Genomic DNA, 129,866 nt, shown 5'->3' on the forward strand with positions numbered 1-129,866 from the left:
TTTCCTGTTCTCTTCCAGCTATAGTGATGGAACTGTTAGAAAATTTCTTCTACTTACCTTCATTTGGTAAATTCCCCAAACAACGCTTTACTTTCTTCCCTAGAAACTGTTTCAATTTTTATACAGACTGTGATTCCTACCCTAGGTTAGAAAACATCCATGCTATCTGAACTTAGGTAATAACTATGGTGATAGAGAGCACACATGTTCACACTGATCTTCTCATTACTCATTGCAACAGGCTACCAGAAAAAAGTAAATACCAAATTGTGCATAAGATTTCATTCAGATTCCTCTCTGTACAGTCAACCATTGCTTACAGCTACCAAAAAATAAAAATAAAAATAAATGTGAATATTTCTACATCAATAGCACATAACAGCAGTGCTCATAGATCAAAAATAGGGAAGCAGAAAAAAAAAAAAAAAGGGTATGTATATATATATATGCTATGTGACAATACAACTGTCATGAAGTCAACAAAGAATTGACTGTAATGGAAACACGGCTGAGCTCGGTTTCACCAAGTATTAAGGAAGCCCAAATAATTAAAGAGACATGTTCATCTTCCCTAAGTTTGTAAACTGGAAACAGAAGAAATTCTCTTTCTAAACTCAGTTTCATGGTAAATACCAGTAAAACATCAACAGTGATCTGGGCTCTGTTTTATTCCCTACCTGCTGACAGAATAGATATGAAATGGAATAATTCATTCAGTGAAATCAACCTAATCAGTGACTGAAATGTTAAAATTACTGCTATATAACCTATATAGAAAACATTATTTGGCAAAATAGGTTTTAGGTTTAGGTTTTCACCTAAAATAGGCTTAAAGATTTAAGGATCTCTGCCTTAGAAGGTAGAGGACAAGCTGGACTATTACTCTATTACTTGTGTTTTGAAAATTTCCAACTTATTCTATAAATCAGAGTGAGTTCTGTAAACATCTGCTTAATGAATAAGGAAAATTAATTCATTATATGAGGAAATCAACATGTAAAAATGTGATCTGACAGTACTTAACCATCCTTGGAATTTCAGAATATGTTACACAACAGTTCTCTCATTCAGTGACTATATTCTCAACAAGGTGAAATCTCATTTTGAGAGATAAAGAGGAATTGATTATATAAATAAAAATTAATGGTAGTATAAGTACAAAAAATAAGTTTGATTACCCTTGCTACATTAAGCACAATAAGATCTGAGGAGGCAATATAGGTAATTAGTGACTTGAAAGGAAACATTTCCCAAAGCTGAAAAGGATTATGAGCTGGTAGAAGGAATTAGAAATTTTAGCAGGCAAATCATATGATAATTGGGAATAAATTATGAACATTTTGCTCTATGCCTGGAAAATCATAATCCTAAAAGCAATAGGACAATAAGAAATAAAGGACAATAAGAAAAAATATATAGTATATAGAAATTAAAACTGTAACATTATTCTGTAGAAATGATACATCCTTAAAATCATACAGAAAAGGTAAAAAGATATGGTCAGTATTATTTGAATTTGGAAGGAAGCACAGTAATGCCTCAGAATGGACAGGCATAATGTCATCAGAATGATAGTTCTAAAAGCATTGTCCCATTCTTTGTCTCAGAATTTTAAAAACAAATGAGATCAATCAGCATCTATTTTTCCAGTGATTTATCTAGAAAATATATATATATATTAAGTTCAATTTTCATATTTCAATTTTCATATTTCCCCTCACCCATCACCTTCTCCATCCAGTTGTGCCATTTTTCTCCTATGAATACTTGAATACTTTAATTTTGTATACAGCTCATCTTTGCTATCTGTGTCTCAGGTGTCATCCTCAGTGTCTAAAGCAAAAGGATTTTGGCTGCATCTGCAATAACAAATAAAGCAGTGACAGGGAACATTCTTGGGGACTAGAAGTTGAATGTCTTGAATTCTGAGAAGAAAAAAAAATAAAAAAATCCCTGTCACCATTTCTCCCTAGGCCAACAATTGCTCTACCTGCTAACTTTGAGGCATGGACTGAGAGTGTAGGACAGGGACTGGTCTCAAGGGATGGTCACCCAAAGAGGTTTGGTGACTAAGATGAAAATGATTCTTTCCCATGCCACTTGGCCCTAGTGCTGAAGGATAGTCCCAGGCACACAGCTTCTTAATAAATGCATAGCCTTTTGTGTCAGGTCAAATAAAGACAAATTCAGAATTAATTCCTCAGATCCAGAGCCAATGTCCTATCATATTTTTAACCATGACTTTTAACTGTTCCCAGGCCAAAGTAATTTTATTTGACTATTTTCAGGCTATACTTTGGATTTAATTATCCAAATCCTGATACTCTGCTACTATAAGACCCAGTTTTCTGTCCACCCTTCCATATCAGGATCCTTAATATGTTTCCACACTTGAGTATGTCCACACTTCTTTTAGTCTTAGCATTTCCCTTTCCTTAGTTCAAACTGGCTTAGGTCAGAGAGGGCCCTGAATATTTTTCAGTCATTTTATTTTATTTTTTTTCCTGCATGACTTTTTTTGTTCATTTATTTAGCACTGCAAAAAAAAATCTAACAGCTTCCTAATGGAGAATATGGAAAAACCTTGAAATGTGTATGTTTCATATTGTCTTTCAAGCTCAGAATGGTGTAGATTGACGTTTTCCTAATGATGGTTCCCATTTAATGACAGTTGTGTGGGTATGGAATGAACATTTCATGAATGATGGCACAGCCTACCTGAATACCTTCAAATAAAATATTTGTGATCCTGAAGTCTGCCTGTCTAAAATCAGTGTGTAAGTTCCTTACTTTGACCGTGAGACCTCCCTACACCAGTAAAGGAGAACCTTTCTGCCCAGCAAAAGCACCTTCTGCAGCTCCAGTGACATACCCAAAGCCCACCTGTAAACTAAGACTGAGTAACTGAGAAGTCTGTCTGCCTTTAAAAGTACACAGAGCAAGGATGAATCTGATCCTTGGCTTTCTCTTGATAAGGCCATGCAACTGCATTCAGTGTACACTCTTATCTTTGCCCTAACAGATTAAAATGACTAGAGCACTCAAGCGCTGAAGAAGAAATCTAAATTCTTGGGTCCATTTTGTTCAAAAGAGAAACCTTTAAACAAACATGGAATAGCTGGGTGGAAGCTCCTTGCCTACCATTCTCTTTTGAAGGCAAAATGCTGAGCACTGAAGTATGTTAGAGCTGGTGCTGGAGCTTGTGCCAGAGCTAAGATGGCACCACTTTCCTATGCTGTTTCTCAAGTAGGCAGGTGAGACAAAGCAGAGACAGAGATCTGGTGCCTGCTGCAAGTTTTATTTATTAATCATCTAAAATAAAACATGTACACCTTCCAGGAAACATATCTTGAAAACCTAAATCATCCCAGCACTGGCCTCTCAGCAGCATTGAGCTGCCTGTGCCCTACTGGTTTTCACACAAAGCAGCTTGTATACTGAAGTGTGCAGTGGATTTTATGTGAAATGAAGAATGTTTTCCTCCACGTTCATGGCTTACGAATTAAGGAAACGTCCAATGAGGGGCGTTCAATATCTTTGCATTGAAACCTGTGCATCCCACTTTAAGAATTAGTGCTTTAACCACAAGGGTATCATACAATTAAAAAGTGCTTTTGATATCTGTTGAAACAGACAAAATCAATCCTCTGCCCAGAACAGCCCCTCTGCACATGAATGTAAAATGTCTGAGTAGTGTCATGTGAGATTCCAAGCTAAATTAAGATGTGACAAATTAATATTGATGTCCAAAATCTTAGGACATCTTGAAGTTAAAATTGAAAGTTTCCTTTCTGAAACTTAGATTTTGGATTTCAAATTCTAAGTTAGAAAGGGAGACCTTAGGAGTATATCTGTACTACTGAGATAAAAATATTCAGGAGCTGCATTTGGCACTGAGGCAACCTGGCATGAAACAGCCCATGTCATTAATAATAAATGGTCTTACCACTCCAAAGCAGGGTAGCTTCATCCAAACTGCCTTTCTGGAATGATTCTAGTACTGTTTAATTTACTGCTATAGATGTTTTAGGTGGAATGGATCTCATCCAAAATTATCACAGTTCCATATCTGAAACAATCTTCAACAATGTACTGTATTTTACCAGCTGTTTCTCTTCTCTGTTTTCGTCCAGAAAAGCATACACTACTGATACATTTGATTCGTGGAGCCCATGCTTCTTAACTGGTTCTAGGATTATATTTGTTCAAATGGGAAAGATTTATATTACTCACTACACGTTTTTTCCAATATTTCTTGTACAGAAAGAGTCATCTTAAAACACATACAATCTTCTCTTACCCTGGATCTTCATTTGCAGCTGTTATTGCTGCAAGTGGGAGTTGGATATGAGAATTAAAAACAAGCTATTTCCTTTGGGGACTGATGCTAATACTTCTGTTTAACAACACTGAGTCATCACATTTACTCTGATACTGTTCACTTACTGTGTGCTGAACACAGAAACCCAGATCTTCCCTTCTTTCTAGCCCACAATTTTAGCAGAACGTCTCTCTGCTTTTTATTTTGTTTCCAGGGCATTAATTCTATCAACTTGAATTTACTCTGTTTTGTGAAATATTCCCATATGTTTTACGGGCTGTGAAGAGCAAATAAATTTTGACAGGATTCAGACATGACATTACTAAAGCCAAATCACTTAGCTGTGTGACAAAAGTATTGTACCTGTGTATGAATAATGAAATTGTCCAGAGGATAGAAAACATTCGGAGAAGTTTTCTTTGATATATAAGTCAGCATCTAACTGCTGAAGGAGAAGGAACTTCCCCACAGGCAATATGTGCCTCTTACTCCGAGTTGAAACATTTGCTTCCAGACATATTGGCCTGAAAGACACACATACCTATATGAAAATAATTTACATATTTTTGTTCTTTCACCGTTATTAACACAATGTCTTCACAAACATTTAAATTATTCAGAGTTTTAACATAGTAAATTTGCCCATGTCATACCCACTGCTTACTACTGCCTTTCTTCATAAATGTTTGCACAAATGAATACATATGAAAAAAAAAAAAAAAAAGCATAAAACTAGTGGGTGTACACATTCAAGTCAGGAAGTCAATTATAAGAAATGAATTTAGCCAACAGGGGGGAAAATAAATAAATAAATCGAGTCATGCAAACTTTGCAAGTCAAGCAACAGTGGCTGACTTTAGGTTTCCCTGGTTTACTGCCAAATGAAAAAGAGTCAAATAGTAAAATATCCAGTCCTGTCCCTGAGTTACACAACTAATTTTTAATGACATTTTTACTACTTTCCTCAGAACTCAGTATTTCCTCAGTTCTGTAAATATTTTTTTAAGTATTTTTTTTTTTTCTATTGAATAGACTGTGCTTATTCATAGTATCTCTGAGGGCGTTTTCTCCCCTTATAGCACTATCCAATACAAAGTCTTTGATTCAAAAGTCAATATGCATAAAAAAAAAAAAGTTTTTGAAGTTAGAGAAAATTCAGCCTTTTACTTGAATGAGAAATAGAAAAAATAATGGAAATTTTAACTTTAGATCTATACAAATATGAAGGGAAGTTACAAATCCACTTGGTGTATGGAATTAATTGTGAGTGATCATTCAAAATGTATGGAGAACCCATTGAAGCTCAAATACTAAAAATTTCCAGGAAAACTGGAATCCCACTCTATGTTTTCTCAGAGAGGTCTTACAGCCAAGCAGATTGGATGCATGCACATGATTAATGACAATGACCTGCCAAGAGAATCCACACCACCATGATCCAAAAATGCAAGCAAAAAAGATAGCAAAGCTACAAAACAGCCTGTGAAAAAAAGTCTGAAGAAAGACAGAAGTGAACAGGGAGCTAGCAAATTAGCTGTCAGGCTGTAGAAAACAAGACAGGAAAAGGAGACAGAACAGGAGACAGAACGTTCAAGGGCTCAAGCTGTCATAATAGAACAGCTGGAACAGAAGAACCTTTTCCTATGGTGGCTATTTCTTCACATTTCTATTTTATGCTGGGATCTTGGGAGAAAAAACAGACTCCATTTGTGCATTCCCTTTTCTTTGTCCATAAATTCATTGGAATATGGGAACTCAAATGGTGTGAATGACATTTAAGACAAAAAAAATAGGAAAAGTTACTTCAGAGGAGAGCTTTCTAACATGATCTAGCAAGCTAACCATGTCTTGTCTGACTGTGAACATGTGAACATGCACTGTTTTCACCTAGTTTTGAATATCTATTGTAACTGACAGCAGTTAGAACAAGAGCTCTCCTGACAGGAAACAGAAAGATGTCCAAAGCTTTGAACACTGCTCTGGGAGGAACATATTTTGTTCCCAATTCTGCATGTGAACTGCTGCTCTTTCTCTATTTCTGTCAAGTTTCTCAATTCATGTCTGACAATAATAGTGTCATATAAGAAATAAATACCCCATAAACGTTATTAGCAGCCTTGATTTTAAAAGTATATATATATTCATTTTAATTAAGGGTGAATTAAGTGAATTTCAGTTGTTGCCATGGACATTTTTTTTTCTCAGTTAAAAAAACCAAACATTCAGTTACTGGTGCCTCCTACCCTTCTCTTATTTTCTTCTGTCCATCTATACCCTAATTAAAATGATGTGAAAATGAAAGCAATATTAAATGAAAAACCAATATTGCTTCGGTTTGAGGACATGCATATTGTTTAGAATCTAATAATTTTGGTTGGTAGGTAATCCTGGAAGCCATCTAGTCCATCCACTTCCAGGTTGCTTAGGGCCTGAGTTTAGACAGCTTCGAGGATGAAGATGCCCATAGCCTTTCTGGACAATTCCTCCAGTGCTTTGCCACTGTCACAATTAAAATTTTATATTCATATACAGCTGAAATTTACCTTACTCCAACTTGTAGCTCTTGCTTCCTTTCATTGACTGTATCTAAAAATAATTTAAAACTCTTTTTCCCCTTCAGGTGGTTGAGAATCACAATTAGATAGTTACCCTTTTCCTTTTCTTCACTGGGATGGTCAAGCCCTACTCTCTTAGCCTCTTACACTTTATGTGATCTGGACCACTTTATACCTTGGTGAATGTCTGCTGGATTTGCTCCATTTTGTTAATATTTCTTGACTTGCTAATATCAAACAAAACAGAATTTACTGCAGCAAAGAGAAGTAATTTTTGTGCCAGATGAGCCTCAGCAATTTTTTTGCAGCACCCTGGATCCAGGCCTCTGACAAGCAGTGAAGCTCCCAAGAGAGCTACCAGGCCTGGTCAGCAGATGGGTGCTGCCATTCCCTCAGAACGCAGCCTCTGACCACCGACACCCATTGCTTCCCTTTTGCAACACAAGTTGTACCCTCAAACCAGGCATGGCCAGCCTCCCCCAGATAGCGTGGAGCATTTTTTTATGGCAGAAGGGTTCTTACTGGCATGTAATAAAGTGTTGTTTCTATGAGCTCCATGCTTTCCCTTGGGAAAAAATAAAAAAAAAAAAAATAATTAAAAAAATCCTTCAGTTTTAAGGGATGTGACAAAAAGGTTTGAAAACAGGTGAAGATAATTTATTTTCGAGCAGAGTGATACATATGAAACTACAGTGATCAGCTAAGCTTTAAGTTAATCTCTTTATATGACCCTTGCACATGCCAGACACTTAGGTACTACTGTCCAGACTGGGGATGTTCTGAAACTAGTGATCAGGAGTAAAATATTTCCATAATGAAATGCACTGGATTTATGTAGCTAGGGCTTGGTAGCAGGGGTGGTGCAGGGATAGCCTCTGTGAGGAGAGCCCACCAGCTGCCCCATGTCAGATCAGAGCCAGCTCCAGCCAGCTCCAAAAAGGGACCTGCTGCTGGCCAGAGCCGAGGCAGGGAGAGGTGTTGTTTGTGCCTCTGGGAGGGCAGATTGAAGAAAGGGGGAAAAAACCACTGCTGTGCAACAGCAACTGGGAGAGAGAAGTGAGAAAGTGTGAGAGAACCAGCCCTGCAGACCCCAGGGTCAGTGCAGCAGGAGGGCAGGAGGTGCTCCAGGCACACAGCAGCAGTTCCCCTGCGGCCTGTGCAGGGAGAGGCCCCTGGTGGAGCAGGCTGTCCCCCTGCAGCCCATGGATCCCACATGGAGCAGATCTCCACGCTGCAGCCCGTGGAAGAGCCCCCGGTGGAGCAGGTGGATGTGGCCTGGAGGAGGCTGCGGCCCACGGAGAGCCCCCGCAGGAGCAAGCCCCGGGCCGGAGCTGCAGCCCGTGGAGAGGAGCCCACGCAGGAGCAGGGGGCCTGGGGAGAGCTGCCGCCCGTGGGGGACCCGTGCTGGAGCAGTTTGCTCCTGGGGGATGGACCCTGTGGTACGGAGCCGTGTGGGAGCAGTTCTTGAAGAGCTGTTGCCTGTGGGCAGCCCCCACAGGCTCAGTTTGGGAAGGATAGCAGCCCGTGGGAGGGACCCCACGTGGAGCAGGGGCAGAGAGTGACCATGAAGGAGCAGCAGAGACAAAGCAGTAGGGACTGACCACAGCCCCCATTCCCTATTCTCCTGTGCTGTTCTGGAGGAAGAGGTAGAAAAGAGTGGATGAGGCTGAAGGTGGTTTTGGTTTGCTATTAGTTTCTCACTGTGCTAGTCTGCTAGTAATGGACAATAAATTTTATTAGTCTTTCTACGCCGAGTCTGTTTTGCCCATCACAATAGCTGGTGGGTGATCCCCCTGTCCTTTTCTCATCCCTTAAGCCCTTTCCATCATGTTTTCTCTCCCTTTCCTTTGAGGAGGGGGTATGAGAGAGCAGTTGTAGTAGAGTTCATCTGTGTAGCAGGGTAAAACAACCACCACAGTGAACAAGTAATTATATGAAAGAGACATCCTGAAAGTACACCTTGGATGTACTATAGGCTCCTCAGGAGGGGAGTCGAGGGGCATGTGCTGACCTCTGCTCTCTGGTGACAGCAACAGAACCTGAGGGAATGGCAGGGAGCTGTGATAGAAGTGGTTCAGGCTAGATATCAGGAAAAGGTTCTTTACCCACCAAGAGGGTGGTTGGGCATTGGAACAGGCTCCCCAGCAAGTTGGTCACAGCAGAGAGCCTGCTGGAGTTCACAAAGCCTTTGGACATCACTGTCAGACATATGGTTTAATTTTTAGGTAATCCTGTGTGGAGCCCTGAGTTGTATTCAATGATCTTTCTCAGTCCATTCCAACTTGGGATATTCTATTATTCTATTATTGTAATAAGTAGAATAGTATGGGGTTTAGAGCCATAGCCCTGAAACTGAAATACTGTAAGGTTTTTGTTTGCTTGTTTGTTTGTTTTGAGATAATAATGATCCAGAAATTGATTCCAAATATTTTTCTCATCAAGAATGAGAAATAACCTCAAGGACTAAAATCTGTAAGTACAACAGTACTACTCCTGTGTGATGAAAGGAAATCTATTTTTGCAACATTTCTCTGAAAAAGAAAAAAAAAACACAAAACAAACCAAACCAAAAAAAAAAAAAAAGCTACAAAAGAGATCCTGAAAAAAAAATCAAAACATTCAATTCAGAACTTTGTGAAACATTTGATGTTAGCATTCCTGGAGTTTTCTAGCAACTGAAGACCTCATTAATCACATTATGAAAGATCATTGCACTTGAAGGAAAATTCCCAGTCCATTGTTTAGACTTTAACAAGTAACTAACTCAGCTAAACTGAGATTGTGTATCCTTCACCAAATATGTGCAATCATCTTGAACCTTTAAATGCTGCTCACAAGGAAATTCAATTTAACATTCATTTTATTTTTTCTCCATAACATGGAGAAAATCTATCACCTAAAACATAATATCCTGGGATTTTGGTGAAATCCCTACATTTTCCTTCCTAATCCCAGTGTCCCATTTTCTCTTTTCAAAGAAGGGATGAATGGTGAGGAAATCCTTTACATTGCACTTATGTGAAGATTTGAAATATATATATATTTTCCTCTAAACAATTGATTTCTTACTCCTGTGAGGATATATTAAGGACTTAAATTTGTAATTAGGACACCTAAGCATCTATCAGCATGACAAGCTAAGTTCCACTTACACTGTACGCTGCAGTCAGTGGAGCCTGGAGAATACTTCTGTTCCCCCCTCCATTAAATGTACACGGTTTGATTCAGTTTACAGGAAGAATCTGGTGCCATTTGAAAGGTCCTGTGATCTCCTCTTTGACATCCTGCTGCCATCCAGAAAGGCACAGACTTCATGGAGGTTCCACATCCCCTCTGTGATTTTGCTGTGCATGTCTGGGTCAGTCTAGGACATTTTGAGTAGCCTTCAAGAGCCACTGTGCCAACGGGGTGGTTAAGCAAATAATCCTCAAACATTCAGAAATCACATGAAACCAAAGTTTAATCTCTTGCAGTATAAGTTTAGACATTCAACATGCATGTAGATATCTGGCCCCGAGTATCTAAATGGAGGTGTCTTTAGTGCCGTCAGTGTCCAGGCTACCCTCATGCAGAGTGACAGAAGTGACACTGCAAACATTACCTATGATAATGAGGCATCAGTGACAGTGGCTTTAGCCACTTTCTGCTAAGAGTTGTTCTAAAAATAGGCTTACAGTCACTGACAATCACTGAGCAATTTTAGAGAAATTGTCTGGGGAAGAATACGATGCAATTCAGCAAGAATGAATGTCAAGTTCTGCACATAAGTAAGAGCAATCAGCTGTGTAATGACAGGATGAATAATTATGATCTCTGGTGCTACAGAAAAGGGTTTCTGAGTGAGTCACAAGTTGAAAATTTTTCAATGCTAGGCTGCTACAGAAAGAGAAAGAAGAAAAAAAAGAACATACCATACTGGGATAGATAAACAATAGTTTTGTCTGCAAAACACATGAAGTAACTCCTTCATTTTACTTGTCAGTGGTATGACTTCAGCTGGAGTTGTGTCCATTTTTGGGCACTGCAGATCAAGAAGAATGTGAGTCAGTCCCGAAAAGCAACCAGAATGACTGAAGGTCTTAAAAATTTGGCCCATAAAGAAAGGTTGAATGAATTAGGATTGGGTAATCTAGATAGAGCTGAGAAGGGAAAACAAATTGCAACCATATATGTGAAATTTATCCACAGAAAGGAAGAAAATAAAGTCTTCCATATGCCCCATGATTCATTGAGCAGTACTGGAACTGATACCTGGATAATGATGAATCTAATCTTAGCCATTGATTTAGATTAGCAACAGGTTAGTACAAGCAGGGATCAATCTGACAACCTTCTGTGGTGGTTTTATGGTGCTAGGCAGCTGAACACCACAACCGCTCTCTCACTCCCCCTCCTCAGATGAGGAGGGGAAGAAGTAAAGGAAAGAACAACTCACGGGTTGAGATAAGGATAATTTAATTAAAGAAAAAATATTACTAAGGAAATATTATTATTAATTAAACAATTCAACTAAAGGGAAAAGAGGGAAAGGGAAAGAGGGAGGGGGAAAGGGAATAACTAAACAAAACAAGTAAAGGCTATGTGGAAGTGCAGAGGAAAGTAATGACTCTTTACTTCCCACAAATGAGCGATGCTTGGCCACGTCCTTGAAGCAGGGCCTCAACGCACGTAGCCAGTGTTCAGGAGGAGGACAGACGTTTTCGCAACGAGAGCCCACCCCTCCCCTCTTCTTCCTTTTTCCACCTTTTATTGCTGAGTGTGACATCATATGGTATGGAATATCCCTTTGTTTGGTTTAGGTCAACTGCCCTGGTGATGTTTCTTTCTCACTTTTTGCCCACCCCCTAGGAGGGTCAGAGAGAGTCCTGATGCTGTGCCAGCACTTCTCAGCAGCAGACACAACACCGGTGTGATATCACTGCTGTTCTAGCTACAAGTGCAGAGCGCAGCACTGTATGGGTGCTGCAGGGAAAGTTAACATCCCAGCCAGACCCAGTACACATTCTGATTCTCTCCTAGACCTATCTCCTATGATTTAACTATTTTTTTTTCGTACAATTCTAGATTGCATGTAGGATTGTATAGACAAAGACAATATTGATGCATATTTGCCAAAGGAGAAATCGAGAGGATGGTGAGTGTGTGCATAAATGAATTCCCCAATGTGTATTTAACAGCACTATTATGGAGTATGAGGAGACTGTTATAATTTTGTCTATCTCTAACTTTTAATTCTGTGACAGTTCAGATACTTGCTCACACATGATTTGGCTTAAAATAAAGGAGAACACAGCTCATTCTCAAGAAGCACCTGTGTAATAATTTTTCCTATTTCCTTTAGGTTCTTCAAAGATGGAAAGAAAACACCTGACTTAGGTCTTGAGCTTGGTATAGTCAAGTAATAGATTGCAGGAGACAGAGGAGAGCACCTCTAGCTTGGCTGTCATTGAGATATATGGAGCATTGTAGAGAAAGTTTCACAAGGTGCATATTTAGGTGGATTTCTGCAGTGTTACAGAACAAGGACTGTATGGCATGTCATTTGGGCATATGTCTTTCCTCCAAGCAAAGATAACACTGACTTTCTATGGGAGAGAAACATTTTGTATTGTAAAGATTATTATTTTTTTTTTTTCCAGAAGTTCTCTGAAATGTAAGAGTATGTGTGTGTTCTGGCCTACAAATTAAATTTTGGCTCAGAATTGGCATATTCTCATACACATCAACAGATAAAAATTCACATTAATTTTCTAAGATGTATTAACAGTATAAGTAGTTTATACCATTAGTAGCACAGAGTGTTTGAGAGTAGGCGGATAATGCAGCAGTTTAATTGGTCACTCATAAACACTGAGTAGGACCTAATAATATTTGGCATGAGTTCACTTTTTCTGCCTCTAAGAGTAACAATGAAGAGAAAAAGGAGCAAGGGCATTTCTGGTACTGATTCCTAGTAAAGACTTGGCCTATATAATTTATCCTCCCCTCTGTGTGCATCACAATTGGGTTCCATGCAAACAGTCCATCACAATTACTTAGCTCACCCTCAAGAGCAAGACTTTTGGCAGGAGAAGGCTCTCTCTGAAAATGTGGAGCTACTGCCAAATACTGAGGATTGTCCAAATCTAGTAATGTCTTTTTACCCTATACTGGGTATCAACCTTCATTTGTATGAAGACTGTTTACACCACATAAAAGAGCTGATTGAGTTAGAAACAGAGGCAAGCTACAAAAATCATTTAATGAAGAAGCTTGAACATCTCTCTGTTTCTTTAAAGGCAGAGCCAGCTGAAGTTTCAACAGTGCTGTAGAGTTGTACACAAAATGTGCTTCTTTTTAAAAATAAATATATAAGACCACTGATAAAAACCTGCTGTCAGGGAGCAGCAAGGGCCATGCAAGTTGAAGGTGACCCAGCTGAAGCCATGCCCTCACCAACGGGGTACAGTACCACATGAGCTGAGCAACAAGGCTGATCTGTGGGCTGGTTGCAAGGTCCATCAACGGCCCCAGATGTAGGTCCAAGGTCCATCCAGACTATCCCATCAAGAAGGAAAGGGGGATGGGGCCAGAAAAATGGCTGCAAACAGGCACAGCTGCAAAATTATTCAGGCTGGGATTGAAGGTCCCAGGCTGAGCTAAAATCAGGATCCAGGGCCCATGGGCAGGGATGGGGAGAAGCACATGGGGAGGCTGGGCAGGACCAGTAAGGCCCACTGGTGCTTTTATGTCCCTGACACATGGAAAATTTCAAAGGAACAAAAACATTGTGTACTCTTGATTTAACACACACCTGGCTGATTTTAAGGACATTTGTATTTAAAATTCATTAACTCCACATAGCACTTGTAAGTCCTAAAGATAAAATATAAAATTAAAAAAATGCAATGATTTATTCACTAGTATTGAATTCAAATATAGTCAATCCCAACAGGAGTAAAATATCAGATATGTTTGCTAGTAAAGATGGGCTGAAGGGCAATGTTTTGGTCTTGGCTGAAGCTTGAAGGTTTAAATTTACCAGAATTATAGTTTGGGTTGGTGGCAAACAACCATTGGCAGTCACGCCAACATATTTTTTTAACAGTTATGTGAGTTTTGGCAGAAAGCTCATGAAAACTCCTGAGAATTGTTGGGTTTTGAGAATATGGCTGTATCTTAAATGGGAAACAGGCTCTTCCAGTTTTGGGACCTTACTGGAAGCCATAAGTGTAAGACTGATGCTGAAGCTGGGAATTCAAATGTTTCCCCTCCCTTCTTGGCCATGGATAAGATGAGTTGGATGTGTCATCCTTGTTTCAACCCATCTGTTCTTTCAGGCACTATCAGATGCGTAGCTCATTTAGCTGACAGCAGATTCTCAGAATAATTAGTATTACTTGTGTTCTGTGATATCCTCAGTGATCTCTTCTCCTTCCTCACTTCACCCACAGATACAGACGTAGCTATTCATCATGTGTTCCTCACCTCACTGTACTATGAGACAGCTGTGCTCTCATGGACTGCTTTACACCATTTGGCTGCAAAAAGCTGGCTGGCAATCCTGTACAGCTGTAACCTTGGCCTGCTAACTTTCTAATGAAAGCCATGCCACCGTGGGTACCAAAGGGAAAACAAATACCCTTTTGTCCATGGAAAGTCTGGCAGGGAAGCAGATTCACTTTGGTTTCAATAGCAATTTTTCTTTGACTACAGCCCTCCCTCAGTCATGCCTTTGATTTTTTTTCACAGTTAGTCACGTTGACTGAATTGCTGAGGGTAGGAGAAGATCTACAGTACTTCAGGCTACAGCTGCTGGTTATTTGAAACAAAGAAGCTATGAACAATTAGCAAAGAAACTCTGCTAAAAGAATTCTTAGAGTACTGCCTTACTGGGAGGTGGCTTCATTCCTCGAACGGGTTTCTTTTCTGTATGCACACACATTCAACAGCAAAGCCTTGAGTGGTGAGGAATGTCTGGCATTTCTCTGTCAGTGTGCATGTACATTGGAGTGCGATATTTTTAGAAGCCCATCACATCCAACTATGCATGAATTCTCACGTAACCTCATAGTGCGAACAGCTCACAGAGTCAGGGCTGTGAGGGCTTATCAGATTAAGCACATGACTTGGTTCCTGCTGAATGTCCAGCAAATAGTGAAGATGTGAAGATCTCCACAAAAATGCATGCCACACATTACAGTCCAGCAAAATATATTATAAGAAGCAAATGGAGAAGACAAGCAGAAAAGGCTATCGGTATGGCATAGCTCTGCAGCACAGAACAAAAATTCATTAGACTGCATGCAGATGCCTGTATATTAATACTCAGTAGACAGCCACATGCCTTTTGTGTTATTAATAAGGTTATTAAAAAGGCAATTTTTCAGTAAATAGGAGATTTCTGCTGGGCCTACTGTAGTGTCCTGACTCATGGCCAGTAATTAAGCCTTATTTCACTCCTGGCCTGACCATCTGGCAAACAGAACTGAAGCAACTTCACACAAGAAAATAACACAGGGTCAGCTTTATGAAGAATGCCCAGGGAAGGTCAGCTTCAGAAAATGTCTAGTTTGAGACTGAGCTATTCATTTTTTTCATTAAAGTGCTTAATCAGACTTTAAGTACCTAATTTAATCACCAAAGTTTGGGCCTGAAGCCATTTGCTGAGTGAAATCCAAGTTTGGAACATAAATACAACATTCCTGCATAAAGTAGCTTTGATCTAACGACTAATAACAAGGAAAGATTATTGTTCTGTTACTCCCAGAACACAAATGAAATGGCCTTTGTGTTAACTTTCTGTAATCTTGACTATATCTGTATGTCTTTTAGGTCTAAAAGGGCAAGACAAAAGTAACTACAAATCTGTTAGCTTAAGGTTAATCTGTTTTTTGATCCAGAGATTTTTAGGTCTAAAGTCACTTTAAAAAATAATAATAATAACAATAATAATAATATATTTTTTTAATGGTTTATTTGAAAAGACAGAACAAATAAATTAAAAAGAAATGAGCTAATGAGATGGCCAGTGCTACTTGTTGCTTCCTGTGAACTTGTTCAGAATTTGGAATAAGTTTTTCCTTAAGAGAGGAGATAAAGTCTTACACAAATAAAGATAACATGGTGTCACGCTACTGTATTGTTCAGGCTCATAGAGCAGCCTGCGAAAACACTGTGGAAGAATATACTGAAAGTCTTCTGGTCCCTATGGTAACCACTGGAGTAATAAGTTTTTCTCAGGACAAGTGGAAAATAATGTTATGAGAAAAACAGACCCTTCCTGACTACAGCAAGGAAAAGGCATGATCTCTGCAGCCTCCTAGCAATAACGCACACTGTGATTATAGCTTTAAGTATGCAAACAGAGATCCAAGTGTCACAAAGGGGATGAAAAATAAAGAGCTGGCCCAATGCTCTGTGGTTTTATGATGGAGCTTACAGTACAGAGCTAATTTTCAGCCTGTAATTAATATTTCCATGCCTCTGCCAAGGTTTCCCCAGACTAATCTCTCCTCTTTCAGGATTCCTAATTGGATATCCTCAGAACAAAGTCCCATGGCTCTAAGTAACGCAATGATCACAATAAAATTACCACGTAGTAGCAGTTCTCCAAATACTTCCTAAGCACTGTAGGTGGCTCTGCTGCTGTTCGTTCTTTTCCTGAATTCTCACTTTCTCCCTTGACCGTCTCTTCGTTTTGCTCAGCAATCAACATCAATCATCTTCAGTGGGGCATCCAAGCCACTACCAGGCATGAGTGGGATTTCCTTACTCCAGGGCAGCAATACGTATTACCATCAGTGTAATGTAACTGCAGCACTCACTCCTGACAGAGCTCACTAAGTTGGATTTCTTGTCACGGCAATATCTTAAGTGAATTTTCACAAGTGAAAAATGTGAATTGCTCATAAATGAATGTATAAAAGATCAGCTTGATATGCTGAAGCAAGGTAATCATGTTGTTTCTGACGTAGAGAACACAGAGAACAGGAAGGAAATGTTACCGAGCTACACAGGGGAAAGGAAGATGATCTGGTGCATGAATTTTCAGCAGAGAATTGGAGGAACTAGCTGGGGAAGGTGAACACCTGGCACAGTAATTCAAGTTCATAACATGATTTTGCACGTGAACACTATATCTGTACCAAGCACTTAAAACTACGTATATTGAATGCAGTTTCTAAAAACATACAGCTATACTCTGAAACATAAAAATATCATGCAGCAATATATTAATAACTGCAATAATGAATAGCTTTGCAAGAAACTATAACACAGGAATCAGTGTGGACACAGGACATATTCATCAGGGATAAGTCAGATGGTAAAGCAACTAGTAGGGCAAAGCGTTATTAGGGAATATTCCTGCAGTTCATACTCAGGTAAGTATTTTTATATTTTAATTATTTTAATTATTGTCCAAATAACTAATTGAGCATTCCCATGATGCTCAAATTAACAAAATATTATTTTCTACCAAATAGATGTTTGCTTAAAAATATTTTCTTGTATCTTACTCCAACAGTTAGAGCATCTTACTTTAAAAGTCAGAGCTCTCCTGAAGCTTGACAGACTATCACTGAATGATGCTTTTTATGGTAAATCTAAGAAAAGTCCTGCTTGACTAACCTGATCTCCTTCTATGACAAAGCGATGCCAGGTGGACAAGGGAAAGGCTGTGGATGTGGTCTACCTTGACTTCAGTAAGGCTTTTGACACCGTTTCCCACAGCATTTTCCTCAATAAACTGGTTGCTCTTGGCTTAGACTGGCATACGCTTCATTGGGTTAGAAACTGGCTGGGTAGCTGGGCCCAAAGAGTCGTGGTGAATGGAGTCAAATCCAGTTGGAGGCCGGTCACTAGTGGAGTCCCCCAGGGCTCAGTACTGGGGCCAGTTTTCTTTAATATCATTATTGATGATCTGGATGAGGGGATCGAGTGCACCCTCAGTAAATTTGCAGATGACACCAAGTTAGGTGCGTGTGTCAATCTGCTTGAGGGTAGGAAGGCTCTGCAGAAGGATCTGGATAGGCTGGACTGATGGGCTGAGGCCAACGGTATGAAGTTCAACAAGGCCAAGTGCCGGGTCCTGCACCTGGGGCACAACAACCCCAAACAGAGCTACAGGCTGGGAGATGTGTGGTTAGAAAGCTGCCTGGCAGGGAAGGACCTGGGAGTATTGCTTGATAGTTGGCTGAATATGAACCAGCAGTGTGCTCAGGCGGCCAAGAAGGCCAACAGCATCCTGGCTTGCATAAGAAGCAGTGTGGCCAGCAGGGCTATGGAAGTGATTGTCCCCCTGTACTCGGCTCTGGTGAGGCCGCACCTCGAGTACTGTGTTCAGTTTTGGGCCTCTTGCTACAAGACGGGCATCGAGGTGCTCGAGTGAGTCCAGAGAAGGGCAACAAGGCTGGTGAGGGGTCTGGAACACAAGTCTTACGAGGAGTGGCTGAGGGAGCTGGGACTGTTCAGCCTGGAGAAAAGGAGGCTCAGGGGTGATGTTATCGCACTCTACAGGTACCATAAAGGAGGCTGTAGCGAGGTGGCGGTTGGTCTGTTCTCCCATGTGCCTGGTGACAGGATGGGGGGAATGGGCTAAAGTTGCACCAGGGGAGGTTTAGGTTGGATATTAGGAAGAACTTCTTTACTGAAAGGGTTGTTAGTCACTGGAATAGGCTGCCCAGGGAAGTGGTTGAGTCACCATCCCTGGAGGTCTTTAAAAGACATTTTGATGTAGAGCTTAGGGATATGCTTTAGTGGAGGACTTGTTAGTGTTATGTCAGAGGTTGGACTCGGTGATCTTGGAGGTCTCTTCCAACCTAGATGATTCTGTGATTCTGTGATATGTACACATGCTCTACAGCACAAATAGATTGAGCTGGACACAGATCTGGGACACAAGGAACCCACTACATAAGTGATGCACAGACTGGCCTCTCTAAGCAGAAGCATATATTTGCAGTTTATAGCCCATCCAAAACATGGATTATCAATGAACCGTATGCACAATATAGTTAATAGCGCAGTTCCAATGCACATAATGCACTACTAGCCTGCATTGTAGTGGCTAAAGTTAGTGGCTAACATAGGACAAATCTTCCTCACAAATTCTGTTCAGATAAAATTTTCAGGTGAAAAAGGGGACATACCCATCCATGTCCTACCAGTTAAGAACTCTGCTTCTAGGGAATGTGAACATTGAGTATGAATTTGCTTTTGAAATCCAGGATTTATTTTTTCATCTCTTAGGAATACAAAACTCCCCATCCTACATATCACAAAGCAGAAAAGTTTAGTCATTTTTGTTATTGTCATTCTTATCTTGGTGCAGGGAACCCAAATCTCACCTAGAATCACAGAACGGTTAAGGAAGTCATCTGGTCCAACTCCCTTGCTCAAGCAGGGACACCTAGGGCAGGTTGCCCAGGACCACATCCAGGTGGCTTGTGAAGATTTCCAAGGAGGAGACTCCACAACATCTCTGGGCACTGCCACAGTAAAGAAGTTTTTCCTGATATTCAGACAGAACTTCTGTTCTAGTTCATCACCATTGCCTCTTGTCCTGTCACTGATCACCACTGAAACAAGCCTGGCTCTGCCTGCATTGTACCCTCCATTTAGATATTTATAGATATTGATACACCTCCTCTTCTCCAGTCTGAACAGTCCCAGCTCTTTCAGTCTGTCCCCAGGAGATGTGCTCCAGTCCCTTGATCATCTTCATGGCCCTCCATTGGATTTTTTCCAGTTCCTTTAAGTCTCTTGTACTGGGGGCCCAGAACTGGTCACAGTACTCCAGTCTGTTTCTGCAAAACTGCTTTCCAGCGGGGTGGCCCCCAGCATATCCTGGTGCCTGGGGTTATTTGTCCCTAGTTGCAGGACTTGCACTCCTCCTTGCTGAACTTTATGAGATTTTTTTCAGTTCATCTCTTAATTCTTGTCTGCATGCTGTGCTTAATTTTGCAATATTATGTACTTGTCAACACCCCTTCTCTCTCAGAAAGGAGGATACAAGTCTCAGAAAGGTCATGGCCATGAAAGAACACTGCTAGCAGCTTCAGGAAGAAGGTGAATAGAAGATCCACTTTTTGACAAATCTTCAAAGCAAGGATGTATGCACTTTTTTTCACCTCTTCTTCTCCTTTTCCCTTTATCAAAACCCTCCTCTTGCTACTCTTGGTGGGTTGCTCCAGGGCATCCCAAATGGCATGAGGTTTGTCAGTGTACCTTATAAAATTAGTACAAGTCCTTGGATTTGCAGGGTCCTAAGGGAATGAATAGTGCCACTACACTCAAATGAACACATAATTAATTAGACAGTAAAATAGTCCTGGGCTCACAAAATCGTATTCTTTCTCCAGTCAGTTCCAATAATTGGGAGAGTATAACAAAAGAAGAGAAAGAGTAAGATCTCTGGAATAAACAAACTCACTATTAAATTATATGAGGGCTGCAAACATAGATAACATCTTGTACCATGCACCCAATTTAGTTATGTAAGGGAAAGGCTGTTTTTCACTCCTTCGTGTGCTGAGGGAGAGCCTTAAGAAAATCGTCCAAAGGTAGGCTGAAGATCATTGCTTTCCCCTGCCACACACTTCCTGGCCAAAAAAAGGAGGGCAACTAATGAAGAATATAAATAAAGGAAAAGAAATACAGAAAGACTGAAAAGAGGTTACAATAAAAAAGAAATTGGAAACAGACATAAGTTAAAAACTAGAAACAGTCTAAATAGAGACAGTCTGGCATCAGTTCAAGCTATGGGACCTAAAATAATTTAGACAGTCACCTTTAAAACAAAGTCATAAAAATGCCTTGGCTGTATCAACAGCTAAAGCCCTACTATTCAGTAAAACTTCTATTTTCTTTATTTCTTTTCCCTGTTTTCTCATGCATCTTGTCATTTCTCTCAGGTCCTATCCCTTGTAGATAATTTTCCTCACATTCAGAAAGGTATTATACAGATTTCTTAACCACCCCTCTCCCCCCCCCCCCCCCCCCTTTTTTTTTTTTAATACACTATAATCAACAAATCAACAGTACTGTTCTGGTGTCTTGGTATGTGGAGGAGAGACTTTAAATACTAAATGAATACAACCTAATTATTTGATACAATTATTTTACAGTATTATGGCTCAAATAAAGGGCAAATAAAAGCATAGACACTTCAGAAGAGAAAAATGTCTGAATGTTGCCATTTTAAAGGTAAACTAATAAAAAAGTAACATAAAACAATGATACTATCATAATACAACAGCTTAGTATGTCTAAGGGGAATATTTTGTTGTTGTTGTTGCTTAAATTGGGATAAAATGTTATTATAAAAAAATGTAACTTTTATAATTTTCCCTGTCAAAGAAAACATGAGTGATGTTGGCTATGTCCCAAGCAGAAAACAGCTAAAATACCCACCATGATATCACAACGATTTCCCAGGACCTCCTTGAAAGCATGAAGTGTGTCACAAGGGGGATTTTCCTGATGAAATAATGTATAAATAGCTTCAATAAAGTAAGCAAGGGAGTTAATTCTGGCAGAAGGGATCTGCTTTGAGTTAAGAACTTACTCTCTCCTCATGTATCTTTTGCTGACAAGTTTAATCAATGGGTACTACAACTCAAACCACCAGAGAAGAGTAAAGGCTGGGACTGGTAAGTCATTACCTCATTCGCAATCTTAGATCTGTGGCTGCCAGAAACCACCTCTGTCCCTTCTTGGCTCAGGACAGGACGTTGTTCAACCTATCTGTCTGCCCTGTTGCCTTCCTACCTCTTTACACACATACACACACAGAGGAAAATGTAGCTACAGCTAGCTAGTTTAGAAAAGATAATTTGTTCCAAGCTGTTATGTTTCTCAAGTGAATATCAGGTGAATTCATAATTGTGGGAACTCTTGAAACATTTCCAGCTTTATACAATGTGTTTGTTTTAGGGCTCCAGTGACGTCTGTAATGTGTAGGTCTGCTGAGATTTGGAACAGATGCATTATTTTCCTCAGCCACCTGGAAGAAAGTAAAATATCGAGAAAAGCTGTTTTTTAAAGACTCCCTGGTGTCCACAAACCGGTCTGGTTAATAGGAAAGAAAATATTTCTGATTTTTTTCAATTGCAAAACAAATGGCTAAACATATAATTGCTGGTTTCTCTCAAGGAAATCAAAATGTCAAGAGACTAGCAAGGCTTAAAATTAACACACAGTAGCTTGCCTGGTGTCCTGTTTTGGGGGGACATTAAGGATTTCTGAATGCATTTTTCAGTCTTATGCTGCAATAGAGAAACTGAAGAGAGCAAAACCTCAAACTTGTATGCAATTCAGTGTGAACTAGACAGCTTTAGCAGGAGTTAGAGGAAATTCAGGAGGCTGTTTTAAGTTCTTAAATTCTTTTACTGGGGAAAAGATACACTTGAAGTATGCACTTGAGGTTGAGAGCAAAAGATCTCTGTAAAAACTGGCCAAGTCCAAATGGCAGCCCTGAGAATGGGATTTGATTCAGTCAGCGGGATGTTTGGCTTGTTGCAGATCTTGAAATTAACAGGCAAACTGCTTCCCTTACACAAACAGAACCAGCCATATAATTTGCTGAAGTCCCCCTTGGCTTCCCCTCAGTACAACTAAATGTGGCCAAATAGTTTGTGTTCCCCATTCCCTCATTTGAAAGACAGGCATCTGACTCCTTTAGGCTGAAAAATGAAGTCCATCACCCTTGAGCCTGTGAGAAGACTGAGTGAACTTCACCTACTGATGGCAAGGTTGTAGTTGGAGCAGAGCTTCAGACAGGGAGCACTCGAACTGCAGATGATTCACAGCTTGATTTGCTGCTCTGCTTAGATGGAATCACATGGCCTCAAAGGGTCAATGGTGGCTTCCAAAAGAAGAAATACCAAAGTTGGCTCAAGATGGAGATTCTCAGCTGTAGCTGTTATTTCACAGTAACTGTGCACTGAGCCTTCCTATGTGCAGAGGCCATGAGTTGTTACAGGCTGAGCTACAGAAAGTGGATATTTAGTCCAAGCCTTTAAAGAACCCTTTTGGTGCCCCTCCGTTCTGCTCCTGCTTTAGCGCATATCAAATACATGCCTCATTTCTTTGTCTCTTTCCTCTTATTCCTCAGTCTTTGAGTACATCATGATTAAAGAAAAGGACTTTCATTCACAAAACATCCCATGGACACTAAGCTAGAGCCCTGAGGCTGGACTTGCACAGCTATTATGTTTTTATTATTCAGGCAAACTATCCTAATCTATGGAATAGGAATATTTAGGAACTGTTTTATTTCTCCTTGCCTTCTCTTCTGTTGCTGAAAATTACAAACACAAATACTTTCATCTAGCTAACTTCAGGATTTCTCATGTGGTCAAGCAGAATTTTTTTTTTTTTTTTTTTTTTTTTTTTTCAAGCACTTTCACAGGCTGACCAGACCTTTGCCACATTAAGATATAAATATATTGCCTGAATTTATTTTACAAGCTGACCTGAAATGTCATCACTGTTAGGTAAATGAGGTAAGGTGTTTCTTAACTACTGCTGGGAATAGGGAGGAGTAGCATGTACAGAAAAAAAGACTGGTCAAAGACAAGAGTTTTTGTCCAAGATACACACATTTCATCAGTAAATGTAAAAAACAGTTGTCTCATCGAACATCCTAAACTCCTGGCCTAAAATTGATATATTTGGGTAGATAGTATTCCAAAACAGACACATTTCTGACCAGATGTGCTTGCAGGCTTTATAGTCTGAATCACACCACTCCTTCACATGCTACAGCTCAGCTCCACGACAATATACACAGGGCTTTCCAAAGAACAATGTTTTAGTCCTATATCCTGCACTGAAATTTCAAAGGAAATAATCGAAAGCTATTGTCAAGAAAATACAAAGTTTAACTGGTTTTCTTTTGTATCTCCATATTAGAAACCAAAAGGCAATGATTAAAATGCTATTTTGTAACAAATTTTTATGCATCACTAATAAAATTTGTGTAAGACCAACTCTTCACCACAGTCAGTTCATCTCATCTTTGAAATATTGATTCATTTATGTGACAAGTGTCATGTAAAGGATTCAGTGTAAGAAAAGTAGCTGCTACTTCTTAAAAAAATAAAACTGAATAAAAGGCTTTGCTTTCAAGACTACCCTCTCCAAAATCAGATAAAAAGACATTTAGTTATAAGAAAGAAAATAAAATATGGAATACATTCCCTTCCCCCCACCCACCCTCAAAATCTAAATCTTCATTATCTAGCAGTGTAAAATTAGCAACATCTGCAAAACTGCATTGCTGCATTTGAAAATCCCCAAAGTCCTAGTGCAATTTCTAACAGATGTATTGCTGCTCTTACACAAAGAGGAGTAATGGTTCGATCAGCTCTTCAGCCGACTAACCACAAGAAATACATCAAGTTATATATCCAACATCTGGTGATGATATCATGTCCCTGTTTGTTTTTCAGCATCTTACATGAACCAAGAACTAGGTCTGGCTGTGAAGCTCAGCAGAGAATTGCACTACAGTTCACTTCTTATTGCCTTTTCAGAAATGCTATGAAACATTTCATTGAAATGATAATGTATTTATGAAGACTATTATTTAGTGAGCCATTTGTCATCCTTGTAACATGGAAATAATCCAGGTATCAGGTTTACAGGAAATGTCTGCTTATGTTAGACTCATAATTGCTCTGCTGGGGCTTGTTGACATGCTTGATTCTTCCAGCTAAACCCTATTTGGAGCCAAAGTGGGAGTGATGTGAGCAGACTTGGATAAAAAGTTAATGGCAGTAGAATGATTAAGATGAGAGGTTAAGGATGCAAGGAGGGGGAAAAAAAAAAGAAAAAAAAAAAAGAAAGAAAATTAAAAAAAAAAAAAAACAGAAAAAAAAAGAAAAAGGCAACAAAGGTGGCTATGCACTAGGAAAGGCATCAGAGAAGCGTCAGCAGAGCACAGGAACCTGCAGAATTTGCAGCTGTTAGATAAAAATTGCCTTGAATTTTGACAGTCCATATCTAAAGCATCTGTCAAGCAATTAATAGACAGTTCTGGAGAAAATGGACTAACATGGTAGGAGCTAGGTTATCTGAGAACATTTATTATACTTTAAAACTATGTATTCACTGGAATATGTTGAATTTTATTTTTATATTTTTCTTGAACAGAGTGATATGAATAGGTCCCCCCTCCATTTTATGGACTACATACAAATAGGGATAGTTAGCCAAAGTAGAAATTACATAGAACTGTAGTGTTCAAGCAGCTCAGGTAATTGCCAGTTTTCCCAGGGATCGCCTAGTCCACTGGTTCCTCAAAGTCTGTAGATGTCTAAAAACTGCTACCCTTTAAAACTGATCGGCTTGATTGTGGTAACTTTTTGGAAAGTGATAGTTGGCATGAGCTGAAAGTGTGCGGGATCTTTCTAAGAAAGCACTAAAGTTTGAAGGCATGGAGACAGACATTGTTTTATTTACTGTCACACAGAGCTTCATTATCCCAGTCCCTTGGAGTCAGCTGCATGGTAACACGACTGCCCTGGCTTATGATCAGCTGCTAGAACAGTCGAGCCTTGGTATAAAGTTATCTAAAGACATTACAGGATTTTGCTGTGAATTTTCTCTGTGTTCATTCCATGAGCATTTAACATTAGACAACACCTAGTTCTCAGCCTCTCAAGTACTCCTCTGTCACTTTACAAGTCATCAAATTGCTGTAAAAACACTAAAAAAATAAGGTCTCAGCAGAGTTTTAAATCAAGTGTTAATATGTAACTGAAAATTAACAGTAGCATGTCTTTTCTCAGTTATGTATGAAGGAAAATGTGAATTCACAGAAGCGATTGTTTTAAAGACTGGCTAAAATATATGTCTACTGCTGGCCCTTGGAACAAGGAATGGTCCTTTGGACTCTATTGTAAATTGAATATAAAGTCCAGACAGGGGTGATCTTTAATAAACAACCTTATCTTCAGGGTGTCCCTTTAGGTTAGCATTGGGTGCTAACTGTTCAGCATATTTTTTTTTTCCATACATTCCATTTTCAGTTTCTTAATTCTCATAACACGTTATATTAAACTTAATATCCAACACTTACCTTTCATTTTTTTTGGGGGGGGCAAAAACTTTGTACTTAAAAGATAAATATCTTTTTAAGGGAGTTACTCCATTTTAAGAGTCTTATTTTTGAATATTTTCAAATAATTGACCAGCTGGTGTGCTGACTTCTGTAGATTCCCAGAATCTTCACAATTGCAGTTTGGACCACTTATATACCACAGCCAAGAAATCACAGTGCACTGTAACTAATCAAATTGGGCATAAATGCTGGACCATATGTGAATCCTGTTTAACATCACGATGTGGATGATGGGGCAGAGTGCACCCTCAGCGAGCTTGCAAATGACAGAAAACTGGCAGGAATGGCTGACATGTCAGAGGGCTGTGCTGCCATCCAGAGGGACCCTAACGGACTGGAGAAATGGAGAAATGATTTGACAGGAACCTCATGAATTTCAAGAAGAAGAAATGCAAAGTCCTGAACCTTAGGAGGAACAACTCCAGGCACCAGAACATGCTGGGGGCCACCCAGATGGAAAACAGATTTCCAGAAAAGGCCCTTAGGGTCCTAGTGGACACCAAGTTGAGCATGAGTAAGCAGTGTGCCCTTGCAGTTATGAAGGCTAACAGTATTTGTGGCTGCATTAGGCAAAGTACTCTGATAAGATTGACGGAGGTGATCCTTCCACTCTACTTAGCATTGGTGAGGCTACACTGGGGTGTTGTGTCCAGTTCTGGACTACCCAGCAAAAGATAGACACGGACCTAGTGGAGAGAGTCCAACAGAGGTCTACAATGATGATTGCAACAATAAAGTGCAGCATCAGCTGCACTTATCAAGACCAATGGGGACTACTCCACAGCTAATGCAAATTTGGACACAAAAATACTGATTTTTATTTAAGAATGACTTATAAAAAGCTATTCTTTAACACAGAAAATATGAATGGCGGAAATGCAATTACTTGATATGTGTTTCAGCCATTAGGAAAAGTACATCAGCACAGTAATAATTCAAAAATATTTAAAAGTTGGACTATTTGTACTTCATACATGCCTTTATAATAATAGCATGCTTAGTTCACCACAGTGCACTTAAATTTAAAATGTCCACCGAGCAAGACTATAGTGTCACTCCAAAACTTTTGTATACTATTAGTTATGTGCTTTGGAACACATTTAACCTAAAGAAAAACAAAATAAAACAAAACCATCTTAACCTGGTCTCCTGCAATGTAGTCTTGTTCCTTGGACTACGAGCGTAGAGTCCTGTTAAAGACTATCTGTGGTGTTAATAGAAAGAGAGTAATTTCTGGGATGGGGCTACCAGAATCGTGATATTTGCAATCAAAATCTAATTCTGAAATGAATTCTAAAAGAACAAGAAGGCAATGCTTTATCCCTAGCTAGCAATAAATTTGTGAGATGCCCAAAATGATGTCATTGTAAAATTTCTGTGTGTTAATTTTCATGTCACAGTGAAAACAATGTTAATGTTTATAGGCTCTCTGACAGGAATGAGATATGCATAATTATGTATGCCCTCACTGTTACTTATTCTCCACATACCTAATTCTGTGTACTTGAAAGGAATGAAGAAAGGACAGAGAATGTCACTTGTAACCCTTAATGTTCCCAGCAGAGCAGCTGATGGGAATGTGCAGGCACTGCCATGGCATTATCAGCCACTATCAGACCTGGAAAACTTCCAGCAGGCTATCTAAGACTCATCTTCCCCTTCTGGTTTCAGGTTCATGGAAGTGTTGTCTTCACTTGGTCAACAAAATTCCTATTCAAAACAAAGGCAGTGACAGTAAAAATGAAAAAGAAGGAATGAGAAGAAGGAATGAGAAGAAGGAATAACAGTAGGCTTTCTCTGAGACAATAAAAAAAAAAGACAGTAGGCTTTCTCTGGTCAAAAAAGACCAGCTTCAGTAGATTTAAAAGACTTCAGGCCTGCATTATTATGCCTTTTTTTTTCACAGAAGACTTAAATATTGAGAGATCAAATTATTTCCCCAAGCCTGTCAAAAGCTAATCCAAGAATAAAACCATCCTGTTTCTTATCTTCAAGGCCACCCCTCTTTCAATTAACTGTTCAAGATTTTGCCAGACAATAGTTAAGAGATGTTTTCCCCTCCTTGTGGCTTGCTCCAGAATACTTTTTAGGATCAAGATGACACAAAGGGTCAACGTAGAATCCAGCATTGTTGGAGACAGGAGGGACAGCAGCTCTGTTAGCTGTACATCCTCCCTAACCATTCATCAGTCCAGATGGTTTCTTTAGAGTACTTCAGATAAACAATCTTTACAAGCATATTGCAGCCAAATCCTTTTAACTTCTCCATTGAAGATACAATCAATTTTGATGTGTTTAACTGCAAAAACTGCTCCTCTAAATTCCATTTAACTTCTTGAGCTAACTCACATTTTCACTGGAAGAGCTGAAGACCAATTTCTCTCTTTCTTATTCTAGTTTGGGCAATTAATTCTACCTCTGACATTTACTTTCAAAGTAAATGTATTCCTAGTTACATCATTTACATAAACAAATAAAGTAGAGGATATTCTATACAGACTGTAGAGTACTCCAAAATAGCTTATTTGCACCACTCAGTACACAGGTCTGTGCCTCCTTCAGGTCAGGGGAAAAGAACTTTAATAGAGGAGAGAAAATCCAATTACTAAGTAGGCAACTAAAGTCTGGATCAATATGCAAAGTACTAAATATCAGATACTGAGAACTAGACTCCTAATTAGGATAATGATATCATACTAACATTGTTAGCAAAGGAGTATACAATTTAGTAACACAGTGACTGAAAAAAATAAAATACTGTAGATACTTTTTACACCATGGTATCCCTTTCATATAGAGTGGAACTTTCTAGACATTGCTGAAATCAGCATAAAAATAAAAAGTAGATATTGTTTAGATATGCTAAAATTCTTGATAACAAAGATTTTGTTATGCAATTTACTATTTTTGTGCTTAATATTTTGTGAAAATTTTATCAAGAACTAAACAGATGAAACTTGAGCTTATTTCAATGGTTATTCCAGCTGAGGAATTTTAGAGAATTGCCCAATGTTGAGTAACATTTTTTCTTCAAAACTGCATTCTTTTAAAGTTATCTTAAACAATCCTTTCCTTCCATGTGCTTTTTCTAAATATTTCTTTCAAAATAATTGTGAATTTTTTGGTCACTTCATGATGGTCATTTGACAAAAGCTCATTTAACCTTCCCCATGAAATCAGTCCCTATGGTACCAGAAATGTTTCTTTCACAGATCCAGTCCCTTTACAGAATACTTCAGACTAGGTCATTGTTTAGGTACAGGGTCACTAGTGTCATATAAGAGAGAAGCATGTGGACTACAGGTGTCATTGGACGGGCCTAAGAAATAACACATGCATCTGTGCAGTACGAACACGGCTTCTTATATGTAACCACTACAGTCACAAAAAATTATCTCAAATATAATAATATAAAATGTTTCATAAATAAAATGAAAATATATATAATAAAGGAGTACTATATTCAGTGGAAGTTGCCTTCCTGCTTACAGCTGGAAATTCATCTATTCCGTAGAGATATTTTAACTAATTGGCTCTCAAGTTTACAAGACAAAAGGGAAGTACGGTTTTTCTGCCTGATTGCCAGAATTTTTGTTCAGGGCCTGAGAGAAAAATGTATTAATGTAAGTAATGATCCTACGCATGCTTCCTTGGTGTGCATTGCCAAGACTGATGTAACATCTTTGGGAATCTTCACTGAAGACTGAAATGTGCTGAGATCTGAGATAGCAGCCATCATCTTGACCGTTTGGCAAGATGCCTGGGATAATTTAGTATCTGTACTGGGAGGATTATGGGTAATCTCTAAAGAGCAAACTATTTCCTGAAATCTGGCCCCAATCCTGTAAATTAATATGGATTTCAATTTTACTTTTATGTAGGTACCTACAGGGATGGTCCCTGTGTAACACAGATGACCTAGGAAAAATGTAAAAATATTTTATCGGATAATGTTGAGATTTTTATTTTAAAATGAGAAACCTGACGGTCTTCAATAGAAGGCATACCTTTAGTGGAATCCTGCCCTTAAACTGTAGTCACATGCTATCATTATGGTATATATATGGTATATACTAATGTAATTAGGAAAGATTTGTAAGGAAATTAGATATAAATCTCACTTGGGCTACTTCTGTTTTCAGGAACTGCAATTGTTAACATTTCTGTGTGTTCAATGCTGTTGTGCATACATTAGCAGGTAAGAGTCAGGATGCAGGTCTGGGATGTTACAAATAGGATTTTTTTAGGAATACAATTTTAATGTTCAACATTGTCACACTGACTTCTAGTAGACTGGCATTATTGAAACTGATCTCTTGTATCCTAGACACCAAACTCCTAATCCCTCGTAAAACACAAAATCCAGAACCACAGGAATATTATTAGAATATCTGGGGTGAAATCCTGGCCCAACCACGGTCCATCCCAGCCACATAGTGTGGGAAGGACCACATTTGCTTATTAGAGACAAGACTCCAGCCCTGTATTTTATCTCCTGTTAACAAATTGTCATGGGTTTACAGAAGGACAAGAAGTCAACTGACTAGATGAAGACAGGAAGGCGAACTTGAAAAGTAATGGTCCATTTAAGGAAGTAATTTCTATAGCACTTCCATAAGGTCATACTTTATTAAAATCTTAGTATTTTTTTCTGTAATTTCATAGGAAAATTAAAGTATATTATTTTAATACAGCTGAAATGAGCTGGCCTAGTTATTGCCATCAGATTTTGTCAAACCAGGCTTAGTATTACTATCTTGTTTGCTTTGTAAGTATCAGAGAATGTAGAACTATATTATTTTCTATAAAGTCTGGGATTAACATGTTAGTTTGTAATTCAGTAATTAGCAGTCTACACTTCAATATTTGTTTTATAAACTAAGTGCGATTGTTGTGTCTACACTTCAATATTTGTTTTATAAACTAAGTGCGATTGTTGTGCTATTTGCATCTTCTTTTTCTATTCTAAAACAACCTTGGCCATTCAAAGCAGTAATTAAAAAAAAAAATACTGTACAAGCAACTTTTCTGTGAAGGTTGTACTGGGTCTGTCTGGGATGTTAACTTTCCCTGCAGCAGCCCATACAGTGCTGCGCTCTGCACTTGTAGCTAGAACAGCAGTGGTATCACACTGGTGTTGTGTCTGCTGCTGAGAAGTGCTGGCACAGCATCAGGACTCTCTCTGACCCTCCTAGGGGGTGAGCAAAAAGTGAGAAAGAAACATCACCAGGGCAGCTGACCTAAACCAACCAAAGGGATATTCCATACCACATGATGTCACACTCAGCAATAAAAGGTGGAAAAAAGAAGAAGAGGGGAGGGGTGGGCTCTCATTGTGAAGACGTCTGTCCTCCTCCCGAACACTGGCTACGTGTGTTGAGGCCCTGCTTCAAGGACGTGGTCAAGCATCGCTCATTTGTGGGAAGTAGAGAGTAATTTCTTTTCCTCTGCACTTCCACATAGCCTTTACTTGTTTTGTTTAGTTATTCCCTTTCCCCCTCCCTCTTCCCCTTTCCCTTTTTTCCCTTTAGTTGAATTGTTTAATTAATAATAATATTCCTTAATAATATATATATTGTTAATATAATATAATAAAAATAAATAAAATAAATGAATAAATAAAAAATAATATTATTAATATATATTATTAATATTATATATATATATATATTTCTCTTTAATTAAATCATCCTTATCTCAACCCGTGAGTTGTTCTTTCCTTTACTTCTTCCCCTCCTCATCTGAGGACGGGGAGTGAGAGAGCAGTTGTGGTGTTCAACTGCCTAGCACGGTAAAACCACCACAAGATATACTCTAATATCCCATATAATACTTATTTGGGGTTTTAAGGTGGCCAGAGTCATCATTTACTGACGGCTCCTGTTAGTGCTTCTAGAATATGGATAAGGCAGCATACAGTACTCTAATGTAGAATCATAGAATGTCTCGAGTTGGAAGGGACCCATAAGAATCATCAGGTCCAACTCCTGGCACCGCACAGGTCTACCCAAATGTTTAGACCATGTGACTAAGTGCACAGTCCAATCGCTTCTTAAATTCAGACAGGCTTGGTGAAGTGACCACTTCACTGGGGAGCCTGTTCCAGTGCGCAACCACCCTCTCAGTGAAGAACCTCTTCCTGATGTCCAGCCTAAACTTCCCCTGCCTCAGTTTAACACTGTTCCCACGGGTCCTATCACTGGTGTTTATGGAGAATAGGTCACCTGCCTCTTCACTCTGGCTCGCGAGGAAGTTGTAGACCGTGATGAGGTCCCCCCTCAGTCTCCTCCAGGCTCAACAGGGCCAGTGACCTCAGCCGCTCCTTATATGTCTTCCTCTCTAGGCCCTTGACCATCTTCGTCGCCCTCCTCTGGACACTCTCCAACAGTTCAATGTCCTTTTTGTACTGTGGTGCCCAGAACTGCACACAGTACTCAAAAAGTACTAGAAGCAAAAACATTATCAATAATTCTGCACAGAACAGAGTTACTCCTTTCTACTCCCTTGCAAACAAGTAATTGTCACAAAGTCCTGCAGGTACTTACCACTGCAAGTACTTACCTGCAGTGCTAGTCTCAGTGGAGAAACCAAGACCAAGGCCTGAATGAACTCAGGTCTTCTTCTGTGTCTGAAATTTCCAAAGCTGTGGTGAAGCTCACTAGCACTGGGAAGCTCTCACATCTGCGAACCATGGCTGTTCAGTAGGCCAACAAGGCATTTTATTTTCCAGTGGTGCAAATCCAACACTAAAATATGCAAAATCCCTGACCACAGCTATAGCTTAATGTAGCCCAAACTCTTTAAACTTGTAATATAAATATTTTACCCAACCATATTTTTCAGCTCTTTCATAAGGACTATTCTTGCTTAAATTTAATTTAAATTAAAGACAGAACCATAGGCAGTAATACAGACAAGCTTGTGGCCTGAAAGGGAAAGGAGAGACAAGAGTATCACTAGGAACATACAAACTCCACAGTATGTTACTGCAGCTTGAATCCTGACATTTTTATCAAAGCCTTTCTCTCTAAGCTATCATACTTTTCAGTAATGTATTACAAATGCAGTAAACAGCAGCAGATGGGGAAAAACAAGAGTGGCTGTCATCAGCATGTATTCCTTAGAGAACTATTTCTCACTATAGAAAGGAAGCAGGATCTCTCTTTATTTTTCCTTTACTTTCTCGGTCTCTTAAGTGTGATCAGTCACTGTTGGCTGATTTTGGTGCACAGAATGTAAGAGAGGGATAAACCTGTAGCAGCATCAGAATTACTTTAGATTTATTAGATTTATTACTTTTAGATTACTTTTATTTAGATTTATTACTTCTAGATTTTATTAAACCATCTTAAACCATAAGTAAACAACTTTAATGAAAATTAAAGTAATTATAGACAGATCCAGATTGTTTTCTAGACTGAACTCATCTAATCAGTATAACACAGTTAAATGCAAAATCATGCATGGGGGAATAAAGAATTTGATTTCTACTTTCAAAACTGGGGGCTATAAAAGAGCTAAAAGCAGTTTTATAATCTGTCTGAATATGAATTCTTGGTATGATTTAGTGAGTCAGATTCATCTTAAACTACAAGTGTGCATGCATAAAACCTTGTAATGGAAAAAAAATAGGAGGAGGAGCAGCATGTTCTATTTTGCATATAAAAGTGAAACAAAGGTGTCAGGATGAGCAGTTCAGCAGCCAAATACCCACAAGAGACATTCTTAAATGCTCTTTTTGAGAGTAAGTAACCCGCTATTAAAATGTATATTATGATGATGCAGAAGTAACATTTTAAAATTTTCAATCAAACTGCATGTCTTTTTAAGATTCTGTTGAAACACAGGATATTGTCTTAATGTGAGATACACTGCATGAATTCAGTTTAATGTGCTATGCAGATGCTAGACAAGACTAGACTGACTTCCCCTGGTTTTAAGAGTCTACTAATCTAAAGCAATAGAGGAGTTGTTCCCCTTTTTATCATTCTCAACACGCAAAGTCCTTGATCTTAAACAAGTCAGGCAACATGTTTTCTGAGTACATCTAAAGTTCAAATGGAAAATATTGCTGTTTGAGAGGTAAGATTTGTGGTAACAATAGCATTCCACCATAGAAAAAAGAAAGGAACATAAGACAACAGTTTTAAAATCCACATCAGCATTTGCCTATTTGCTATTTTTTGTTGTTGCTTGAATTGATTGCTGATATAAAAGAAAATCCAAATAATCCCATGGCAATCTTTAAATACCCTCACTAGAAGAGAATAGAATAGCCTGGCAAAAAATAAGGCTATATGCAACCATGTCGAGACAGGTCAGCTGCAAGAAAATATTTTTACCCATTCCTACAATGTCTCCAATCTGTTTCACTGCATACAAGAAGGCCCTTCCTACAAAGCATAATGAAAATAAAATATAAAATAAAATAAAATAAAAACTACAACTAAAAAAAAAAAAAAATGTATCATTTTCTGTTAACAGCATTTGAGGCTTTAGATAAAAGCATAATTTCCAAAATAACTGAATTTCATCCAGAGGGTGTGAAAACCCTTGATTAAAATAGCTGGAGTATTCCTTCAGTAACTGGAAAGTAACTGGAATTGTTCTCCATATTATGAAAGCTGTCACTTTTGCTTCCCATTTGTAGCAAGATGAGTGCTTTCTGCAGTAAACGTGATTTAGGAAAGAGCAAGTGCTGTGCTCAGTATCTTTTCTCAAGAGTTCCTGGGAACTTTGAAATCCAAATCATGGAAATTCATAATCAACTATGCTGAATCTAGTGCCCAAGTACAAGGACAGGAACCCCAATATAGCCCTTTGTCTAATGTTTCTGACTGGTTGGCTCTGAATCCTTCTCCAGAGCAATCCTTTCAGGCCTGTAACCAAGTTCACCAGCTAAGTTCATTCACCAACTAAGACCTGCTATTCTGAGGGGCTGGTGATTTGCCAGAATAAACTTTTTGGCCTTGCTGTCTTGCGAACTTCTTTAAGTCCCTTAGTTGTAAAAGTATGGGGTAGAAAAAAAAATGGTGATCTTCAATGAAAGAGAGGCAATGCTTTGTGGTGGGGGACTGAAAGGCATCCCTATTACCACTCTGATATTTGGTCAAATAAGTAGCTGAATCAATTCCCATTGTTTGGGGACTCTATTGCAATCTAGCATAAATGCTACTTTGATATATTCAATATGTTCAATATTCTTAATGAACTGTCAGATTCTGCCTGAAAAAATTAAGAGTACTAGCTGATTTATTTTATTTTATTTTTCTCCCCACCAGAACAGTTACCTCAGGGTAACTTTTTCATGTTAATCTCTATGAAAAGAAACAAGAAGTGCTTACTGGGCTTAGCCTAGGAATGGCTGTGAGCCAGGTTAACAGCAGACACCGTCTCATAAAGATATTAGTAGGTAATGCAATTTATTTTGGCAACACAGCAACATTTTTAAAGTATGTGACTTGTGGGATTGTAAAGTTGTATTATTGAGGGAGGCATCAAATAGATACAAACACATTTACTGAACACAAAAATTAGGTTTATTCCGTTATAGCAGGAGTTTCTGTTCTGTTCCACCTCTGAGTGTAAACAGTTCATAATTTTTCTGCTAAACACAGCTGTTGAGATTCTCTTGTAACTTATATCTGATCTGTACTTAGCTCTGTCTGTTACGGGGCTGGAATGCTAAAGCAGAGTGAAAGGACCATTCATAACACTGAGGGTGGATAGCAAATATGTTGGGCAGAAAACAGAAGCAAAAACGTGTTGGAGGTGGAGAGGTTTCCTTGCTATGTCACAGCAGGCAAAGAGTGAAAAAAGGAAAGAAGAGCAACCATAACATGAAAGTAGGCAGCCAGGATAATTGTAAAATAAAAGCTTAATATTGCTAGGTTGTCTGCTTTAAAATATGGTGTTAGCAGACAACAATGCTGCCTTTTCATGACTCAGTACAATCTCCTGTTTAGGTACATCATAATGCAAACCTGATTATAACAATATTGGTATCTAGTAATCTAAAATCTAGTAACATGCTTATTAATTTATTGTTTCTCATTGGCTTTATTATGTATAACATTGTTGCTTTCCACTGGGAGCCAAACACAAACTCACAACCTTTCAGTGTTAGAGATATGTGTATATGGTCATATTGCTATTTGATGTTCATGTATTCCATCTAACAAGCTTTTTGTCACATACCAGGTTTCATTTTTCTTGTACATAATAAAAATCACTGTAGTGAATTCAGAAATATACTAAGCTGAACCCCACATTGTAGATGAGAGAGACCATGAGAAAGCAGTAGTCTTTCTTCCTGATGGTAATTTTATAATGGTACTGTGCTGTATATGCACAATGCTTAATCTATTTCCTGAAAAATACAATACCTTAATGTGTAAGTTTTGATCTACTCAAATATACCAGCTTTTGATACCTCATTTTAATTTCCAACACAAAGACAGAACACAAAGGAACAGCCCCAGAATGTCTAAAACTCTCACTGTGAAGATTACTGATTTGGGAAATGCTACAGGGGGATCAAAAAGAAAACACAAAGAAAAAGATTTTAGATCATATAACAACTTGCATTATGGCAGCAGAATATTATTTTACAAAACAAAGTTACTGAGTATGGGATATCATTCCCTGTGATGAAAACTTTAATCATACTGCAACCAAATGATTCTTAGGTGAATTCAACCAAAAGGCATAAAGTGAATTTACTCAGAGTATTTCAAGTCTCTGAATCTTTCTCCAAAGTTTTATTGTAATGACTAAAAAGTATAATCTCTTGTACAGGAGACTAATTTTAGAGGTGCACCAAGCACACGTGTTTTATGACTACCTTTACCCTCTCAGCATCCTAATCTTGCTCTGTCATTGCTTTCCTTGGATTACCACCAGGAAGGTGACTGTCCTATTTGCTTTGTTTCAGAGCAAAAACATAAAAAGGCACAGAATGGAGCAGATACAAAGTGGGATTTTTTCATACATTGTCTACAGTCTCAGAAGTCCAGAAGTAGTCAACTACAGACAAGGGATTCCATGAACGTGGATTCCTGAACTTGTGGAATGATGTCAATAAAGAACAAATGTGGAATCAAATGCATGGCAAGGCAATTCAGGACTGGATCTATTTGAAGAGCCGAGGGAAGTAAGGAAACTGTGTAAAATCAGTCTGTATGTAAGTATTATGTCAGTAGTGAAGAGATACTTCACTTCTCGGCCAAATTTTTTGGGAAAAATGTCCAACACTAAGAACACTTTCAAATAAACTTATACTAAGAAATAAGAGTACATTTGAATATTCCTTGGTGACCCTACATGTATTTTTTCCCATCACCTAGAAAAGAACAGTGAATAGATACTTTATATGACATAATGTTAAAGAATCTATCTACATAATTCATTAGCTCATTCTTTAGTTCTGAGAAATGGAGTCATGACTACCTTGCATAAGAGAAGTGGTATAGTTCTTTGTATAAAATCTTCATACTGGAATCAGTATGAATCTTCAATCTTCAATCTTCAGCAATTAATCTAAACAATATATCTATCAATAAGAAATCGTGTTTACTTGGAAATGTGGCCCATTTTATTTTAACTGAAAAGCATTCATTATACAGTGCAAACAGTTCTTTGGTAAATTTACTGATTAAAATAAAAACAACAAAGACTTTGCTTTAGGTAACATTAAAAAAAGAAAATAAATATGTAAAATTTGCAACATATTACAGCAATATTCTCACAGTGGATACTGAGGAAATGGTCATCTAGCCATTGGCCACTGTTTCAGAAATGTTAAAATTAATGCTGATTCTTCAGACATGACAATAAAACAAGTACAATCCATGACTGATTACATTTTAAACTGTGCATAAAGACTTGTTTTTCCTGAATGGTTTATAATCGGATGGACAGCGGAAAATAACTAAAAATTACACTTATTTAAGCATACCCAGACTCCTAAGCCCATTTTATATACCATATGAGTAAACAGTGAACATTGAAGAAAACCTCCCTCTTTATTCTGGAGGCTGAAGAAAATGAACAATTGGATATATGTTACTATTTTATAATGTTTAAATGGAAACTCTTTTCTCCAATAAGTGGAATTTTTGAGAAAGTTTATTTAATATTAAATTGGAATAAAAGAATGTAAGTAGTAACCAGCTGGATGTATTACTGATTTATATATCTGTTTAGACAGTTAAATTATATTTGGTTCAGCTCCGCAATTCTTCCTCTTTGAGGGATTCCTGCTATAGGTCAATGGGAAGGAATTCCATCTGAGTTGGACTTATAGGACGAGACATGTGGTTTGGACTCTCAGCAAAAGTCAAAAAAAGACCAGAGTATCAAAGGGATACAGGAATGACAGCCTCTAGAAACCATATGATACTCAGACATGCTCGCCACACACAATTTCTGAAAGTATTAAAATAGAAAATAACATAAGTCAAAATACGGTATATAAAATCAATTAAAATATTCTAAAAAATATAAATTGCATTTCCATGTGTACCTTCTACCACACATCTTTAACACACCACTCACATGTACATATTGCTCTTACTATATATAGTATGAAATTATTTTCTGTAGCAAGCTTTAAAGATACACCAAAGTTTGAATGTGTGTCGTGGTATCTGATTATCAAACTTGAAATTATTAATGTTAGTAATCAGAGAAATTATGTGCCAAAATATAATAGTGGAACTTATTTTGTTGTGCTAGGTTAGTTATTAGACAGGTATTTGATTTACCATGCAATAATTAAGTATCCAGTTTGTTTGCATAATCTGAAATGTTTAAGATGAGAATGTTAAATTTTGTGCAGAGTTCTTTGATTCCAGATCTCTGCTCCCTCATTTTGAACAAAAAATTCAGAAGTCAGTGAAAAACTAAAGAAGAGCTTGGTTCTTGTTAGTCCTAACTTGGGAATTAAGGACAGAGCCTTAAATTCTAAAATATTAAGTAATTAGGGAGAGAATCAGTTCTGAACAAACAAACAAACAAACAAAAAAAAACAAAAAAACCTGTAAAATGAGGTATGATAGTTGTCCTTCACTGAATATAATATATAATTCCTGGTCAAAAATATGCAGTTTGTATTCTAAAAAGTATACAACTTCGAAATGCTAGTGTAGACATATACTCTATTATGTTAAACAATTATTAAATGGGAACTAAAGTCCATTGGCAGACCATTTTTAACATGAATGATAAAAATATGAGGTAAAAATATATATGCATTAGATGAAATTGAACAACAACAAAAAATCAAATACCTTGTCAGAAAAAGTAGTCAATCCACAATTAATCATGATGCTTGATTTAGACTCTTTTTTTTTTTTTTTTTTTTTTTTTCAACAAACAGTGCCACAATATAACCAGGAACATATGTCTATTGACAATATGCACAGTAAGTCAGTAGGTATCTTTGTATATAAAATGGCATGTGACATGGTTTCACATTCTCAAAACAGGGCCATACATATATGTGAGCTGATCTGAGATTAAGAGAAGCATGCTTAAAAACTGGACTGGATGGTCATGTTACAATGATTTAAAATAGATGAAACAAAAATAAGTTGCCAAGCAATTACATATTTTTTGACAAAAGAGATTATGTTCATGCTAAGATCAAATGCTACTCTGCCATGTGTGTTTTCCTAAAATGAGGAACACTGTCAATTACACCTGTAATATACATTCAATTGCTTTTTCAAATGCTTCCAATTACATTTACTCATGTTTCCCTAGTAATTCCAGCCTTTCTAGTTTGAAAATATTGAATCATTTTGCTTAGTGAATTAACAAGAGGATGTTGAAAGGTGCACTCTGATTTTCTTTACTTTCTTGGTGGTCCATTTGTAGAAGAGATAGTGTGATTGAACAGCATTTCCATGCATATGTGGTTTGTAGAAACTGGTCCTGTATCGCATTGGTTTGGGCACAGTGAGTGACCTTTTGTTTTCCCATTATATACTAATGAATAAAAAAGAGCTAAATTTCAAGTCAGACTGGAACTGAAAATGGAACTTTCAACATAACTGATCATAGATGGGGAAAAAAGTGTTAATTTTAGCCTAAGTCTGAAGTCCAGTCATTTTGGATACCTAAAACTATCTGACAGTGTTCTCTTAAAGTAGCACCAGTTTTTAGTTTGTCTAACCTGAGAAGCTTAACACACAATTAACTTTGACCTGTTTGCTAGTTTCCCTTTCATTATTTTTTGCATTGTGATTACCTTCATGGGCAGAAAATACAATGATACATTATGTTACACTGTTACAGCACCATTAGAATGTTGTAATCTTGATTTCTTGCTGTTTTAAGCTTGTAGCTACCTGTTTTTGCCATCAGCAGGCATTGATATGATCTGAAGAGTATGCACCCTAAAATCTAAGAAGAAGAAGACTTATGGCTTCTTTTTATTAATATTTTCTTTTAAGCAGACTGGACAACAATCTCCTTTAATCTTCACAGGAGCTTCACAGTCAGCTGGCGGGCATGACTCCACAAAACAGGTAATCTGACCAACCTGTGTCAGGAAAACAAGGAATGAAATCAGACCATACTTAGCTTCATTTTCCAAACAAGAAACATCTTTTTCCCATTATTGAAGCATGTGTTTTCATTCATCCTCTCTAAGATCTTGGTTATTAAAAAAACTGTCACATAGTTTATTTCAGTATCAGTGCCTTTGTATTATACCTTCTTCTTATGCCTTATAATACATTCTGTATTATACCTGAACAGTATGTCATCTTATTCAACATTCAGGCATGAAACTGGGATGCCAAGTACCCCCATATTTCTTTGACTATATTTTAAAAAATGCTACCATAATAAAAGAAAATGAAAATTTAGCAATAAGCTAGATATGCTTTTATTGATTTTCAAGGATTTTAATAGACTTCTTTGAGAAGTACAATTAATTTTGTAGCTAATTTGTAAATTTGTAGCTCATTTTGCCAGTACCGTCCCTAAAAATGGAAATATAATAAGAGGTGGATTAAAAAACATTGTCATGGGCAGGGATATATGAACAGAAATCTCTTTTTGCACCAAATAACTGAAGATCCATACAAGAGAATTAGAAACTATTACCCAGTAATTACCAAACACAAAGCTGGAAATACTGATTTAGAAACAGAATCAGATATGATTTCTATCTCAAAATGGATTTCCACATACTCACTTTGCATTCACACACAGTACAAGGGTCCCTTTTCCAGGTTTCATTGCTGGAATATGATTTACCCTTTTCATCAGTGCAATCAGTTTTACTGAGGCGTGATTCAAGTTTTTTTATCTGTAAGTATTAAAAAAATAATAATTGAATAAAAGCAAAGTTTTTATTTATGCAAGGTATTCTGTCTTCTCTCTTATGCTATGCCATCCATGATAGGTTTTTCTTCTGACTATCTAGTTTGCATAATGCTAAATACCTGGAAATGTGTAATGAATATGTAAACAGCCTTTCAAAGGAAAACGAACAAAGGATACATCTTTCCTACCACTGGAATATACATCTTGAACATACAAAGACAAGCAAACTACATCTGACATATGCTAAGGAAAATGTAAACTTTCCAAAAGGTCTGAATGAAAAGGAGGTAAAAAACAACAACAACAACAAAACATAATTTAAAAAGTTATCTTTGATCTTTGACTGTATTTTTTTTCTTAATGATGAAAAATAGGGGTTATATGGTTAGTATAGCTTGCTGGTTGTGTGCCACTTGGGAACAGTAAAGGAACCATCTTTAAAAATCCCTTGGTCTTTTTGACATCCAAAAAAGACAGAAAAACAGACTGAAATGTAATAAAACTTAACTTGGCCTACCAAAGCATTTCCACTGTCAGAGCGCTCATTGTTGATGAGTGTAACAATAATTTAATAATGCCATCAAAGATGGAAGCAATCTGCTATGTAAATAAATACATGATGTATATTTATGAATTACATTGGAAAGCTGGAACTTAATTTTCTGGGCAAAATCTTTGGCCTATTTTGGATTTATCTGTGCTATACAGTACACATTTTTGAAACCAAGTTCTTAAATTATTTTGATATTGAGTCATTATGTCTAAGTTATTCTGAATAAGGAGGCTATGCTGCATCGCAAAAGTAAGTGATCTAGATTTTAACTATGTTCATGGCAATCTGGCATATGATTTCTTATGGACTCCACATTTTAATCATAGTTTTACTTAGATTCTATGCATTTCAGATAAGAAAAAAAAGATTTTTTTTCAACTACACAGAAAAATTTTTAGAGCAAGACTAATCTCATGTTTAGAATACAATGGTTACAGAAAGCTTCAGGTTCAAAAGTCAAAAAGATCTATAGAATAGATCAAAGAATATTTTAGTATGATTTCAGAAGAATATAGAAATAAAGAATAATAACACACCATGTTGTGTTGTGTTTTGTTTGAGATACTATGTGGTGGTTTTTGGCTGCAGTGGATGTCTATGATGTTAGGAGAACATGATAAATTACATCTAGAGTTAGAAACTATCCAGTATAGCACCTTACCTGGTTTCTGAGGCTTGAAATAGTTTTTTGCATTTCCAAAACAAATTCTTTGAAGTCATTCACTATGGGCATATTTGAGTTTTCATCAGATGCTGAGGTGGCATTACGAAAATATTTACTCTGTTTCATAGAACTGCAAGAAATTGATGCCATGTCAGGATATTCACCTAGCTCATTTTTATTTGTCTAGATATTTTAGAACACTTAGCACAAATGTAAAGAGGAACCAACAAGCGTAGGCAGTTGGCCACACTGAACACCAGTGAGCCACAACAGTACACCAGACACACTAGTGCTGAAGACAGCCTCAGGTTGGGTGAGTTATGGATTACTGTTGATGTCAACAGTGACAGTGAATTTCTTATGCTAAGAAGAATAATGTATGTATACAATGCATGGGAAAACAGGAAGTTGTCATCTGTGACATTGATAGATCATCACCTTAAAATCACTGGGAAAAGAGCCCTGGAATCTCTTGAGCCTTAAATAGGAAAGCAGACTAAACTGAAAGAGCTTTAAAAAGTATTACTTCAAAACATGAAATTCACCTTTCATATTAAGATTCATATTTTTTTCCTATATTTACTCATTAGCAAACAATGTATTTAAAGAAATGTCTTTAAAAAGAAGTTGGTTTTCATAAACAAATGAGAAAAAGTGCTTTTAGATATAGACACATTCCTGTGTCCAATTTAATTAACATTTGAAATGAATGCTGTTTATCATACACAAAGTCTAGAGTATTCTGACTATAGCACTTTCTAGCACTTTCCTGGTAAGTGTCATACAACACTAACTTGTGTTACTTGATTCACTCTGTTGATGGGAAAAATGTATACACTTATGAAAGGAACTGTCTGTAATATATAATATATTATTTGGCAAGACTTAAAAAACTTATGTATTCAAAACCAGGAAAGCGCTAATTACACTTATTACATTAAGATCTCTGAATCCATACAAGCATTCCTATTCTGTTACCGTGTCTTCCCCAGAGCTAAGGGATACCCAAAGAATGAACAGGCAAAGTACTCTTTTCTATATTAGGACTCATGATTTATCTTCCTGTATAAATTAAAACTGCACTTATTGGCAGGTATTCAAGCTACTTAGTTTTTCCCATAGTTTTTCATCTAAATTAAAGAAAAAGAACTCAAAACAACATAACATGCCAAAATTCAAGTAAACCAGCTGCTATTTTGTAACTAAATGTTTAATCTTCCCCACCTGCTTATGTTATTGAAAATGAGGATGAAAAAAGAAAAAAAGATCTCACCAGAAAAGTAATTTAAATACAATGAGCATAAGAATTGACAAGAATGTTAAAAGAATGTTGTTGCTCTAGCTGTATATATGCTTTAAATAAATTATTGTAAATTTACAATTTTGTAGTCCTAATTAGTACTTTGACTGTTGTAGATCTTTGAGCTCATTTCTGAAAAAGTTAACATCATGTTAACAAAAACAAGCTGTTTCTCAGATACATGTTTATATTTTCTTGCTTACATTTTTATGCGATTTAACCCTTCTGCAGCTTTATAATTATGGAACTAATTTCTTTTAAAAATGAATTACATTAATTTGTAAATTCAATGGCTTCTAACTGTTCACTTGCATAACCACATGAAACATCCTTGTTCAAGGGTTCCTTCCAATGACCCTTTCTTTTCTTTTTCCATTGTCTCTAAGTAAGCTTAGACTTAGCTACTGCCTTTTCTTGTTTAAGATTAGAAACCTTTTACCCTTAACATCTAAAGGCTCTGTTTCTTCAGTACAGCTTCCTACCAATTAAGTGAAATATAATGCTGGTGTATCTTCAGTACATTCACTTGAATATTTGAAACTGCTGAAATAAACATAACTTTCTAAATATCTATCCAGATACTTTCCTTGCCTTGAGTGGGTAGACTCTGGCTGAATATGAACCAATGTTCTCCTCAGTCAAGCAGATAATTTTATTTGCTAAAAGAACACATATATATGGAAGCAATGAAGAATGTTCAGTTAAATAAGAAAGTGAAGGATCCCCATTTATATTCTTTATAAAGTGTCCAAGCAGAACTCATTTCATTACACTAATTCAAAGATAAGTTTTGGTTCATTGGAAACTGTAGGGACATTATGTAGATTATTTATGACATTGTGGTTTACTTCCTGGCTAGAGTATTTTGAGGACTATAGAGTTATAAACAGCATTGTCTCTCTGCAGCACCCCTGCTTTCCACTTCTGCTTTGAGGTATTAGAAGCAATCTCTACTATCATAATAAATTTTTATGTTAGTGTTATCAACACTTGGTTTCCTCTTACTTCTGCAGGAGGATCTGGCAGCACTGAGCAGAAAAGGACGCAATTTAGTTTGGTTCCTGCAGGCACAGCACGGCTGTGGGATTCCAAATCCCCCGAATTACACTTTACTACTGGCTTTTCTTCCTGTAAAGCACAGGAAGAAGAACTATACTGTGTTACACACAAAGAGACTTACACAATTTTGAGCTTGAAAATAAAGTGATTTACTGTTAGTGGCTATGCAGAAGTGTCAGAATGAAATACATCAATGATAAACTGAAGAAAGCAGAGACTGGAAAAAAAGCAGTATGCACTTACAAAGAAACCCCTCAGTTTCATTCAGTTTTGAAAACACATGTTTTCTCATACTTAAAAAAATAAAAAATAAAAAAAATAAAAATCTTACCTTACTGTTTTGGTCATTTTCATTTTCTTCAAGGGCTTGTCCTCTTGAAAGCTGTAGTCAAGAGAACGTCTTCCCCGAAAGTGATATGAAAACGCATTAAACTGTCCTCTAGTTCTACAGTCTGAAATTAAGCAAGAAATTAAACATTACAAGCCATAGTATCACCAGTTAATATATTTTCACAGTATCTTCTGAATTGGCAAAGGCATATCCCTATGGAATCAGCTTGAAGGCAACTGAATACCTCTGAGGGATGCAATACTTAAGAGTTAGCTGGAAGTAGAAAATTTTATTATTCACATACCTTTTTTTTTTTTTTGCTATGAAACAAAGGAATAAAGATTTTTATTTATTTATTTATTTGTTTGTTTTCACAAATATGTCACTGCTACTTTAACCATCCTTTTCAGATCCAAAATTTCCACTCTCTTGGCTTTTAATTATTTTCTTCTTTTGGAATGAGATAGTTACATATGGAGGAAAACAATAATAGAAAAAACAGCCTATTGCTTTCTCATCTATTCCAGGTTTGTTATATATGACATTTGAAAGAGAATATTTAATTAAATCCTGGAGAACATTTGCACTCTTTATTGGTTGACCAGCCCTATGTACAAAGTTGAGAGATTCGAAGATATCACCAGTCATTAAGAACTAAAACATTTTATTCAGTAGAGTAGAAGTCTCAAGCCTGAGAACAATTATAACAGACATTTTCTACTAAGATCCAAAGAGGATGACTTCACAGGATGAAGTATGTCTTTCCAGTTATTATTTAGACTTCCAAAAACAGTGAGTATTTGAAAAGAGTCCCATAAAAAAAAAATGGAGCAGCACTTTGGAGAGGAGAGAATTATAAAATAGAAGTTTTCTTATTTCTGTTTGCAGAACAGTTTTTGTTTAAAAACAAAAAGTCATCATGTGCCAGGATGTTGCACAAACCAATAGCATGTTCAACTATTAGAAGCAAAGAGTCTACTAACATAACAGAATGGAAAGCTGAATAACAGGATCCCATGGATATATTATCCCAGTTAAGTCTGGTATTAGCAGACTGAGCATTGAAAGCAACTGAATAGGGGAAGAAGATATTTTCTCTGGTGTTTCTCTTAATGTGCAGCAGATCAAGTTTATTCAAAAAGGCAGTAACATCTTAGCAAATATTATTTTGGAATTTAGCAGTACCTACACTAAATACTTAAAGTATTAACACAAATCATTGCACAAGTTTCAAGTCAAGAAAGAGTCTCAAAACACTGTTGAACTGAGCAACATGAAAAATGAATGTAAAATTCTTGTTCCATGTAAATTAAACAAGTAATATATTGATTGGTCTGTGCTTATATGAAAATAAGTATCTTGGACTATTTTTATTGCTTTTGACTTCTATTTAATAAGACTTATCATCTCTCTGTTACTTTAAAAAAAAAAAAGTTGTTCATGGTTTGATATTAATGAAGACAGGGAAAAAAATAAGACTGACAAAAAAAGCCCTGATTAATTTTCAATTCGAAAGCAGTACCTGCAAATCATTCTTGAACAGTTTATCCACTCAGTTCTCCTTCCCCTTTCCTTCCTTGCAGCTTGTTCCCTCCTTGATTAAATTTATTCCCTTCCTCATATAATAAATGGAGCACTAAAGAACTACATGATACTGGCTGCCAACATATTGTTCATTCTTCTTGTGTGTTCTGCTGCTTCTCACACAAATGTCTTGCTGCTCACTCAGAAGCTAAGCTGTTTCAGATGGGAACAGACTGCTGTGTCTGTAAGATACTTGCCATGAAGACATTTTTGATTACTTCTAGATACTTCTATATTTAGTGTGAAAAGAAGGGGGTCACTCTGAAGGGTCACTGGAGAAAGAACTAGTTTTGGTCAGAATACTTTTTTTCTTAAAGCAATCTGTTGCTTAAAATTTTCCTGAATGCCATAGAAATTTTAGCTTCTTTTGGAAGTCATTCTGATTTTTTTTTTTCTCCTTTCTTTAATATCTGCTAAGGTCTTGTCTAGATTTTTCTTTGGTACAAAAGCACAATGGTCTATTCTGTATTTCTAATCCTAAACTGGTGTTTAGAATCAAAGCACCAAAATCCTGGGAAGGTTTTAGCATCTTACACTGATAAGTATGAGAAACATATGTTCAGGGGCAACTTCAAGTACCCAGACCTGACATTTCTGTAGTTTTTAAGGACTTACAAGTGTCAACTTGCCAAATGAACAACTCTAGTTCTTGGTTTCATTTTCAGAGGAATAAGGGAGAGAACTGTTGTTGCTGAGAGGTGCAGGACAAAATGCTTTCAGAAAGCCTTGTGTGAAAAGAAAACATGCCCAGGCATGAATTGCATTTTGATATTTTGAAGATCTCTTTGTAAACAATTTTCAATGTTGCAGAAGAACTTGCAGTCTCACCCCAAGACTGCTGTTAACATTCTGAAATTGTAAAGTCTTCCACAACATTTAGTGCCTAGCCCAGTGTTACTTGGTATTTTCATTGAAGACAAAAGGGCATAATAAGAAGAACATAATAAGATATAATACTAGAAGTAAAAGTCAGACAAGCTGTAGCTTGGAATAAAGCACAATAGCTAAAACAAATAGTTGATGCCTTCCTGAAAGCCATGCTTAAATTAAAGAGATTAATGCAGGCAATACAAACATAAACTATGACATAATTCGTGTTCTGGTCTTAAAATGCAAGAATCCACAAATTTAGGTCTATCCCATTGGAAGACCGTATATAAATGGATTCAGAGGAAGTATGTGTCTGAACCGGTGGGATTTAAATATGTTTAATCCTAAATTTTATAACAGTGTTTTCCAGAATTAATCCAAAAAGAACATTATCTGTTTCAGAAGATATGTTGATTGCTAACTGACAAACTGTTAAGGAAAATTGTCTTCCTAAACCAGTCTATACTTACAGGGATAAACTGTGCTTTGACTGAATCACTTCCTACTGGGTTATTATTTGATATAAAACAAAATATTAAAGATATTTTTTCATTTTGATTTATAAAAATTGTGCAAAATTTTTATAGACTCACAATGGAAAACATTTCCACTTTATATATTTGGAGTAAAACCATGTTTCCATTTGAGCCACTATCTGTTTGCACATAATCTCCAGTCTTTTTTTTTTTTTTTTTTTCTTTTTTTTTCATATAATTCATCTCAGAAACATTTGTCATGTTCAGAATAATTTCATGCTCATCTTTGAGGGAAGAGATAAAAAAAGTGGAAATAAAAAGTCAGTAACAGTAATCACAGAAACTATACTGAGTACTTTTTTTAAAAGTCCTTTTTGCACTAAGCCTGAAAAAAAGCACCAAAAGTGCTTCTCTGGAAAATCTGAAGTTTGGATGCTCTTTGCTGAAACAGAGCTGCAATAATTCTTCAGTAACTTCTGTTTCCAACAATATAAATCCATTTCCAACAATATAAAGAAAGATAGAAAGTGAAGGAAACCAGAAGAAAGTCTTGTGTACTTCAGCGGAATTCACGCTTTTTTTTCCACACCATAAACTAGTAATTCTGTTGTATGATTTGTTAACTGAAATGTAAAGGTAATCTGTTATTGTTATTATAAAAAGGAATAATGTTCTGCTTTATAAGAAAGAAACACTGGCTTTACTCAAGAAATCTAAGAAGTAGCTTTTTGTAACTAAGAAATTCTTCTGTTCTTCATGTGGAAAAGTATTTTGACTTTAACAAAACAGGAAGGATAACAAAAACAGATGTGTTTTTAAACCAAACTAAAACAGCTGAACATATGGGTCACTTATTAAACACACATAAAGTGCAACGATATAGTATTCTGTATTCTACTTTTTAACTCAGTACACTCTAGAAGAATTTTAATTATGAAATGAGTAGTATTTTAAATGTGGAAAATGAATATGGTTTATATTTTTTTCTAAATAAACAAACAATAGTAATAAATTCAAAGAAACAGTACTGGGCAATCATCAGTTTAAAAGCCAAACTGTGCAACATCTTTGAACAGTAAATCTCTCTTTTTGTTTGTTTGTTTGTTTGTTTCACACTTTTAATAACACTTGAGTTTATTGTCATGGTAAAGACATAATAGAACAATTCTTCATTAGTAACTGTGTCTGTACTAGGTTGAAGGGACATCTTCCATCTGTTTACATCTTACAGTTAAATTCTTAAATTCTGAGATATATCACCAAAGGACTGACTCTCTGTTCCTCAGGATAATTACATTTTTTTTTCCAAAGGAATTAAACAGACTACTACAAGAGTGTCTGCTTTCTCAGAAGTACAGTCCACTGGTTCTTCATCTATGCACATCTTTTCACTGAATTTCACTAGCTCATTCAGCAGCAATAAATCCAAAACAATTAGCAGAAGAAAAGATGAATATCTCAGATCAGAATATCTCAGATCCAAATACCTCTCATCAGTGTTTCCACACACTACTGGTATTGAAAGTGAGGTTTTTACTAAGTAAATTTCAAGATACTAATAATCATCAACAGATAATACCATTATCCTCTTTAATAAAAGCAAGTTTTTTTTTTTTTTTTTTTTTTTTTTTTTAAGTTAGTAATTTGTTTGATGGTAATTTCTAGATGAGCAGAGTTCCACAGAAAAGTTCCTGACAGGTGTTGCACACGGGTCATAACAATCCCATGCAGGGGTATAGGCTTGGGGAAGAGTGGCAGCTGGAATACTGCCTAACAGAAAAGGACCCAGGGGTGCTGGTCAACAGCCGGCTGAACATGAGCCAGCAGTGTGCCCAGGGGACCAAGAAGCAACAGCATTAGTGTGGTCAGAAGGACTAGAGATGTGACTGTCTCCTTGTGTATGGCACTGGTGATACCGCACATTGAGTACTGTGTTCAGTTTTGGTTCACTCACTGTAAGAAAGATATTGAGTTGCTGGAATGCATGCAAAGAAGAGCAATGAAGCTAGTAAAGGGACTAAAAAACAAGATATGAGGAGCAGATCATGGACCTGGGCTCAGGGAACGTAGATTATTCCAGAAGAAAGGATCTTGTGTGGAGACCTCATAGCTCTCTACAACTACCTGAAAAGAGTTAGAAGCAGCAAAGCTGTCAATCTCTCTTCTCAGGTCAGAAATGATATGAGGAAATCAAGTTGTACCAGGGGAGGTTTAGATTGGGTATGAGGAAGATTTTCTTCATGTAATGGGTGGTTAGGTATCAAAACAGGCTGCCCAGTAATGTGGTAGAGTTGCTAACTCTGGAGGTACTTAAAAGATGTGGCATTTAGAGATGTGGTTTAGCAGTGATCTTGGTATTGTTAGGTTGATGGTTGGAATCAATGATCTTAAGAGTCTTTTCCAACCTAAATAATTCTATGAAATTCCTGAATCTACTTTTTCAGCCGTGAAGATAACAATCAAGTTTCATCATGAGAAGATAATACTGTAAAAGAGAGCTCAACAGAGAGATGTTGTTGTCCTCTGAAGAATGTTGTTGTTGATGCTAATAATTCAAATCTGCAAATCATTCTGTAAATCTGTGTGATGCAGAAGATTCTCTTGGGAAGGGATCTTCTAACTATGTGAAAGATGCAGTGACATCTGATGTGTTGATGCTTAAAGAGAGGTCATTCTGAAAATCTGTATGCAACATGGGTTAGAGGCCAATATTTTGGCTACCAAGCAGCATGGCATTCTCGATTTCTTTTGCAACATGACAACAGTGCTAAGTAAACTCTGTTTCTGGGGAAAAGTCTGCCTATTGCTGAAGAAAATGTTTTCCCACTGTCCTAACTGTTGAAGGAGATGGAAATGAACAGGAATGTTTGTCCACAAAAGATTGTCTACAACAATCACTGCTCAAATCTACGTTTACCATGTGTAATTTAATATGTGAATGATCACTCATTAAACAAGGGTGGTGGTAGCAGTTTTGAATCTTATTTCATTATTAACAAGAAAGGAACATTATTACATTTCTTTAAAGCTTTGCAGTTACAGGAGATAAAAACGTTATCTCAAAGACATCCACAGAATCACAGAATAGTCTAGGTTGGAAGAGACCTCCAAGATCACCGAGTCCAACCTCTGACCTAACACTAACAAGTCCTCCACTAAACCATACCCCTAAGCTCTATATCTAAACGTCTTTTAAAGACCTCCAGGGATGGTGACTCAACCACTTCCCTGGGCAGCCTATTCCAGTGACTAACAACCCTTTCAGTAAAGAAGATCTTCCTAATATCCAACCTAAACCTCCCCTGGTGCAACTTTAGCCCATTCCCCCCATCCTGTCACCAGGCACATGGGAGAATAGACCAACCGCCACCTCACTACAGCCTCCTTTATGGTACCTGTAGAGTGCGATAAGGTCACCCCTGAGCCTCCTTTTCTCCAGGCTGAACAGTCCCAGCTCCCTCAGCCACTCCTCGTAGGACTTGTGTTCCAGACCCCTCACCAGCCTTGTTGCCCTTCTCTGGACTTGCTCGAGCACCTCGATGCCCTTCTTGTAGTGAGAGGCCCAAATCTGAACGCAGTACTCAAGGTGCAGCCTCACCAGAGCTGAGTACAGGGGGACAATCACTTCCATAGCCCTGCTGGCCACACTGCTTCTTATGCAAGCCAGGATGCTGCTGGCCTTCTTGGCCGCCTGAGCACACTGCTGACTCATATTCAGCCAACTATCAAGCAATACTCCCAGGTCCTTCCCTGACAGGCAGCTTTCTAACCACACATCTCCCAGCCTGTAGCTCTGTTTGGGGTTGTTGTGCCCCAGGTGCAGGACCTGGCACTTGGCCTTGTTGAACTTCATACCGTTGGCCTCAGCCCATCAGTCCAGCCTATCCAGATCCTTCTGCAGAGCCTTCCTACCCTCAAGCAGATCAACATATGCACCTAACTTGGTGTCATCTGCAAACTTATTGAGGGTGTATTTGATCCCCTCATCCAGAACGCTGATAAAGATATTAAAGAGAACTGGCCCCAGTACTGAGCCCTGGGGGACGCCACTAGTGACCGTCCTCCAACTCAATTTGACTCCATTCACCACAACTCTCTGGGCCCGGCCATCCAGCCAGCTCATAACCCAACGAAGTGTATGCCAGTCTAAGCCATCAACAGCCAGTTTCTTGAGGAGAATGCTGTGGGGAATGGTGTCAAAAGCCTTATTAAAATCAAGGTAGACCACATCCACAGCCTTTTCCTCATCCACTAAGCATGTCACTTTGTCATAGAAGGAGATCAGGTACATCAAGCAGGACTTTCATAAACCCATGTTGACTGGGCCTGATTGCCTGGTTGCCCTGTAAGTGCCGCATGATGACGCTCAAGATAATCTGCTCCATGAGCTTCCCTGGCACTGAGGTCAAACTAACAGGCCTATAGTTCCCCAGGTCTACCCTCTAGCCCTTCTTGTAGATGGGCGTCACGTTTGCTAGCTGCCAGTCAACTGGGATCTCCCCTGATAGCCAGGACTGTTGATAAATGATGGAAAGCGGCTTGGTCAGCTCTTCTGCCCGTTCTCTCAGTACCCTCGGGTGGATCCCATCTGGCCCCATCGACTTGTGTACATCCAAATGCTGTAGCAGGTCACCAACCATTTCCTTGTGGATTGTGGGGGCTCCATTCTGCTCCCCATCCCCTTCCACCAGCTCACGGTACTAGGTGTCCAGAGAACAACTGGTCTTGCCACTAAAGACTGAGGCAAAGAAGGCATTAAGCACCTCAGCCTTCTCCTCATCTCTTGTAACTAAGTTTCCTCCCACATCCAGTAAGGGATGGAGATTCTCCTTAGTCCTCCTTTTTGTGCTGATATATTTATAAAAACATTTTTTGTTATCTTTAACGGCAGTAGCCAGATAGAGCTCCAGATGAGCTTTGGCCTTTCTAATTTTGTCCCTGCACTGCCTCGCAACATCCTTATAGTCCTCCTGAGTGGCCCGCCCTCTTCGCCAAAGATTATAAACCCTCTTTTTTCTCCTAAGCTCAAGCCACAACTCCCTGTTCAGCCAGGCTGGTCTTCTGCCACACTGGCTCGTCTTTGGACACGTGGGGACAGACCGCTCCTGTGCCATTAAGATTTCTTTCTTGAAGAGTGCCCAGCCTTCCTGGACTCCTCTTTCATTGTTCAGCATGAAAGCTGATCAGCAACAAGAGAGAATCCATCCCTTGGTAGAATGTCAGATGAATAGACAACTTCTTAAAGAGGACACTTCAGTAAATAAGAATCGTCCTCACTCTTTTTTTTTTTTTTTTTTCCTCTTGAGAAGTTAAATAGTAATGTGCTCCAAATCTGAGTTTGTAACCATGTAATATATCTTAACAAAAAGTGAACATGAATCAAGTATCTTCTTAAAATAGAATGAACAAGCACCAAACAAAGCATGCATTAATACACCAAAATCCACATGTATACTGACCTTCACAGCAATCTTGCCACATCCTGAGATCCAGCTTAGGAATATCTTCACAGCTACTATATCCATGTGGGAATTCAGCCACCTTAAAGACATCATGTTGTACCCGGGTTATGTTGTCACCATTGTCACACAAAACTCTGGCAAGAGATGTCTGCTTGATCTGAGTGAGCTGAGCAGGCGTGAACACACCCGGGTTCTCATACCATAACCTGTAATCTCACAGAAAAGACAGGTTTGCTAGTGAAAAAAAAAATACAAAATATGCACAGATTTTGCAATACTGTATTCAGAATTAAATTAATTATTCTATAGGTCCCGTTACCACATATCTTTACATTAGAATAGAATGGTTCAGTTGGAAGGGATCTTCAAATATCATCTAGTCCATTGTCTGACTTCTTTAGGACTAATCAAAAGGTAAAGCATATTAATGAGGGCATTATCCAAATGCCTCTTGAACACTGATAGGTCCGAGGCATCAGCCACCTCTCTAGGAAGCCTTTTCCAGTGTTTGACCACCCTCAGTGTAAGGAAATTTTTCCTAATGCCCAGTCTGACCCTCCCCTGGCACAACTCTGTGCTGTTCCCTCATGTCTGGTCATCGGTGACAAGGGAGCAGAGACCGGCACCTCCCTCTGTGCATCCTCTCCTCAGGGAGCTGCAGGGAGCAGCACTGAGGCTACCTCTCAGCCTCCTCCAGACTGGGCAACCCCAGGGTCCTCAGCCTCTCCTCACAGGACATGCCTTCCAGCCCTGTTACCAGCTTTGTTGACCTTATCTGGATGCTTTCAAGTATCTTAACATCTTTTTTATATTGTGGAGCCCAAAAACACACACAACATTTAAGGTGATGCCATATGTAACTCTTTGGGTTTGCACCAGCCTGAGCCCATGATCCTTGGTTCTTTGGCCATAATGGGCACATAGTGGAATGTATCTGAGGGTGTGATCCAGATGCCTAAAGCTAAGTGCTAGATGTCACTTCAACCCCCCTTTGTGCTGGGCTGAAACTCTGAAAGGGCCCAATTTGTCAACAAAATCTTTGACATATTTTCTTGTTCCATTTTAATGTCTTGGATACCTTCAGACATCTAAAATGGGTAGATTTAGACATCATCTGGACTACCAGGTTCAAGGTTCTTTTAGGGTAGTTTTAGATTACCATAGATTTATTTTTCCAGACAATTTTCCTATGGGTAAAAAAATATATACATATACATATATATAGAATTGCTGAGAAGATAAGAGAATGGCTAATCTACACATATTTTAAGATTAAAATAACTGAGATTAAGATTAAAATAACTGAGTTAAATTTACTACAGAAATTTATTGTATCATTTTCATAAGGTGTTGGATAGTAGCCAATGTAATTCCAAGCACTAGGATCAGAAAAACAGATTAAGAAATCTTCATCTTGACATGAAATTAGGTTCACTTCAAACATTACTCCTTTTCCCTGCACTTGCACATTTGTTTTGCTTGGTGCTGACAGCTTTGATCCTCTGCCCATTGTGAGGGTTTTTTAAAGTGAGAGTTGCTTTCATTATGTCTAATAATATTTTACTATTTGCTGGCAGCTTGCTTCAAAATATTTGTATTCTTTGGACAGCAGAATCCCATTTCCTAAATATTAAATGTTTTCCTATAGTTACTAAATATTGTTTCAGGGAGAGGAGAGAGAAATCTTTTGCTGGAAAAGTGCACACAGACACACAAAAAAGCAATATCATCCTGTTGTGACACAAATAGGTACTTCTCACCAGCAATCTGGAGCACATACTACATATATTTCTACTTTTCCTTTTTTTGCCTTCAGGCATGAGATTTTTATGTTTTACAGCTTAACATTTAAACAGATTTATGTATGAAAGTTGTTTTTACAAAAAAAAAAGAGCATACAAAAAGACTTTTGCTATTGACTACAGAAATTAAAAAAAAGCCTTTATACTACGTTAAGTAGCAATTCTATAACTAACATAAAGTAAATAATATTAGATAAAGTAAATCACATCCAATTTCCTAATTCATCCTCTATTTCTTTTTCAACTAGGACAGAACTAATCAGTACAAGTCTTTCAACCATCATGCCATGTAAAAAGCAGGATTGTAGGACACAAATGATGTCAAAATGAGGAATATGTTGACTTTCAAATTCCAAATGTGTATGCTGAATCTACCCAGAGAGTTCTGGCTGCTGTAACAAAAGCAATGATTTCTTTATTTTTTATCTTTTTAATTCCTGGTACTGTAGAAACTCGCAATGAGAAATTGTTCATAATTTGCATGTAAAGTAATTTAAGAACAATTATTCAATTGTGTACCTGGGGACAACCTGTCTGCTTTTAATGCACTTTAAGTGCACAGACTGCTTCTATTGAAATGTATGGTGTGGTCATTGTACTGGGTCTGGCTGGTATGCAGATTCCCCCCGCATCCAGACGGAGTGATATTTCAGCTACTAAGAATCAAGGTCAGCTGCCCTGGGGATGTTAACTTTCCCTGCAGCAGCCCATACAATGCTGCGCTCTGCACTTGTAGCTAGAACAGCAGTGGTATCACACCGGTGTTGTGTCTGCTCCTGAGAAGTGCTGGCACAGCATCAGGACTCTCTCTAACCCTCCTAGGGAGTGGGCAGAAAAGTGAGAAAGAAACATCACCAGGGCAGCTGACCTAAACCAACCAAAGGGATATTCCATACCATATGAGAAATGTGGTTTGATCTTGAAACAAGAAATTGCAACTCCTATTAATTAAGCGTCATCTATTTAAAATTACTTTTGGTTTCCATGGCATTTCAATTTACCTGTCTCCATCCCGAATACGCCTGAACTGGGTGCTTAACAGACACATCAAAGTTGGCCCCAGTCGGCTCCCTGGAACTAAGTCTTCTACCATTAAAGCAGGAAATAGGTCTATGTTCAGTGGGGAACCATACAACCTATAAAAAAAATAACATGAAGATTTAGTATCAAATATTATTAATTTACAAAAACAAAACAACAGTAACTAATAAAACTAAGGGGAACATATATGAATAACACACAATAAAAAATGACAGTGGTAGTGCTATATTTTTTGTGAAGAACCTATGGTGTACTGCAAGAAATCCAGCAATGTACATTACATGTACATGAGCAATAGCATGGGGGACTGTAACTCTACTCCACAATTTCATTTCTCCCAGTAGATTTTTTTTTGATTCCTAATAACTTTCCTTTTCAATAACTTCTCTATCCTGCCCCCCCTGAACACTTTTCCTTTTATGCTACCAAAACTTCATTCTCTTTTATTTTGTGTAGACAAGCAAGAGATGGAAGGTCGCTGAACGCCTAGTTTCAGATATTGATCCTTCTAAAGAAGACCAGATTACTTGTGATGAAGGATGTACACATGAAAATACAGTGAAAATAGAGTGATTGATATTCCTGTCTTAGTTTAGTTCTTGCTTAGTATGGAATGGATGGAACTGAGCATGTAAATCTTTCCATGAGATTGGCATTAAATATGACCTTACCTTAAAATAACATTAATATTTAGCAGCAGTTATAAAAACAGTTGCTTCAAATCAATACTTTCATGAATACATGCAACTTCATATTGTTCACTGAGATCTAGAAGTGGAGTAATTAACTGCATGTGGGAATTTTCCACATCTATTTCCTGATATGGTTGGAAGTTTATTTAAAAAAATCTCTTTACCAATTTTTTAACAAATATTTTCTTTCAGATAAGACATTTAGCTACTAATTTCACATGCACACTTAGATAATGGATTGTTTTTCTTCACCTCAGGCTCACCTGCTAAGTTTCTCCCTGATTTCAGGATTCTTAATTTCATTTTTCAGATCTTCAAAAGTCTGAGCTGAAGAAAGATTACAGTAAACTCTAAAATCATGGTAGGGAGGAATTCCATGATCTCTGCCTCTCTGAATATTCATAGCTGCCAGATCTAAAGCCACAGTACGTGCCATGGAGAAGAGTCTTTCTGTTAACTCTGTATTGAGTAATTGTGATGGGACTCGCATCTTACCAGCAACACCAAACAATCCCCTTAGAAGTGGATCAATGCCTCCTTCATTTACAATCCGAAATGGAGAGAAGAATGCCTTATGAAGAGGTAGATGGCCTTGTGGAATAGGTTCAAAATTTTCATCCAGTCGATACAGAAAAGGATTAATGAGTGTGTGACCAAACCTAAAAGCGGCAGTTGCAAACTCATTAGTTATGCCAGAATTAACACTGGGATCATAACCTTTATATTCGCCAAGCATCTTCATGCCTACCTCTCCAAAGATCTTAGGTAGCCAGTGGCTAAATGTTATGTGTTGCATTTCTGCACCAACAATTTTGCGTGTTTCATGATATATTGTGTCACCATCCCAGTGTGGGTTGAGTTTCAGTAGCTCTGTGGCAATTCTGTTGTGTTCTCTAAACCACAAGGTATGGATACTGGTAAGACCCAGCTGTTCATTAGAACGCTGATCACCTGCTAAGAAGCAGGGAATTGGGCTCTCATTTTCATCCCTCATACATTCTGTTGGTGGGCCAGTAGCAAACGGAAGAAGGGGCTTGCCAGATCTTTGTACAATGCCCTGTCTCAGAAGACCCCTTTGACTTGCCAAGTCTCTGATTTCTAGTGCTTCATGGTCTGAACTGCCATACACGTTGGATGCATCAATATATGAAGTCAGCTGGTTGATCTGTTCTCGTGGGTATACAGAATTCATCAAGAGAGATGTCATGCCACTTCCACAAACTGGACTGGAGCGTACAAAAAACATGCAGCGTGCACCATTTCTAACTCTGGGATCATTTGGTGGAATCATGATCGAAAAGCATGGAGGATCATTTGTGCAAACTGAACTGCAATGCTGACCATCTGAAAACCTGGCCTCACTTAGGGCAGCAACAGTGAGGTCAAGGTCGTGATCAAGAAACTGACCCCACTGCATGAGCATGTGAGTGTACTGGTCATCAGGAGTTACAGTTTCAGTTCCAATCAGAGTAGTTGAAACCAATCGAGGCATTGGGAGTGCATATCCATTAGAGAGCCTCCTGGGTTCGATTCCCCGAGGCAAATTAAATCCATTTTCATAGACTGATTTTAACAGACGTTCAAAGGCTGTCAGAGAAGCGCCCCACATGGGATGCTGCAGGTTGTTGCATGTTCCATCATGTGTCCTGTACTTCTGGTGAAAGCACATATCTGAGCAATTGTTCACTCGTCGATGGGCTGTACAGCCTGAGAGATTAGCTATCAAATTCAAGTACTGTGGGGATACAAGGTCATTATAGTGATAACCTGAAACCAGAAGAAAGAAGAAAGAAAATCAAATATTTGTAGAATCATGGTCCCCAAAGATCAGGCATTTATTTGGAAGTTATTTTATAATACTGTACTTTCCACATGATTAATACCCTTACTGTTCAGAAAAATAAAAAGAATAATCACATACATATATTACAGCATTAGGTCATCTGAGCAACAACTACTATTCGGTCAGGAGGTGATTTTGTAAAATGACAATTCAAGCAGAATTTTTATAAAATATTCACAAAAAACTAATTTCTTATTTGGCCACCTAAGAAAGTAGGGATATTTTCAGAAATAACAGCCTCATACTGAAAAGAATGGAAAAATTTCCCCATGTCAGTAAAAATATTCTGAAAACTCAGCAACACATTCTACAGATATCAAGACTTTCTCTTTTGAGACTTGCTAATTCAGTGAGCATATTGCTATTTTGTTTTGCTTTATCACAAAAAAAAACTTGCAGAATTGCAAGAAATTAAAAAAGAACAAAAAACACATTTAAAAAAATCATTACCAATTTAGCTAAACAGAGGAGTGGTCTCTTAGACAAGTGGTATGGAGTAACATGCACTCACATTACTCAGAGCATTCCACTGTAAAGAAAATTATTGTTTGCATAACACTTGGCACAGATTTCCTCTGGCATCCATACTATTCACCTTTGGGACTATTATATATATATTGCTTCAAGTTCAAATTCAAGTGGGAGGTAACATCTCAACTACAGGTTAGATTCAATGGCTCCTGCTTGAAACAAGGCTCTCTCTAGCATCAGATCAGCTCAGCTGTACCCTGTCTAGCTGTCTTGAAAACCTCCAAAGACTGAGACTACTCAGCCTTTCTGTATAAGAAGCTCCAGTGCTGCACTGGCCTCCTGGTGAGAAAGCATTTCCTACCATCCAATCTGAACCTCCCAAGCAGCAATTTGTGGCCATTTCCCTTGTTATACTATCTGGCACTATGGAGGAGAATTTGGCTCCATCGTCTTTCCTTGCAATAGTCCAAGATTTTACATAAAAGTCTCTGAATAGGAAATTGTCAAATTTCTCAACTGTTCCCAATGCAAAAGTGCTAAATAACACCTTTCATTGGACCTTGCATTTTGAAATAAAACCAAATAAGGACAAATATGAGTACCAAAATCTGAATATTAGGCTGTTTAAATGAAAGCAGATTTATTTTATTATTCAAGTTTCTGTAAAAGCCAGATTTCTATAGATTTTTTAGGGCTGAGAAGTAAGCTTTGGTTGTGAACAGAATTTTCAGTATCACATAAAGTTGCATGATTTTGTGTTCATTACCCTGTATTTCCATGCTTTAATTACAATTTTTAAGGTGATTTAAGCCTTAGGTGATTGATTTCCTCTAGTACAAATACTAGTGAAAAGGAGTCAAGCTATTCTCACACATCAGATTTTAGACATCCTTACTGTTACAATGCACTGTGCAAACATATTTGATATGTTTGCACACCCATCTAATCAGAGAGAAAAATTAAATAACGTGCTCTTATAAAACACAAACCTTTAAAGAATTTAGTGTAAGTTTTTGTAGTTAACTTTATCACAAATTATTTACTCAGCTCTAATAATGAGTAACAAGCTTCTTTTACTATTAAATGTTACAGTACTCCACAAAACCTGCAGTCTTTGGTCTTATAAATACTTGACTAGTTCAGGGTCAGTCAGAGTTAAAGTTTTCGGAAGTTACAATAAATACTCAATTATAAACTTCAAAAGAAATATAATAAGAAAAAATATTTCCTCTAGATTTTCAGTGTCGCTTTTGGCTGTGTTTCAAGTCTCAAAAGCTCTCGTAGAACTCCATTATTTTCAACTGCTTCGGTTCAAATATATGTTTCAAATATATCCACACACATACCTACACACACACTAGTTTTATAGGCTCTATTTGGATTTCATGAATTATACTTGGGAGTTCAACACCTAAAAGGTAGAAATACTAAATACTGCATTCTTCCACTGTTTTTAAAAAGCAGCAAAAAAAAAAATGTTTTTCAGTACATTATATCAGAGTTAAATCAAACAATTAGCTTAACTTGGTACAGTACTTAAAGAATGAGTAGCAAATAGTTCTTTGAATACTACTGGGGCACTTGTGGAAACATTGTTTCATAAAGATCATAAATCCTTCTTGTTGTATCACCTTTTTTCTGCATGATGATACCAAATTTTACTTAAAGAAATAGCAATAAAGTACTGATTCTTAATACAAAACAGAGAAGGCTTGCAATGAAATAATGATCCTAATGAATTAACACACAGACAGTTAACAAACAGAATGCATTAGACAAATCCATTATACCAAATATGATCGGGAGAAGAATCTGAACATGACTTTTTCCCTAATAGGTCAACACGATGAAAAGTAAAAGCACTCTACTAGGAGAGTTCAATCAAATCAAGCTTGACCATAATGTAGCAGTGTGCAAATCAAGGACTGAATAACATAAACATATTTCTCGTAAAGTTTTGTGAAATCATACTCCACTGATTTCAATGTAAGGGTTCTGCAATTGGGACCTGGATTCTGACAATCTTCTTTGAAGTATTAATGACTTAAGAAACTTCATCACTGAAAAATAAGGAAAGAATACTGACTTGTTCCATTCAGGTCAACCATTAGACCATCCTGTACGTGATCTTGAATAAGCTGTAATGTCCTTTCAAATATTTCCCCAGCTCTTGCTTGCTCAACAGTGTATGGATCCCTTGGGTATCGAAATAAGGCTAGCAAATCATTTGGAGAACGAGGACGACTAATAGATAAAAATAAATAAATAAATTAATAAATTAATAAACAGCGAGTGCACACAGGAGTTGCAACATAACACTACATAGGTAAAAGTTCAACATGATTAGAACATACCTTGGTCACTCATCTCAAAATGGAAGGCAAACAAAAATAAACATATGTTTAATAAAAGAATATGGAAGTAAACATTTACTAGATTTTTATAACACACTGTCTCCCCCAAAAAACTACTTTAGTGAACAGAGATCTCAACAGATAAAAAATTTGTTCTCTGCAACTTAGTGTTTAAGTAATAGGAATCTTTCCATGCTAAATGACTACTATTCCCAGAACTAACCAGATGTGTTAACATTGTCATTTAAATAATAAAATGGTTTCTTGCTTACTAAATGTTTCATTATTTCTACTATATATATTAATTTTGACTTCTCATTAAAAAATAAGGGAATACCTGTCAAACAGATGTGTACGTGTTGAATTTATAGCTCTGTCAACAGTTGCAATTGCTTCCACAATTGATGTTTGTACAAAAGGGTCTCCATTTCGGCTGACATTAGGGACTACAGGAAGAGGAATTCATGTGTTATTGCAAAAATGACCACACACAAAAAGATACTTCTATAAGAGAGGGTCTAGACACGACATCATTTCAGATGTATAAAATAAACTTCTGTTCTTAAAGCACTAATGCAAGATTTTAAGGGGTTAAAAGGAATGTGTTATGAGAGGAAAATACTTATACACTTATTTTTTCCTTTTAGAATATGCAAATCACAAAAATTTGAAGAGATTTCATGAAAACATATAAAACACAGAAAATTAAATTGGAAAAAAAAAAGGGAGGGAAGGGGGAATACAGATGTGCATATATTCCTGAACAGCTACAATAATTACCAATGCTCCTGTCATAATTTTACTCTGATAAACAACACACACACAGAAAAAATCATTCATTTTGATCACCACTTTGTTTTCCATTTTAAAATTATCTAATGTTATAATACTACATTAAAAATCACATGCTTCTGTGATTCTATTTACAGCTCTTCTACTCATAGTACAGGAACTTTGAAGCATGGGCCTATTCATCTGCCTTTTTATGTGCTGCTCTATTGCAGCTGGATGTTTGTATAGCGTATCTAAGACTAATAACCTTCCTTTCAGCCTAAGAACTGCCAGAACCAGGGGCAACAACTAACAATTTCCAGAGTGTGTTTAGATTGGAAAACCCACACAGGAAGAAGGGTAAAGTAGGGAAAACATCCAAAGCAAATACACTGGAATAAAATCAGCAGATGTACAAAATCAGTTGACAAAAAAAATGTTGTGTACAAGCTTTTCATGACTTTTTTTTTTTTTTTTTTTTTTTTCTCCTCTCTCTCTTTTCTAGGCAAGATTTCATTAATCCTTTGTTACTGGCAGCTTAGGTTATACCCATATGAGTTTCAGAGACTAGATCTGGGCAATCAAACTCTACCACCTATGTTGTCAAATAAAATGGTTGCTGGCATTGTATAGGTGGAGTTGGAACCCCTTGCTCTGCCAGCTTCGTTGGGCTGTTGACAACATACTCTCAGCATCCAAAATGGGCTGACCTAATGGCAATAATCCTCGATCCGTGCTAATTACTGCCCTCTGTGCTTAAGAGCTTCATTTTCATAACAGCCACATAGACACATAATGAGATAAGCCACCTATTTTAAGGAGAAATATTTACAGCTTTGCTACCCTTGTTTGAGTTGTTTCAGAGAGTGCTTGCATGCCATGAACCATCTTAGCACTTCAACATTATACATATAAAAAGGCAGTGGCTGTTTACCTTCCCTGTGGCTGCTTACACTAGGTGTAAGCTCAGCGTTCACCTTAGATATGTCTCCTGCAGTGTTATCTTTCTGATTAATGGTGCATGTGGGCTGAATCATAAACCTTGGTCAGATGTTAACTATACAGAACCTTATTTTTGTATGAACTATTTGCTGCCAGTAGCTCACTTTTTAGACTAATAAATATTAAATTTTAAAGCTACATGCAAGCCTTTCAGGCCATGCTTTATTCAGGGGGAAAAGAAAAATGGCACTTTGTCTGTTAAAAGCAACCTAACAGTTTTTAAGCAACAAAAATATAATCTACACACATCCTGCCCTAAAACTTAACCTAGAGGATTTTATAAAATCCTCTAGGATTTAGCAGCAGATAAGGTCAGAAGAAAATGACAAAAGAAAAACGTCTTTAAAATATAATTAAATGTGGCCAGCAAAAACTGCCCTTCAGCTTATATGCATTTGATTTTTTTCCACCTCAATGGTAAGAAAATATATTTATGTATTAGAAATATCTATATAACACTAACTTTGTATAAAAGAAATATTGACATGCAAGTTTTTACACGCTCCTGGCTACGTCATTATTAATACTATCCAGATAGCAAGTACCAGGTACTCATGATCTGCCCATTTGTCTCCTTGATTCTCTGACAGCTCCATTTTTAATGGCAAAACCAGAGAAGCAGTATCTGATATCCCACTAATTTTTAGAAGAAACATTTACAGTTTCAGATTGATTGCAGACGAATCAAACCATCCATCCTTTTCTTTCTTTGCATCTCCAGAGTGGCCAAGTTGAACCGAAATTTTATGGACTTTCCTACATTCATACATTTGGAGACTATTAATGGAGATGAAAACTCATCAGTGAATGATTCCCAGCCCTGCAAATTTTCTCTCAGAACTCAAGATACCATGTGATCTCATGATAATCAATACATTAAAAGAAGTCACTGATATTTATTCATGAATATAGTAAGCAAAATACAGAACATTAGACATAACACTGCGAAACAATATCCAATATGTTAAAGAAATCATGCTCAATAGTCATTTTCAATGATACAAAAATATCATGCTTTTTCATTTTCTACTGAAATAAAAAAAAATAAAGAAAAAATCACGATTTCCTTAAGGTTTTCAATCAAAATAAGTCTGGAAAATCTGTTTGTATGATGAGTCAGGAAAACATTGGGATCAGTCTATGTAACAAAGTTGTTGCCTTAGCCTTTTTGACTGCTTTATTACAAACAATTAAATATAATATGTAATATTTATTATTCATCATTATTACTCTAAAATAATTATTATAAATTTATATTTTCTGTTTTTTTTTTTTTTTTTTTTTTTTTGTTGTTGTTGTTGTTGTTGTTTTCCTCTCTATTTTCTCCTTTAAATTCTTAAGAGTATTATAACTTCCCTGAACTCTGTCATAGCGGCTGCAGTCCAGTTTTCAACCAATAGCTGTAAATGTCCCTTGAAAGATGTCATTGGAGTTTTGGTCAAGTTATCCCTAAAATTAGACTGTGTATTCAATGACAAAATTTGAACTGGTCCAAATTAAAAATCAAGAGTTAAATTGCATAGAATCATAGAATCATAGAATATCCTGAGTTGGAAGGGACCATTAAGGATCATCAAGTCCAACTCTTGACATCGCACAGGTCTACCCAAAAGTTCAGACCATGTGACTAAGTGCACAGTCCAATCTCTTCTTAAATTCAGACAGGCTCGGTGCAGTGACAACTTCCCTGGGGAGCCTGTTCCAGTGTGCAGCCACCCTCTCTGTGAAGAACCCCCTCCTGATGTCAAGCCTAAATTTCCCCTGCCGCAGCTTAACCCCGTTCCCGCGGGTCCTGTCACTGGTGTTAATGGAGGAAAGGTCTCCTGTCTCTCGACACCCCCTTTGACTAACCTGCATGACTAACAGGAGCACAAAACATTGTTTATTTTGAAGCTTAAGTCCTAGAGACATTTTGGCTGTCATATTCCCATCTTACTCACATCTGTGAGGATAATTGCCTGAATTATAAATAAATAAATAAATAAATAAATAAATAAATAAATAAAAATGAGAGTTTTAAGGGAAAGGTAAAAAAATGGATAAAAGAAAGAATTCAGCATCTGATGAACATTTTGCATCTTACAAATAAGCTAAATTCTAAAAATAATAATCTAGTTCATACTTCCGACTGATTCATACACCTTACCATTAACACTAAGCACCATGCTAACAGAAGAGTATCCTATGGTATTCCGGGCAACACATTCATATCGACCTTCATCAGCAGTTCCAACATCACGAATAGTAAGAAATCCCTCTGGACTAACGTGAAATTTTCCACTCTCAGTTACCTGTACTCCATCCTGCAGCAAAGAACAGTGGTTTTTTTATTTTGATATATCCAATCCTAGTCTTCAAACGTGAATTTTTGTTCTCTTTTTCCTCAAAGACTGACTTAGTAAACAAAAAACAAAAGTGTAGTAGATAATCTTATATAAAATTTAACACAATGTTGTAATGTGTGACAGGAGGACTTGCATGCAGATCTGTATCATACAGTGTATTTATTTACTTTTAAAAGTACTCATTATTATAAATGAAAGTATTTTAATAATTTTAGGCCTTCACCACATAGAATTTAAGCCTCCAAAATAAGATAGCACGTCTTGAGAATATGTACGCATTATCTTACTCAAAATTTGTCAATTAAAAAGATCTCCAGAGTGCATATGTATATTCTTCATATATATATATACCTTTATATATATACATATATATTATATATATATACTTATGTATACATATAAGTATTTTCTTCATATACTATGCATTTAGGATACATTAAGGTACATTTATTTTAATGCTCACTAATTGAAGATAATCAAGAAGACGGAAGATTAATATTAGAAACTCTTTAATTCACCAGTAATTCTAGCTTTATAAATGTTTAATATAACAATTGTTGCACTGACAGAAATCAAAACCAAGGTGAAAGCCGGATTTTTCTTGCTTTTATCAATTACTTTTTTTACGTTTAATACTCTTCTGTCATTTGCAGTACAGTTGTTAGAAGTAACATTTTTAAAAGTTGCCACAGAAAGATGGGTTACCAAAGAGTTACCAAAACATGTCCTGGTTGAAGCCCTAACAGCATAAAAGGACTCAGCAATATAGTAGTTCTCATTGTTTTGGTGCTATATGCTTTTATTGCTATAATGTCATTGAAAGTGGGAATATTTATTGGATTTTTACAAAGAACTGTCACTGAAATTTATAGAACTATTAATATCTATATTACTGATTCTGGTCTGTATAATGTTTCCAAAAATTTGCATAACCATATATATGTCTGTGTATACACACACACACACATATATAATTCAGGTTTGGTATCTATATACATACTCTGTATTGCGGCTGACTTGCTGATCAGACTGAAGGTAATGTTTTCAGAACCAAAGTGATCATTGTGTTAATTTGCACTTTAAGCAGTTAGTTATGAAGAGATGGAGAGGCCACCGCCTTTATGAAATAACCAAAGAAATATCTATTACCTTATTCCATGTAATTACTGGCTCTGGCTCTCCTTGAGCACTGCATGGGATCTGCACATTTGTGCCAACTTCTACTGTCATGTCACTGGGAACACTGGCAAATACAGGAGTCACTAAAAAAACAAATGACACATTAATAAGGTATGAAATACAACTTGTACAAAAGATGGTCTAAAAAGAGGTCATCATTGTTTATTTCTTTCAGCTACCCAACATTTCTTAATTTACAATCCTATTCCGTTTGCAAGTTTTACCTGATAATAACAATGCCTTAATGACAATGTTCCTTATTTTTAGTATCTGCTTCAGGCTGATTTTTAAGTGCTCTTAACTTCTAACAAAAGAGGCTAGTAGTTGCCAAAAGCATTAAGTTCTGTAAGCTAATAGCCCTGAAAAAAAATCTGTAAATAGGTACCTTTGAACAAAATCACCAGAATGATAGGAAATTTCCCATCAACTTCTGCCACAATTTTAAACTTTCAAGTTTTAAGTAGCAACAACAGAGATTTCCCATAAGATTAAAAGCAAAACTTTCCAGAACTCACTCAACTCTAAGTGTCCCAGTCTGATCTGCTGGGGTGTTAAACCCTCACAAAACTGCTGTGCATCTGAAACTAATGAGCCCTGGGCCTTAAACATCAACTGACCATTGATTTTAAGGCCACAGGGTACACAACAACCTAATTCCACGGTGGAGAAAATTAATGCATTTTTAAACCTAATTTTCTTCAAATCCAGATCAACATCCAGCACTCAGATGTTATCATGAGAAACACGTACAAGTTTATGAAGATGCTTTGAACTGTATTTCTACTGTAACATATCGGCACTTTGCAGGGAGGAGGAATGGGGCTACGGTTCTACCAAGAAGCATTTGGCCACACAGCCTACTACCAACCAAATCTGGCCTTGGTGATAAATTGTTTGTCCTGTCTCTTGCAAATGAAGCATGGTTATTAAGGAGTAGAGACAATTTCAAATAAGGTGCCTGTGCTGGGATGTAACAGTGTCTAGGAGGATGTGAGGTATGTCTTGTTAAGGACAAACAGACCTGAACCTCTAATCTGTATTCATTGATTCAGATTTAGCCACAGTGACCACTGACTAGACATTCCTGAGATGAAAAGCCCCTTTGTTATAAGCCCAGAGAAAAACATTTTCTCTTGTTGCACAATTAAAAATACCTTTGCAATGAAGGTATGGAGAGCTCCAATTTCAGAAACATATATGTAGCCTTCAATCTTGTATCTACTATCTTTTGATGACTGGATTTTGCACTCTGAGTTGCACAAAACTAATATGATTAAATTTAAATTCAGTGAAGTTTAACACAACTGGAAACCCATAAAACTTTTTAAAATAGTTTTGTTTTGTGGAATTTTAGTCAGCAATTTTATGCAGATGAACAAAATCTGGACTTTGACAAATCAATTTCCCATTATTATTTTTAACTAAGAGAGATCAATGGAATTTTATTATTTTTTTTGGACAGATGTCTAAGCTTAGGAAGAATATAATACCCATTTACTGAAATACTGTTTCAGATATGCTCACTACCAAGAAAGTCTTTTAATTAAATGTTTAATCTCCTTCAATTTAATTAAACACCAAAGTACTTAACTAAATTATAAATATTAATATGATTCTAATTAATCATAGAAGTAGCTTACTTAGAAATTACTTGAAAAAAACAGTAAAAAATTGTAGTTTTTTTTTCAGTGTTAGCTTATTTTAGGTATAAGCAATGGCATTTCATTGTGAAAGTCATTCTGGTGTTGTAAAATAAACTGTTTTGTTTCTGGACATTAAAACATTATGTCAATAACAGTATTTAGTTAACAGCATAGAGTCTTATAAGAATTTAGTCTAACATGCACACAGAAAAAAAGACAACATTTTCACAAGAAAAAATACTTTCACAAGCACAGGAATACAGTCATCCACAAAGCAAGCCTCCATTCTTTAAAAACAAGAGTAGATCAGATAAACCTGTTTCACAGAATACAGATTGTTCTAAAGAAATGATACTCTGTTCAAATCCTAATAAGTATCCATATGTTATTTATTAAAGAACACCCACAAACTTAGAAAAAAAAAATGTGCTCAGAAATAATGATCGGAAATAATGATCAGAAATGTGAAATATGAGCAACCCCCTGAACAAGTTTTCTAAAACACAAAAGATATAGTCCTGTTCTAACAAGCTCTTATCAAAAAAGGCCGTGCTTAATTGCAAGGTTATGTATTCTCCAGGTGACTTTGAACGAAGTCTATCTGGGCACACTGACCCACACACTCAATTTGTAAGAGCTAATAAGACACCTTAAAGTGCAAATCCAGCAACCAAGAATTACTGTAATATTCAGCAAAAGTTTTAAAGAAAAACCCAAGCACTGGGTTTATTTAAGCTCTGCTTCAAAAGTTCAAAAGCTTTTTTACTTCTAAACTAAGATAAATGTAACCTACTTCACATTCACATATATGCCATACTATGCCATCAAAACTGATTAATTCTGATTCTTACATTTTAGAAAAAGAAAATAATAAATTGTATATGGAGAATGTACCTCTAGGTTGCACAGTCAGGTATACAACAATCCGTTGAGATCCGATAATGTTGACAGCTTGGCATTCATACTGTCCCTGGTCATGCAGGGCTACCCTGGAAATCCTTAGGGTACCAGAAGATAGAACTAAATGTCTTCTGTCAACAGACAACTGGCCTCCTGAAACACAGAGAAACAGCATTTTGCTCTTTACTGCAGTGCAGAACAAAGTCTCTTTGTTTCAGAAATAGGGAAATCTGGAAGTATTCAAATTTGATAAAACATTGGAAACAATTAAAAGTTTCTTAAAAAGAAAGAACTGGTGAAACCTTTAATTCACAGAATATGAACACACAAATATATGTATGCACACAGTCATAATCCTGATCTGTTCCCCTTCTCCTTTTGTGGTAGAGCGAACTATTTTCATTTAAGGAGCATGACAAAGCATCCTAACAAGAAGGCACCAGAAGAATGGCAACAGGTATTACTGTTAATTTCATATTATTGTTAAGTGTGAAAGACACTCACAATTCATCTCATCTGCCTAGACCATCTAGACAACCAATAGAAAAATACATACAGCTCTGAAAAAATGGAATATAATACAATACAAATGAAATGAAAGGCACAACAGTGTCTGTACCCTGTTCTTCCTTTCTGGACATTTCATTTGATTGGAGCAACCTTGGCAAAGGGAGAAACAGGGACATTATCAGCATCAAAATGATCAAGAGTTTGTTAAAAATCTGCTTTATGTACCGTAATTTAGAATTCCTTAGGAGTTGCTTTTCCTGCTAGAGCTACTCCACTTGATTCAACTGGTATACCTACTTACATACAACATCCTCTAGAGTATTTCTTCCCACTGCATTGGATTCAATGACTTTACAACCCCAACCTGATACAGCAGTCAGCAGAGTGAATCCCAGTGTTCCTGCTGATCCCCGGTAAGAAACAGAAACACAGTACACAGAATTTGTACTGATGCCAGGATGGACTATTCTGGTTTCTGAAGAGGGCACATCCCAACTTATTTTAGATCTCATCAGTGATGGTCACCTCAATTCTGTAGTAAATTGTCAGTAATAAATATTGCCACGTGTTATTTGGCTTGCATTTCTTAAACCCTTATTAGCAGGAATTTGTTATGAAGACATACATTTTAGTAACTCATTTTTATTCAATATTGCAGAACACTTAGGCAACTAGCTTATGCTGGATATTTTGCCTTTTCTAGCTAAAGAAGAAAGAGATTAACCTTCCTTCAGGACTGAAGTGTCTAAACAAATGCATGCATTTTCGTTCAATTCAAGTGTCATTTCAAAATCTATTCTAGCAGATTAAAAGTACGTCCAGAACAAATTTACCTCCTTTTGTCCAGGCAATAACAGGCTGGGGATAGCCTTGTGCTTCACAAGGGAAGTCAACAGTTTGTCCTTCAACCACCGTTTTGTCTTGAGGAGTGACAGTAAACTGAGGTAGAGCTACAGAAGAGAAAATAAACTGGTAAAAAACAAAACAAAACAAAACAAAACTGAAAAATATATGACTGTATGAAATGTAAGAAAATGTAACATAGTCAAAACCCTCCTTAGCTGTTTGTTTGTCTTTATTCAGAAGGAAAACAGTGAGTGGAGTGCAGGACAGTTTCTGCATCATGACATTATCAGTGTGAGAAGGAATTTGTTCAGCTCTCAAAACACAATAATCCACTGGTGAATGATAAATGAACAAAACACATGGACAAGTTATTTTGTGTAGCTTTAAAAACTGAACTCATTGACAAAGCATTTGCAACCTGAACTATTTGTCAGAGATCTTAATATCTTAAAACAGAAATAAATTTAAATTGCTCAAAACATTTTGCAGATAAAAGTTCCAGCATTAAAATGTCTGCAAAAGAAATATTCTCCACATATTGTCTGCATAGGAGAAGGTTTTTTGATGTATTGTCCTTGAAACACTTTACATTCTTACTACTGACATGCAATACCAAAATTAACAATACATCACAATACATTAAGAGTACTCTGACTTTTACTTTGCAGAAAAGCCTCAGCTGGTAGAGTGACTGTTTCCATGAAACTCAGAGGAAAATGTGCCCACATTCACCTGTCTGTCTACAAGAGAAAGGTGCCATGGATCTATACTCGAAACTCCATTCCTGGCATAAATCCTAAACTCTAGGACTGCTACTTGTTACAGATAAAAAATAGTCCCACACAAACTGGGCATTGCATGTTTTATTCATAGCAGCAAACAAAACCATAAGCATCTCAAAACACAAACGTTCACTTCAGTAAATAGTCAATGGAATTTAACTTTCAGAGAATGAATATATAATATCTTACTCTGAGTGAAATATACAGAAACATTACTATTGATATATAATATAATTAAAAGAAAAAATCTTTATGGTTTTAGTTTGGTTCTGGCAATTCAAAAAAAAAAAAAAAGAAAATCATACAACTTGAAGTAATATACTCTTTATAATATGTTTTACAGCATATCACTGCAAGTAATACTCACCTTGGACTATGATGTATGCAGTTGCATGGATGTTATCTATGCTGTTAGTTGCAAAACAGGTATACTCGCCGCTGTCCTCCTGCTTCACATTTTGTATGTAAAGTCCTCCTGATGGAGTTATTGTGATGCGAGGGTCACTTGGTAAAGGGGTTCTGTCACCTTTGGTCCATGTAATTCGCGGCTGAGGGTGCCCAGTTGCACTGCACTCCAAGGTAACACTCTCTCCAACTAATACCTCTGTATTTTGTGGGTGAATCACAAAACTTGGCCGGGCTGTGAGAGAAGAACAATGCCTAAATACGACTTTTAGCTGAGAGCACTAATTTGGCTGAATATTGCAATAGTTTGGGGAACCAAGTTGTTTTGGTTTTCTATTTTAATAATAGCTCTGTTCAAAAGTACCTCTAATCTTGGTGCAAACTCTGCTTGCTTTAATCCTAATCTTTTTTTCCTTACCCCCCCAGTTTAAAACAATTATTAATCATATCCTCATTTACTGATGTTTAGAGGCATAGACACTGAGACCCAGAACCAATCTGGCTAAAAGGAGCTATGGGGTGCTCAAGAAGAAATGAATTACTAAGTATTTTTTCCCAACGGCATGTATAAATTGAAACAACATTTTAAGTTCACCTGTTGGTAAGTATACACACAAAAATTGTCAATGTCAAGAAGATACAAGAAGCAATACATATTATTTTTAGTAATCTTATTAAGAAAACAATTCCCTTTAGAAATGCAAAATCCAGACTTCATTTTTTTACCTGGTGATCCAAAGTATCTAAGAGTAACTTCCTGAGTTTTCACTTCTCCAGCCACATTTTTTGCCATGCACTGGTAAATGCCCTGGTCTGTTTCTTGAGTATTCTGAATCATTAAGGTGCCATCATCTAGCAAGTTTAGACGGGAATCTTCTTTCATACTGAGCTCATTACTGTGAAGAAAATAATCTGCTGGAGTTAAACCTTTAAATCACAAGCACAGAAAACTGTCAAATAATAAAAACCTAAATATATTACCCAATATAACTTGGAAAAAAGTAAGTTTTACCATGTTAAGTAAAATAATAGAACTTTTAGTTTTCTCCTAAAGAGAAGAAGAAGAGGACAAATAAAAAATGAATTAATTTTGCTTATGCAAGTACTACACCTTCAAAATGAAAAACCAAAATATTTTTATGAGTAAAAGCTTATGGGAAAAAAAAAAAAAAAAAAAAAAAAAAGACAAAATACCTGGTCTCATTCTCTTTTAAGAATACAAGCTGTTCTAACCGGCAAATTGATTTCAAATGTTTCCACTGAAAGTACACTATGTTCAATACTCAAAATACATTCTACTAGAAGAGGAGTTAGTTGCTTTAATTCCTGGTGCCAAGCTCTCTCTGGATTGTTCAAGGAGCACTTATGAACCTGATTGTAATTTGCTTTGGCTTGAAATGTAAATTAAAATTAGCTCATCATGCTATGTCATGGGTAAAACATTTCTGTGATATGATGTAAGTATATTTAGGACATTTTATTGAAGGAAATGTTTCTCACTTCATCCCTCAGATGATGAAGAAAGCACAGAAGTGGGATGAAGAGCTCACACCCTGTGTACAAAAAGCAGACCTATGATTTATGCTCCCCATCCCTCCCTGGTGGTCTAGTGGTTAGGATTCGGCGCTCTCACTGCCGCAGCCCGGGTTCGATTCCTGGTCAGAGAAGAGTTTTTTGATGGGCAGAGGCCAATGGGATGAGGTCCAATGTGGCTAAGTGCCAGGTCCTGCAATTTGGCCACAACAACACCATTCAATGCTACAGGCTTGGGGGCAGAGTGGCTGGAAAGCTGTGCAGAGGAAAAGGATCTGGGGGTGTCGGTTGATGCTCACCTGAACATGAGCTGGCAGTGTGCCCAGGTGGCCGAGAAGGCCAACGGCATCCTTGCTTTTATCAGGAATAGTGTAGCCAGCAGGACCAGGGAAGGGACATGATCGTTCCCCTGTACTCAGCTCTGGTGAGGCCGCACCTTGAGTACTGTGTTCAGTTTTGGGCCCCTCACTACAAGAAGGACATCGAGGCCCTGGAGCGTGTCCAGAGAAGGGCTACGAAGCTGGTGAAGGGCCTGGAACACAAGTCCTATGAGAAGTGGCTGAGGGAACTGGGATTTTTTAGTCTGAAGAAGAGGAGGCTCAGGGGAGACCTCATTGCTCTCTACAACTACCTGAAAGGGAGTTGTGGGGAGGTGGGGATTGGCCTCGTCTCACAGGTAACTAGTGACAGGACTAGAGGGAATGGTCTCCAGTTGCGCTAGGGGAGGTTCAGGTGAGAAATTAGGAGATATTTCTTCTCAGAAAGAATAGTCAGGCATTGGAACAGGTTGCCCAGGAAGGTGGTGAACTCACTGTCCTTGGGGGTGTTCAAGGAAAGGTTGGACCTGGTGATTAGGGATGTGATTTATTGGGTAATATTGGTGGTAGGGGGATGGTTGGACCAGATGATCTTTGAGGTCTTTTCCAACCTTAATGATTCTGTGATTCTGTATGATTGCTGATCTACTCAGCATTCAACAATTGCTCAACAGGTTAATGTCTTTTGACTGAAATCTTGCCATATACAACTACCTTGAAAAGAGTTTTCTCTCATTCATGCAGCCAGGAAACAAGCCAGAATCAATAATCCCACACCCCAAGCTCAAATTTCCTCTTAAAACTCTTTCATATGTGTATTCTGAATAAGTTTTCTTTGTTTATTATAAAAAGTACATGAGCCAAAGAAAATTTTAATGAAATAATTACACCATCCAAACTCTGTTCTTTGCATACTCCATAAATGCTGTACCCTTGCCTCACGCAGGGATCTTACTGAAATCAGCCTACAGAAACAGGACTCTATGTTCTTCCATTCTATCAGCAACTAACAAACTCAAATGGTTCCCTTATTAATATATAATGTGAAAGAATTTGTTTTCCAGATCAAGTTCTCCATTTGTGTAAGAGAATTACTAAGCCAAAGTCTGATTAAGCTGGTGGTAAACTCACAAATAATGTGCCCACTGTAAATTCAGGTCAGTTTTGGGGAGATGACATGCTGCTGTGTGGCTGGTTCAGCTATGATGTGCGTGGCTCTGCAGGAGCAAGCTGGGATCTGCTTGCTCAAGCAGCCAGGGTGGCTCATTGGCTCCCAAGGGACACACATCCTTTTTAGACCCTACCCTCCTAAACAAGGAGAAGCATGCAAGCAGGTTGCCCAATGAATTTGTGCCATCTCCAGCCTTGGTGGTTTTTAAGACCCAAACAATAAAGCCCTGAGCAACCTGAGGTGTTCCTGTAGCTGTCCTTGCCTTGAGGAGAAGGCTGCACTAGGAATCTGCTGAGGGCCTCTCTAACCGGAATAACCCTGAATAATCCTGTGATATAGGCACTTGTCTGCTTTGGGGCAATTGATATCCCCTTTTCTAGGATGAAGCTACAACTCAGATGAAGGCTTACTGCTTTGGAACTGGGGTTCAAGGAAGCCTCTGAAATCTAACTCTTGTCCAGCTGGAGCCCTTTAAAAAAGCAGCTATTACTCTGCCTCAAAATGTAATATAAACAGACCTACACAGCATATGCAAACATTAGCTAAGCCCACAAAACACATGTGCAACATGTCCTTGTTGGATCCTCTGGTACTTACATGTAAGTGATTTACAGCTTTACAGTTGTGAGCAACTTTGTATGTATAACTATAGTTGAAAAACTTACAAAAAGTATTATATATATGTAGTCATAAATTAGGACTTTCTAAAATCATCAGCTCTTAAGAGTTTAGAATTACTAATAAAACAGATCTGGGCCATTATTACTCCATATACTTCTTTTTATTATAATATGTTTCTGCTGTTAGTATTCCATATGTTAGCATGTAATGTGTATGGCCATGCACCCAGAAATGTACACACACACAGACAAACATACTTACAACAAGCTTCTCTATTCCTCTTTTAAACTTACTTGTTTCGAAGCCAGATAATTTCTGGTTTAGGATTGCCTTCGGCTCTGCAAGTGAAGTACACTGTATTCCCTGAGGTAACGTCCACATCCTGAGGCTCTGATGTAATTCTTGGCCTCTCTGTATCAAAAATAAAATGTATAAGGAATCCTTACTTGTTTCAACACTACTAAAGAATGGTAAATAATTTTTTTTCTATATACCTTGTAGAAAAATATTTTCCACAAATGTTTTTAAGTTAAAATATTTATAAGCTTAAGCAGGATTAAACACAGTTTTCTTTATGTAAAAATGACTGCTGCCTTTCTGACCTCCATTGTTTCCTGTGAACTTTTAGCAGACTGGAAATAGATTGTGCAAATTTGTATCACGTTCTAAAGTAGCTGTTTTATTTATTTGAACAAAGGCTCAATTTGCTTATGAGGAACAAACTTTAAAGCAGCAAGCACACGTGCCATTTAAAATAACTTCCTCTAGATTAGTATCAGCGCCTAACCTACCTCCTACAGAATAATTTGTCCAGCTTGCTTCCTGCAGTTTCCATATTCAGGCTCCTTAGATGTGCAGAGAGTTGGGAGGATGCCATGTGAATTATTCTTGCACCAAATCCCCTTTTACTATCTTTTCCAAGAACCTTGTAGACACTTAAGGTTATAATTCCCCTGATCAGAATTATACCCAACGTATAAATAAAAGGTCAATTAATTATTTTAGATCTTCTAAGGCAAATGCCCATTGCATGGTGGAAAACCTGTTTTTTGGATTCAGAACAGGTGAGGTGTTGAGGCCCGAGCCCTGGGGTGTCCATTAATCCTGCAGTGACAGAGGGTTTCAGTGACCATGTAGGGCACTTCCAATAAGTACAGATGATTGTAAAAGAAATCCAGTGACCTAACCTAACAAAGTCAGCAAGAGTTTTAACAATAAATTCTCTGACACTAGAAGCAATTACATTTGTTTTTATTCCTTCTTCTCCCTTATGTAAAAGGGAATATGGGACACCAACTTTAACATAATACCAAAGACCCTAGTTGACAATCAAATCTGAAATATAAAAAGGAAAAATAAACTTCTTCTGGATAATCACATTTAGTTTCTTAATGGCAAACTCCAAACAAGTCTATACTTCAATATAGGCTCAGGGATAAAACTGACCAATTCCGTAGGAAGAAGACAAAAAACTGGGAAGGAACACAGAGAGAGTTCTGGAAATACACAATATTAACCAGAAGTAGTCAGTGTTACCAAAGAGAACAGAAGAATAAATGCTAATACATTCTGGGTGTGTTTAACACATTAAAGAAGTCAGCATGAAGCAGCAAACCCACCACAGTTAAGTTCCTCTGGTGTTATTGTGGCCACTGATCGTCCTTGGATCCTTCGTGGATACTCGCAGGTAGCGGCTGCCTGGGCATTTCCCGACTCCGCGTATGTCTTCAGCAGCTCTGCCAGCCACAGGATTTCACAGTCGCAGTGAAGAGCGTTTGAATCCAAACGCCTGCATGAAACAAGAAGTGGCCACCGCTCCTATTAGCAAGCTTGGACTATTTACAGACAATCTTGAAGGCAATCTTGAATGCAGTTGGTGGTCACTCGCTTGTATGCATTCTGGCAGTCTTTATTACAAAAGTGCATATAATTTTTACTGCACAGGTAGAACTGTCTTCAACCTAGCAAGTATATGAACAAGATTTCTTTTCTAACTCCACATTCAGTGAAAAAAACTGAACTTACTTAGATGTTGTACAAACCTTCCTAAAATAAGGAACATATACAATTCTCCCCCCCCCTTTTTTTTCCTGCTTAATACTTATTCAAGCAAAAAGTTCAGTTAACTTGAGTTTTTTACAACTTCCCATTTTGTTGGTAATGTAACTGAGACAAAGACCCACAGTTTTAAGTGCAAAGCTTAATAAGCTGCTCATTGAGTTCAGTTAGTCAGTAACCTCCTGCAACAGGAGCCTATAACGAGACCCATAAATTCTGTTGCCTTTCTTTCTAGTTACTATGTGGGGCACTATGCTTTCAAGTGGAAGGCTCTGTAGGAAAAAAAAAAAAAAAAAAGTATGGTAATCTGTACCATTAAATATATATATGTATAAACTGGAATAAAAGTTGCATGACAAAGTGACTTTAGTGTATATTTGGGAGTAGTTACCTTTTTGATCATTTTGACTAATATATTGACTAATATATTTTCAATATATAATATTATAAATATAAGATATATATAATAAATACATATATAAAAATAAATATATAATATAGTATAATATTTAAGCAATTGTATATATTATGTTTTATATATCGTATTATATTTTATATATTATATATTTGTACTGTATAAATATATAAACATAAATATTGTATTTTATTGAATAATATATTAGAAATGCAATCAAAAGAAAATATCCAAATAATCAGATACTAAAGGATATCATACAAGGATCACCTAGTAAGACATAGACAAGACGGTAAAACGGAAGGAGCTGTTTTGTGTATTATTTAGTCTACATAACAAAGATCTGATAGTGAACAAGACCATACGTCTACAAATAATTTGAAGACAGAAAACAAACAAAAGGAATTAGTCACTAAAGATGGTAGGATATGAAGCAATGGTCTCACTTATGTAAGTAAACAACTGCAGCACCGTTTAGGAAAAATGATTTAATATTTAAAACACTTTCATAATGAAAAGCCTTGTCAAGAAAGATAAACTTTTCAAGATGAGATACCATATAATTGGATTATTTAAACTTTCTTTAGTTTGATAATAGTTCAATTTACTTACAGTCTCTTCATAGATTCTAAGTGACTAAATGTTCCAGGAATCAAATGAGCTATTCTGTTGTTATGCAAAAATCTGTTAAAAAACACAGAAATATGCATATAATAATTCAGATTTTGACATGTATACGTTTCATTTATATTATTCTTAAAGTTCTTCCATGGAAAATAATTTTAGATTTTTTAAAAAAATTTTTCCCTGTAATTCACTGACTGATAATTTTTACCTAATTTCTAAGGTATATTACAAATATGGGAGAAAAGAAGCCACAGAATGATAAAACAATTGAAAAACTAAAATGGAGTTCAAAAGCATTCAAATGAGCAACTCAAAAAAAAAAAAAAAAAAAAGTCACTCTGCTAAGGTAGGCCTGAAAAGATATTCTTGGCAAAGTTACTTAGCAGTTAAAATAAGATTTTTATTTATTTTATTTATTTTTTTATTATTTTTAGCCTAGAAATAATTTACAGGACAATAAGAACATTATTTTCTGATTTTGAACATTTGATTTTAGTCAAACAAAAAGCAAGCTCACTCTTCTGCATCTTACCCCAAGACAAACAAACTTACAGCCTTTCAAGTTTTGGAAGATGCGTAAAGGACTCAGGTTCCAACGTTTCTATTTGATTAAAGTGCAGATACCTGAAAATAAGTCAAATAAAAAGAAAAATGCTGAAACAGTTTCCTTAATGAAGGTAAAATATTATAAAGCATTTTGCTACTCTTTACACATTTTACACATCTAAATGATGACCATGATGCAGTGGCTTAACATTCTTTTGATATCATCTGAACTCTGTACTAGAATATAAGAAATACAGGAATATGAAAAATACAAGCAAGAAAGATTTCACACTGCTATATATCATGTATGTGTGTACCCATATACTTGCAAAAAAAACTATTTGATGACCTTTCCTTTGGAGATTTTGGAGATACTTTGAGCATTCTTTTGCAAAGTCTTGCATATATGAAAAAAAAAAAAAAAAAGAAAAATAGTATTTTAATAGGAAATGTTGCATATTGTTTTTAAGATATTTACAGTTTCCAGTAGAATAACGTATAAATTGAATATTTCAATAATAAAGAATAAATTGAAAATTTCAAGATGCTGAGAATGTTATGAATACTAGCATTTAAAGCTACTAGGTCTCTCAACAGCTCAAAAGACAAAAACAATCATAGCATAAAACCTGAATCAGTCCTAGACAAAGGGTTCCCAGCAACTGGTACCACCAGTTGCTGTGCTCTGTTTGATGCTCTGTTGATGCTCATGTAAGCTCTTAATATTATTCAGCAATAAATACATACAGCTATTAATCCCATAACATGGAAAGAGTTTAATGGAATGGGGCAATCAACCAGATTATTAATCTGCAACTGGTGTGGCAGTAGGCTATTCATAAGGACTTCAAAGGTAGTTTCATACTTGTCCTGTCTGTGAGGACTGAGCTGTGTAGGTGCCCCACAGCTTTGCAGAGGAGAGAACAAAAAGGAATTGATGGAATTGTGAAAATGATTTATAGACTTCGGATACGTTTTATATCCAAATGTATCCTCTTAAAGCTTCCTGTCTGACTGCTACCTCTGACAAACTTGGGAACATCTGGAGAGATCGTATATGTAGAAATCATCACAGGCTGAAGAACGATAAACCCCTTCATTTCATAACAAAGAGAAAAAAAAAAAAAAAAAAAAAAGAAAAAGAGAGAGACCACCAAATCTTCTGAAAAATAATAAAATAAACAAACCCACAACACAAAAAGTAGGAAGAAGGTGGCCATGAGAGCACCTCTGTACTGCTCTGCTCCCTGACCTGAGCTGTATGGCTGCCATGGAGAGCACAGCGCGGGGCCCACAGGAGATCGCCGTGGATGCTCTCATTCCAGCACGCGCTGCAAGGCGCGTGGGGCGCTGACGCCAGGCACGTGCCTGGCAGCCTCCCAGCTCCCTGCCAGCAGCACAGCCAGAGCACAAGCCAGCGAATGATGCCAGGCAGCAGTGAATGGGGACCGCAGGAAAAATAAATAAGAAAGCCAGTAAAGCAGCACGGATGTGATCAGGCACATTGGAGCGTCAAGCCTGCTCGCTGGCAGTGCAACATGTGGCCACAGATTATCGTGAATACAGATTTTGATCCTGTTTGCATAAGGAAGCAAGAAATGTGTAATCATGCTTTGCCTGCCAGTCTTCAGCTCCGTTTTGAAAATACTGGCCAGCTTCATGTAAATGACAAAAAAAAAAAAAAAAAAAAAAAAAAGACAGACATTTCAAAGGCAGCTACCTCCTGCAAGTTTCATTCAAATCAACACTGGAGAGAAGAGAGACCCCAGCTAGGTCCAGTCCTGTGGAAAGGCTGGTGGGGCAGGAAGCCTCAAGGCCTCTACTCTCCCACCTCCACTGCACCAGCAGCTCACAGCTAGGCAGCAGCAGGAGTTGTGACTTCTCATAAAGCAGCTTTGCTTTTGGATTGAAAAAAAAAAAAAAATCCAGGCACCATTTCTTCCTGTACAGCAAGCAGAGATTTTTTTTTTTCCTGTTTTAACATAGTTAATTGTCTTTGCATTTTTATCATTCAAATATCTCTTGTATTTCTTTGGCACTAACAAGGCAAGATTTGTAGCATGAGTAATACCTCTTACTAGAACAAATAAAGTTGGCGAAAACAGGCACACTGAAGCACGCAGCACCTTCCCCAGCTCCACAGATCAGAAGTGATATTAGCAAAGACAGAAAAAGAGAGGGCACCTCTCTCAGATTAAGTGACACATATTTAATTAAACCCAAAAAAACACATCCTAACTGCTGTTCAGTATTCCAGTCAACAATAATTAAAGATGTAAAGGATAGCTTTTGTGCCTGAAAACTCATTTATTTTTTCCAACCAAATTAATCAGTTTAATTAAAACAATACCTCTGTTACAAACCTTGCCTTGTTTATATCCTCAGATCATTGCAGATACAACTGCAGTAATCCAGGCACTGGAGTACATTGTAACTGTCAACTTTACCTCATCAGAAACCATGCTGACTGCGGTAAGCACAAAAATCAAATAATGAAGCCCAGCTAGGGAATGCTCTGAACTGCTTATATGACTAATTAAGCAGGGCTTTGCAGGTTTTTAAATAGTGACCTCAAAAAAGGCTGAGACCTTTTTAGACTCAGGCTATTTATGAACAGAATAAGGTGTTAAATACGTACACAACAATTAGCAACAAATGTAACTGCAAAAAAATAGAGGCAGAAACTAGACTGCATTATAGGTCATGCATTATAAATACAATATAAAAAGAATAAAAAATTCCTGGCTGTATGACCTACTCTTAACTCACATTTTATCATTTAGTTTACTTACGTTCTTTTCTTGTGTGAACCACAGTAATGCTTTTTTTTTTTTTTTTTCCCCCCGCTATATTTTATTTTTTAATTAATATGAAAATTTCTTGGACTGGAAATTCATCCAAAAGGTAATCATATTCAAGAAATAATCTCACATTGTCATGTCTTTATAGACATCTTTTATGTTCAGAGTATAACAAGCACTTGAAAAAAAAAAAAAAACAGTATGATGGAATGAATTTGGTATTAAAATACTTTCAGACTGCAAATTAAAAGAAAAAGCAAGCAAGACTAGTTTTTAAAGATTTTTGTGTTTTCCTTTTTTTTGATTCTGAATTCGTTATCAAGTAGGAAACAGAAGGAAAGGAAATATTTAAAGAAAAAAAAATAAAAGAAACACCTAGAGGAAGATAAAGATTTGATCAAGTAAGCACAGAACAAATTTTTTTCTTTGTTATCATTAACCTTGGAGGATGAACAGTACATTAAAATTCAATACTGATGGCATTTCTCTTCTTCCATAGCAGTAAATTTCGGATCCTATCTTCCTTCATCCTTTATTGTAGATGATTACTTTTATCATATATGCCAACTGTGCATTTCCAATAGTATCACCACTTCTTTGGAAAGTACTTAAAATTCATTAGTAACATATCAATTATGTTCTAAATATTTAAACAGTTTGTTTGCCATTTTGATTATTTGAAAGACAATGAACAAACAGATTTTCCTGCCCTGCTCAGGCATATGACAAGAATTAACAGCTTAAACCACAAGGATAGAGATTCAGATTAAACATTACAGTAATGGTATAAAGTACTCAAACAGGATGCTTAAGGAGATTCTGTTACTTAAAGACTTTCAAAATGAGGCAAGATTCCAGCCATTTACAATGCTTGACCCCAGCTGATGTTATTGTAGAATAATAGAGTTACTGTACTTCACATACCTTCTCTCAAATTATTTTATTATATTTTATTTTATTTATTTTATATTGTCTCATTTTCCCTACCATAGTCATTTTAGCAGTACATCAAGATTGTAATCAGGCTCCACTGTGTTAAATCTACATAAAACCTCACGTTTATTCAACAAGTAGGAACTCTTTGTAATATAAAACTTAAAAAAAAATCATAGCAGCTTTTGAAAGCTACTGAAAATTGAATTGAGGGAAATACATAAAATAAATAAAAGAAGCTGCATCACGGCATGTAATAAAACATTTATATATGTTAATTTTCCCAAAGATTTGTATATATGAATACAATCTGCAGCATAATTCTAGCAACAGCTTACAAAGAACAAAAATAGTATGTTAATGTGAAAGTTAAAAGAAAATGAGAAATTAGTATTCCACTAAGAATAAACATTTAAATAATTCTATGAGTATCAGGGACTCCCACTAGTTGAGGACTGCAGAGAAAGCATGTTGTCCCATGAAAATCTCTTAAATGAGATATTGAAAATATAGCAGGAAAGCCAACGAACAAGTACATGTGTCTGGGAACAGACTGAACTTAGAGTTCAAATTTGCAATCCAATACCGGAAACTTGTGACCTCCCAGGCCAGGTATTTGTGATGTTTCAGGTGGGAATCAGTGGTCTATGCACTAGAGGTCTATGCACTAGTGGTGTAGGCAGAGAGAGGCAGCTTTGGTTTCCTTTCAGGCACCCTGGCTGACTTCAAGCTGCTGCTCCAAAAATACAGATTTCCTGCAAGTTTGTGTCATATTTTCCAGACCCAAACATATATCCTGCAGGTTAAGAAGGGTCTAAACTGGTCCTAAATAATCACTTTAAATGGATGTCTTTCTCCCTTCACATTCTGCAATGGCTGAAGAGTTAGGCGACGAAATATGTATGGCTCAAGTTCTCAGTGTGTTCAAGCACCTAAAAAAATACCAAATGTTCTCAGAATTTATACTACCACAAGTGAATTTCAAGGTCTGATTCAAAGATCTTATTGTCCTGGCAGAAATTTCCGAGGAAAAAGATATTTCTACTACATCAGCAGCAAAGAATTCTGTTGTGGAGGTTTTAGTGGGATACTGCCAGCAGCAGTATTTGCGGCTGCTTTTCTTTTTCTTCCCTTATACATGCAACAGTCTTCTTAAATCAATCTGTACATACAATTTCTCTCCAGTATTACTACTGAAGAATGAAAAAAATAATAATAATTATAATAATTACTCTGCAGTTTAATTTAAAAAAATCAATGATCAGTTTCATTGTGTTTCATTGGAGCACAGGAAATTACTGTGAAACAAGTGTGTTCTCCTGAGGTGTGGAGCCACAACCAGGAGAGAGACACCTCTGAGAACTCTGCTGAGCAAGGAAGGAAAAGAGCATTTGGCTGAGCCAATGCATGCAAGTTGCAAAATGTCTTTTGACTTTTTTTGTACAGGCCACAGTAGCCTGCAACTTGGAAATGCCACACTGAACAAGTGTCACAGTCCCAAGGTGAAGTTAGAGAATTTGGGAAGGTGTTGTTTGGTCTTATGAACACAGTATCTCTCCAAAGATAATGTGATAAAACAGATCTTGTACAGCCAGGACTTATTTACGAGACTCTAACTTTGTTTAAAATTTGATTTTATACAGAGTAACATTAAAGAATTAGTGATTCAATAAATCTGCCTCAGTGTTTAAAATTCTACACAGAAAACAAGAATTGCTATTAGCATGCAACTAAGCCCTAACAGTTGCTGTCAATATGCTGTAGTAATCATTTCTAGAGCAAGAGGAAGAGGAAGAGAAAGGTGTTAAGGGAACAAATGACATTTATATATGTTTTATAATCTTTGCTTTTGTGCAGATGATCTTCCTTCAAAAGGCATCAACTGCCTTCTAAAATGAGCTTCCATTATTTGTACACTATCTGAAGTATTATTTTACACAGTATGTCCACTAAAGTCTGTTAGAGGTTTATACTAAGAAGGAAACGGGTACATATTGTAGTAGAAGAGATTTTCAGCCCCCAAAGACTTGTCAGTTTAGAATTGTTATTTGGCGGTCAGATTCTGAAATAGTGATGCATTTCTGTCTCCTTCTGCTTTTCTAAACATTACCATCATGCATACTAATGCTTTCTGTTTATAAAACAAAACATAGTTAAACCTAACAGAACCAATTCAGTCAGTTTTTGTCATGCTACTGACTGCATTTTCATTTTCAGCAGAGATTCATCTTCAGTCATTATAGAGGAGAAAGTGTAAGACTAATCAATCTTTCTAGAAGACAAAGATTACTGAAACAACTGCATTACAAACAATGAACTTTCTTACTTTTTAAACATCCGTATATGTCAATCATTAACAGGTATCAATAATAGTAAGGTCTTAATTTTAAAATCTCTTATTGTTTATAAAATATAACAATATTGAGATAAACTTCAATAGACCAATTCAGCTTTAGTTACACTAAAAAACAAAGTAAGTAACTGCTGTACTCAAAGGAATTGCAATGTTAAAAAACCTACAGAAATGAAATGAAAATCTTTCTCTAAGCAATACACATTAGTTTTCAACATTTTCCACAATTGTGCTCTTTCTTTGTCAAAGCTATTTCATAATGTATAGGGACATAGGGAATGCAAATCATTAAAAAAAAAAAAAAAAAGACAAACACAGAAATGAGGAATTTGACACAGAGATCAATTTTGTTTTTCCACATGCAGATGATTATGGGGCTCTCTGACTAACAACCCATTGAGGGCAGACATGCAAAGCATGCAGGCAGGATGTACGGATCAGAACGTGCACTTTTCCTCTGCAGGGGAACCATGGAGATGACAGCACAGAAGAGAAAAGGCACTTACAGTTGTTCTAGAGAGGCAAGTCCTTTAAATGCTTGCCTGTCAATTGACTGGATTTCATTCTTGTACAAATAGCTGAAACAAGAAACAATCAGTAATATTAGTACACAAACAAGAGCTACATGAAGGTGGAAAAGAAGAATTAAGTTGACACATGAAGACAGTTTTTCTACTACATATTAGGAAAAAAAATACAAAACAAAAACTAAACACATACACATAAAAATACCTTGTACTTGAGAATTCATCCCAAATATCTGCCAGGAAAAACAAAAGTCTGGGGCCTTGTAGGCTGTCACCCAAATGGTCTTATGCTTCCCAGTTCTCACTGTTATTACTTACTGCTTCTTTGCCCCTCAGTTTCTTGATAGGGTTGCCAAAAGTCAAAATAAATTAAATTTAATGGGACAGAATTGCATCAGGCTGCCTTTTCCAGAACACACCAGGGATGTCACTGGCCTCTTGTTTTCTTTAAGACATTTCATCTGAGTACTGGTACAAATATTCATATTATGATGGAATTTGTCTTTTGATTCGATTTAGAGAACAGTGAGAATTTTGATTACTCCATCTGTGTCACCTTTTGAATTTACAAAAGAAAAAAGTACAACTCAGAAGATTGCTATTGCATCAATAAAACAGGATTGCATATTAGTTTTATCACTTATAAAAGATGGACTTTAGGTCGTCATTGATCATGTAAGCAGAATAAACATATGCAGAGTACCAGTATGTTCACAAGTGATGTCCATAATTTTTCCACAGAAAAAGTCCACTGGTTCTGGATGGATCAGTGTATGTGCTGGTGTTCATTAATCTTTTAACATTAAGGATGGTTTAGCGAAAGGTTGTTTGAGAAAAATCACACAGTTTAGATATAACTGCAATTTCTGCATGGGGAGTTTCTGCCACTCTCTTTTTGTGTTAGGTTAGGAACAGGTTCTCAGTAAGAACTTTCTCATAATTGTTTGACAAATGGTTTGAAATTGAGTTAATCAGGCATGGATGTCTATGAAAAAGGGATGACGAGACTTGGGACCACAAATGGCTTTATTAGCTTTATTAGTAATGTGTTTGGCTTTTCTATTGTTACAGCTTTTGGTTACTTACTGGAAACACCGCAAACTTCTTCGGAACTAGATTATCTTTAAGGCCCCTTCCAACCCAAGCCATTCTATGATTAAAGCAACAGATAAAATGCTTGCCCTGCTGGAGCTGGTGGCAGCTTTTACACTGACTTGAAGGCCAACACTTTACAATAGGCCTTAACAAAATATAAAGTTGTAGATATATGATGGTACCTCAAGACAACATTGGGGGACAATGTAGTGTCTTTCCCTTGAGTCTGAAGTTTTCCACTTGACAAGATCTGAACACAATAATAAATCAATAGTTCTCAAGAGTTCAAGAGTTCTCAATTACCATAGACATGCATCTGAACAAAAAAAAAGTACAGCTCCTCGAGTGACAGAATAACTATCAAGCAAAAATTGTGAGGTTTTTAAAATGTCCAAAAGTCAGAACAAATTAAACCAGAAGAAAAAAATACCGTCAACTGAAATGGCTATAAAAAGTTAGAAATTCATTTGAAAAGAAAGAGAATGGGTATATCAGGTTTATTTTGGATGTGGGATTAGTTTTTATTTTATGTGGGGAAAAAAAAAAAAAAAAACAACACAAAAACTAAAAACTTTCATAAGTTTTCATTCAAATGTGTGTTTAGATTAGTGTAAGATTCACCAACTCATTTGAGAGTGAGTAATATTGCATAGTCATTATGACTTTGTATCTCTTTAATTTTCCTATCTATACAATATTAAATTCCTACCTTTTTCTGCAGTGAGTATTTTATATACACCATTTCTTCTCACTCCTTAGAAAATGTAAATGACTGAACAGCCAAAGTGCTATTTACCATTCTTAATATACCCTGTCTAGCAGTTTGGAAATTCCTTATTCCTCTGAATCCTAAACTTCTGGTCAGAAAGAGGAACCAGACTGATTTTAGATGCCTTGACATCTAAAGGCGTCTTGACATTTACATTTTGCATTTGCATTTGATGAATTTTATTCAAGAAATAGAATGAATCTGACCCCCCTCAAAAAAAAAAAAAAAAAAAAAAGTTTTATTAGAATCACTGCTGCAATTTTCATTTATTTTTCTGGAGGCCAAGTAAGGCAGAGTGAAGAACAAAGGTCAGTTAGCGAAAGACTGGGATAATGACTTTGCAGTTTTTCAGATATTTACCACTGTACTTATGTCCACCGTACTTTTTTGTCCACATTTGGAGCTCTTATCAAGCCCTAGTGGTGGGACTTTATTCAGGATTCAGCTTTAAACTACAATTTTTTTCCATGTTGATCAGAAAACCCTCAATGCAGTAGTCAACTGACCTCAGTCCAGCATGTCCCCCAGCCACAGAGAAACCTCAGCAACCCCAAGACTACAAAAATATATATATGTCCTGTGACATACGATAACCACACTTTCATTTAGTTGTGTAGATGTTTCCCTGAAAGTATTAACAGAAAGACAAAAAATAGACTAACCTAATGAGGAGAGAGGTGGCAGAACACAAAATTCAGCTAAGTAGCACTCCAAAAATATTTATGTCTTTCTAAAATGCTGCTTTGCCTAACTAGGGAAACTTTGCAAACATTGCACTAATTTTAATTCAAAAATAAAATGAAAATTATTATTATTATTTTTATCACATTAGCAGAATTTAAAGTAATATTAAATTTAAAGTAATTAGCAGATTTAAAGTAATATTAGGCACAAAGTCATTTATTATTTGATTTACCTAAAAGCTTGATCATTGGAGTTCAGCTAAATCATTGGAGTTCTTTAGAGGATGAATAAACAGTGGATAAAGATGACAAGGGAATATCTTCTGTTTGGATATTAAATTATTTTCTGGCAATTATTAGTGTTTTCAGAAGGGTTCACAAAAAAATAGCTCTCCAGAAATGCAAGCAAAGCTGATAGTGGCCACTTACTGATCATAGACTTGGGAAATGAACAGACAAATAGGTAATCAGTTATCAGAAAATTAAAAAAAAAAAAAAAAAGTTTTGTTGTTGTTGTTGTTGTTGTTCCTTTTTTTTATATATATATAAAAATCTGTTAGATCCTCTCTGAGAAAAAAATTATTACTTTTTTATGGACTGTATAAAAAGTCATGTCAGCATGAAGTGCAGAGAAATGAAATCAGGAATAATGGGAGGTGTTGAATAGAAAAAGTACATGGCCGTGATAGCAGAAATGGTAGAAGGCACAGAAGCACATGTGATATAATGTGATTTTCGGAAGGGTGATGTAAGCGAATCTGCAGTTTGGCAAACCTACAATGTATCTTCTATTTTGCACTATTGCTTCATTCACCAATGCAAAAGAAATCTTGCTGCATGTTCCCTCTTGGTATTTCCAAAATTGATATGTTCCATACAGTCTCAATTCCCATTTACTATTTGCATAGTGCCACTTAATCATGTCTGATTTCTGACCTTTCCATTTTTTATTAAATGAACATGCCTCAATAGTGTTGCCAAAATAGTTTTTATTCTCCATTTTTATTTTTGAAACTGTCCCCCATGATATCCTTATCTCTAAATTGGATAGACATGGACTTGATGGATGGAGCACTATGTGGGTAAGAAATCGGCTGGATGGTCAAGTCAAAGAGTTGTGGTCAACAGCTTAGTGTCCAGGTGAAGATCATTGAGGAGCAATGTTCCTCAGGGGTTAGTACTGGGACAGACACCGTTTAACATATTTGTCAATGACATGAACAGTGAAATTGAGTGCACCCTCAGCAAGTTTACTGATGACACCAAGCTGTCGACATGCTGGGGGGAAGTGATGCCATCCAGAGGGACCTGGACAAGCTTGAGAGGAGGGCCTGTGCAAACTTCATGAGGTTCAACAAGGCCAAGTGCAAGGTCCTGCATTTTGATTGGGGCAATCCCAAGCACAAATACAACTTGAGAATGGATTGAGAACAGCCCTGATGAGAAGGACTTGGGGATGCTGATTGATGAGAAGCTCAACATGAGCCAGCAATGTGTGCTTGCAGCCCAAAAAGCCAAGTGTATCCTGGGCTGCATCAAAAGAAGCATGGCCAGCAGGGCGAGGGAGGTGATTTCCCCCCCACACACACTCTGTTCTTGTGATACCTCACTTGGAGTCCTGCACCCAGCTCTGGGGCCTCCAGCACAAGAAGGACAAGGAAGTATTAGAATGAGTCCAGAGGAGGTCCACAAAGATGATTAGAGAGCTGGAGCACCTCTCTTATGAAAAGGGGCTAAGGGGGTTGGGGTTGTTCAGCCCAAAGAAGGGAAGGATTGGGGGAGACCTTCCAGTACCTAAATGAGGCCTACAAGAAAGCTGGGGAGGGGCTCTTTTTTAGGGATCGTAGTGATAGGACAAAGGGTAATGGCTCTAAACTAAAAGAGGTAGTTTTGGATTAGATAATTAGTAAGAAATCCTTTACTGTGAGGGTGGTGAATCACTGGAACAGGTTGCCCAGAGGAGCTGTGGATGCCCCATCCCTGTAAGTGTTCAAGGCCAGGTTGAACAGGGCTTTGAGCAGCGTGGTCTAGTGGTGGCTGTGCCCGTAGCAGAGGGTTGGAACCAGGTGATCTTTAAGGTCCTTTCCAACCTACACCATTCTATGATTTCTATCACTTCCTTCACACTAGCTTCTAGTTTACTGCTCAGTAAAATACATTCTCTTTACCTGAAAAGCTCTTTGTAATTGCTAACCTATATTTTACATTTTTCAATATCTCCTCCCCAAATCCTTTCTTTTTTTTTGTCTTAACCTCACTCTTACCACTACTGATCGCAGATGTCCTAACATCTTATACGTCAAAAGCATATTCCTTCAATTCCCAATTGTCCTCTGTCTTGGAGAATAAACTGTTGACTTTCAGGATCGTGAAGGATCTTACACAGTTTCCACAAACCTGCCTACAGCTATATTAAAAGGCTGGGTAGTTTTTCTTTCTCCTCTTTCAATAACAACTAACTCAGTTAACTGAATAAGCATTAAGTTGTTCAGTAAACTGAATGAGTCACAGAAAGTCAATTAAATATATTCAGTGTACCATATACATCATGCAACAACATGCTTGTATATGCAGCAGCAACAAATTACAAACGTTACCAATTGTATTGCTCATACTAATACAACTTTTTAGAGGTTTATTTTATACAGTAGTGTTTACATTGTCCTTTGCAGAAGGGGGAACTAAAACATTATACAGAATTACTAAAGTGCAGAAAGAAACTATGTTATGGATGAGGTCCAAGATACTAATGCTTTTTTCATCCTTTCTAAAGAACCAGATTGCCATTACTAAGGTACATGAAATAAGAAAGAAAGGCAGAAACAAACCTCTTGGTTTCATAGCAAAACAAGGATAATGACATATATTACTTTCCAACTTTTGGTATATGGATTCAGACAAATTATTACCACAAACAGCACAGCAAGATCATGAAAAACTTATGTCTATAGAACTTCAGAACATGTTTATATAACAGCAAAAATTTCAATTGCATAAAGAAAAAGAAAGCAAATAATCCTTAAAAAAAAGCACCCCAAATCTTATGTGAATAGTGTTGTTTTTATAATTAAAGGACCAACTTTTACAATTTTTTCTCCAGACAGATAATTCTGATAATAGACACACCTCATAAAGCTATAAGCTCAGTTTCAAAAACAGTACAAAAAAGCATTTGACAATTCTGAGGCTTATTTGGGGTTTCCTTGAAAAAGTTTTGTCTGAAAGCTAAAACTGATCTGCAGTAAATACACAGGAATGGGCCCTGACGTCTCTCATAGATTGGCTTTTTAAATTTTTATCATATATGCTGTATTATGTTTTATACTTGCATATTTTATATAGCAGTATATATTTGCAATTATTTTATACATATAAATGTATGTAAGTGTTAATAAATATATTTCACTAAATCAAAGCCATTGAGAAATGACAGACTTTCTCGAGACTGTGAAGCCTAAATTTTCAAAACCATCTGCCACCCAGTACTTCAGTTCTCATAAGGACACGTGTAACACCATGGACTAATAATCTCATTTTATGAAATAGAAGAATACAAGTTGTGTTTGCAAATATCCATAGGATCACTCTACCCAAACCTACAATTATTCTGGATAATATGGCTACATAACATTCGATTCCAAACAATATTGTAACTTTGTGGAAATAATATTATAACTTTGTGGAAATAATATAGTCTCTCCCCCTAATTTCTACTTCAGTTGATGCTATTGGGAAAAAGTCTGTTTTGTTTCCTTTGTTCCATAGAATACACTTAGCATGTGCTTACTCAACTGAACTTTTCACAGCTAAACGGTATTCATTTGGTACATTTGAGCCTTCTGTGCTGATATCTGTCCAGTACCAGCACTTTTGTAATGCTACGGCTGTACAGTCCTGCTGAACATTTATATCACAGCCATCAAAACAGGTAAAAATATCCTCTTAAATTCTATTAAAAAAATGGGCAACGTTTTTAAAGAAGAGCTAACTGTAATTCAGTGAACTACCACATTTGTTTCCAAATCTTACAGGGAAGAGGAAAAGAAAAAAATCTTCCACTTAGCAATATAGGTATCATTCAATACACAGTATTACAAGTATATGAAAACAAGCATATTATAATTCAGTTAACTCTTTTCAGTCTTTTATTAAACTGGAGAGCATAGTTCAGTTTTATCTCAGATTTACTACAGCTTTACAAAAACAAGCATGTGAAAATAATGTACTAATTTGAACAGATTATTCCAATAATTAGAACAGCTATCTCTGCATAGCTGCTGGCTATGGAAAGAAACCTAGACATCCTGAATTAGGAGACTTTAAGTACTCCACTACGAAATAGTTTGTATCTCAAGTTACAAAGCACCAGACTGACCACACAAACATGTCTTGTAAAAATAACAGATCATCATGGACTTTAATAATTTATTAGGGATGCTCTGTTCAATATTATCTTTCCTCCATTTCTATAGAGAGTAAACAGCTTTATTGCTGCAAGACAGCACATATAAAAATAAGACCAGGAAATGTGATCAAACAGCTTTGGAAGCCAAGAAATATACCTGCATAAATTTATGTGATTTTTATTTTCCTTTCTTCTTACACCCCCTTAGAGGTAAATTCAGGCTGCATTCTTAAAAACTATGTGGAAAATTAAATTGAATTGTTTCTGAAACATTGAAATCTCAAAGTCACCATTTTTTTTTCTGTACAGCACTTTAACAATGACCAATATGCCAAGAAAATGGAGTGAGACTTTTCTATGTGACACTACATAAGGAAGACTCCAGAGACTACAGCTGAGAATCCATGACAAGTTATTATTCAACATTAGTCTTTTTACACATAAAAATAACAATTTGGGGTGCTCTTTGCTTATTTGGATAACTAATACACTGTTAAAAACATTTATTTAACATTTTATTCTCAAAATAAACAGGTTGCCTGGAGACATAAACCTCATGGTCAATCATATAGGTAGTTTTTCATTTTGTTTGACTTTTATTTCTAAGTTACATATAGTTAGCAGCAACTAGTAAGTCTTTCAAAATCTACTGCATACAAACAGATGTTGAAGTCTACCAAATTTCAAATCACCTACTTACAGAAACAGGTTCACAGTTGTCCGTGCCCCATAAATTATTTCACTCATTTTCAAAGCAGTGTATCACCTCAGATATTAAATCAGATTAAAATGCTTCCCAATGAATAAGTTCAGTTATGTATTGATACAAAAATGTGACATTCATTTAACTTACAGATATTTCAGATTTTCAAGGTCTCCAAATGCCCCACTAGGTATTCTTTTAATTTGATTGTTGTTTAGAAGCCTATAAAAAGAAACGAAGAAAAAATTATTTAGCATACAAGAACAGTTATGAAAAAATGTGTAACAGTGTAAATGTAGCATGAAAACAACAACAAAAAAAAATAAAACAAAAGACTTTTTTGCTAACAGTAACTGCTACCAGAAAAACTGCTAAGTGTTTACAGATCCTCAGTCACTGCCTTGCAAGAGAAAAGTCTGGAAAAACTAGAAAAAAAAGTAAAAACTGAAATAATGTTGCTTTTGTAGACATCTAAGATGTATGTATGTAAATCCTGGTGCCACAATTACACAGATGGTTGAATTTGATAAAATTGACATTATCAAAGATTTGTCATTAGCAGGTGCATTTAAGTAACTTTCCCTGAATATTTCTTAGTGTTGTTCTGTGTACTAAGGTCTTCACATCACACACAGACACAACTGTCTGTGTTCACAAATGTGCAGTTATCCATCAGAAACATGCTTGCAACCATTTCAAAAGTAATGTTTGAAGGAATGACAAAGGAAACACTAAGTAAAAAAAAAATTAAAAAAAATCTATAATGCCCATATTGCATTATGGATGCATAAAAAATGTCTTTTACAAAACATGGTCTTCTCTTTACATACATACATAGTAACCGAGATCTCAAAAGGAAGCTTACTAGGAACAAAACCTTCCAAATTCTGCCATCCTGGCTGGTATTAGAATAAGAAAGATCAAAACATTAGAAACAGATCTTATCAAATATTTTGTAACTGCAACACATTTGAACACCTGAACCTTTGAACAGCTTTGTTGTGACTACATATTTAATCATATGTGATATTACAACTAAAATATTTATCACAAATTAGAAACAATGATACAGTAAAGTTGTGTATTTTTTTCTATTTGCAATTAAAGAATGTTTTAATGTTAATAAAATGTTAGGATGCAAATACTTTCCTTTTTTATTTTAACAGACATATATCTGGTTTTGCTTTCAAATACTTTGGACTTAAACCTTGTTTCCCTCACCTGTGTAAATACTAGAGCTGAAATTTGTTAGACTACTTACCTGTGAAATGTGAGTAAATTTGGCACAGTATCAAGTTAACCATATTAAATCAAAAGGGAAAAGGGCCTTAGGGCTGAAAAATAACTTACAGTGTGTTCAAGTTTTTAAGCCGTCTAAATTCTCCAGGTTGGATTTCTTTAATCCTATTAAATCTTAGATCTCTGTAGAATAAAGAAAAAAAATCATGTTATTAAGAGCAAAGCAAACAAACAAAAATTATGTATTTTTTCATAAGAAAAACTGAACTAAGCACAAGTCTTTGGGGACCGCTGTGACCAGCCTCCACCCATAAACCTTAAATGTAGATGAAGGTAGAAGCAAAACAATTCTAGTTTGACAGGGTTTAGCAGAGGATTTACCAAATACAGCCCCAGCAGTCAATGCTGAAGTCTGCATCTAGGCTAAACCTGTGTTCATGAAGGGTATTCTCTTCTACAATGAAGCATCTTGTAATGGGATGTTGGCTTGTATTTCACTCAATGGAATTGTCTTCATATTCTGAAAGCTGCTTGTAAATAAAAAGAGTAATACTTTAGAAAAAAAAAATGAGATCAGAAAAAAGCTCAGAAAAAAAAAGAAAAAACAGCTTTCAAGACTTCTAAGCTACTCCACTCTTCTGTTCTGGATAAGGAGGCATAGGTGCCTTCTGTTGGTCTCCTTTTAAAACCTGTAAATCCAGTTGCTTGAAGCAATTTATTTTCTTACTTAATTATACTTTATCCTAACTTTTGATATGTCTTCACCACCTTCAGCTTCCAGCTATATTCATAGCTTAATGAGAATTTCTCCAAGAAGCAAACTCCGATTTTTCAAGTGAGATGCTGAAGAGAAATCAGTGACATGGAGTTATAGATGCTCAGAAAGAGATTCAATCAACTCATTTTGATGACCAACGGACCCATGCAAAAGGAAGAAGAAAAGAAAAGAAAAGAAAAGAAAAAAATATTTTCTGCCTGATTAGCAAATTGAATTGGCTTGCTTGGAAGGTCACAAAAGTGAGAGAGGGACTGCAAGGAAAGAAGACGACCAGATCTGGTCTGCCATCTTCCCTAGCACCTCATGAAAGACAGGTGCATAAAGCAGGACCACATCATCTCTGGCAAGCAAACAGAAGGGAATCAAATGGAAGTAAGTAAAATGTGAAAGATCACAACCACCATCCTTATTGCACTGTTATTCTTAGAACAAACATTATCAATTGCTTCAAATAACAAATATAATGTTTTTTGTTCTCTAAATTGTTATAATTATGCTTCATAAGCTATTTATTGTACACAGAGAACATAAAAATGTTAATTCATGACCGCTGTAGATTTCTCAAGAACAGTTTATTTCAAACTGTCTTAATTTCCTTATCTATCAGGATAATAAACCATGGATAAGGAAATAAGAGTATACATTATGCACATTAGTTTGGGGTTTTGATACAGGGCATTTATATAAACAAACCAGAGAAATAAGGCTTGGAGGAAATTTCTGTAAAACAAGTGTAAAACAAAATTGGCAGAAATAAGATAGAGAATAAGATTACTTACTGAACAGAAAGGCTGCATTAAGTAGAACTGGGCAGAAATCTGCCATAAGGTATTAAATATTTCAAGAAGATTGTAGAAGGAAAAAGTAAGGTTAAAAGTAAGGTTCATACAGATGCTGACAAGTTTGGAGTGACTAAAAATATTCTGGAGGACGTTTGAGATGAGAAACAAGCCTGAAGTTATAAATCCCTGAGAAGTGGAAATAATTAACTGAACAGCGGTGAGACAGGGAACTACCAGAGAGCCACCAGTTTTTCAAGTCTTATTGGCTTGGGTAAAAAACAACAACAAAAAGCCTCAACCAACAATGCTGTATCAGAGTGGTAAAAAAAGCATGTACTATACAAAACAGGAGCACTGTTCTTCAGGCCTGAAATGTCAACATACCATGGTATAGTCCATGTTCAAGATCAGCTTTGAGAACTGCATTTTAGGGGATGGGAGCAAAAAGCTTACCAGGAGTAAAAAGCTGACTAGCAAGCAGGGCACTGGGACCTGTCACCTTGGAGTAATGATGGCAGAAATAAAGACTGTGTTGGACTGCTGAAAACTACCAGTCATTCAACAAGGCCATTACAATACAGATGTTAAAAATCCAGAAGTATATTTTGTGTTGCTGAAATCATGTGGTTAATCAGCAGGATGAGGTTCTTCGCCCCTTTTTCAATCTAGTTCCTGCCCAGCCATGTTGCCTCCTTTCCTGCTCCCCAAAGCTTGTTCCCTGTCCATTTGCTTCCATTTATGAGAACCCTTATGGGTTTCCCTCATTTTGTTTTTATAAACCAACTGAATCCCTGCTGTATGATCTGCTTTGGAGCTCATCAATCCTGATGTCCAAATCCTGCTACTTGCCAGATGGCAATGGATGGTGGAAGCAGTAGCCTGAGGCAGTCCACCTCAGTTTTTGACTTTTTTTTTTTTTTTTTTTTTCCCTTCCTTATCAGTTACCAATTATTACTGAAAGGAAAACAATAAATGAAACAATCAATAAAAATAATGCACTTACGATGACAGCATGGGATTTTAGAATACTATAATTGTTTTTTGGATAAACATCTAAAACTAACTGTAAATTTAGTATGCCTGCCTCCTAATTCAGGTCGTTGCCTGTATTACATATTTACAGTGAAAATATTTATTCCTTTAAATTATACCTAGACAACACAAAAACACCTTTAGGGAAAAGGAGGCTACTGCGACTTTCTTATATTGAATTGTCTGGGCTTCTGTTCCAGTACCTAAACATCTTCCTTCAGGGCAATTCTGCCTGACCTCCCTAAATGCTTTGCTAATATTGTTATCTCTTTGCTCTCATTTACAAATGACGTCAACTATGCATCGTAAACCAACTACTCCCAGGATTACTTTCCTGGCCCTGTGTCATCTGCTCTGTGCTAAGTCATGGAGCACGAGCAGGAAATGTTCGGGTAAGCAGGAGGTTGCAGGGGCCAAGAACGTGCCAGGGAGCACACTGACAGTTTAGCACTTGGACGCCCTTGGAGGCGCGCTCCAGCACCTGCGAGCAGGCTGGGTCCCATGGCTCTGCTTGCAGATGCAGATGCCAAACAGCATGCAGCAAAAGGAGTGCAACAAGCAGCTGTTTAGCAGGCTTCCCTTGCTAAATGTTTTAATGCAAATCTGTAAGATCTAGTTGTATGCCATATAAATAAATGCAAAATGAAAGAATAGCCCTAAATAAAAAGTTGGTTTTGTATGACACAAAATGGTGAATGATGTGTATCTAACTTCTAAATTTGCTGAACTATCTGAAATGATGGCTCTGGTTTGCACTTTCTTTGTGAAATGTTAAATTTTAACACCATGTATTTTTCTTTTTTGTGTGACTAAGAGCTTGTATTAATAAGCAAACAAGTTGGGCTGCAGATACTTTTTGTCTGGATGAAAATAAACTTTGATAAATTCCTTATTTGAAGGAGCCTATTTTTAACAACAGTAGTCTAATAATAGTTCCAAATTAGCAATCAGAAATAACTTTTAACAGTATTTTTATCTAATTAAACAAGATGAAAACTTTGAAATATATAAATAATATTATGCAGCTCCTACTGTCATATATAAACTAATTTTCCCATGGGAGCTCTTAGCACTCCACTGCCCTGGCAGTACACAATAATGAAAACTGCGTTCTCTGTTAATACATTCTAATGAGCAAGACAAAATTCAGGCATGTAAATGCATTGGAAGTTTATAAAAAGTATTTTATAGAATACAGCAATATATACTGAAATGCATTAAAGAATATTTGGAGCATGAAAATCACACAATAGAATATACAGTGAGCTATGCAGCTTTGAAATATACTGAACTTAAAAATCAAGCAACTTACAAGAAAAGCCAATTTAGAAAGTTTGTTATTAGACTCTGTCTGAAATACAGGAATCCCTCACTAAGAAAGAACTGCTTTTATTCAGAACAAACCATACACTGAAATTACAACTGAAACTTTTTTAAAAAGGTTTTTTTTGTTTGTTTGTTTTTTTAAACACAAAATCCACACCAAGTAGTTTTTGTTTATCCTTTTGTTTTGTGATTATTGCAAAACAACATTCTGGGCAGAGAGTTAAGGCTCTACATTTCATTAGTTTTTTAAAAGAAGAGACTTGGTGTACTTTAATAATCCTACTTCAGATTCCTTTTGGCATATATTTGACTTTTAAAGGTGCTGTTTTTTCCTCAAACTAAAACAACAACAAAAAGAACTGTTCTAAATAAAACTGATTAAAAGCAGGGCTGTCAACATGTTATGTACTCTCATTACATGCTTCAAAATGTGGCAGGCTTGGCAACCAGTTGTGGATATTCAACATCAAAACAAGTCCGTCCCTGTCCCCGTCCCCGTCCCCCCCTCCCCGTCCCCCCCTCCCCCCGGTCACTGTTGGTAACCTATTTGCTGCCAGGTAATAAGCACTCACTAAGCAGCAGCTCATACAAAAGGAGTTTCCCCAAACGGGGCAAATAGGGCAAACAGGCAATTTCCTGATGAAGGACGCAATGGGAAGGAGAGCACCGGCTCTCCTCCTGCTCCACCCCAGCCATGACCTTTTCATCTCAGCCTACAGACTACCTACCCGGCACTTCACTAGCCACGAGGGATTTCCTTAAGATCCCTTAACAGCTGTATACAGAGTATGTTGGGAAAGATTTTTCATGTTTTTCATTTTTAATTCATGTCAGAAATAAAGTGATCATGATGCAAAATCATATTAAGATCTTTAATAAGAAAGGAAAAGTAAAAAATAACCTGTTAAACTATTGCTTCATTCATAGATATCTCTCTAAATATATATACAAACATAGTTGGCCAATTCTTATCCAATTTATGGATATAAAAACAATGTATCGTGATAATTTACTTTAAAACATATCTTGTGCCATTGTGTATGTATGCAATCCATCTGCAGGGCATTAGCAAAGAACTCTATATCTCACACTCACATCTGAGACAAATGGTGAGATTAGAAAGATTTCAAATCTCATATCAAAACTACAAGTATTCTTTCCATTGTTATAGGTTATACACATCTTTTTTATACAGTGTTCCATGAATTAATTACAGTGCACTTGAACCTCAATACAAAAGCCTTAGAACATTAACATTTCATAACATAAAACATTTAATAACTGCAAAGACAGCTGAAAACATTCAGAACTTTGATAGTCCATCCTCCTGGGTGCAGGATGGAAACCAAAGCAAAAATTAAACCGAAGGCTCATTGCTAGGTATAACAGTAAGATTACAAAACATAATATAAATATAGATTTCAATTTTAATAACTGAAATCACCAAAATACCTCCCAAATAATGTCAAAATATTGGGCTAATGTAAGGGATAAAACTGAGTTTATTTTTGTCACTTTTTGTTCTACTGTTACAGAATGCTTGAGAGAACTTCTCTATATTCAAGCGGAAACTTTTAAGCATGATGTGTAATTTCATCATCTGTTTACAGCTCTCCTGATTTTGATAAAGAAGAATGTAAACCTAGGCTATAAGCCCTATTTCCCTCGCAGATGAGAGAATAATTTTTGAATAATACATTTATTTGTTATTGTTCAGTGTTGAGGCTAAGGAGGACTAACAAAGCATGGTTTGTACTAACTTCAAATAATTCTGTGACATGAGACACTACCTTTTTTAACACTTTTGGGTAGACCTGCTGTTCCACATCACCTCTACTTCCAACCTGTAGAAGATCCCTTTAATCATTTGGAATTTACCAGCATTTTTCATAATTTTTTCTTGTCCAAAAATGAAAAAAAATATTACTTTACTTACTCTAAGAAACACTGCACAGCAATTATACTTAGTGAAACAAACAATCAAACAAAAACATCAGTTCCAAAAAAAAAGTAGAACTACCAGGTTTCTCCAAGAACAGCTGCTGTTTGAAACATGATATTGACACATTAATGACTTCTATTATCTTCATTAGAAAACAAAAGAAAACAAACAAACAAAACAAAAACTACAACAACAAAAACACTGAAAATGAAATTAAATCTTGAATCTTCATTAGCAGTGAAGGTAAGTACCTTACATCATTTCACAGATTAAATGGTACTTTAGCATTGATTTAGGACTTGAAAGTTTTCAAATTCAAATCCCTGCCAGGTCAGAGATATTTCCTCAGTACAAGAGAAGCATAATCACCACAGCAGCAAAATGGAAATATCTAGAAAAATACTACTCTCCTAAGTATCTTAAAACCTGGAAGCTCTCAAATGTGAAGTTTAGACCATAAAAGTACAAGCCCTATAGCAAAACCCCACCCCAAAGGCAGACACTTTAAAATCTCCAGTGAAAATTGTTTAAAGCTAAATCTCTTCCTCTGGAAGCGTTTGTAAACTTCATAGTAATATAAAGTTTATCACTTTAATCTGAGAAATTAAAAGGAGATGGTGGATTTGGATTGATAAGAATCAGTGGGAATAATGCAAAATGCTTTCAAACAATGGTGTCCTTGTTACTATAATCTCTCTGAAACTCAGAGATATAAAAAGTCTGAAAGAGATCTAGGTGTGAAAGCCCATATATTCACTTATTCATCTATTAAGTGTGGCTAATCAGCACCAATAAGAAAATCCAAAACAGAAAAATAATAATTCCATCAGCTGCATATACACTGAATCGAGAAAGGAAAAAAAAAAAAAAAAGCACAAACCAGTTATTTTCCTTCTCCTTTTCTGAAAGAGGAAACAATTTAAAAAATGAAATAAATATTAAATTATTCAATCTATTTGGTTTAATAGGTTAAATTAATAATTTAATTTAAAGAATGACTATTGCATTGACCATTTGTTTACCTCTCTTTAGATGTTTTAAAAAGGTAGGAATTGTCATAAGTGGATCACATCACCAGTGGCAAATTCAAAAGAATGAAATAAGAGAAACATTATTTTCTTCTAATAGCTGAAGATTAATTACAACCCAGCAGAAATAGCCTATACCATAAATGCCAAACTACTGTTTCTCAACACAGAACAAAAGAACTGCAAATGCCAGCAAGACTACATTGCTTATGTCTACTTTATTCTTATTCTTTTTTTATTCAAGGTCATCCCAGCAGGAAATGAAAAACAGCCATCAGCATAGTAAAAACATTCAAACAGAGCAGAGCATGAAAATTGCACAAAAGAGGTTATATAATCAAGTCAGAGCAGTAACTGGATGATGTCAATGGCACTTTAATGCTGCTTTAACTACTGCCCTGTAAAAAATGTGTCACTCTGTTGAACAAACAGAGAGAAGTCCTCCACTTTAAAAAAATAAAATCCAAACCCACTTTCAGCTATAGCACTACTTACATTAATCCTCACTACTAGCAGCATGCCATTTTCTAGAATTCCATAGGAACCAAGACATTTTTTTGTCTGATTTTAAGATTTGACCTTAGTGATTCTTTTAGAAAGAAAATTACATTGTTCTCCTTTTCTTGGCAATTCATTTTCTCTATGAATTCTACCCCAGCCTAATTACTACATATAGTACATGTTTTTCTCTAACTTGCATTGAGAGATTTTATTATCTGTACATCACCATTCAGCACATAAAATAAAGCCACTGCACTTTTACACAGAGAACTAAAACATAATTCTTGCATGGTAAGTGTCTATTACAGTCAGTAATATTTAGGATACCATAATTCTAGTAAGAAAAGTGAATAGCTGAATCATAAATACATTGAAATTTGTAGAATTGGACAGAGAAGATTTGGCAGTACTCACCTTGATCATAAAACCATGCTTACAAAATATTTAAAAATATATGTCGATGATCTTATTATTATTATTATTTAAATAATGCCTGATTGGGTTAAATAGGTAAGATTTGTTGAAAGGGACTTTCAAGTTTAAGTCTTAAAAAATATACGTATCAGGTGCAGTTTTGGTGAGTGGAAAGCTCATGATCTAGCCTTCTCCAAGAGCTGAGGATTTGTTTTAACTAACAATTATTTTGCCATTAGACTTGAAAGGAAAACATTTAAATGTGAACTCAATGAAATGCAATACAGTATTGTCTTACTAAGTCTGTAGATCCCTTCACTGCCTTTGTTGCCAATTTTTCCAACCAGCTATGCAGTACCATTAATAAGACTCAAGCGGGATTTGCTGGTTCAAAGTTTTAGGCACATAGGCTTAATTTACATGAATTACACATAGAAATTTTACTTGGCATGATCTGTGTCTTATTTACTTTCAGAGTTTTCCAAAATCCATCTGCTCCAGAAACACTGTATTTTGAACATATAAGTTCTATTTTATAATTGTTTCTAATTCTCATACTAATTTTAAGGAAAAAAAAAAAAAAAAAGAGAGAGATACAGAAGAGTGGGAGATTTAGGAGTATGGCTAGAGGTAATGTTATTTGTGCATCTTGAAGAAATAACAAGAAAGGGTAAAATCTATTTTTAGTGCTCTCAGGGGTACCTGTTTCTAAAACCAAACAATGTAAAAGGTTATTGATAGTACAGTCATGACTCATGGATGATTATTTTTGACACAAATATCCTCTGGAAAGGGCTGCTTTCTTGCCCTGTGCTTATGCCATGCCCAATAAAATTGGCCAGAATATCTGTGCATGATGCTGCATTGAAATAAACACTAGATGGATAAGGTCTTGGATCAAGTGAAGAATGAACTGATGGTTGGCATAATCAGTATTGCAAAGAGATATTGATGAATTGAAAAAAAATTAGAGGATTAGAGAGAGCTTTTCAGTTTCTTTCTCAATATCTGCTCTGTTTCTAATGTACTTCTCAATCAAAAAAAAGTTTCTCCTCTACTGTACACTAAAGAAGACACTAATAAAGAGGGAAGTGTATAGCATAGCAGAAATCACTGACATAAGTGCCGCAATATTGTTTTGTAGTTAATAGTCATCTAAATTATTACAGTGAAAAAAAACACAAAAATAGCGCTTTTACATTATGATCATATAAAAACATTTGTTCTCACATCTACCATTGTGCAAAATAATGTTTTTGCACTTTTCTTTCTCACAAGCATGCTTAAGTCTAAATTCTTTATCTATGAAATACTGGTATTCTCAGAGGAAAGAACTGAAAGCCAGAAAGAAGCATTATCATCCTCTGACTTCCCACACAGGACGTGTCCCAGAACAGTAGAGAAGTTCCTGTCATAAGACAATTATTTCTGACAGCGCTGATCTATGCCTTTGAGAAAAATATAAAACTGTGATTCAAAAAGACCATAAATCAAGTGAGAACCTAAAGAAAGTCATTCTGGTAGTTAACTTTGTTCACTGTTAAAAATGGGACAGTCGGACCTTCCTTCCAGCTTGAATGGGTTTTTCTTCATATTCCATTCACTGGAATTAAAAAGCTGTGAGATGCAGCATTGCCTATTTTTTCTTAAAGTACATCCAAAGGAGTTAAGAACTGAAGTTCATACATTTTTTTTTTCAGTAGTTCTTAAAGAATAACAAAAATAAATTAATTTTAAATATATATATCCTAAAACACCAAAAAATATTGGGCAGGAAAATATACTTCCAATCCTTTGTAACAAGGGTTTTTCTGATTTTGCTCTGTGGGGGATTAATTCTTTCTTTCCCGTCAGGAAAACGGATGCAGATGCATTACAAGCTACTGAGTGTTCATAGTCATAGAAGAAAACACGCACGTACCCTTACAAGGGTACCCAGGCCATGGGCAGAGGGCAATCAGCTCCGAGTGTCAGCAGGTCTTACGGCTGAAAATGTGGACGTAAGTGAGAGCTGAGAGATGTAACAAATGGCAGGTAAACTAAAAAATATGCGCAGGAAGTGTGATTTTTCCTGTCAGCGCATTTTCTGCACTTTTCTTTCATCAGGGAAGGCAGCTTCGCTGATGCAGTCCTGTGATCTTGGATTATGGTCATTATACCATCAAATAATGTTCAGTATCTACAATACCAATGACTTTCCTAAAGAATGTCTATTTTGTCTCCTTCAATTCAAAAAGTCTTTTAATACAAGATCCATGTCAAGCCAAAGGATGTGGAAAACTGAAGGAAGCACTGCAACTAAATCTAACATCTAAATCTAGCTCAAAAGGCTTCATTCATCATAAATCCATGAGTCACTCCTCCCTCCCTAAAATGCAGATTTTATCAGAACATATTTCCAACTGTTAAGTACTTTCCAGTAATTTCTAATATAGTGATAGTCATATTGTGTACAAACAGACTCAGAGGTGTTTTTAGAATTTATCTGGATGCTTGTTGTTATGGAAACAAAGGACATTTTACTATTCCTATGAAAAGCATAAAGATCAGAAAACCAAATGCAAGTATTCTGTCAGTTGGCTGTAGATTGCTTTCCTGGTATCTGACAAAGCAACAGCTCTTCCTTCCACTTAATGGAAAATCACAGGTCAGCTCACTGAGAAAGCTGCAGCTCTTGGGATTGAATTGTCTGCTTCCTGAGGCTAATGACAGGCTGCCAGAGTAGATAAGTTAGCAATTTTCTTGTTCTGCCTCACTCCTCCTGCTCCTGGCCAGGCAAACTCTGAGCAAGAACCAGGAGTGTTGGGGCTGCGTTAGGCCTCCTCATTCCTCATCAGTGCAGACAACCTCAATACAGGCATCTGTATGTTCCTCCCTCTGAGGAGGAGAGAAGTTGTTTTCTGCCTACAAAGAGCACTGGGAATTACCATTAGAGGAAGACCTGTAACTGTAAAATAACCAATGGAGCAGCTTTTAGGGAAGGGAATCTCTGGAAATAGAGACGTTTCCTTTATTTTTCTTCTTTCTATGTCCATCCTAACACCTATACCAAAATTCTAATAACAACAACAACAACAAAACCTTTAAAACAATTTTAGAGCTACTTGTCATTTTCCACAACTACCCATTTCCCACTTGTGTTTCCTAATCATCAGGGAACAAGCCATGTTACAGAATGTGTCAAGATAAATAAAATATTAATAAGAAATATTGCATTTAATATGTTTTATCATATTCCTCAATACATAGAATCAATCAACACATACCTCATTTTACCTCTCAGTACCTGCAAACTATAGATGTGTCTGAAATTTCCAAATCAGTGTTACTAGTTTTGTATGTCTTTGTTAGTTTTTCTACATTACAATGGTCTCAGGAGATGACATTTGTCTTAAATGATGCACCCTTCTTGCAGTTCTAACGTTGCCACTACTAAGTCAACTACTAATTAAAAATATTTTTCTTTTATATTTCTGTAATTATTTCTTCACTTTAACAAAGTCCTAAAGATACCAGAAAAAAAGGAAAAAAGTTAGATAAAAATTGTTTTTAGATGTTATTCCTAAGGCAAAAAAGTTAATTTCTGAATATAGGTGAAGGTATTAGATAGAATACACTCTGTGCTACTGAAGCCTTCACAGTTTAATGCCATTTTGAAGTTGTAATTCAAGCCAATGTTTCCATTTTGAACACATTTCAATTTACATCCTTGTTTTCTTCGTCCTTTACCAGTTACAAACCAACTATCACTAAGATGATATAAGTATCACTTGGGCCACGAGAGGAGCAACCTCACGCACTGTCTTGAAAAACATAGCTAATTCAGTGCTCTCATTGAGAGCCTTGAGCTTCCAATGAATCTTTACTGGTGTTCAAACAGAAAGAAAAATGTTTTCAACCACATTCATGTGCAACAAAAGGAAAAAAGTTAAAACTTTTATTATTCTTGAAAAAAAAATAGAGTGAAAATAGTAGAAATACACCTAATTTAAACATCAACCTGAATTTTAAAATAAGCAGATGTTTTCAAATATCCACGTAAAAAATACTGAGCATGATAACTGAATAGATGGGAATAGTATTGATTAAAAATGAATTTGGGAAAGTCAAAGCTGTAGACATTTCCAAAGCAATAAATTTGCTGTTCCCAGGTGAGGGCAGCAGGCATGAGGAAGCACTGAGCTGGTAGCAAGGAGGCAACACCGGATGGGACCTCTTCAGCAAGGAAATCCTCAGCAGTGCCACTTATGATTCCTGTCCCTCTCTCTGCTTGTACATGGCTCTCCAAGTTGTTTTCCAAAGCTGGCTTATTTTTAAGGTTTTCCCTGAGGTCAGGACTATTTTGGTGACAAAGAACAGCCTTAGGGACCAGTTAACAGCTTCCCTCAGTGGCAGCAGTGGATGAAGGAGTTCCTTTCCTCTTGCTCCTTTCCAGGCCACCTCTTCACTGGGGCTATTACCATTGTTCACAGGTATCACAGCACACAAAGATCAGGGAAATGATTCAGAGTGAAGCCACATATGTTTTTGCTTGTTTATTTTTCAACTAATTCCACAAACCAACTAAGAAGACAAAGGACAGAAATGAGCAACTACTGATGGCAGCCAGCACCCAAAACAAACTTAAGAACCTCTCATAGGATGATTCTGTGGTATTGTTTCTTTTCTTTTCTTTTTTTTTTCTTTTGTTTTTGTTTTCAGTTTGGTTTTGTTTTGTGTTTAACTGCAAAGAGGTATCATCCCTATTTTATAAGTTAAAAATGATGCAAAAGTTCCCAAACCACCAAAGAGAAAATTCAAACAAATCACACAGGTACATACCAGCTGAAGTACCATTGCAGTAAGACTGGTCAGAGGGACAAATATATCCTCTAATACAGAGGCATACAGATGTCAATTTAAGATTGGGATTTCCAAAAGCACTTAGACACCTTAAGTAGAATTTAAAATGCTGAAAAGTCCAAGCCACAAACCCAGCACTTAATCTCTTAAACACATAAATTTCTACTGGTAAAATTTCCTCAGCCATCAGATGTTGTGCTACTACATCACTGATGTGGCTGAAATCTTTCCTCCTGAGGCTCTGCCCGCTCATACCCTTGCTCTGGTCTCCAGAGGGACAGACCCTTCCCATGTCCAGACATAGGGCTAAAGACAAGCTTGTGCTGAATGGACATTTTCTTTCCGACCCACTGAAGCTTTGCAGATATGCAGTTAAAAACACCAGATTTATGAAGCCAAAGAGACACCAACCAAAACAAGATTTATTTTTTTTTTAATCCAAGGAGGCATTCACAATTTTTTTCAAATCCTGATGCCATTCGAAATTTCTTGTATGTTGGCCCAGAGCTTAAAAATAATATAATTTATGGACATCTACCATCACGTTCAATTATTTCCAAAGTTCAAAATTAAAATAAATAAGTTCCACCCAAATCATCTGCTTGTTTTGCAAGATTTTTCATTTGTTTGTTTATACTGTCCAGAAGATTGACACCTGAAATATGAAATATCCCTGTGAAAAAATAAGGATCTTTTCAAAGCAAAGTCAGCCTGCAAAAGCCAGTAAGTAAAAGTAAGATATTTTTATATTTAAGGAAATTATATTTGTATTGGGTTTACATTGCAAGGGTTTGGTGAGCAGAGCCCAGAAATTGCCCCATGTAAGATCAGAACCAGCTAAAGACAGCTCCAAAAGAGACCTGGCCGGAGCTGAGCCAGAGAGCAATGCTGGGTGAGCCTCTGGGAGAGCAGAGGGAAACACAAATCTTTCTATTCAAAGAAAGCTCCTTATAGCAAGCCCAATAGTAATCATTTACATTCCTGATAGCTATGCCTTCAATCTACACGTAAAACTTGCTTTATCTATACATAGACATCTAATAAGCGAACATTTTACTTGATTTACTTCAGCTAATTCTACCCCTACCTGGGTGCTATTATAATTACTAAACCTTCACCTAGGCTAAGAAAATTGAATCAACAAATTAATGACTTGAATCTGGCTGGAGCAAACCACCTGTTCCCATAATCACACTGTTCTCATTGCACTTGGCATCCTGTCACAGCTTCTCATTTCTTCCTGCCCATTTCTGGCACTTGAAAGCAAATGTCTGGGTCTTCTCATACAGAGAGTGAAAATGTTACCCAAGTCAAAAACCTCAGTTTTTGTCTTGAAAAAATACCCTAAAATACTCCTACTTCTCAAGTTTCCCAGAGAAAGTTTATCAAAATGCCACCAAACTAAAACCTTTCTCTTGAACTCAAATTACAATCGTTATCCCCAAACTGAACAGTGACAACATATCCCCTAAAAGGCACCTTGCTGTGATAGGCAGCCTCCCAGCAGTGAATAATCACTCTATGTGTTTTGCATGCACATACCACACCACCACACTACTGCTCCAGCTTTTTGCATTATCTGGGCAGACAGTATAGGGAGATAGACAATGTATTTATTTATTTATTTGTTTATTTTTGACAGGTTGACTAGAGTTACCTGTGAACCAGACCACACACTGCTGTCTGGTCTTTTTTCAAAAATACTTTTTTTTCAAAAATATTTTTGAAAAATTGAGAAAAAATGTTTTCTTACTATTAAAACATTATAAGACTTCAATTCAGAGACCTGCTTTAAAGATCAGAATATTGATGATGGGTTTGCTGAATCAAGCATGAAACAGAATCCAACATCAGACGACGAAAGTGTGATTTTATATACAAATGGCTGATCAAAATCATGAAGAGACAAAATATTTACCTTCTGTAGAGCACAGTGGACCTTGGACAGAGTCTACAATCCTTTGAATTTAACTATGTTGAGAAGTCTGAAAACCTGCACAGAATTTCCTGTTGCCCTAGCTATGATGCTTATACTGCCTGGAGGTCACAGAATCACAGAATAGTCTAGGTTGGAAGAGACCTCCGAGATCAGCGAGTCCAACCTCTGACATAACACTAACAAGTCCTCCACTAAACCCCTAAGCTCTACATCTAAACGTCTTTTAAAGACCTCCAGGGATGGTGACTCAACCACTTCCCTGGGCAGCCTATTCCAGTGCCTAACAACCCTTTCAGTAAAGAAGTTTTTCCTAATATCCAACCTAAACCTCCCTGGCACAATTTTAGCCCATTCCCCCTCGTCCTGTCACCAGGCACTTGGGAGAATAGACCAACCCCCACCTCGCTACCGCCTCCTTTCAGGTACCTGTAGAGTGCGATAAGGTTGCCCCTGAGCCTCCTCTTCTCCAGGCTAAACAGTCCCAGCTCCCTCAGCTGCTCCTCGTAAGACTTGTTCTCCAGACCCTCAGATAAGCTGAAGCAAGCATAGACTTGCTTATGCTATATTTTATCTCCTATAAGGGAAACTGGCAGCCAAATAGCAAATAAAAGGCTACTGAATCCATGAGTCTGGCTAATGCAATGCTGGCACTTAGCAGTCATGATCCTGCTTGCCAAAAGCAGTCATTACTCTTGTGTACAAAGTAATATTGTTTTCCTTTTCGAGAGCAGCCAGGCAATGAGCAGAGTGTTGTAATAGGTGATTTAAGGGGAAAGAATGCTTAAACAAGAAAGATCTGGGGAGTGGTAACTGGAAAGAGAATAAAAGATCTGAAAGTCCAAGGAACAGATCACACCAAAAAAGGAAGCCATGTCACAGCCATTAAAACTCATTTTGGAGTTAAATAAATATACTTGTTGTTTTGCTTAATAAAACTCAGGAGAAAAAAATAAAAGGAAAAAAAAAAAAACACAGAACACCAAATTTTACAGCGTTCATTCTACAAGCTTTCACCAGTTTCAAGAAGCCATGCCAGGAACTGCACAAGCTTTTTAATGCCCCAGTCTTTGCTGCAAGTGACTCGTACATGTAAATAGAAATTAAACAAAAAGAGAGGAAGCTGAGAGCCCACACTGATCTCTCCCTTGTATCTTTCTCAAGAGGCTTGAATCTATGTTATTTACAATAAATCAAACATTTGTTTATTTTTCTTTAAAAAAAATCACTTGACACTCATTAGCAACAGTAATAAATTCTATGCCAAAAATACATAAATAAATAAATACAAAATCCACCAGCCAGATAAGCAAAAGGAAGAAAAAGGAAATATTTGAGTAAGTCTATTCCAGCTCAGCCAGCCCTCATTGCACTATCTCTGTGGATTGCCTTGAAACTCTGACCATCTTTACAGTAATAAAGCCTGAAAAGCTATTTTGGTTTTGTTTTCATCAAATCCAAAACAGAACAAATGATAAAGACAATTTGGCTCAATTGCTTCCATTTTATTCTGGTATGTGCATATACATACATATACACGCTATATGTGTAGCATGTATATGTATAAGCAAGTACATCACACAAGTTTTTAAAATATTAACTTATTTGTATAAAGTTCTCCAGAAAGATAAGCAACTATAAATACTTAGCTTGTGCAATACATCTTTTTAAATGTCACCTTTATAAATTGACCTTTTCTGTAAGGTGAAGTCATAGCCTATGAGGACATAAACACATAGTCTGACTTGCCAGAAAGAGATGCAGCAAATATCCAGGCCCAGGAAGAGTCAGAAGCCTGGGCATTTACTCAGGTATAAAAAGCTAAGCATAAGCTCACATTTGTAAGATAAGAGCTAGAGTGTTTTGATCACAAAATACTCTATGAAGTGGGGAATAATACTGTAAACAAACTACAATAATCTTTGAATCTCCAAATATGAATCCAACTGAAGTAACTGAAACAAACACCATTTTGAGAGATGAATCAAGATGAGTGTAAATTTACAGTTTGTTTTTCCATTGTTCAAAATAAGATTGGGGCCAGAAATATTAATTTAACATTTTCATTTTATCCATTACAGAGTAAAATTTTCCTGTAAAAGGACATTTTGTAATTCAGAGAATAAAAAATTGTGCAATTGTGCACATTACACACTATTTCTCTTCTTCTTTTGTTATTTTCTGAATAGTTGTTTGTTATTTTTTCATTTCATAATAGCAAGAACAATTTCTTCTATTACATTATGGTGTTTCTTTCCACAGCTTCCTTCTGTCTTTACCCTGAGCTCTGTTCTCGTCTTTGTCAGCTATACTTTCTGCTTTATTTCTGCTAGACTTCCAATGCTTTAATTTAAACTTAGTTTCTTTACAAGCCAATCCACACATGGACAGCATAATGTTTATTTAATATCTAAATGGCCAACTTACACGCAAGAATGGCACAAAGTTGCACCAGGGGAGGTCCTGACTGCACATTCAGAAAAGTTTCTTTACTGTGAGGGTTGTCAAACACTGTAACAGGCTTCCTAGAGAGGTGGTTGATGCCCCATGCCTCTCAGTGTTCAAGAGGCTTTTGAACAATGCCCTCATTAATATGATTTAACTTTTGGTTAGCCCTGAGAGGTCTGGCAGTTTGACTTGATGGTCTTTGAAGGTTCCTTCCAACTGAACTATTCTGTTCTATTCTAAGTGTTCTGCTTGCTAATGACACCCCCATCTTACCTCCTAATGAGCACTGACCTCACCTGGGAGATAACTCAGTAAGAGCTACTCAGAAAAATGGAGGAGGTTGGAATATTTATTAGTCATATTTTTCTCTTAGGCATGTGTTTACCAGAACGTTAGATGAGACATTCACCCTTCTCCTTGTGTCTTGGATACAGCCCCTTCTGATGATGCATGGGATAGGCACCTCCCTGTTGTTTTTCCACCAGTCTTCGCTGGGAATTAGGACAGAAAGAGTATTTTCACTCATGTCCAATCATCTATTTCTTACTCTTTCCAGTGAGTAATCCCTTGTTTACCTCTGCAATTCATAAATTTCTTATTCTTTTCAATGTCCCTCATGCCTGTAAATTCCCCAAAGCAATGATGCAAAATAATATAACTCATCACTTTTAGTTTTGTTGTTGTTTGGAAAAACTGAGTAAGAGCAGAAGCACTGAAACTATGTGTCAGCAAAAATGGGAAAACAGAACACTTAAAACCATGATTTTGAAATGTGGGTTTAAACAGCAACAGTAAGTGGTCCACAGATACAAATCACCTTCCTGGCCTTCCAAAATGTTTTAGCAGAACAAATAAACTGACCATTTGGACTGACCATAGTCCAAATTCCCAATGATAATCTTTTGAAGCAGCTGGAAAGCAAATATCCTACACAGTCCAGATGATCATATGAAGAGAAGTTAGCAATAAATAGTAAATTTTCATAGGGAGGAAGTTCACCTGAAGAGTTCCAAAGATCTGTCATGGGTTCTGCATTGTTCAATGTATTCATAAGTAGAAGGGGGGTGAACAATGAGATGATAAAATGCAGCTTATCATATTCATCTATTTTGACAAAGTCTGGCTAAGAAGAACAGCAGAAGGACCTATCATCAGTCCATGAATGGCTATTAAAATTTAGACCTAATGCATGTAAAAGTAATATATGTACATGGAGAAAACAATCCAAACTTTCCAAATAAAATGGTGGGCCTAGAACCAATGATTACTACTCACAGACAAGATCTTAAGCTACACTTGATGATTCCATGAAAACAACAGTTCAAGAAAAGGAAATATGATGCTGAAAATTATTAGGGAAGAAACAGAAAATGGAAACAGAGACCATCAGAGTGCTGTTTTATAAATCCCATTAGCTCACATACCAGAACGTTAGATGATCCTGCAAATACTGCAGGATCATCTGCAAATCTGCAGGATCAATCCTGCAAATACTGTGGAAATTTATAATTCTCTCACCTCAAAACACAGTAGAGTGGGAAGGGGGAAATTCAGATGAAAGCTCAGGAACACTGACCTTTCAGTGAGAAGACTACTTCAAAAACAGGCTGGCACTGATAGAATGGAAAGGAATTGAGCATTCTTTATTTCTTCCAACAGAAGAAAACATAGAATCATATAGGTTGGAAGACCTTCAGATCATCAAGTCCAACCATCACCTTCCAACTCCCATCATCAAAACAAGTCCCTAAGTGCCACACCCACACATCTTCTAAATACCTTCTGGGACAGTGACTTCACAACTTCTCTGGGCAGCCTATTCCAATACCTAATCACACTCTCCATGAAGAGATTCTTTATATTGTCCGATCTAAACCTTCCCTGGCACAATTTGAGGCTGTTTGCTCATGTCCTATCCTTCATCACCTGAGGAAAGAGACCAACACCCTCTTCACTTCAACCTGCTTTCAGGTAGTTGTAGATAAGGTCTCATCTCAGCCTCCTCCAGACTAAACAACCCCGATTCTTTCAGTCACTCCTCATAACTCTTGTTTTCTAGTCCCTTCACCATTTTCCTTGCTCTTCTCAGCACACACTCAAGCAACTCGATGTACTTCTTGTAGTGAGGGGCCCAAAACTGAACACAGTACTCAAGGTGCAGCCTCACCAGAGCCGAGTACAGCGGGACAATCTCCTTCTTGGTCCTGCTGACTACACTATTCCTGATACAAGCCAGGATGCTGTTGGCCTTCTTGGAAACCTGGGCAAACTGCTGGCTCATGTTCAGGTGAGCGTTAATCAGCACCCCCAGATCCTTTTCCTCTGCACAGCTTTCCAGCCACTCTGCCCCAAGCTTGTAGCGCGGCACAGGGTTGTTGTGGCCAAATTGCAGGACCCAGCACTTAACCATGTTGAACCTCGTCCCATTGGCCTCTCCCCATTGATCAAACCTGTCTGGGTCCCTCTGCAGGGCATTCATGCTGTGGTACTGGCTTATTCTATCAGCAGGAAAGACAGACTGCCATGAATGGCTTTAGCAGGTTTCACATACTACATACCCTCCAAGATTGTTTTTCTAGGTAGGCTTGGTGTCCTTTGTAGCACCAATTTGATTTGTTGGTACTCAAGAGTATAGGGTCTAATGGGCATGCCAGCAGCCCATTTTTAGCATCCTTTAAAGTAAATTACTTTCTTTGTTGTGCATTCCTTAGCCTCTGATTTTTGCAAGTAGCCTCTTTCTGTGGAAAATATTAAGAAAACATCCTCTTCTGAAAATATATTAAGATTCTGTTCAGACAAATAAACATCAACATCTACATATAGATACTTAAACTCCCATTATTGTCAACAGAAGACTAGTCAGCAGACATCATAGGCTGGATAATGATTCAACTGCCAATATAGCAGCAGCTTGCTTCAGTTGCCCAAGCAGTTTTTTCTGCTGTTGGTCTAGATGTCATAGGCTGAAACATCTGCTGGGAACAAACAGGTATGACACAGTGACCCAGGCCCAATGGGAGACCTACGTCCTTTTTGGAGGAGCAAATATAAGCTAGAAAAGATTCCATTAGAGGAATTCAAATAGACCTAGATACTTATAGTTAGCAAATGAATCAAGTCTTTTGGGGTGGCCTGATTCTTGCTCCAGGGTCAATTAACTGCAATGGTTACTCACCATTAGTGAAGGTTAGTGAACCTCAGACACCTAAGATGGCTGTGAATTCCTAAGTGTAGACACATAAATGTAGGTGTTTTAATCTTAAATTGAATTCTGCACTTGGTCATAAAATTACTATGAAGGAAGACCTAAGATAATTTTATCGAAATAAACTTATACTTTTCCCCTGCTTTGTATAATTTGAGGAAATCATTGTTGGCATCTAATGCAGTTTGTGGCCAAGAGTCTGACAAGATCTATGTCTGCAATCAGTTTTTCTGAAACACTTCAAGTAAACCTCCAGTATCTATTCATCTTTTTTTTTTTTTTTTTTAAATGTTAAGCATATACAGACCTTCATGTTTTAACTGAAATCTTATACCAGCGTCACATCTCTTGACTGTCTCCTATATGTAAATTGATACTTAGCAGTCAAGTGACTGAGCTTATTCACAACTCAGATTTGAGACTACAACCCTTTGTCCTTCAGTGTCAAAATGTAATTATTTGCTGTCTTAATTGTTTAATCTACAAAAAGTTTCATAAAAGACTTTCAAAGATCTTACAGGGAATGATCCTGTTTTTTTCAGATGAGAATGATGCGATGCTTTGCTGATCGTTAGCACTCTGTTTGCAAATGGCAAATCTACAAATAGCACGCATCATTCCACTATGATAGCCCAGGGACTCCTGCACTGACAAAAATAATACATATCACCCATTTCTTTTCCCTAAATGCCTCTGTTAGGAGGGATAATGTTATCACAAATCAACTTCAAAATGCAAAATGTCATTAAGTTTTCATTACCCCTATCTCTTTGGTAATTCATATACACAAATCACACATCTCTTTGGAGTGTAATTATTTTCTTTTTTCTTTTTTTCTTTTTTTCTTTTTTTCTTTTCTTTTTTTTTTTTTTTTAGTTGTATTAAGACAAACGCTCTTGAAAACCATTAATAATGATTTTCACTGACATTCTGGCTACACAGCATCTGATTCCATGAAAATTATCAGCTCTGAAGAAAAGGTAAGTACTTCTTCTCCTGCTGTCTAGAAACTTGGAATTGATTTAAAAAAAACTAGCACCTTCTCCTTTCCCTTTGGATGGATCCTTGACATTTGCACTACAACCCAAAGTTAAAAATAAAAATAAAAAAGGAAAAAACTATCCAGTTTGTAGAATATGTTGGAATCATGTAAACAAAAGCATTAATGAGTGACACTGTTGCCTACAATTTAATCTCAGTGACTACCTTCAAAAGCTACTCACCTGGAACAATTATGATTACAATTTTAAAAGCCCTACTAAGCTCTGATCACTTAAAATTATACTCGTGTATTGAAAATGTATGCTATTTATAACACACATGCAAGAAAGCCAAAGTAATAATTGCTTGTAGCAAATATTCTTACAAGTGACTTATTTTGAAATGTAATTTTCTCCTTAACAATTTCTATGCCATTCTTAATTCAGATCAAGTCCACTTGCTTTTGTGACAAATATTTTTGGTCAATTTTTACCTACTCACAAAACAAGTGAGATTCTCTTGTTGGTCAGTCTTTGAAACCCAACTGCAATAAATTCAAACGTGCTCATAGAGCTAGCAAAAATGTCAGAGAGTGTCCACTTGCTGCTGAGAAAAACAATGGACAAATTTTAGTATTGGTCTGATTAGGTATACCTAGGCCTGTAGACTGGTTTGGGTTTTGATCATGTTGAGGTAAGACACAAGTACTAGCATAATGCCTCAACACTCAAAGGCCCCCTGCCAGAATTACAAACACCATGAACTAGAAATGGCTGTAAACAAAGAAATCCCTTCTGGATTTAAAATATCTTCCAAATAAATGTCAGATAAGGTACAACCAGGGGACAGCAATAGTTTCATATCCAGAATTTTGCATTCCTCAGCCAGTTAAATGGCCTAATACAAATATGTTTCAGCAACTCCTATGAGTACACCAGCACTCTGTACTCAGGGATGAAAGAAACCTTCCAAGACAGTGCTGAAGGCATGAAGTGGTTTTGCAAATGACTCTGGAGGTGGTTCTCAAGAGGTGGCAGAATGTGATGCTGGCCCTGCTCCTTCTAAGAGGTGTACATCCTCTGTGTATTTAGGAGAGCAATCTTATCATCTTGGGTGGAACCATGTGCTTGCACAAGGCTCCACAAGCACTTCTGAAGCTGGCAGAAGCCACTGTGCAGAAATCTAAACCATGAATCCCAGCCTGAAGCAGGGAAGGGGAAGTGCCAGAAAGTGGGGGAAGCAGGAGAGAGTGAGAAAATAAATGTACAGCCAGAAGTAGCACTGGCAAGGTCAGCAACCAGTAATGTTATGAGCAGTTTTCAAAAGCGAGACTGAGATTAGGAGTAGACGTTTTTGATATATGGGGAAAAAACATCTGGCTGCGGTGTTGTTCTGGCCCCATGCTGTTGTAGACTGAAGTCAATTCTGCTTCCAAAATGGGACAGTTTTCAGAACCAACACTTGCTAAAAAGCAATATAGATATGTTTATACATATTTACAAGAAAAACAAGAAAAAACTTACAGTGATGTTTTTACTTCACAAACAACCTGTGTCTTAAGAAAGAAATAAAGCAGACAATAATGTGGAATTTACCAGTGCCGGTAAAAAGGGGCTTAACCCATTAGCAACACAGTTTGCAGGATTTTGTATGGCCATGTTTTAAAGGGGAAGGTGTTCAATTGAAATTAATTCATTGTTTCTGGCTATCATCACCACCACTAAAAAGAGTGCTTTTAATATATGAGCTCCAAATGGAAGACAAACTGTGACAATCAAACTGGCAATGAAATAACTGCTTCACAATTTCATGCTTAAAAAACAAACTACTCCTGAATGTAGGCTGTTGACTATAGTACGCTGTGGTTGATGGACTACCTCCACAAAGCTGTGTATAAGTGCAGGTCTACAGAGTAGTAAGGTAAAAATTGTTGGCAAACCACAGATTAATTCAATGAGTACCTCAGATAGATGCAATACTTTTTCTTGAGTACATCCTACACCTAAAGGTAAGCTCTTTATATAGAGTAGGCAAGCTATTTATGGACAGTTGCTATCTTCAAACGACTCATTATTAAATAAGTTGTATCACTGTTCTTTGTACCAGAGATACATATTGCCTGATTACCTTCTGGTCCATCTCCTCCCCATTCACTGCCATTCAGAAAGAGTAACTGTGTGTTTATAATAAGTTGTATTACCAAAGATGTTAATTTATTTATAACTGTCCCCTAGTCAGCTGGCAAAAAAAGGAGAATACCAATAACCAGACAGTAAGTAAGGTCGCCATTGTGTTTTGAAGAATGGTCATCCACAGGCCTATTTTGAGAATTACTTTTCTTTGTCAAGCTGAAAAAAAAAAAAAAAAAAGTAACTTATTTTTAATTAATTCTGCTGCATTGTAGGTTGCATTATGCCAGAATGATCATTCAGATTTGGGATACTAGACAATTTGATATATTAGTGGGGTTAGACGAGTATAATGCTCACATTGTTCATACATTCTGCTCTGACTCACTGCAAGATTATAAATACCCACCGTAAGGGGAGCTCCACCCTGGCTAGGTTCATCTAATACTTTTTACTGTTGCAGGCCCTTCTACCACTAACATGAAACCAAGCCATTAAGATTTGACTCTATATTCTAAAGATCACTTTTTTCTTTTTATATATATATCCTTTTTCTTTTCTTTTTTACATTTAAGATGATTCTCACAACTAGTTCTACACAGTTTCCTGTAATCTCAAGGCAAAAGGTGCTCTGTAAATGTACTTTGTTTCAAATGTAAGAAACATTAACCACCCACTTCCTGTATTGTTCCCTAAAAGGTTTACAAGTACTGCAGGACTAATCGGATTCTGCCAAAAAGACTGAACTTCTTGCCAAAGAGGGACTCAGTTAATGCTAAATGACTGTAGTCTTCACATTAAATAATACTTGGAAGCTGAAACACACCAAGGTTTTATGGATCCCTTTTGAAAATATCTGACAAAGTCGCGAGTCAATTTATTACAGGAGGCCCTGCAAGAAAATTCCCAGGGCCAAGCTCCGCTCGGCGTCCAGGTCTGCGTGTGTGCAGGGGAAGGAGAGGGCTGGTGCCAGGAGCCTTCTGAGCCCGAGCAGCACAGAAGCGGGTCAGTGGAACAAATCACGTCCTCACGGCAAGCCTTGAGACAACACGGCATGGGGTGTTCGGTTAGGTCTTTGCCTTTATTTTAAGGACAAAAATGGGTGTAAAAGTAACCGTTTCAGTGAAATCCACATGATTGAGGTTGATCATCCACTGAGTTTTATTACCAGCACAATCCTGCTCAAAAGAGTTGAGCCCTGATCCTGCAGGGGCTCGGCCAGGCACTTCGACTGCTGCTCCGGTCGTGCCTGCTTTAAAAAACAGGACTGCAGGCCGTAAGGTCGCACGTCCTCAGGCTTTTGCGGGAACTCGAACCGAGTGAGTCTTCGGCAAGCTGAGAAGCCTGGGGGTCCCGTGGGGGTCCCGGCTTGTTCACCCACCGCCACCACGCCTCGGCACCGAGCAGCAAGCGCTCTGTCTGCCTCTCCATCGCTCTGCCAGCCGAACGGGCTCTGAGGGCATGGCAAACTCATTCCAGGGACGGCGAAGCTCGCAGTGCCCGCAGGCTAACCAGGATACCCACCTCTACCCGCACAACGCCGGGCGGGGAGCCCCGGGGCTTGTGCTGGAACCGGGAATGGGGGGCGGGGGTCGAGCCCACTCCCCCGACCGCAGACAAAGAGCCGAGGCTCCACCGCCCCCCAAAGTGCCTCCCACCCCAGGTATCCCCTCCTCCTCCTTCTTCCTCCTCCCTCCTCCTTCTCCCCGCTCTCTGCCCGCCCGGCTACTCACAGAATGGTGGTTTGGGGCGACACGGCGGGGACGCTCTCCAGCATCAGATGCATGCAGCGCACGGTGGTGCGGAAGCAGAGGCAGCGGCTGGGGCACCAGACGCTCCCCCTCTGCGGCGGGGGCTGCGCGGCGGCCGGTGGGGGGGTGGCGAGCCCCCCGCCGCGGAGCAGCAGCAGGAGCAGGAGGCAGAGCCCGGGGGGGGCTTCGCGCCGGGCCATGCTGCACGGCTGCGGGGCAGCAGGAGAAGGAGGAGGAGGAGAAGGGCTCCGGCAGGTCCGCGTCGCGCCCGGCCGCGGCTGCCGCTCTGCTCGGCGGCGGAGGGGCGCTCCCGTCCCCCCGCGCAGGATGGAGGAGGGGACGGCGGTGGGACCGCCCCGGCCGGCGGCGGGCCGGGCCGGGCTGGGCTGGGCTGAGCCGGGCCGAGCCGTGCCGGGCTGGGCTGGGCCGTGCAGGGCGGTCGCCCCGCCGTGGGGAGTGCCCTCCAGCCCCCTGCCGCTGCACCCATGGGTGCTGCGGGAGCCGCGCACCGGGCCTGGGCTGCCCTCGGGGGGGAAAGGAGAGAGGGGAGGGAGGAAAAGGGAAAAAAAGGAAGGAAGGGGGAAAGGGAAGGAAGGGAAAAAGAAGGGAGATGGAAAGGGAAGGGGAAAGAGGAGAGGAGACAAAAAAAAGACAAGGGGAAGGACAGGAATAAAAAAGTTAGTGGTGATGCCCAGATACCCCGCATGAACTCTGCTCACGGACGAGCCTAATTTGTCCCCTTTACTCCCGGGCCCACGGGGCACAGACAATAACAGTGACCTCACGTTACCCTTATGGGAAGAAGCAAGTTCCACACAACTAAGTCCCGCTGCTATCCTGCTCTGGCATCATGGACACAACCCCTGGACTGCCTCCTCTTAGTGCATTTACTGCTGGCCTAGGCAAACCTGACGGATTTCACCAAAATTACACGCTGCTAATGTGTTTGGGTAGACATGTGCACTGGCCCGGAGGTGTAAGCCCACCAGAACATATCTGTACTTATGGGAATAGTGTTTGCATCCTCAGCTCCCACAGCCTCAGCACTTCTTCAAACCAAATCCTGCACAATACAAAACTAGATTCCCTTTGAGATTTCTTTCATTGCCCTAAAAACATTGTCATTCTTCTGTGGAGTCACGTCCAAAGTAGGCAGAGACCTTTTCTCCATCACACTACACTCTTTGAGTATCCTGGGTGAAGACATTTCTATAACTACTGTGGTCACAGCTAACCTATTGAGCATAACAAAAACACATTCTTTTATGAATTATGGGTGTCAGCACCTCCAGTTCCACCCCAGAAATAACTCGGGATGCTTCTGCAGGATTGCCTCTGCTCCTTTTTCTTCAGCAAACCACATAGAGGTCATTCTTATTTAAAAACACTGCTGGGATTCTTCTTGCTCTGAATCTCACTGTGAGAAATTGGTTTTAACATGTGAGTTAGGTAATCAATCTACTTCCACCCACCCCTCAAAGTCAAATTGCTCATGTGAGAAATCAGGGCCTGGAAGTGTGCTACAAGTGCTGGTATTCACTGATGGGCTCAGTCTCAGAATCCAAATATGCTGAGATAAGTCATTTTCTGGAGCTTGCTCTAAAGTGAGATGTGACTCCCTATCTCTTAAACAGGAGTTAGCTGATGGAAGCATGGATGGCTCTTTCTCATTCTAAAGAGCCCTGAGCCTTCGACCCTCCATGAGCAGGAGGTTAGCTAACTGGCCACCTGCAGTATCTGCCTGGAGGAAGACAGGGGATGCTCACTGGTGTGCAATCAGCAGTACTGATTCTTGGAGAGCCAGAGGCTCCCAGAAGACTCTTATCACTCAGATATGCTTCTGAATTAGGCACATTTCTAAATGCTGATGCAGAGCTGGGCTTAATCTATTATTTGAACACACTGAAGTGCTCAGAAACTCATATAAATGTCAGCTGTGTCTTACAGTGGAGGATACCAGATTGAAGTAGAAGTGAGGCTTGTGAGCATGTACTGAAGCAGCAGGTTAAAAGGTGCATCACCTCAGTGTCAACTCAGCAAGCAGCTGCTATGTATATCACTGCCTCTGCATTTGTAATCAGTGCTGGGCTATGTTCATAACCTGAAAATTAAGTTTGTTTTCTGGTCCAGGAAAAGCTCAGACACTTTTGACCTACAACGTGCAAGTATTGGCACAGTTGCCGGAAATGCCACTCACATTAGGACATCTTGGCTGTCATAAATCTGTTGTCCTGCAATGCCCATACTAAAAGCAGCAGAACATCTGAGGTTAAATAATTAAACACAATAATACAGATAAATCGGAATATTTGTAACATTTACAAAAATATGATAGCAGTTTACTTTGGTGCTGTGGTACTTTATGATGATTCTTGTCCAAAAATAAAGTACACAGTCAAAGCTGATTACGATTTCTGCAGGAATTTAAAATGGTTCTGAAAAGTTTTTAGTATTTGGGAACTTGTTAGACTATTGTCTTATGCATTGGAAATATCTATGCTATAAATATGCAATTTCAAGTGTAAGATTAAAAGTGCATGGATATTTTCCTCCTAATTAGGTGATTTAGCCTTAACATGTTACATAGCATCCTTGCCACTTACTTTAAGTTGCATGTAACCTCCAAGCTCTTGGCTAATCTGTTATGAATTCCTCATAAGTCATTTCCTTTAGAATTTTTTTCCCTGTGGAATCTGGTAGTGTATGGGGTGGCATGCAATTAGCTCAGCGCTAGACACTGGGTAGCATATTAATGCATCTAATTAAAATATAATGCAGATTAATCTGACAGTCATTGAGATGCAGAGGCAGCAGTCAGTTCTTTCCCTGTCAGTGCACTGATGAAAGACCCAAACATAAAGGCTATATTTTCCAAGGCCAAGAACTCTATCTTGTTTTCAGTCTATAAAACACTAGCTTGGCAGGGAAGAGAAGAGAAAAATATGGGTAGATTGAGAAGTCATCTCGGAGATGAATAAGAAGATCCAAAAAAGCTTTCAAGAGATTTTCTCAAGTAGCAAAAGGGGAGTTTAAAAAGATGTTTAAAGAGTGGATTAAAAAGGAAATCAATTTTATTGAAAGCTGTATAGAAAAAGCTATTTACAGTATCATGTGTCAATTAATCTATTATTTTGAAATTCTCATAGTTTCTTAACTGTTCTTCATAAACTTTCTCTAATATGAGATGTTTCATCCCCAAATTATGATTTATTTTTTGAAATAAACAAAGTTGGAATCTTGTGGAAAAACATATTTTAGTATGTAACTGAAGACCATACCAGTTGCACAAGGGAGAAGACAAATTTCTGGTGTTTCCTAAGTTTTTTTTTAATGTTTGCTTTTACAACCTCATAATCTTGTCTATTTCTTTTTTCTTTCATTTTTTTTTTCCTTTTCTCACAAACAGTTTTTTGTTTGTTTCTTTGTTTTTGCAATAAAATAACTGGAGTAAGATGTTTGTCTTAAGCAAACTTGAGACACAAAGTGTTCAGGGCTACTATACCTGAAATCAATGAGAAACAGGGGCTACCATAGCTGAAACCAATGAAAAACAGTTTAGTGACTTCAGCAAGAAGAAAATCAGGTCCAAAGGCTTCTTCTATATGATCATTTATCATATTCATGAAACCGTAGCATGTAGAGACTGGAGAAAATCTTATCCTGTGAATTTAATTTAACTCTCTGTCTTCTGGTCCTTGCGTGGTTTTGGTGCTACAAACATAGACACCACTATGTAGTCTCCATTCCCTCCCAGTAAAAATAAATAAATAATTAAAATAATAAAAATGGTTTATCCACATCTTATTTTCCTTCAATTTTAATGTATTGCGGAAAAAAAAAAAGTATAATGGGCAAAAGAATATTTGTAAAATGTGCAGGGTCATTTGTGTAGACCCTGCATATAAATATCCATGCAAAAATTGACTTCTGTTTCTGATTTCTCTAGTTTAGGAGTTCACCTATCAAATATATACATATATATTATATATGGAAATGAAAGACCTTTCTTTCTGAGTGCTGGGAGAAATGTTTACCTTACAAATAGATATAGTGTAAACCTCCATTTCTTTTTAAGTTTCCTATGTGAAATACTTTTTAAGCTTCCTTTGTCAAATACTGCCACTTGCTGGTTTTATTCCATACTAGTAATTTAGTTTTATAGCTTTTGCTTAGCTGAAGTAGTGAAAAAAAATATTTTCAAAAGATCAAATAATTAATATCTTTACATTTGTTTTTGATAAAAATTCAGATATAAGAAATACAGGCACAAATCCTCTTTGGTTTAGTTTATACAGTTAACATTCTCTCTCTGGGTATGAAATGAGGCATTCAAGACATTTCAAAATGTCTTCAGATATGTGACAATGGAAACATGTTCCATTGATTTTGGCAGACACAGAATTGTGACCCCATTTATTGCTTAGGTCCAATTTAGTCAGCAGTAACTGTAACAGTTAAGAGGAGCAGATTGTAAAAATAGCTGATTAAAAAAAAAAAAAAAAAAAAAAAAAGAGCACCATAAAAACATGTGTAAAGTGTTTCTCTTATAATATGCTAGCAGAAGACTCTGAAGCTTAAACACATCTGATCTTTAATCTTCCAAAAAACAGAAGAAAAACTCATGGTTTCTGAAAGAATATAATCGTGCCTTTTATTTAGATTACACATGCAAGTGAATGCTGTGGTGTAGCTGGATGACTGATAGCTGAACTTCTTCACGGTGAGAGTGACGGAGAACTGGAACAGGCTGCCCGGTGAGGTTGTGGAGTCTCCTTCCCTGGAGATTTTCAAGGTCTGCCTGGACACCTACCTGGGCAGCCTGCTCTAAGGAACTTGCTTTGGCAGGGGAATTGGACCCGATGATCTCTCAAGGTCCTTTCCAACCCCTACAGTTCTATGGTTCTGTGTAAACTCAGGGTACAGCCAAGTCAGTTATTTAAATTCATGAATACTTGTTCATAAGATTTTCTCAAATATCCAGGAAAGCTTATGTTATGCTAAGATACATACTTTGTGAAATACTGCATGCTTCTCCATAGTCAGATTAGTCAGAAGCAATATAACTTCTCTGACCATGAACTTTCAAGAGTTTATGACATCTGCTGGCCCAGCAAAGAAGGCTGAGGAACCCTGCTCCACAGAAGCAGGGTTCACATACCCGTCTTCCTCTCAGTTGGGAAAGAGATGCTATTGATATCTTTTAAAGGTGACATTTTTCTTTCCTGCCTATAAAGTTATCTCCAGGGAAAATTGTGCCTTGCCCAATTACATTTTGAAAAAGGGTTCTGTCCCAGTTCAATCAAGAATGTACTGTTCTCTCTGGTATGTGATAAGAGTATCTGTAATTGCCTCATGTTTTGTAGATCATCAGAACGTACATTGTTAGTTTCTTTATAACAAGAAATTCCTTGGACAGATTCTATATAAATTGGCAAAAAAAAAAAAAAAAAAAAAAAAAAAAGCATAGGTTCTCTTCCAAAGTATCTTCATCAAGGCTATCTGGTGCTAATATATGTGTCCAAGGAAGGATGCTTATTGTATCTTAAATCAGCCAGCGGTATCTTACGTTTGCCAGATATTTACGGGTTTTGGACATTCTTTCTTAGTGTGTCCTCACTTTCAAAGGCAACATTTTTTCGGGGTAGCTATGGTGGGAAACAGACCTCACTAACCCACTATCTGTTATTTAAGGAAACACCCATCGCCCATCGTCTTTGTTTTTGAATAACTGTGCAATATGAATCGACTAGATAGATTTTTTTTTTAATATATATATATCACAGAGAATGCAGTGAGAGTAAAAATATCAGTTGGAGAGTCAGGTTTGAAAAGTAGATAGTGCAATAGGATAACACACTTTTTATCTTTCTGGCTTTTTAAATGATAGACTAGAAAAATAATGTTAAATAAAAATTAAAAATAATATTAGCAGCAGCTTTAGCAAGCTGCTTAAAACTTCAGAAACCATAGGTGCTTGCTCAAATGCTAGCCAACATATTAGTGGAAGGGTTTTCCTAAAGGAAAATTAGAAAAATCCCCTGAAGAAACTTTCCCAAAGAAAAACGCACTCATACCAATGAGCTCCTGGTTTCCCACACCGTAGTTTTCCTTAAATCAGCTTAAAGGGAAATTGGGTGTTAGTAGTTTAATCCCTTGCCTACACTGAGGAAATACCTTACCTGGAAGATATTCCAGGCTATTATTTGTACTACAGCTGTGCCTGGAGGCTTTAGCCGAGATCAGAGCCACCAGGCCACATGATTCACAGATATAAATAAAAGGCAGTGCCTTCTCTGAAGACAGATGATGTGGTAGGACTGTGCCCATTTCTTAGATGTTTACTGTCAGGGCTCAGAGCATATCCCCCCTCTGGGGCATGTGGCTGATGATAATCAAGGCCAGCCTGCGAGGAGCAGAGCTGTTCCATGGTTGTAAATTGTCACTTGAAAAGTTGGACACTGGGGAAAAATACCAGGATGGTAACACGGCAGTGGCATGGGTTACCAGAAATACTGGGAATTCCTATTGTAAAAGGTTGTGAAGATTTGACTACACAAAGACGTGTTTGGCTTGTGGTCTGAGCAGAAGATAGGCCGAGAGACCTTCCAGTCAACATTCCTGTTTTGCTGTTGTGGTTTAACCCAGCTGCCAGCTAAACACCACACAGCCATTCACTCACCCTCCCCCCTCCCTCTCTGTGATGGGGGAGACAAATGGGAAAGTGAAGCCTGTGAGTTGAGATAAAGACAGGTTATTAAGATAGGAAAATAATAATAACAATAGCAACAACAACAATAATAACAATAATAATAGTACTATTAATAATAATATGTACAAAACAAGGGATGCACAATGCAATTGCTCACCACCCGCTGACCGATACCCAGCCTATCCCTGAGCAGCTGGCCCCCCACCCAGGCTAGCCAGCCCTATATATTGTTTAGCATGACATCAGATGGCATGGAATACCCCTTTGGCCAGTTTGGGTCAGCTGTCCTGGGTCTGTCCCCTCCCACCTCCTGCTGCACACCTAGCCTGTCCACTGGCAGGGCAGGGTGAGGAGCTGAAAAGTCATTGGCTTGGTGTAAGCACTGCTCTGCAACAATTAAAACATCAGCATGTTATCAGCACTCTTCTCATCCTAATCCAAAACATAGCACCCTACCAGCTACTAGGAGGAAAATTAACTCTATTCTAACTGAAACCAGGACACTTGCCCTGAGTTGACTTGCTATTTGGAAATGCCCACATCTTGCTGTTACCAGCTTGGATAAGATTCCTCACAAGACTAAAAGAAGGTGAGTCATAAGCAACTTCACCAGTATGACACAATCTGAGACAGAAATGGCCTTCTCTAGTCATCATGGCCTCAGCTTCCAGAGAAATGCAACAGATCTTCTGGAGCTTTTAATCAAAGTAAAAGAGTTTGGTTAGAGTAATAGTTAAAGAAAAGTCTCTGAGAAAACCAGAAGTATTGTAATATTACAATGGGAGATTCAGATGATTTTTTTATTATTTTTTTTTTTAACATATATTTTTGTATTTAAAAATAATAAACCAGAAAGAGAGTTCTTTAAACTTTCAGGTTAGATAACAAGCTGCACTGAGATAGGAGGGTGTGTTCAGCAAGCTTGCCTGAGATTTGGGCTATCAGCAGACCTCCCTCAACTCATCCATGTCTTCCTAGCTGATCACAGTCAACAGGATGGTTCAACTAGGGTGGGCTAGCTCAGTCCTGTTCTCTCCCTTGGGGTAGTTTTGATGTCCTCTAATTGCTCCCTGGATTGCCTAATTCCTGTTTGATCTTTCTCCTCTAGTCACCTTTGATGTTCTGTACTTGTTTGTTACAGGATTCCTGTTGAGGATTAAGACATTTTAGAGAGTAAAACATTCCTGCAAAGTGAAATACAGGCAAATAAGTGCTAAAAAGAGAATAAAACCAAAATGTGTTATTTGCTCCAGGTGGCCAACTGAATTACGATGTCTGTGTTACAGTAGGAGTGAAATCAGAGGTCTTGATTTGTAATTGAGATTTTGTTTCATGCCTAAATTTCAGGTCCACTCAATTGGGCTATCTTCCTATTGGCCCTTGAATTCTGGAACGGCCCATCAAAGAGCACAACAGCCTTTCCAGATGTCAGGTTTAGATAAGACTAAGCAGAACAGACAGCCTGCTCAGGAAGTAAATGGAGAAAAAAGCACTACGCAAAGTAGTAGCAATGTTAGTCTCTTTTGTATGCAAATCAACACAATGGAAATTTTTCTTCAGTTACATAGACGGTAATTATTTTCTCAATAATCCACTGCCCTCTACTAATAATTTTGTCCTATATTCATCCACAAAATAGACATTAGACTGTTTTTTGTTGTTGTTGTTGTTGTTTGTTTGTTTGTTTGTTTTCTTTTCATAGTCTGTGGAAAGCAAAACTATTCCCATTTAGTTCAGACTGGAGGTGATGATACCTTTAAAGTATGTCTGGGTATGGTAGTTAAGTATTTATCCCTAGTATTCAGCTTGAAACTTTGGTTAGTTGAAAGAGTTTTAAAGAATTGCTATTTATTTTTCTTTCATTTCTCTCATTGTCAGTTCTCATTCTATTTCCCTCACTATCTCTTTTTATTTTCTCTAGCAGAACAACAGCTAAAAATGGCTGGCAGGACATAATAATGTTGAGAAAGGAAATTGTTCAATTTTTGTTGTAGTTTGTTTGTTTTTATTTTTTTTGTTTTATCAAAAAAAAAAGATAAAAAATCAAGTGAAATTAAAATTTTCTATTCACTTGAAATATTTTCTAGGAAAAATGTATGTCATATTTCAACCTGAATTTTTTTTTCTAGATTGTTACAAATTTCTGTTATATATATATATATACTTATATTGGGGAAGATGAAACTCAGTGGCCCTGGAGCAGAAGAGTTGTTCCTTCTTCTGGAAGCTGGAGAAGCCGGAGGAGTCATGGGCCTCTGAGACCCATGTCTCAGAGAGGGTGCAAAGAAGCTTCCTGGGACTAAGTGACCTAAGAAAGGAGAGTGAGATTCAAAATGTCATTGCTTAGCTTGGAAGTAAGGACATGGGAACACATGGGAACATCTGTGTAATCGTTTTCATTTCTCAACTAGGTGTTCTGAGCCAGTCCACGAAGAACTGGTTGGTGACCTGCTACGGCACTTGGATGTGCACAAGTCGATGGGGCCGGATGGGATCCACCCAAGGGTACTGAGAGAACTGGCAGAGGAGCTGGCCAAGCCACTATCCATCATTTATCAGCAGTCCTGGCTATCGGGGGAGGTCCCAGCTGACTGGCGGCTAGCGAATGTGACGCCCATCTACAAGAAGGGCCGGAGGGCTGACCCGGGGAACTACAGGCCTGTCAGTTTGACCTCAGCACCAGGGAAGCTCATGGAGCAGATCCTCTTGGGAGTCATCATGCGGCACTTGAAGGGCAAGCAGGCGATCAGGCCCTGTCAGCATGGGTTTATGGAAGGCAGGTCCTGCTTGACGAACCTGATCTCCTTCTATGACAAAGTGTCGCGCTGGGTGGACGAGGGAAAGGCTGTGGATGTGGTCTACCTTGACTTCAGCAAGGCTTTTGACACCGTTTCCCACAGCATTCTCCTCAAGAAACTGGCTGCTCTTGGCTTGGACTGGCGCACGCTTCGTTGGGTTAGAAACTGGCTGGATAGCCGGGCCCAGAGAGTTGTGGTAAATGGAGTCAAATCCAGTTGGAGGCCAGTCACTAGTGGCGTCCCCCAGGGCTCGGTGCTGGGGC

At 37.3% G+C, this 129,866-nt stretch overlaps 1 protein-coding gene across 2 annotated transcripts; it reads right to left on the bottom strand.

Moving 5' to 3' along the window:
- Positions 1 to 37,554: 37,554 nt before the first annotated feature.
- Positions 37,555 to 120,423, bottom strand: PXDN (peroxidasin). 2 transcript variants are annotated; one of them, XM_035321237.1, is made up of 23 exons: positions 120,079 to 120,423; positions 95,113 to 95,184; positions 93,913 to 93,984; positions 86,087 to 86,158; positions 79,500 to 79,571; positions 78,933 to 79,004; positions 77,467 to 77,636; positions 76,141 to 76,258; positions 72,932 to 73,101; positions 72,168 to 72,440; positions 71,006 to 71,122; positions 69,657 to 69,815; positions 67,090 to 67,202; positions 65,742 to 65,898; positions 62,160 to 62,268; positions 61,555 to 61,712; positions 57,418 to 58,921; positions 56,423 to 56,557; positions 53,617 to 53,825; positions 45,228 to 45,348; positions 42,535 to 42,667; positions 41,190 to 41,303; positions 37,555 to 40,529 (listed from the first exon to the last, which is right to left on the bottom strand). In XM_035321237.1, exons 1-23 carry the CDS (start codon positions 120,294 to 120,296, stop codon positions 40,407 to 40,409), a joined length of 4,461 nt encoding a protein of 1,486 aa, XP_035177128.1. In that variant the 5' UTR covers positions 120,297 to 120,423; the 3' UTR covers positions 37,555 to 40,406. The 2 variants fall into 2 exon arrangements, with proteins under 2 accessions (XP_035177128.1, XP_035177130.1); XM_035321239.1 differs by lacking the exon at positions 86,087 to 86,158.
- Between the last annotated feature and the right edge of the window lie 9,443 nt (positions 120,424 to 129,866).

This window comes from Oxyura jamaicensis, chromosome 3 (assembly GCF_011077185.1).
Source record: "Oxyura jamaicensis isolate SHBP4307 breed ruddy duck chromosome 3, BPBGC_Ojam_1.0, whole genome shotgun sequence".
In the NCBI taxonomy this organism is placed as follows: domain Eukaryota; kingdom Metazoa; phylum Chordata; class Aves; order Anseriformes; family Anatidae; genus Oxyura; species Oxyura jamaicensis.

Bases quoted from the DNA above. Each gene is read 5' to 3' on its own strand.
- PXDN (XM_035321237.1), bottom strand. From the start codon at position 120,296: ATGGCCCGGCGCGAAGCCCCCCCCGGGCTCTGCCTCCTGCTCCTGCTG. The intron at 93,985-95,112 runs GTAAGTTATTTT...TTCTTTTTATAG, and splicing joins CTTAAAAACTTGAACACACT to GCTTCTAAACAACAATCAAA. The intron at 53,826-56,422 runs GTAAATTGAAAT...GTGAGATTACAG, and splicing joins CGTATTCGGGATGGAGACAG to GTTATGGTATGAGAACCCGG.